Source organism: Lagenorhynchus albirostris, chromosome 14 (assembly GCF_949774975.1).
Source record: "Lagenorhynchus albirostris chromosome 14, mLagAlb1.1, whole genome shotgun sequence".
Lineage (NCBI taxonomy): Eukaryota > Metazoa > Chordata > Mammalia > Artiodactyla > Delphinidae > Lagenorhynchus > Lagenorhynchus albirostris.
Window position 1 is genome coordinate 53,373,760 of NC_083108.1, and position 121,896 is coordinate 53,495,655.

General features: G+C 37.4%; 2 protein-coding genes across 5 annotated transcripts; one reads left to right on the forward strand and one right to left on the reverse strand.

Annotated features, from left to right (window-relative positions):
- Positions 1-22,279: 22,279 nt before the first annotated feature.
- METTL4 (methyltransferase 4, N6-adenosine) lies at positions 22,280-55,289 on the reverse strand. 4 transcript variants are annotated; one of them, XM_060121390.1, is made up of 9 exons: positions 55,211-55,289; positions 54,085-54,479; positions 52,543-52,605; positions 43,210-43,579; positions 41,009-41,078; positions 36,784-36,958; positions 34,275-34,381; positions 33,802-33,893; positions 22,280-27,770 (listed from the first exon to the last, which is right to left on the reverse strand). In XM_060121390.1, the coding sequence occupies exons 2-9, from the start codon at positions 54,472-54,474 to the stop codon at positions 27,625-27,627; spliced, it is 1,413 nt and encodes a 470-aa protein (XP_059977373.1). In that variant the 5' UTR covers positions 54,475-54,479; positions 55,211-55,289; the 3' UTR covers positions 22,280-27,624. The 4 variants fall into 4 exon arrangements, 3 of the variants coding, with proteins under 3 accessions (XP_059977373.1, XP_059977374.1, XP_059977372.1); XM_060121391.1 differs by having other exon boundaries at positions 27,643-27,867; XR_009534798.1 differs by having other exon boundaries at positions 27,727-27,770; positions 34,275-34,347.
- Positions 55,290-55,374: 85 nt separating this feature from the next.
- NDC80 (NDC80 kinetochore complex component) lies at positions 55,375-110,010 on the forward strand. Its single transcript, XM_060120724.1, has 17 exons — positions 55,375-55,477; positions 57,024-57,133; positions 58,531-58,608; positions 61,477-61,600; positions 61,702-61,874; positions 62,563-62,665; positions 77,181-77,270; positions 79,438-79,531; positions 81,002-81,108; positions 81,862-82,006; positions 84,381-84,586; positions 87,481-87,633; positions 90,519-90,608; positions 97,846-97,938; positions 98,462-98,592; positions 99,427-99,529; positions 109,577-110,010. The coding sequence occupies exons 2-17, from the start codon at positions 57,033-57,035 to the stop codon at positions 109,712-109,714; spliced, it is 1,929 nt and encodes a 642-aa protein (XP_059976707.1). The 5' UTR covers positions 55,375-55,477; positions 57,024-57,032; the 3' UTR covers positions 109,715-110,010.
- The last annotated feature ends 11,886 nt before the right edge of the window (positions 110,011-121,896 follow it).

Consider the following 121,896-nt stretch of genomic DNA (forward strand, 5'->3'; position numbering starts at 1 on the left):
AGTATGCTTCTTTTTCATTATATTCACTAATTTGTTGTATTTTTCAGGTTCCACATATAAGTGATATCATCACAATATTTGTCTTTCTCTGTCTGACTTATTTCACTTAGCATAATGCCCTCCAAGTCCATTCATTTTGATGCAAATGGAAAAATGCCTGAGTAGTATTTTTTATATATATATATATATATATATATATATATATATATATATATATATATATATATATATATATATACCCCAAATCTTTCTTTATCCATTCATCTGTTGATAGATACTTAGGTTGTTTCCATATCTTGGAAATTGTAAATAATGTTGCTATAAACATTGGGGTACATGTGTCTTTCTGAATTAGTGTTTTTGTTTTTTTTCAGATATACACCCAAGAGTGGAATTGCTGAGTCATAGGGTAGTTCTATTTTTTGTTTTTTAAGAAACCTCCATACTGTTTTCCACAGTGGCTATACCAATTTACATTCTGCTCCATTGATCTATGTGTCTATTTTTGTGCCAGTACGATACTGTTTTGATGACTGTGGCTTTGTATATAGTCTGAAATCAGGGAGACACAGATAGCAGTTTAAATAACAAGTAGGATGTGAGGCATACTGTAAACATTAAGTATTCTAACATATGATATCTCCTAAGCATCAGTAGGGTAGAAAAGGATTTCCAATACTCACTTCATGCCTAAAGGCACCATTTTCTATCATGTGAATGTATTCTGTTGTCTGCTCTAATTTGACAATTTGGGTGAGGGAGGTGGCAGGGAATGGAGAGGTATGACAATTTGAAAAACAACAGCTGGTATAACTGTAAACATAAAATGTCTTGGTATTTTTTAACTCTAAAATATTAATTTCCACATATATTTTATTATTAGCTTCAGAGTATGGATGGCTGAGAGTCCAGTGGTAACAGTGATGGAGGTTGTGACCCAGTGGCAGCCCCCTAAAGAAACTGACCCAGTGCCTGTGATTCCAGCTGTAGCTGCCCAGTTTCCCTTGGCTCCTGCCTGTTACCTGAAAACTGGGTTTGCCTCTTGGTGGGTGTACAGCCAAAAGACACAACCAAGACAAAGAGTGGGAGAAGGAAGGATTTATCACTTGCAGCAAGTAAGGAGAACATCAGGGATATTTCCCAAAGTAGTGTCTCCCCAAACAGCAAAACTGGGGAAATTTTAAGCTAAGGGTACATGCATATCCATGAATGGGCTTGAGCAGAGTAGAATCCAGCATAGTATTGGGGCAAATGTTGACAGAGTCCAGGCTCTAGTTGACTGAAGCCATGAGGGTCAGCAAAGGTCAACATCATCATTCCTTAGGTTCCAATTAGTCTGGTGGTTGAGTGCAAGAGGAGGTTTAGATCTTACAAAAAAAAGCTCAAGAATATGCTTCAGGCTAATCTTTACCTTTTAAACAGGACTGGAAGTCTTTACAACTGATTTATTGTCTCCAATATGGTTAAGTTATTTCCCTGGCCTGTTTGTTCTTACATTGATTTGTTCCCTTAAAATCATTAACTACTGAGACTTATTCTTCTGCAAGGGCAAGCACTATGGCCAGGCTTAGATCACAAAATGGCTTAGGCCTAAAATGACTTTTCTTGTCAAGAAAGTTATGTCTGGTTCATTTCCTCCAGGGACCCACCACCCTATCTGCATACATGCCCATTTTCTGAGACTGGTTCTCAATCCTTCCCATTACTGGATATCTTTGCAATGAATTCCTTTTCTTCTTAAGTTAACCGAAGTTGGTTTCTGTTGTTTGCAACCAAGCAACTCTAATGGTAAGGGTAACAAGTACTTTCAGAGGCAGAATGAAGGCTGTACTATGCTAAAGTCCCTGGCTCTCTTAAGACCCCTAGATTGTAATATTAGAAGTGTCACAGAGTTTCTAGACATAAAAGCAAAAGTTCAAAGGAGAAAAGTGATGTAACAAAATGAAAATTAAAATATTTCTATGTCAGAATATACCATAGCTAAAATTAAAAGGCAAACTAAAAGAGTACATAAGAAAAAGTCAAGGTGTCCTGGGCTTTTCAAAATTAGGAATATCTCCCTTCTCTGGTCAAGATCGTGTGTTGGTTGTTTTGCTCCCCATAAGAAAGAAATTATATGAGACAAAACTTGGCAAAAGGTTTTAGTCTCTATTTCTTATTAAATGCAGGGTCTTGTAGTACTTCAGCCTGCACAGTTCCTACCCTCTACCTGAAGGTAAGATTCCACAACCAGGTAGACATTCCTGGGCTTTAGAGATGGTGAAACTCCCTTGGCAATGAGCTTCTTGGTCGAGTGACAGAGGGATGGTCCTTGACCTTGACAGTTAAGCTTCCATGGGTGTGTCTACAGTCTTATCAAGGCAGGGCAGAAGATGGAGGGAGAAGTAGGGAGAGGATAATGCTCCCATCCCATTAATTGTTTCACTCAGGCAAGAAGTTACAATTCCAACTGCATATCTACTTATAATTTTCCTTCACCTTACATGGGCTACCGAAAGAAACATACATAAGGCAAACAACCATGATTGCTAACTGAAGGGTTTTTAGCAGATGAGTAGAACTTCCATGTTTTCTTGTGATGATTATATAGCCCATCTCTGGGAAGGGCACAGAGACAAGGGTCACCTCACCTACACAAAGAAGGCATGGTCACACTCTAGTCTCCCATCTGCTTCCCATGAGAAGGAAAAATTATTTCACAGGCATCAGATCTCATGGAGGAAACTGTCCTGAGGTTCTTCCAACCCATATAAAATCACTTTGTCTCTACACCTTGGACTCTCACATCTTGGATTCAGCTTCACTCCCACAGCAGTAAAATTACATCTGACTTATTATGATAATTAATACGTTGAACTTCAACAAACTCAGTTCTGAAACTATGGAATCCTTTTCCATGATAGGCAGCCCTGTTAACCTGGATGATCCAGCATGTAGAAGGTCCAAATGGCAAGTGGAAAAGCTGGCAAAGAGAGCAGTGAAGGGATAGCTTGAGAGGAAAGAGTTGCAGCACAGAGCCAGGCTGGAATAACCACACTGGAAAGGGCACAGGCCTAAAGGGGTTGACATTTCAGGGACATCAAAGATGACAGAGCTGAGAGGCAAAGTGAGATTAACTAGTCATTGTTCTGACTGGGATGCATCACAAGTTACTGTGCTGAGACAGAAGAGTATATTGTGTGTTGCCTTTACTAAAGGCAGAAATCTCTAACCTACAGAGGATTGATCTGATCTGGACTCTGAATTGAACACTGGTTTAAAAAAAATTTTTTTTTATGTTTTAGCAAATTATAGCTGCTAGTAGACTGAGTTGCCTGGTGAGGGTGAGGCCCATATCACAGTGGAAGTAACCAGAATTCTGGTGACCTTTTAGGGAAGCAGAGTAAAATGACATCAAGGCAATGCTCTGTCCTCATACTCAAACTCACAGGACTCCTGTTCTACTTTTATCTTTACACATAATTTTTCAATCAATTTGCTTCTATTCTGTACTCTATAAATCTGGCACTTATAAACTGTAAGCCCAGGAGGCCAAGGACTGGGTCTGCTTGTTCCATACCATAACCCCAGCACGGTCCCTGATAGGTAGGTATATAATAAATATTTGAACTAATAAATTAATTACACTGTTGACCCAAGTGCCAAGCACTCTATCATCATATCTCCCACTTTTTCAAGATGTACTGAAAAAAGTCAAGAGAAAACATCTAAAACAGTCTCATGTCATTTTTTAGGTCCTTTTTCTTCGGTATGAGCAAAACTATTTTGTCACAGATTAAGGACTTAAAGCAAATTCTAACAATCGAAATTACAAGTAGGATACTTAGAATATTATAAAAATAAAGTATATCAATACATGAAATCTTCTAGGTTTCACTGAGGTGGGCACAAGTTCTGGATATTCATTTCCCTATGGACACTTCACCTCCATCAGGTGAATGCATACTCTGCTATATTTAGATAGGGGGTAGTAGTGGGAAGTGGGTGGTACATGACTATCAGAACAGCAGCAGTTGTATAATTTTACACAGAAATGTCTTGACATTTATAGAAGAAAGTTTTCTAAAATATTAAGTTCCACAGATATTTCAGCAATAAACTATGAAACATTAAAAAAATGACATGAAAAATTTGAATGGTGACATAAGAAATTCAGTAAAATCGGAAAGTATATTTTGCATAATAACAATTCTTAACAATATATGTCTTTTAGCAAATGTTTATGAATACCTTAGAGAAATGGGGTACAGATTTGTAGCCCTTAAATATTTCAGAAAATAATTACTTCTAAGTACAAAACAAATTGACTAATACTCCCCTACTATTGTAAGTTACTTACTTTAGCAACTTTAAATTGTTTGTAAACTATACATTTACAATTGAGCTAATATTATAGAACAGCTTGTGGAGTTATTCAAATCATTAACTTTCCCCAGTTAGTAAATATGTAAGAAAGCTATTTTACTTGGAAAGGATTTTCTCCCATGAAGAAAGTAAGAGCATCCACTCTTACAGTAATCTGCCCATCCTTAGGTCTTCCAATCTTTCTGTCCCACTGAAATGTCTTTTCTCAGGAAAGCCATGAAGGTTATTGAAAAATTATATCTTCCTTAATATTTCTGCAGTTCTGAATCCTCTGCTAATCCCCTCCTTCCGGAAAACTTTCTCTCTTTCATTTGGGGAGAAAGGAGAACTGGGTTTGAGACCTAACTCTGCCTGTAGGTATAACAAGTCACTTAACCTTTCCATGCCGCATAAATAAAAGAGGAATACCAATAGCCTATAGGGTTGTTGTGAGGAAAAATAAGACCCTGTAGGTAGCAGTCCTTGGTAAACTGTGAAGTTATAGAGACACATTAATGTATTATATTTACCAAGCAAAATTTCTGCTCACTCTGTCAAAGCTCTCTCTTCCCTCCATTCACCTTCAACTTTAATGCCAACATCTCCAATCCAGCATTAAACATATTACTTATTGAGTTCCTACCATATAATAAAGCACTGTGAGAAGAACTAAAGAGCCATAAAGGAATAGTCAAGAGGAAGGAGAAAATCGTATGGGCTCAGCTGTCCCATTGTATTTAATAGAATAGAACAACCTTGAGACATGTTGTATACAAGCATAATCAAAATGCTTGACATTTTTTTAACCTAAGCTTTTTTTCTCGTTTTCCTTTCTTTACATTCGTTCACTTGCTAAATTTCAAGAACGCAAGAAAGGAAAAATATATTTTTTTAATTAAAAGCTTTCAGAGCTGAACTTACTATAGAACACTGTACCCTTGGAAAAAATGAACCATCCTTCCCATCAATACATTTAAAATCATAGCCTGATGTAATAACAAAAATACTATATTTCTTAGTCTTAACAAATGGAAAGGTTGACAAAATCTCTCAAGTTCCTGACTCCTCCACTGACTGCCTAACCTCATCAGAGATCCTTGGGAGCATGTTTCTGGTCCTAAGCCCCTGAGACCTCTCCTACCCAGGTGAGCCTAGACGGACCATGAGTAATGCAAAGACTCCTTCCAAGGCTAGAATTGTACTCTCCACTCATCCTCTGTACTTTACCCTAGTGCCTGCTAAGCTTTCAAAGGATGAAAGTGAAAGGGGAGGTAGACCTGGGCCCTTCTTACCATCATATTGGAGAGAAAAGAAGGGCAATGAAAAGGAAGGGAAGGAAAAGGGAGAGGAAGAGATACAAAATAGATGCCCACTCCCCCAAAAAATCATGCAGAAAAAAGCACTTTTAACCTCCTTATACTTCCCTCTGAAACTTTCCCCTTTATGCCAATTTCCACCCCACAGTCTAGCTGTATGCACCTGAGGACTCCATTAAATATCTCAGTTACTTTTCCCTAGAAGGCAGGGACGAGCAAGTGTGGTTCCTTGAGCCCACACAGAGTAAAGAGTAAGTCTCTACATTATCAATTTAACCATTTCAATCATGTTTTCTTTTATGAAACTCAGTCCTGAATTTGTCAAAATGATAAAAAAACCATTCCCAATGGAGGAAATTTAAGTGGTTTTTTTTTTTAATTTGTTTGCATATTTTATTTGGACCTGCCCATATCTGCTATGTCTATTAAGCTCTTATTTTTAGCTTCATTTTTGGTGAGCTAAGAGAACACAAACCTCTCCTCATCGAATGGCCTGAGTACCTCTCAAACTCAACTTTAATGAGCTGAATTGGGTCAAAATACATGTAAAGATTGGCCTTTGGAGAATAATTGTTACCAAGATGATATCAATAGAGAGAAAACTCCACATGTAATCCTACTGAAACCATACTTTATCAGAGCTAAAAGGAACCCTGGATTTCATCGACTTGAAGTGCTTTGTGAAATGGGTTCTGTACTGTAGTGGAGGAGCTTGGGAATTACTGAGAGATAAAGGGATAGCTTAATGCACAGGACTCTGCTGCCCCTTCTCATCCCACTCCTTTCACCTCTATCTTTCTTTTGAGAAAGATATGTTTCCATTGTTAAATATAAATTTGAAAAACAAAAGATCCCTCATTTTATGAGTAAGTAACAGTCCAGGGAGATAATTTGTCCAAGCTGCTTAATGGCATAGCCAGTTCAGAACACAGGTCTTCCCATTCCATGATACTATACTGCCTCCTCTCCAAAAACAACTTAACAGAATCCACTACACAGAGACAGAGAGAAGTTGTGCGCACTTAACATATTTTTTTGGTAACTCAAATTCCTTTTTTTGTTGTTGTTTACAAAATACTACTTATGAAAAAAATCAATTTGAGAGTCTGAGTTGATAAAGTAACCATTAGTCACATGTGGCTATTTAAATTTAAATTTAAATTAATTAAAACGAAATAAAATGAAAATTCCAGTTCCTCAGTCCACTAGCCATATTTCAAGCACTCGAGGGCTCCACATGACTACTCTGTTGACAGCACAGATATAGAACAGTTCCAGTGCCACTGCTACAGAAAGTTCTATTGGAAACGAATGGTGTCGACAATATCTCAGCATGCCTAAACAAAACAGCACTTGATTCGTGTGTCACAAATGCCACCAAGAGACGTTAATCACCTCAATTCAGTATTATAATCCCTTTCAAAGAAGAATAGGGCAAGATGCACATTTCACTCCCCACTTTCTTCCATTTAGCTAAGAGTTCAATTGTACGTCATACATAAACATTGGAATTTATCCTGTCACAATGGAACACAGAGTCAGTCATGTTCAAGGAGAAAGTTTATATATGGGAAAAATGATTGTTCATTGCTAATATCTTTCCTAAATATAATTTTCATATGAAGCAAATAAAAAATGGAAATAACATTGTCAAGGTATTTTTTAATAGGGTTAGGTGAGGAATCTAGGAACTCTATGTTGATACTTTATTATTAAGCATTCTCCACAAAATCAATCCACAAATTAGAGTTGGTCTTTTATAATTTAAGAGGAAATTCCTAGAGTATGATTTATTTGAAGGTTACATACCTTTTTGACAATACTCCAAAGGACCATAAAACATTTGAGAAAATAATATTACCATTGTAAAGCAATTATACTCCAATAAAGATGTAAAAACTAATAATAATAATATTACCATTAAAAAGATTTCAGTTTGGGCTTCTCTGGTGGCGCAGTGGTTGAGAGTCCTCCTGCCGATGCAGGGGACACAGGTTCGTGCCCCAGTCCGGGAAGATCCCACATGCCGCGGAGCGGCTAGGCCTGTGAGCCATGGCCGCTGAGCCTGCGCGTCCAGAGCCTGTGCTCTGCAACGGGAGAGGCCACAGCAGTGAGAGGCCCATGTACCGCAAAAGAAAAAAAAAAAAAAGATTTCACTTTAATGTTGGGCCTGGTCCCAAGATAAGTCAAATTGCTTCAGAAATTCTTTGGGAGCATAGTAAAAGATAAATTAGTTCTTTTAGAATCAAAAGCATCTTAAAATGAAAAAGGACTCTAAGATAAAAATGATATTAAAGACAGAAAGAAGGGTACCTGGGAATTTTACAGCAAGTCCTCATTTCCTGACATTACTAAGTATTACTTAAAGGTAAACATAAAGTTTAGCACCTTTGCTTTTCTTGCTGGAACTCTTAACAAATATCACAGTTACCTTTCTTACTAAACAAGGAAATAGCCATTATTTAATACTTTTTTTTAAAACACAGTCAGGGGCTTCCCTGGTGGCACAGTGGTTAAGAATCTGCCTGCCAATGCAGGGGACACAGGTTGGATCCCTTGTCCGGGAAGATCTCACATGCCATGCCGCGGAGCAACTAAGCCCATGTGCCACAACTACTGAGCCTGCGCCCTAGAGCTCATGCTTTGCAACAAGTGAAGCCACGACAATGAGAAGCCCGTGCACTGCAACGAAGAGTAGCCCCCGCTTGCCTCAACTAGAGAAAGCCCACACGCAGCAACAAAGACCCAACACAGCCAAAATTAAAAACAAACAAATAAATAAATTTATTTTAAAAAAAACCAGTCAGAATTATGATCTGGTATTACAATATGGAAATGCCCATTCTAGGTAATGTTCTTATTAAAGTATGTAGGGCAGACTTCCTATGCACCTTAGTGGTTATAAGATTATATATATAACCATAAAGACTCCATCAAAAAAAACTGCTAGAACTAATAAACAAATTCAGTAGAGTTGCAGGATACACAATCAACACATAAAGATCATTTGCATTTTTATACAATAATAACAAACTATTGGAAAGAAAAATTAAGAAAACAATCCCATTTATAATAGCATCAAGAAGAATAAAATACTTAGGAATAAATTTCACTAAGAAGGTAAAAATTTTGTATGCTGAAAACTATAAGATATTGATGAAAGAAATTGCAGAATACACAAATGTAAAGATATCCCATGCTAATGGATTAGAAGAATTAATACTGTTAAATAGCCCATATTACCTAAAGCAATCTACAGATTCACTGAAATCCCTACCAAAATTCCAATGGCTTTTTTCACAGAAATAGAAGTACAATCTTAAAATGTATATGGAACCACAAAAGACTCTGAATAGCCAAAGTAATCTTGAGAAGGAAGAACAAGGCTGATTTCCTGATTTCAAAGTATATTATTTCAAAGCTAGAGTAATCAAAAGAGTATGGTATTGGCACAAAAACAGACACATAAATAAACAGAACAGAACAGAGAGCCCAGAAATAAACTCACACATATACGGTTAATTAATTTATGACAAAAAAACAAAGAATATACAATGGGAAAATACAGTCTCTTTAATAAATGTTGTTGGGAAAACTAGAAAGCCACATGCAAAAGAATGAAACTGGACCCCTATCTTACACCATACACAAAAATCAACTCAAAATGGATCAAAGACTTGAATGTAAGACCTAAAACAATAAAACTCCTAGAAGAAAACAGAGGGGGTAACCTCTTTGACAATGGTCTTGGCAATGATTTTTTTAACTTGACACCAAAAGCAAAGGCAACAAAAGCAAAAATAAACAGAGGGACAACAGTAAACTGAAGAACTTCTGCACAGCAAAGGAAACCATCAACAAAATGAAAAGGCTAGTGAAGTCAGTCAGAAAAAGAAAAACAAATATCGTATATTAATGCATATATATGGACTCTAGAAAAACAGTACTGATGAACCTACCTGCAAGGCAGGAAAACAGACGCAGACGTAGAGAATGGACTTGTGGACATAGGGAGAAGGGGAGGGTGGGAAGAATTGAGAGAGTAGCATTGACATATATACACTACCATGTGTAAAACAGATAGCTAGTGGGAAGCTGCTGTATAGCACAGGGAGCTCAGCTTGTGCTCTGTGATGACCTAGAGGGGTGTATTGGTGGGGGCCGGGGGGGCAGTGGGAAGGAGGCTCAAGAGGGAGGGGATATATGTATACATATAGCTGATTCACCTTACATTGTTCTAACACAATATTGCAAAGCAATTATACTCCAATTTAAAAAATAAACTTAAAATAAAATAAAATATCCATCTAATATCAAAAAAAAGAAAAGTTCTATGGAATAGGAGAAAATACTTGCAAACCACATGTCTAATAAGGGTTTAATAACCAAAATATACAAGGAACTCATACAATTCAAGAGCCGAAAAGCAACCAAATTTAAAAACAGGCAAAGAACCTGAATTGACCTTCTTCCAAAGAAAACCTACAAATGGGCATAGGTATATGAAAAGATGCTCAACATCACTAATCATCAGGGAAATGCAAATCAAAACCACAATGAGAGAACCCCCTGGCGGTCCAGTGATTAGGATTCTGGGTTTTCACTGTCAGGAGCCCAGGTTCGATCCCTGATTGGGGAACTAAGATCCTGTAAGCCACGTGGCGCAGCCAAAAAAAAAAAAGCCCACAGCGAGGTATCACCTCACATCTGTTAGGATGCTTATTACCAAAAAGCTAAAAGATAACAAATGCTGGCAAGGATGTGGATAAGAAGGAACCCTTGTGCACTGTTGGTGGGAATGTAAACTGGTACAACCACTATGGACAACAGCATGGAGTTTCCTCTAGAAATTAAAACTAGAACTACCATATGATCCAGCAACCCCACTCTAGGTATATATACAAAGGAAGTGAAATCACTATCTTGAAAAGACATCTGTATTCCCATGTTCATTGTAGCATTATTCACAATGGCCAAGGTACAGAAGCAACCTAAATGTCCACTGACGAATGAATGGATAAATAAAATGTTATATATATAACATATGTAATATATATATCAGAGAAAGACAAACACTGCATGGTATCACGTATATGTAGAACCTTTAAAAAAAAAAGTCAACTTATAGAAACAAAACAGAACAGTGATGGCCAGGGTCTGGGGATTAAGGGGGGTGAGGAAAATAGGGAAAGTCTGGTAAAAGATACAAATTTTCAGCTATAAAATAAATAAGGTCTTACTAGAGCATGGACTTGAGGATATGGGGAGGGGGAAGGGTAAGCTGTGACAAAGCAAGAGAGAGGCATGGACATATATACACTACCAAAAGTAAGGTAGATAGCTAGTGGGAAGCAGCCGCATAGCACAGGGAGATCAGCTCGGTGCTTTGTGACCGCCTGGAGCGGTAGGATAGGGAGGGTGGGAGGGAGGGAGACGCAAGAGGGAAGAGATATGGGAACCTATGTATATATATAACTGATTCGTGCTGTTGTAAAGCAGAAACTAACACACCATTGTAAAGCAATTATACTCCAATAAAGATGTTAAATAAATAAATAAATAAGGTCTAAGGATCTAATGTATAAATGGTGACTGTAGTTGATAATACTGTATTGTATAATTGAAATTTGCCTTTAATGTTTCCATCAACCTAAGGCACTCAAAAAAAAAAAGCCATTCAGATTATATAGCAAATGAGGAAGAATAATAAGCAACTATCAATACAAAATGCAACAGCTCAAGTACAGAGAATGAGAAAATGAATAAAGGTTGAAAATTACTTACAGATGTCATAGAGATAAGATAAAACTTTATAATGAAAGCTACATTTTGGGAATTTCATGTAATGCAGTTAGAGGTATATTCTGGATATTCAGAGTTGTCATTTTATTGATCCTTAAATAATGTTTTTTACTGTAGCTTAAAAGAAAACTAACTGAATTATTTTATCCACCTGTCTCTTTCATCAGGACAGATGATACTTCCAGCTCTCATTGGTCTCAAGAAATATACCATATTTCTCAACATTCTAAGTTTATGGTATCTGTAGGTTGGCATTTCAATGACAGCATATACCATCTCACTCTAGAGACCAGAAAAAATGGGTACATGCTGATTAATTTCCATATTTGAACCAGAAAGAAGAAACCTTTGTGCTAAAAGCAGCATATTCTGGCATTACTTAGAGCAACTGGCATAACACCTGGTGGGAATGCCTGTGCACAGTGGACATTAAAGGGTTTATAATCTTGCCTAATTGGCCTTGAGTCCTAGTTCTGCCATTTACTAGCTGTGAGACCTTGGATCTCCCTTTCATCATCTGTAAAACAGCAATAACAATAGCTTCCTTTCAGGATTGTTGTGAGACCTAGAAATAATTATGTAGGTAGTGTATCTCTTATTTTTAAACTAGATTTCTTTTTTTTTTTTTTTTTGCGGTACGCGGGCCTCTCACTGCTGTGGCCTCTCCCGTTGCGGAGCACAGGCTCCGGACGCGCAGGCTCAGCGGCCATGCATGGCTCACGGACCCAGCCGCTCCGCGGCATGTGGGATCTTCTCGGACCCGGGCACGAACCCGCGTCCCCTGCATCGGCAGGAGGACTCTCAACCACTGCGCCACCAGGGAAGCCCTAAACTAGCTTTCTTTATCAACATAAAATATTCTCACAGCAGGAAGACAGTTGAACAGTACTTAGCAGGACAAAATGGCATTCATACTTGTTCATGTTGAAATAGGTTACTTCTGTTTTAGGCTAAGATAATCTCAGTTGTGTCGTTTCAAAGCAAATTCATCCCTAAAATGTTTAGTGCATCTCCTTTCACTTCTACCATTAGATGCCCCCTTCCTTTCAAGAGAAGTTTGATGATGTAGCTGAAAGTGAAGTAATCAAAGGATTGAAAGTCTGTAATTCAGGCTTCATTACTTGTTAGCTCCATAAGCTATGGTCAATGACTTAACTTCTCCAAATTCTAATCTTCTCAACTACATAGTCCATATAATAACCCCTAAGCTGGTCCATCTCAAGGAAATATAAGGGAAAAAGGCACAACTTATGGAATGGTTCTTTTTAATCAATAAAAGCATCAACTTTTCCATATCTGGAAAATATTTAGTGAATACATTGAGAAAATATTCAGACTATTTAGTGAAACACTTACATTGACCAATTCACACTTATGAAGATAATAATAGCAATGGTACATTGCCTTTCTCGCAAAGTAAATTTAGCAATGCAATTTTTAGTAATGGCAAGAGTATCTCACTTGAAATTAAGAAATTTGTGTTAATTTCCATTAATCATTTAATATGCAATAGTGCTTTATTCACTTTAATGTACAAATACTGTACAATAAAATATATTCATTTATTTGTTCAACAAATATTTATTGAAGACCTACTAGGTGACACCACTGTTCTAGGCACTAAGGATACAACAAAAAACAAATTATTGTTTAAGTAGACGTATATCTTCACATACATAGCCTCATTTTGATACTCAAAACCACTACATGAGGTGAGCTGGTGAGGCCAGAGATGTCAGTAGATTTTACCAGGATCAATAACAAGTTGTGTCAGCTTCAGTCCAGTTCTTCTGATTCTTAATACAGTTCTTCCTATATTCTCTGTGAAAATGTAAGTGCTGATTCTTTCAAGTATAGCACTCTAGGGACTTCCCTGGCAGTCCAGTGGTTGAGACGCCACACTCCCAATGCAGGGAGCACGGATTTGATCCCTGGTCAGGGAACTGGGATCCCACATGCCACGCCACCAAAAATAATAATAATAATAAATAAATAGAAAAAAAAATTTTTTAAGTTAGTTAAAAAAAAAGTATAGCACTCTACTGGACAAGATTATACTACCCCCAGATGACCTAAACCCAGCTAGAAGAAATACTCATTCCTGTAAGTCCTGGGAACGACAATGTTTTTTTTGTAATGAAATAGTAAGACATTTAAATTAAAAGCTGCTTCCAGTTACTTCCCATTTTTCTGCTCATTCTATATAACAAAATTCCTTAACAGAATGATTTATATTAATTCTCACCATCTTCCTCCCCTCTGTTATCTCTTTAATTCACTCCAGTTAGACTTTTATACTGCTACTCCATTAAAATCACCTGTGTTAAAATGACCAATCTGGTGCGCATTCATTTTATTCCAAACATATGCATCATTGATGCAGTTGATTAACCAACTGCTTGTTTAAGCATTTTCTTTACTTGGTTTCAGAAATTTCAGTCTTATTACCTTCCTTTCCCAGATCCCCTTCCTTTGCCATCTTCCCATCTTTTCCCATTTTCCCTTTCCATTTTCCTTTCCTGGGGTAGAAGAATTAATGGCAGGCAGAAGTATGGAGGTGAGAAGAGGACATGTGAGGCACCTTGGCAGCACGCCTAATGGTGTACAGGATGTGGGATGTGAAGGAGTGAGTGAGGGAGCCACATGGAAGCATAATTTCAGCTTTCTCAACCATGCCCAAGAATGCAGGGGCGCTGCAGAAGGTGGGGGAAGGGCCCCACCTGCACAAAGAAATATTGGCAAGTGTCTCCAGATTGATTAATAGCTTCAACTTATCTCCAACCAAAACCCAGTAGGTATTTTTCTAGAAACTGTTATCCTGATTCTAAAATTTATACAGTAATTCAAAGTACCTAGAGTAGCCAAAACAACATTATGCTAGGTGAAATAAGCCAGACAGAAAGATAAATACTGTATGATCTTACTTATATGTGAAATCTAAAATAATCAAACTCATAGAAGCAGAGAGTAGACTGGCAATTACCAGAAAAGGGAGGGGGAAATGGGAAGGTGATGGTCAAAGGGCACAAAATTTCAGTTGTGCAAGATAAGTAAGTTCTTGAGATTTGCTATACAGCATAGTGCCTAGAGCTAACAATACTGTATTGTATACTTAAAATCTGCAAAGTAGGTAGATCTTAGGTGTTCTTAATACACACACAAAGGCACACACAAAATAATAACAATAATAGAAGTGGGAGAAAATTTTGGGAAGGTGATGGACATGTTTATGGCCTTGATAGTAGTGATGGTTTTATGGGTATATGCTTATCCCCAAACTCATCCAGTTGTATTCATTAAATATGTACAGCTTTGTACATGTCATTCATACCTCAATGAAGTGGTTTAAAAATAGAAAGAAGAAAGAAAGAAAGAAAGAGAGAGAGAGAGGGAGGGAGGGAGGGAGAGAGGAAAGAGTGAGTGATTTTGGAGTGAAACAGACTGGGGTTCAGGTCCCAGTTTTGCCACTTACTAGCCATGTGACCTTGGCCAAATCATTTAAACTCTCTGAATCTCACTTTGTTCATGTGTAAAATGAGGACACCACAGAAGGAATATTATGATGTCTGAGATGTTCTTTTTAACAATCCAGGTAGGAGTGGGCAGGGGTATGAATTAATCAAAACTGGCCATAGGTTGATAATTACTGAAGTTGGATGATGGATACACAAAGATTCATTATATCATTGTCTCTATTTTGCATGTATTTGAAATTTCTATAATACAAACCTTAGAAAAATTAATTTTAAAATATGAATGCCTCATCAGAAAAATGGATAATCAGAAGGAACTACTGATGATCCATGAAAGAAATATAAATGGCCAAACATTCGTAACTGTTTGATTTCACTAATTTTTAAATGGAAATTTACATACAAAGATAATATCTCTTAAGTGATGACCAAAAGTAAGAAAGAAGAATAAAGGTTGTGAACTGATCTTACTTGATTTCAAGGCTACAGTAATCATGATAGTGTGGAACTGACATAAATGAAGACATAATTCAATGGAACAAAACTGAGAATCCAGAAATAGACACATATATCTTTGTCAATTGTTTTCAACAAAGATGCCAAAGCAACTCAATAGTGGAAAAGAAAGATTTATCAGCAATTAGTGCTGTAAATAACTGGTTATACATTTGGGAAAAAACGAACATTGATCTTTACCTCTATACAAAAACTCACACAGGAATGTTCATATAAACTTTATTTATAATAGCCCCAGACTAAAAACAACACAAATGTCCATCGACAGAAGAATTATAGTAGGAAAATTCTAAGAATGACCCCCAATAACCCACATCCTAATATACTCTCTTCTCTGATTATGAGCTGAACCTATGAATATGATTATGTTACCTTATGTGGCAAAATGGAGATTATCCAGGTGAACCAATTAATCACAAAACCCTTCAAAAGCTGAGTGTTTTCTCTGGCTGATGGCAGAAGGTGAAGTCAGTGAGACTGGAAACACAGGAAGGATTTGACACACTGTTGCTGGCTCTGAAGATGGAGGGGGTACAGCCCCTAGGAGCTGAGAGCCACCTCTGCTATCAGCCAGCAAGGAAACAGAGACCTCAGTCCTACAACCACATGGAACTGAATTTTGTCAACAATCTGAATGAGCTTGGAAGCAGTCTATTCCCTAGAGCCCCCAGATAAGAGCCCAGATTGACCAACAATTCCTTGCTTTGGCCTCCTGAGACTCTATGCAAAGAATCCAGTTTAGCCTGCCTGGAATTCTTACCTACAGATTTGTGAAATTAATAATAATAATAATAAATAATAGTGTTGTTTTAAACTACTATATGGTAATTTGTTACACAACAATAGAAAACTGATACATATTTTGGTACCTGGAAGTGGGGTGTCATGATGATAAACACCTAAAATGTGACTTTGAAATTGGGCAATGGGCAGAGAGAGACTGGAAGATTTTGAGGAGCACGGTGGAAATCTTGAACAGACTGTTAGTAGAAATATGGACTTTAAAGATACTGCTGGTGAGGACCCAGAAAGAACTGAATGGAACTCAGAGGAACATGCATTTGGAAACTAGAAGAAAGGAAATCCTTGTCTTGTAGAGACAGAACACTTAGCAAAATTATATCCTGCAGTTATATAGGAGAAAGGAAAATTCAAAAGTGATGAACTTGAATACTTAGGAGATTCCAAGCCAAGGGTTGAAGGTGTTCCCTGTTTTCTTCTTGCTGCTTATAGTAAAATATAAGGGGAGATAAATTGAGGAAAGAACTGCTAAGGAATCAGGACTTGCTGATTTGGGAAATTCTCGGCCTATCCAGATGGAAAGAGATGCTAAAAGTAAGAGATTGCTTCTGAAATCATGGCATTAAGAACAGGCTCAGGCTGGGCATGTAACCATACAACTCTGCTGAAACCCTGGAAAGATCAAAGGGTCAGAGTATTCAGCCACACAAAAGATCCTTCCAAGTGATTAAGCGTGTTCCTAACAGATTTTCTCAGTCAATCAAGAGGGCCTTGAGATAGTTTAAGAGCACTGCCCCTCAGCCAAAACACAGAGATCTTTAAAAGATTTGTGGATTTGGCTCTTGTCTGATGGGAGTGAATTCCAAACAAGACCCATAGGTTTTTGAGAATTTTATATCAGCAGCCATAATACCAGTGTGGACTGAACGTGAGAGAGTATAAAGTGAAAAATAAAAGGCTGTCAAGTCCCCCAAATTCTACTGACAGGAGGAGGCTGATAAAATAATTCAGCTGTAAACACATGCTACCTTTCATAGAAAAGGATGATTCAAACTATTAGGTATAAAATAAGCTACAAGGATCTATTGTACAACATGGGGAATACAGCCAATATTTTATAATAACTATAAATGTGGTATAACCTTTAAAAATTGTGAATCACTGTGTTGTACACCTGTAACTTATATAATATTACTGTACATCAACTATACTTCAACTTTTTTAAAAAAGAAAGAAAAGAATGAATCAAAAGATGAAAACAAAAGCCTAGAGAGCAGAATCAGAGGATGGAGCCAAGAACCCAAAGTGCAGAGCTCCGAACCACCCATTACTGCCAGGCCTTGAAGCTTTAATCAAAGAACTCTGCCTGGAGTTTACCTGGCTGGATTTTTTAACTGCTTTGGACAAGGAAAATTGTTATTTTTTTCCATCCTCCCCTATTTTTCAACTGGAATAGCTATAACTCTTATGCTATGCCCATCCAACTACTGTGGGAGTGTTGGAGGCAGCTGAAGGGAATTTTGCCCAGGAGCTGTACTTAATGGATTACACCAGAGCCTGTTCTAACCTGATTTAGATTTAGATGATGAGATTTGGGACTTTTAAGCCAGTAGAATTTATATGATGGAATGATACTATTTCGAACCTTAGGATAGGCTGAATGTATTTCACTTGTGGGACAGGCATGGATCGTTGTGGGCCAGAGGTTGGGTCATATTAGGCAAAATTCTAAGAATGACTCCCAGTGACTTGTATAACCTCCACTTTGAGTTTGGTGGGAATCTGTGACATGATGAACTATCACTCCCATGATTATGTTACACTATATGATAAAAGGGAGATTATCCAGGTGGGTCCAATCTAATTACAAAAGCCCTTTAAAAACAGAGAATTGTCTCTAGATGGCAGCACAAGGCAAAATCAGAGAGAGTCAAAGGGTAAGAAGCACTCAATGTGCTACTGTGACCTTGAAGATGGAGGGAATCATGGGCAAGGACCAGAGAGCAGCCTCTAGCAGTTGGTTTGACTCCTAGCCAACAGCCAGCAAAGAAACAGAACTGAATTCTGCTATCAAACTGACCGACCTTGAAAATGGATCCTTCCCGGGAGTTCCCTGGTGGTCTAGTGGTTAGGATTCAGTGCTTTCACTGCCATGGCCTGCGTTCAATCCCTGGTGGGGGAACTGAGATCTTGCAAACCACACGGAGTGGCCAAAAGTTAAAAAAAAAAAAAAAGAAAGAAAGAAAGAAAATGGATTTTCCCCTACAGCTTCCAGATAAGAGCTGAGCCCGGCCAACACCTTGTTTTTTGCCTTCTGAGATCCTGAGCAGTGAACCCAGCTGAGACTGCTCAGACTTCTGAACTACAAAACTATAAGCTAATAATAGGTGTTGTTTCAAGCCATTATGATTGTGGTAATTTGTTATGGCAGCAATAGAAAACTAGTACATGAATAGGTAACACGTGGTATGTCCATACAACTGAATACAACTCAGTAATAAAAAGGAATGAATTATCGATACACACAAAAAAATGGAAGAATCTCAAAATAATGACGCTGAGTGAAGGAAGCTAGGTAAAAATAAATAAGAGTACCTGCTGTATGATTTCATCTATGTACAATTCTAGAAAATGCACAAAACTCTATGATGCAGAAAACAGATCAGTGATTGCCTGGGGATAGGATGGGGAAGGGTGGTTAAGGAAGGTGGATTATAAGGGGCCATGAGAAAATCTTAGGAGATGATGACTGTGTTTATTATCTTGTTTCTGATGGTGGATTCACAAGTGTACACATAAGTCAAAGCTCATAAAACTGTATGTTATAAAATGTGCAATTTATATCGTTATACCTCAATACAGCTGTAAAAACGTTAAAAGTAAGCCTCCTAGACAACTGTAGAAAAGATTCCCAAATAACATTTTCATTCAAAAGGTAGAAAATGCAGAGAAGCAGATTTTTTTAATCCTGTTAATTTAGCCTCCAGTTAAAAAATAAATTGTGTGCACTATCTTCTATATTTCTATAAAAAGAATTTTTAAAGCTTACAATCTACAAAGAACAAAATGCTTCCTTTGTAACTCTTCTGAACTTGCACATTTTAGCTGCCTACTGTCTAGTAACACCATTACAGCCACTACCTAGAGTTAGAAAATAAACCAAAATTTAACCAACATGTGGTTCCTGTTCTCTATTTCTCACATTGCTCAGTGATCTCGAAGTGATGTGCTTCTCTAAACTTCTGCATCACTTTCCATCTGTTCCCCAGCTTAGTGTTTACTGTATACTGTGGTTTATTAAGCTCTCATGGTTTCTTGCAGGAGTCTTGTCTATTCCATTGAATTCAAAGATACCTGAAGGCCAAGAGTCCATTCATTCATTCATTCAATATTGGCAGTTCTAGATATGCTGATAAGAGAAACATAAATTAAAAATTGTCCTGGGCTTCCCTGGTGGCGCAGTGGTTGAGAGTCCGCCTGCCGATACAGGGGACACGGGTTCGTGGCCCGTTCCGGGAAGATACCACATGCCGTGGAGCAGCTGGGCCCGTGAGCCATGGCCGCTAAGCCTGCGCGTCCGGAGCCTTTGCTCCACAACGGGAGAGGCCACAACAGTAAGAGGCCTGCATACCGAAAAAAAAAAAAAAATTGTCCTACCTCCCATAATCTCCTGAGATGAAAAAATCTATTGTTTAAAAAAAAAAAAAGGGAGCCACCTACAGAATAAACCACTTTCTGATTTCCTGATAAATGTGAGGAAAAACCTAGCTAGATAATCCATGTATGTGAAAAGTGGCTCTAAAAGAAAGAATAAAGGCTTTCCTTTAGGAGACAGAAAAAGGTGGATCACAAAATAAGAGGTGCTAAAAAAAATAAATAAATAAAATAAGAGGTGCTGCCAGGAAGACTGTGAATAAAGAGAAATAAGCATATATATTGAATACCTTCTAGGTACCAGGCCCTACGCTAGGCACTTCACATACGTTATTTCACCTCATCCTCATAATAATCCTACAAGGTCCAAAGATTAGGACTCTTAACATCAAAAAAGGAAACGAAACAGGAAAACATAGTTTAAATAATTATTCAAATTCACTCAGAAGCCAAATATTACGACTCAATATATAGATCCAGCTGATCCCAAAGCCTAGTTTTTTTCCTGACAGAGGAAGGTCCATGAGCAAAATCAGAGTCCTAAATTCAGGTAATAGCAAATATCCAGTTAGACTAACATTTAAGGCATATATGGGAATGTTGGGAGAAGCAGCTAAAAATCAAGCTAAGTACCATATGTCTTTCCTTAAAGATATTGACCAAAAATGATTTTAACACTGCAAATGACCATTCATTTGCCTTAGTCATCCAAAGTTATCCCATTGTTATGTCACAGTTATCTGATAATTAGTACAAAGTCTAATCAGAAAGAGTTGACGAAAAAAAATTTTTCTCATGGTCTCCACTCCTAGAGATCAATTTGTTTTTTATAGTCCCAAGAATTTGGACTGATACTGAAAAAGTCCAACAAGTTCACTCAAGTTCACAGAAGCCCTAGAAAACCTAGGTTAACTCCTAGGAATATTTAGAGGAAAATATTTAATGTAATTATCATGGTATTCTGGTATTGACTTGCTTTCAAGCTGGAGCAGACTGGTCAATAGAGCCATGAATTTGGACTTCCCTGGTGGCACAGTGGCTAGGAATCTGCCTGCCAATGCAGGGGACATGGGTTCGAGCCCTGGTCCAGGAAGATCCCACATGCCACAGAGCAACTAAGCCCGTGAGGCACAACTACTGAGCCTGCGCTCTAGAGCCCGCAAGCCACAACTACCTAGCCCGTGTGCCACAACGACCGAAGCCCACATGCCTAGAGCCTGTGCTCCACAACAAAGAGAAGCCACCGCAATGAGAAGCCCGCGCACCGCAACGAAGAGCAGTCCCCGCTCGTGGCAACTAGAGAGAAAACCCGCGTGCAGAAACAAGACCCAACGCAGCCAAAAATCAATGAAGTTTTAAAAAATAGAGCCATGAATTTAATTAAGACCCTCAGTGGAGTTTTGGGTTGTCTATACCCTGATAGCAGATAACCATGGTGCATTAAATAATTTGCACCTGTACTTATGTTACTTAATCTAACAATTTGAACAACCACCTTCAAGTCCAAGTCTGTATCTTGCAGAAGGGCTTCCTTAAAAATGTAAATTTAAAATGGCTAATCTGATTGAGGTAAATACAATTGCATGGTAAATGTGCTCACAGCTTATGTCCAAGGGTTTAGCAGGCTATCTGATTCTGAGTGATTCTGAGTTGCACTCAGGATATCAGTTCAACTAATGTCACTAAAATCTCTAACAAAAAATACTGTGTTAATAATCCAAGACTGATGATATCACATACTGAGAAAGGTATGTTTGGATGACTACATATGAACCATTCTAAATTTGCTTCAGGCCAAACAGTGGATCCTCTGATTAGCAGCTGATGAGCCTATTAAGATCTCAGGTTCATTAGCAAACATGGTACAACATAAAGTGTCTTAATTTAGGAAACAGAATAGAATTCAAGTCTTGGTTCACTTATTAGCCATGTCAGTTCACCTCTATGAACGTGTTCTCTCATTATAACTACAACTTCATAAGACTGCTTTGAGAATAAAGTGATATAATTGAAGTAAAAGAACTCTGGTAACCAGAAAACCATGCCAACAATGCTGTGGTGCTTCCCAGCATGTGGTAAGCCAACGGTACATGATATGTCAAATGAGGTAAATTGAGCAGCATCTTCAAGGAAGGGAAAGCCATTGAAGGTGATTATAATCCTCCTCTGAATCACAATCAGTACAAAATCCAAGTCTCACTGAAGCTGAAAACACAAATTCGCTAAATATACGTCTCTAGAGTACCAAGCCTGAAAAGGTAAGATTTGGGGGCCTACAGTTTTCTGGTAAGAGTGAGTTTGAGCCATAGAATTTGGATAACTAGAACAGGACAAGGTAGATAGAGCCTACAGTGAGGATAGAGCAAAGGCAGCAACTAAAGCAAGGCTCAAAGTTAAGCCTCTGATATTCACATACTCAAAGAATGAACAAACTTCAAAAATAACAATTTTATTTGGCAAAATCAGTAAATAAATTGGCAAACTTGACAGATAATCATTTCAATGTAACATTTTACTTAGTAGATAAATATTTGTAGAAAATCTATAAACTCTTTTCTCAAAACTGTAAGTGAAAGGCCAAACACAATAGATTACATATTCTATGATTCCATTTATATGAAATTCTAAGAAAGCAAAACTAATGATACAAAACAAATCATTTGCCAAGGGCCAAGGGTGGGAGGATGGGACTGACTGCAAAAGGACATATCAATTTTGGGGGATGAAGGAAATGTTCTATATCATGATTATGGTGGTAGATATATATGTATGCTTTCAAAACTCATTAAATTCGACACTGATAATTGGAGAATTTTATTATGTGAAAAGTATACCTCAAGAAAAATTTTAAAGCTTATATATAATAAATCAGCATGCTTTTCAAAGAACCATTTCAGTAAAAATATTTTACTTAGTAAACAAATATTTGTAGAAAATCTGGAAATAATATTAAAAAATTTTTTACAATCATGAGCAGTAGTTACTTTCTTTTAATTTTTATTTTCTAATTTAATTTTAATTTTATATTGGGGTATAGTTGATTTACAATGTTGTATTAGTTTCAGGTGTATAGCAAAGTGGTTCAGTTATATATGTACATATATCCATTCTTTTTCAGATTCTTTTTGCATATAGATTATTACAGAACACTGAGTATAGTCCCCTGTGCTAGAGAGTAGGTCTTTGTTGATTATCTATTTTATATAAAGTAGTGTGTATCTCTTAATCCCAAATTCCTAATTTATCCCTCCCCCCACCTTTCTCCTTTGGTAACCATAAATTTGTTTTTGAAAACAATGAGTCTTTCTGTTTTGTATATAAGTTCATTTGTATCATCTTTTTAGAGTCCACATATAAGTGATATCATTGTCTTTCTCTGTCCAATTTACTTTACTTAGTATAATCTATAGGTCCATCCATGTTGCTGCAAATGGCATTATCTCATTCTTTTTTATGGCTGAGGAACATTGCACTGTATATATTTACCACATCTTCTTTATCCATTCCTCTGTCAATGGACATTTAGGCTGCTTCCATGTCTTGGCTATTGTAAACAGTGCTGCAATGAACACTGGGGTGCATGTATCTTTTTGAATTATGGTTTTCTCCAGATATATGCCCAGGAGTGGGATTGCTAGATCATATGGTAGTTCTATTATTTAGTTTTTTAAGGCAACTTCCACACTGTCCTCCATAGTGGTTGTACCAATTTACATTCCCACCAACAGCATAGGAGGGTTCCCCTTTCTCCACACCCTCTCCAGCATTTATTGTTTGTAGACTTTTTGATGATGGCCATTCTGACCAGTGTGAGGTGATACCTCATTGTAGCTTTTATTTGCGTTTCTCTAATAATTAGCAAAGTTGGGCATCTTTTCATGTTTTTTTGGCCATCTGTATGTCTTCTTTGGAGAAATGTCTGTTTAGATCTTCTGCCAATTTTTTGATTGGGTTGTTTTTGTTTTTTTGATATTGAGCTGCATGAGCTATTTGTATATTTTGGAGATTAATCCCTTGTCGGTCACTTCGTTTGCAAAGATATTCTCCCTTTCTGTGGGTTGTCTTTTCATTTTGTTTATGATTTCCTTTGCTGTGAAAAGGCTTTTAAGTTTAATTAGGCCCCATTTGTGTATTTTTGTTTTTATTTTCATTACTCTAGGAGGTGGATACAAAAAGATATTTCTATAATTTATGTCAGAGTGTTCCACCTATGTTTTCCTCTAAGAGTTTTATAGTATCTGGTCTTACATTTAGGCCTTTAATCCATTTTATTTTTGTGTATAGTGTTAGAGAATGTTCTAATTTCATTCTTTTACATGTAGCTGTTTTCCCAGTGCCAGTTATTGAAGAGACTGTCTTTTCTCCATTGTATATTCTTTCCATCTTCGTCATAGATCAATTGACCATAGGTGCATCGGTTTATTTCTAGGCATTCTATCTTGTTCCATTAATCTATACTTCTGTTTTTGTGCCAGCACCATACTGTTTTGATTACTGCAGCTTTGTAGTATAGTTTGAAGTCAGTGAGCCTGGTTCCTCCAGCCCCATTTTTCTTTCTCAGAATTACTTTGGCTATTAGGGGTCTTTTGTGTTTCCATACAAATTCTAAAATTTTTGTTCTAGTTCCATGAAAAATTCCATTGGTAATTTGACAAGGATTGCAATGAATCTGTAGCTGCCTTGGGTAGTATAGCCATTTTGACAATACTGATTTTTCCAATCCAAGAACACAGTATATCTTTCCATCTGTTTGTATCATATTCCATTTCTTTCATCAGCATCTTATAGTTTTCAGAGTACAGGCCTTTTGTCTCCTAGGTATTTTATTATTTTGATGCAATGGCAAATGGGATTGTTTCCTTAATTTCTCTTTCCAATCTTTCATTGTTAGTGTATAGAGATGCAACAGATTTCTGTGTATTAATTTTGTATCCTGCAACCTTACCAAATTCATTGAGGAACTCTAGTAGTTTTCTGGTAGCATCTTTAGGATTTTCTGTAAACAGTGACAGTTTCACTTCTTTTCCAATTTGGATTTCTTTGGTTTTGGGGTTTTTTTTTCTTCTCTGATTGCCATGGCTAGGACTTCCAAAACTATGTTGAATACAAGTGGTGACAGTGAACATCCTTGTCTTGTTCCTGATCTTAGAGGAAATTCTGTCAGCCTGATCTCACTGATCTTAGAGGAAATGTGGCCAGCTTATCACCACTAAGGATGATGTTAGCTGTGGGTTTGTCATATATGGCCTGTATTATGTTGAGGTAGGTTCCCTCTATGCCCATTTTCTGGAGAGTTTTTATCATAAATGGGTGTTGAATTTTGTTGAAAGCTTTTTCTGCATCTATTGTGAGATGATCACATGGTTTTTATTCTGCAGTTTGTTGATGTGGTGTACCACACTAATTGATTTGAGGATATTGAAAAATCCTTGCATCCCTAGGATAAATCCCACTTGACCATGGTGTATGAACCCTTTAACGTATTGTTGGATTAGGTTTGCCAGTATTTTGTTGAGGATTTTTGTATTTATGTTCATCAATGATATTGACCTGTAATTTTCTCTTTTTTTGTAGTATCTTTGTCTTGTTTTGGTATCAGGGCGATGGTGGCCTCACAGAATTAGTTTGGGAGTTTTCCTGCCTCTGTAATTTTTTGGAATAGTTTCAGAAGGATAAGTGTTAACTCTTTTCTAAGTGTTTGACAGAATTCACCTGTGATAGATAGAATTCATCTGGTCCTGCACTTTTGTTTGTCGGAAGTTTTTTAATCACAGTTTCGATTTCAGTACTTGTGATTGGTCTGTTCATATTGGTCTGTGATTGGTCTGTTCTTCAGGGTTTAGTCTTGAAAGATTGTACCTTTCTAAGAATTTGGGCATTTCTTCCAGGTTGTCCATTTCATTGGCATATAGTTGCTTGTAGTAGTCTCTTATGATTCCTTTGTATTTCTGTGGTGTCAGTTGTAACTTCTCCTTTTTCACTTCTAATTTTATTGATTTGAGCCCTTTCCCTTTTTTCTTGATGAATCTAAAGGTTTATCAATTTTGTTTATCCTTTCAAAGAACAAGATTTTAGTTTCACTTATCTTTTCTACTGTTTTGTTCATCTCTATTTATTTCTGCTCTGATCTTTATGATTTCTTTCCTTCTACTAACTTTGGGTTTTGTTTGTTCTTTTCTCTCTAGTTGCTTTAGGTGTAAGGTTATGTTGTTTAGTTGAGATTTTTCGTTTCCTGAGGTAAGATTGTATTGGCATAAACTTCCCTCTTAGAATTGCTTTTGCTGTATCCCAAAGGTTTTGTATTGTCATGTTTTTGTTTTCATTTGTCTCTAAGTATTTTTTTATTTCCTCTTTCTTAGGTGATCCATTGGTTGTTTAGTAATATTGTTCAACCTCCACATGTTTGTGGGGTTTTTTTTTCAAATATTTATTTATTTATTTTTGGCTGTGTTGGGTCTTCATTGCTTCATGCAGGCTTTCTCTAGTCGCAGTGAGCAGGGGCTACTCTTCGTTGCAGTGCACAGGCTTCTCATTGTGGTGGCTTCTCTTGTTGCAGAGCACTGGCTCTAGGTGATCGGGCTTCAGTAGTTGTGGCACACAGACTCAGTAGTTGTGGCTCATGGGCTCTAGAATGCAGGCTTAGTAGTTGTGGCACATGGGCTTAGTTGCTCCACAGCATGTGGGATCTTCCCGGACCAGGGCTTGAACCCATGTCCTCTGCATTGGCAGGCAGATTCTTAACCACTGCACCACCAGGGAAATCCCATGTTTGTGTTTTCTACAGTTTTTTCCTTGTAGTTGATTTCTAATCTCATAGCAGTGTGGTTGGAAAGGATGCTTGATATGATTTCAATTTTCTTAAATTTACCAAGGTTTGCTTTGTGGCCCAGCATGTGATCTATCCTGGAGAATGTTCCATGTGCACTTGAGAAGAATGTGTATCCTGCTGCTTTTGGATGGAATGTTCTATAAATATCAATTAAGTCCAAGCAGTGTTTACTTTCTGACATTATTAAGAATTTATTTTTCTTCTAGAAAAACAAGCAAAACTAAAAAGTAATTGAAAAGTGACCCTGAATGAAATTTAAAACCCTCCAAAAAATGTTTCATGAACTCAATACAATGATGCAGTACTTAGCAGGTCTTTGAATACATTTTCCAGAATGTAGCAGTATACTAAATGTTCTAAATTCAGGTTGTACAGGGGTCAGGAAGACAATATAAGTGAGTGCCATGGGACAAGGGTTACTGTGGTAAACTGGAGAGTACATGGCCCTTCCCAAATAAGCTGCCACCACTGGGTCCCACAGACTGATGCCAGGAAAGAACACAGGCTGCAGTGTAGCCAGAGTTTCTGACGTTTAAAGAAAGGCAGAAATATGGACTTATTATGTGAAATTTCCTGATTTTTTAGAATGATGGCTCCAATTTTTTTACAACACCATATGGGCCAAACAAAACACACCCATATATAGAATTGTGACTTCAGGTCCATAGTGCATGCTTTCTGAACTTTTTCAGTAACAAAGTCTTGCCATCATTCTAACTGCTTACCTCTTTATTTGTAGAGCCCAGAATAATGTGAAATACTAGTGCAACTGAAGTAAAATTCATCTCAAAATTATATGACAGCTAGTCACTTCTAATCATTTTGCTGAAAAACCAAGTCCTGTTTACATCTCTAAGCATACTGGTTGGTAATAAAAGGAAAAATCTATTAGAATGAACAGAGAAGGAGTGAGGAAAAACTGAAGAAAAACACAATTTTAAGAACATAGTCAACTTTTAGACTCCAGGGCAACAAAATAATCCACATGTTGAAATTTGAGAACTTCATTGCCCCAACTAGTCCAACCTGGCTGTAAATTTCGAGCAAACAATTCCAAACATTCCCCCTCTGGCTTGATATAGTCTTTTAGAATCTCTGTCCAGAAAAAAAAAGAGAAAATAACACGAAAATTATTATTAAGGAAGGAATCAATTTCCTTTAGCAGTAAAGAGTAGAAAAGCAGGGATGTTTCCTTAAAAAAAAAAAAGGCAAGTTAATTTCAAGGATTTCATCACAGGCTTTACTATTTATAGTTAGAAAGTCATTTGAAATAAACACCCTTGAGATTGGGAACAATACCATCAGCACTTTCAACAGTCCTGATTTATCAGTTTTCATTTGTAGATAAGAAATGAGGATTTTAACACCCACATCGGTAGAAATGAGGATTTTAACACCCACATCAGTAACTTTTCAGTCTTCCAATAATGCTGACATAGCTCCTGAGTACTAACTTAATTTATTTTTTATTAAATGTAATCCATGCATGAAAAAAAGTCTATAGGAACAATACAAAGACAACCCACTTTAAAAACTAAGATAAAACATAAGTCTCTGCAAAAACATACTTTAGTGTAAGAGTTGGAAACACAGAGAAATATTCAGAACATATCTCTAACAAATAACTCTACCTCCTCAGCTATAACTTGGTAGTACTGAGAACACTCCTTCACTTCCAAATTACAGATCTTTCTTTACCTAAAATTTCACCATATTATTTCCACAGTTAAGTATTCCTTATTCAATGTATTCATAACTACTGAAAATTATATTTTGTTAGGAAAATGGCATCTCATCTATACCTTGGCTAAATAGCTGTGATCTACACTAACAGAAAAAAAGAGAATACCGTAGAAGCTTTTTTTTAAAGCACATGCTCATTTGAATAACAAATATTTAAATCAATTTAACCTTGATCACGTTGCTGGTTAGCTATATTTTTTTGATATATGTATATTCTACGACAGGAACCGAGTATGAAAATAACAATTCAGGGATGAAAAGTCACTGGAACTGGCAAAATATAGTTCTTAATTGCTATATAAGATTGAGCTTGGGAGAAACCCATCAAATTCCCTTTAGCAATGATAAGGATTCCTTAGAAATACTTGATATAGGTTAGATGTGAAAGATAATATATTAAAAAATGTATATTTCATGTTCTTCAGATGATCTCACAGTAAAATAATTGTTCATTTGTCTGAAAGCACTGGTCCTGATTATCAAAAATCAAAGAATTTAAAGTATTCATTGTCTATAACTCACCAAACTCAAATCTGGGCTTTGATAGCTTCTAGGTGATGCTTACATGAGACTTCTAGTCCTTTCATAAGTATATAATTAAATGCTATTAAACTTGAGTGAGAAAAATTTCCCCAGAGTCTTAGAACAATAAACTTTTATATCACTTTTCCATTTTTGCCCCATGAATTCAATGCCTTACTGGCCTCAATTCACTTTTAATGTGGTCTAAGGTATACTGAAGGCAAGGTTTTGTTTTCTTGTTTCTGCTTGTTCAGTTCTTTGGTACAAAGATGTTAGCAACTCTATTTTGGAATTTTAAACTGGAGTCTAAACTGGAATCAGCCAGTCAATAATGTTTACTATTTCTGAGGGACTTCCCTGGTGGTCCAGTGGGTAAGACTCTGTGCTCCCAATGCAGGGAGACCAGGTTTGATCCCTGGTCGGGGAACAAGATCCTGCGTGCATGCCGCAACTAAGAAGCCTGCATGCCACAACTAAGACCTGGCACAGCCTAGATAAATAAATAAAATTTTTTTTAATGTTTACTATTTCTGAGCACCCATTATAAGTGCTATGGGACTTAACAAAAGAAATAGATATCCATGTCTTCTAAGAGTTCACTAGCTAATAGAAAAAGATGGCCAGGTACTTGGAGTGGAAAAATACATGAAACCTAAACGCATTTATCACCTTCTACTTTATCAATGGAACACATTTCTGCATGGCTTTTTTCCTTTCTAGCTGAGAAACACAGAAAATCAAGGAGTAATGTTTTTGTACTGTTAACCACATATGTTTAATTTCAAAACAAAGCAAAAGAAATAGAGGCAAATTAATGGGAATATTTTATTCTTACTAATTTTAAATATCAATTTAAAAGAAAATGCAAGATCTTAAAAGTTCTCATCACAGGAAAAAAATTTTGTAACCATGTATAGGCTTATTGTGATCAGTGAATATGTATATATATCTTGAATCACTATGTTGTACACCTGAAACTAATACAATGTTATATGTCAATTATCTCAATTTTAAAAAAGCAAATTCAAATGTATAAATTTAAATGTGAGTATGCCAATATATATAAATAATTACATAACATCTGGCATTAGTAAAACATACTTGTAACCAATGGAGAGGAAGTAATTCATACATAGCCCGTCATTCCCCTTCTGCTTGGGAGCAAAGGGCATAGCTGGGGGAAAAGCGGCTCAAATGTCAGTGCATAAAATCTCATCAAACTATATTTAACTGTTCAGATACAAATTGTTGCGAGTAAAGTAGTAAAAAGGAGTAGAAATTCCTCTAAGGTACAATATGAAAAACAAAATTTTCATTCAAATACTTTTATTTCATGATTTTCCTACCTTAAATCTTTAAACTTAAAATATTATACATTTATGTTAGGTTATAAGCCATAGCTATTGTTGGCTTATGTTTCACTCTATAGGAAGAAATTTCAAAACTTAAAAAGAGTAAATGTCTCATTTTGAAACAGAATATGCTTCCAATTTGGTGTTTTTTACATTTTGCAGTAGAAATAACAAATTAAAACTTGTTAAAAGAAAAAAAATTGGTGTTTCTAGAAGCAAAAGAGAGAACATTTCATTTTGTGAATTGGCATAAAGCAGTTTAAGAACATTTACATGTAAAAGTTCTAAGCATTATATAGAGAACATGTATTATCCCAAATCCTAGGGTTATGATTCAGAGTAAAATACTATTTTATTTATTTTTATTTATTTTTAACATCTTTATTGGAGTATAATTGCTTTACAATGTTGTGTTAGTTTCTGCTGTATCACAAAGTGAATTAGCTACATATATACATATATCCCAATATCCCCTCCCTCTTGCACCTCCCTCCCACCCTCCCTATCCCACCCCTCTAGGTGGACACAAAGCACTGAGCTGATCTCTCTGTGCTATGCAGCTGCTTCCCACTAGCTATCTATCTTACATTTGGTAGTGTATATATGTCCATGCCACTCTCTCACTTCAGAGTAAAATATACTGCAGAAATCTGCAAGTTGCTTTCTGATGGCTTTGTGTGGCTCTGTATCCAAAATACAGGCACTTGCTATCCAGTAACATGAACTCAAAAATAAAGGATTATAAATACTTCTTGTCTACCAGTACTTAACCAAAACATAAGAATAACATATATTGAGTCACACAAGATTTTCCCCCCCAAAATCTAACTTTTCTTTTTAAATATTCTCAATGCTAAAAATGTGTTTGTGCTGCGCTCTACTGGGAACACAGCAGAACTGCACTTCATAACTACAGGCCGTAATATGTACTAATTTTTATTAGTATTAATAAAAGACTAATTTTACTCACTATTTTATAAAACCTTATATTTTGTTTCTTTTTTGTTTGTTTGTTTTGCGGTACGCGGGCCTCTCTGTTGTGGCCTCTCCCGTTGCAGAGCACAGGCTCCGGACGCGCAGGCTCAGGGGCCATGGCTCACGGGCCCAGCCGCTCCGCGGCATGTGGGATCCTCCCGGACCGGGGCACGAACCCGCATCCCCTGCACCGGCAGGCGGACTCTCAACCACTGCGCCACCAGGGAAGCCCTAAAACCTTATATCTTAAGACTACTCTTTAAACATAATCTATGTAAAATGAATTAAGAAATAGTTTAACTATCATTTGGGAATGAAAGGTTTTTTGGGTCTGGCACTTGGATTTTTAAAAGTAAAAAAATAAGCCCTAAGACAAACCCTAAATTAAGCTTTGGTACTCACCAAATGATAAAGAAAATTCAAATGAGAAGAATACAAATTAGATTTCCTCCAATGAGTATAACTGGTGGCAAACATAATTTTTTTCTCAAAGAACAGTACAGCTACACTTGTCATTTAAGTCAAATGTTTACTGCATTAAAGAATCTGTAACAGTCCAAAGTTTACAGGCGATTATTCACTAAGAATCTCTCTAAGTCAAAGAATGGATCAACAGGTAGACATCTGAACATTTCTCAAATGAATTAACACTAAAGACTCTCAGTATAAGCAATTTAAGATAATAGAAATCTTAAATGCTACCAATAAGCATTCTCTTGGGAATTTGAATTCACCTTTCTATGTATCCTAGCTCATGAATTATCCCATATTCTGCAAAATCAGGTGATAAGCTGATAGCCTATAGTCTTCCTGAGTGGCAGCTTGAAAGTTTTGGTTTATTTAAGCCAGGACCACCAAATTAATAAAATATATATTTCTAAAGAAAAAATTTTAACAGTAAACTTTGTCAAATTCAGTATCTCTCACATTCCTATTCCTATTACATTCCTATTTTTTTATTCTTTCACTTGAAAAATTTAGCATTTACTGATCTTCTACTATATGCTACAGAATTTCAAATATAAACAATCCTCACAACTCTGAAAGATTAAATATCATTATTCCCCCTTCAAATGTCGACTTTCAGGTGGAAAATTATTAGAGTAACTTGCTCAAGTAGCAGAACCAGGATTCAAACTCATGTTAGTCAATCTGAAAAGCTAAAGCTTTCCACTATTCCTTGCTGCTTAGTTTCATTAAATGATGGACATTATACTAAAGCATTAAGACTAGTAAGAATTGCAGGCTGCAGCAATTACCTTTCCAATGGTTCAGAAAAGCAACACCAACTCAACATAAAACTGAGAGTGTCTACCAACTATCAAGGGAATTCTTGATAGTTGACCATCTCTCTGACTGCTTTCTGCGCTCTTGGCTTTAGAGCCAGCAAGGGATAGAACCCTGAGACTACAATAAAGCACCTAGCAGAACTAGTCCTCACATGCACCATCAGTCTTCATTCTGCTGAGGGCAGTGATGGGATAACAACCCAGTTAGTAAGGGGAACCTAAAAAATGGCGAAGAGGAAAGGCTGAGGTAATGTAGGACTAATCTGCATGGGTGCACTGGGTGGTCACGCGGCTCCGTCTCCACTTCAACAGTGTTTTAACATAACAGACCCTTTTTCCAACCACCAGCCACCCTCCAGACTCTTTTCCAGTTGCGACCTCTGGGACCAAGCAATAACACTTTTGCAGTCAGCTCCTTAGTGCCACCCACGATGACCTCCCAGATTCGTGAGAATTATTCCACCCAAGTGGAGGGTGCGGTCACCCGCCTGGTGGACCTGCATCCGCGGGCCTGCTACACCTACCTCTCTCTGGGCTTCTGCTCCGAGCGCCACAACGCGGCTCTGGAGGACCAGGGCCCTGCCTCCTTCAGCGGGTTGGCCCAGCACCTCTCCAAGATGCAAAACCAGTGTGGCAGCAGCGCCCTCTTCCGGGACATGCCGAAGCCGCCCCAAGATGAGCAGGGCAAAGCCCTGGACACCACAGAAGCTGCTATGGGCTCGGAGAAGAACCTGAACCAGGCCCTTTTGCGTTTGCATGCCCTGGGTTCTTCCCACACAGACCATCTCTGTGCCTTCCTGGGGAGCCACCTCCTGGATAAGGAGGTGAGACTCAAGAAGATGGATGACCACCTGACCAACCTCTGCAGGCTGGCCGGCCCCCAGCCAGGGCTAGGCGAGTACTTAGGACCAGTAGTAGCCTTTGAGCCCAGCGGCCCTTGAGGGCCCGATTCCACCTCCTGGTCTCAGGGCCTCTGCCTGAGCCTCTCCCTGCTGCCACTAGGCAGCTATGTAACCACCTGGAGCCCTCTCCCAAGCTACGGACCAACTGGAAACAATAAAGCTTTCTGTAGCAAAAAAAAACCTATTCTCTATTCCATAAATTCTGCTATATGATTTTAGAATATTAATTAAAATAACATATATCTGATTTAATTTCCAAATTTCTAGACTATTCAAATACTATCAATACATTCAACCCTTTTGTCAATTTCACATAAGTCATAACTATTTTATAAAAACATACCAGTAAGAGGTGGCTTATGTGAGTGAAGCGTACAGGGCACACTGACAATTAACTTGTGATCTGGAATGGGGAGCTCTTTTACATCTGCATTCCTATTAAAACAGAACAAAAACGTAAATTATATTTTAGAGGACAATTTTTTACATATAAGCCACAGTTGCCTTGATTTTTTTTCAACTTTCCAATAGTATCTGAATTTATAATAAATTTAAGAATAGAAATAATGGAAATCAACAACCTAAGTATTAAGAAATTTCAGATAGTTTCCTTTTCTACAATAATGACTCTTACACATTAGATAAAGCAAAAGATAATATAAAATTTCATGTGCCGTACCATTCACACTTATCTCGGCCATTTTCAGATTTTCAAAAATGTAAAAATTAACAAAAACTAATGATCACTGTATTAATAACTTTTAAAAGCCTTAAAATCAATACATTTATACAATTTTGAAAAATCACCTTTCCTACCTTAATGGTAAAGCAGCTTTTTCTCGAACTCTTCCCAGTATAAGACCTTCGTAAGGCTTTTTGTGTGGAGAATCTAATGGGAACACAAACTCTCCTGAACTGGTGATCTGATAAAAAGGAGTCAAAAACAAAAACAACCCATACATCTGTAAATATCCAGGAAAAGGATTGGGTTTTTTTTCTACCACTATACAATTTTCACCAAAGAAAAGGAAGTATTAAACCTCAAGGCTACCGCAGTCCAATAAAAATATAATGTGGGCCACAAGTTTAAGCCACACATGTAATTTAGATTTTCTAGTACCAACATTTAAAAAAGCAAAAAGAATGAGGCAAAATTAATTTTAATTGTATTTTAAGTTTTAAATAATTTTTAATTATTTTTAATTTAACCTAACATATCTAAAATATTACTATTTCAATATGTAATCAATTCAAAAAATTATTGAGGTATGTTATATTCTTTCTTTCATACTAAGTCTTTTAAATCCAAAACACTTATATTTTACATTTAGCACCACGTCTCAATTTGGACGCCACATTTCAAGTGCTGAAGAGCTACATACTGCTAGTGACTACCATAATGGACAAGGCAGCTATGAAGGACTAAAAAATTTTAAGTATCATTTTATCATCTTGTACACAAGAACCTCTATTTTTCATTAAAATTTATTATTGGAAACCATGCCATCATTAATTCATTTATTTGTTCAAATAACATTTACCTATTACTGGCAATGTGACTAAGTCAATTACAATACAGTATTTTCCTTTACTTATAGGAAACAATGGCATTAAATACTGTCAGAGCTAAAATTAATAATGAAGGAAGCTCAGGGATTGATGAGATAAACAATACGTGGTCCAATTTCTTGGCATTATAAATCCAGAAATTCAATCTTATCATTTCATCCTGGAGTGATCAGACTCCCAAAGACTCACTTTAGCTAATCAAACTCAAGACACAATTTATAATAACAATATCAAATCATTAATTAAGCATGGAAGAAAATATTTTCACTATCAGAATATTCATATCTATTCTCTGTGGAACCCTTTACCCTATATCGAGGTATCTAAAAAACCAAGTCCTTTTATCACCTCTAGGGCCCACGAGAAACAGCATCTATTCCACACAGCACTGTATAAACACTGGCAAATTCTTATTCTTTGGATATCCTTTATACTCAATGCAGATTACTCCTTCTGATATAACAATATGTTCAATTACCTAATAAGTATTTCATAAAACATATTTTTGTTTTAAGCTATAGTCATATCATACCATCTCATAGAACTGATTACTACCAGAAATGAACAGTCTTAGTTTTCATGTATTAGCATTTTACTGGTTTTGATTTCAGAAGGTAACCTTTTCGTGACTTTGGCCTCAGTCTCTGATTATAAAAGAACTGCCATAATAGACAGAGTGGAATGGAGTTTTATATTCCTGTTATGGTCCTACAGCAAATCAACCAAAGCTAAGCCCAAAGCACAACTGTAAAAGCAAAGACACAACTTAAGTGTTTGTTTGCCAAGTCTCACAAAATAGGTGCAAATAAATAATGTACACAGCTTTTAGAAGATATTCCAGTACACTACAAAGTACACAGAGCACATAAAAATAGAACCTGTGTCTAAAATGAATATACAGTTATATAAATATTATATAAATGTTAAAACATTCAACCCATAATAACCTGGTTTACCTTTTTGAAATTTAGGAGGGGTTTTCTGGAATTCACCTGGTAGACAATGTATCTTTAAAAGGATGTCCAATGAACTCTGAACTGATGCCTTATATTTTTGTATTTTTTGGTATTTTTATACCAAACAAAGATATTAAAGATCATTCAACCAATCCAAGAGTTGGAATCATTTCTTTCAAAAACAGGCATGAGGAACTAAGTTAAGGTTTAAAGTATAAAAGGTCCTTGCTTCTAGCATTTTCCCAACTCTTCCACAGTAGATTTCTTTGCTATCTCCCTCTCATCCCCAGAAACATAAGAAAAAAAGAAAGAAGGAAGGAAGGAAGGAAGAGAGGGAGGGAGGAAGGAAGGGAGGAAGGGAGGAAGGAGAAGAAAAAAGAAAGAAAGACAGAAGTCACAAAGGGCAGCTGAAATTTTGGATGGGTAAAGAGGAAGAAGATGAACAGTAAGACAATTTCTATGTTTAGTGATGGACAAATTCCCCAAAGTTTTTGTTTGTTGTTTCTTAAACTACAGACATCAGAGCTTTTTAAAATGTCATCCTGATATCTCCGAGTGATTTCTGAAGGCCAGCAGTTTGGGATTCTACTACAAAAATATACAGAACAAATAGGTAAAAAGTCTTGAGAATAAGAAGACAAAGGTATTTGGTAGCAAAGTAAACATTTTAATTAGACCATGTTGAAGGAGTAGAGCGGTGACATGTTAAGCATTAAAAAGTAGATGCTACCTTTATATGACTTGTATGTCACACCTTATTAACAAATAAAGTTAACAAATACATTAACTTCTAAACTTACTTTTACCCAGTGCCATTCAGCAACTATCTCCACAGACCAAGAAGGGTAAAGTTCTTCCTTAACAAAACGTAGGTGCTTCTGTCTATTCGTCACCCAAGTAACAACAAGACAGTTTGGAGCAGCCAGCTTAGGGATAGGTATCTGCTTTATTTGCAGTGGTGATAAATAACTATATCTAAAAATAAACAGAAAAAAATATTAGCAAAATTTGCTGCAAAAAAGAAAAATAAGCAAGGAGAAAACCTGTATAACATTGACTCCACAAACACAAAGCTCCTATATTTATTTGTGCAACTAAACATGAAGCCACACTGACACCCAGTGGACACATTATTACACGCAAGTCAGAAATAATATTTTTAGTTTTTACTAATTTAAAATGATGAAGCCATATTTCTTTATCATTTCTAAATGTATTACATTTCAGTAATTTTACTAATATTTTCTATATGCTTTTCTAACATTCAAAATTAAGCAAATATTATGGTTTGATAATCTGTACATTACAAAGGGACCCCATTAACAGTCTTGAAACTACTATCTCAATACCCCACGAACATCTTCAGTCTATCATTTTGTTTCTTTCATCCTTCCCAATCAGTTCTACTGGGCTCTCTGAAACTCTCATGCTTTCATTACAAGAAAAAATTCTACAGTCTTGCACCTCCTGGTCATTAGTAGTATGAAGTCTAGTTTCTCTTGCTAAAACACTACTTGCTCTACAATACCCCATCAAACCAATGTGGCCCTTTCTCCAGCACCCAACACACACAACAGAAAGAGGAGAGGTCAGTATTCTCCTAGCTCCCCTATTGCCAGTTCCAGGCTATCAGCCATCTACCTTTGTGTAAATCCCCTTCTCTTTGAGAAGTACGCTATCTAGCCTCCAATGCTCCTTATCGAACCTATTACAGCCTCACTCTCCATATTCAATGAGGATTTAAGTTCTGAGATCCTTCTACCTCACCAACATAAATCTTGCCAGTATCCTGGGCAATTTCAAAGCACAGGCTAAATAATGTACACACTCACCTATTCTTCCCCTAAATAAATACAATTGCATTCACCCCACTTCAATAATCCCTTCGAGTGGCCAAAACCTGGACGTTGGCATCACTCAAACTTGCTCCATTTCTGAAACCATATACACTGATCTCTGGCCATTACTTTTTTTTTTTTTACATCTTTATTGGAGTATAATTGCTTTACAATGTTGTGTTAGTTTCTGCTGTACAACAAAGTGAATCAGCTATAAGTATACATATATCACCATATCCCCTCCCTCTTGAGCCTCCCTCCCATCCTCCGTATCCCACCCCTCTAGGTCGTCACAAAGCATCAAGCTGATCTCCCTGTGCTATGTGGCTGCTTCCCACTAGCTATCTATTTTACATTTGGTAGTGTATGTGTATGTCGATGCTACTCTCTCACTTCGTCCCAGCTTCCCCTTCCCCCCACCGTGTCCTCAAGTCCATTCTCTATGCTGTGTCTTTATTCCTGCCCTGCCACTAGGTTCATCAGTACCGTTTTTCTAGATTCCATATACATGCATTAGCATACAGTATTTGTTTTTCTCTTTCTGACTTACTTCACTCTGTATGACAGACTCTAGGTCCATCCACCTCATTACAAATAACTCAATTTTGTTCCTTTTTATGGCTGAGTAATATTCCATTGTATATATGTACCACATCTTCTTTATCCATTCATCTGTCAATGGAAACTTAGGTTGCTTCCATGTCCTGGAAACTGTAAATAGTGCTGCAATGAAAACTGTGGTACATGTATCTTTTTGAATTAAGGTTTTCTCAGGGTATATGCCCAGCAGTGAGATTGCTGGGTCATATGGCAGTTCTATTTTTAGTTTTTTAAGGAACCTCCATACTGTTCTCCATAGTGGCTGTATCAATTTACATTCCCACCAACAGTGCAGGAGGGTTCCCTTTTCTCCACTCCCTCTCCAGCATTTATTGTTTCTAGATTTTCTGATAATTGGCCATTACCTCTTCTCAGTCACCAATTCTTTGACTTTATCAAAGCATTCAGTCAGTGCCCCATTCCTCCACTTTACTGAGTCTATCAGTTTCTTCCTGCCCACACTTTCTCCTCTTCCTCACATACTACCAACCACCAATCACTCCTCTGCCTTTTCACTACACCCCTAACTCCAATCTCCCCTTTACTCTTTCACCCCATAACTCCTGCAAACCTCCAATCTTAAATTCAATTCAATTTCAACACAATTCAATTCAACTTCTTCATATGGAAAAAATCAGGTGGAGAAAAATGCTAAACTGAAGAATTGGCTCAATTAAGTCCATTCTTAGGTTCTCAAAACTACTCATCAATTCTTTTACTTATCCTTGGTCAACTACTACAAATCTTCATCTCTTTTCTCTTTCAACTACTACAAACCTTCATCTCTTTTCACAAATATACTGGAATGCAAGAAAAGGATTTGTGGCATTTATTCAAATAATTTCTCTAAAATAATTAAGAGATTCCCCTTATAATTTAGTACCTCTGGGATTTTAACATAATTTCACCTATTGTAGTGCCCAAACTCACTCTTTGTAGATGAAGTTAATGCATATATCAATTAAAAAAAAAAAAAGCCATCAGACTGCTTCAACTACCTAACCCTCTCCCGCCTGGTTATACGCTTTCACTTACCCATTGCTATACATTTCCTCTTAAAGGATAGCATGGCTTCATATATTTAAAGCTTATCCCTCCAGCTGTGTTCTCTTATTCTCATCTTCTAGTCTATTAGTGATGCTAATTACTCCCCTCCTGTATTTTCAACCTCTCTAGTAGTTCCTTACCATCAGCCTATAAATATGCTTATACTATACACTTTTCCTTTCTTTTCTTTTTTTTTTTTTTGGTTAGTTTTTCTATCTACTATATACTTTTAAAGGAAAGAAGAGGAGAGAAGACTTGGGCAGGGGGAGGGTGGAGAAGGGAGAAAGAAAAGAAGAGAAGAAAAAATAACAGAAAAGAAAAAAGGGAGAAATACCCTCAGTTAGGTCTCCTGTCTACAGCTAAACTAAGGACTGGCCTATCCAGATAATGCATAGTAATCTCCTTTTCTTAGCAGCCTTAATTCCATTTGGAATTTTAATTCCCCTTTTCCATGTAACCTAACATATTCACAAATTCCAGGGATTAGGACAAGGGCATGGAGGCGGGTGTGGGGGGAGGGGGGACAACAGTAGTCTACCTACCACAGATGCTAAAACTGGTAACAAGATATTTACATATATCACAGTATCTCCCTATATGATTTCCTTTTTAATTTTCTAATAAAGGAAAATTAGAAAATTAAAAAGGAAAATTAATTACCTATTTTGATAATTACATTATGATTATATAAGAAAATATTAATATATTTGTTTTCAAGAAATACAGAATAAAATATTCCAGAGTAACTTACTTCTTCCTAAATAATTTATTCTCATACAGTTCAGAAAAAAATTATATATACATAGATATCTACACACATGCACAAATACACACATATAGAGAATAGCTACAGGAATTCTTTGTATGATCCTTGAAACTTTAAGAGAAAAAAGTCCAATTATTGGTACAGCTCATAAACAAAAAGCATAACAAGATAATTGTGGAGAAGAAATTTCATACGAACTTTAAGTCAAGGTAATAGGAACTGTTCAGTCTAGAAAATCGAAGAGTGAGAGGAAATACAACTGAAGACATTCACTAGAACTAGAGGGAAAAACTTTTTTAAAAAGCTATTAAAAGGGAATGTCATCTTACTAATTGAACTTATCACTCTAAAAGGTTACATAAACGAAATGGTGGCATAAATAAACACAAATTTCAGAATGAAGTAGACCAATTCATTCATAGCAGTATTAAGGAATACTGTATTTTGGCACATATTTCTAAACTTTAGAATTTGATATCAAAGAAGGCAAAAATGTTGCCTTTTGGTGTCATAGAAACATCCCTGAACTAGACAGTCAGTAACCTTAATCATTAATAAATATATTACTTTTAACATTCTTAACCTACATCTACATATAGTTCTAGTTCAAGAGAATTATCTACTTAAGGGAATTAAAATCTTAAAACGAAAGTGTTTTAGTAGTTTCAGACAATCTATTATCATAAAGTAATGCTTTTAGCATATGTAACTAGAATGTACGAAGGACAATAGCTTTGAGGAAACATATCTAATAGATAAATTATTTATACTTACCTGTTACTTCTTTTAACTGATTTGTTCTGCCATGGTGGATCTATCACAATTACATCATATGTTTTCTTACCTGAAAACAAAGAGACAATTTCAGAAAATATCTTCTATACGTATCACTTTAAAAACTAAACATGTTCTGAGACTTCCTGGCGGTACAGTGGTTGGGACTCTGCACTTCCACTGCAGGGGGCATGGGTTCCATCCCTAGTTGGGGAATTAAGATCCCACATGCCACATGGCAAAAAAAAAAAAACTAAACATGTTCTTCAACAATGAAGTGCATTCACTACAGACACAAATATACTGGAACGCAAGAAAAGGATTTGTGGCATTTATTCAAATAATTTATCTAAAATAATTAAGAGATTCCCCTTATAACTTAGTACCTCTGGGATTTTAACATAATTTCACCTATTGCAGAAACTTCCTAAAAATAACTACAGCTCCCTTAGCTAGACATCAATGATTTATAAATGTCCTATAAGTCTTGGTAGCCATATTAACTTGGTCCTTTCAAGCCTAGATAGGGTAGGTGTGGGTTTTTTGCTTTTGTTTTTCAACTTTTTACATGAAATAAAACTTGTCTTTTGACTGATATATTGACCACAACAAAATGTCCCCAATAGTCTACTAGTGTCCTTTTCTCTGGACCAGGATCACACATTGCATTCAGTTGCCATGTCTCCTAAATTTCCTCCAATCTGGAAAAGTTCCTCAGTCTTTCTTTGTCTTTTATGACCTTGATACTTTTGAAGACTACTGGCTAGTCATTTTATAGAATGTCCCTCAAGTTTGGGTTTGGTATTTCCTCGTGATTAAATTTAGGTTCTTTATTTTTGGCAAGAGTATCACCATGCCATTATCAGGAAACAGTGTCAAAATGTCTCATTATTAGTGATACTACCTTTGATCATTTGGTTAAAATGCTGTCAGCCAGGTTTCTCCAGTTTTACTTTTGTAATTAATAAGTATTTTGCAGGGAGATATTTTAAGACTGTGCAAATATCCTGCATCTCATCTTTTCATCCACTATTTTGACACCCAAATACTATGATGTGTGCCAAATGGAAATTTTCTAGTTACATCATTCTACCTACATTTATTAATTGGAATTTTACTGTGAGGAAGAGCTGTTCCTTTTCCTTTTATAAACAGAGGTATATTTTTGTAAATGTACAATCTCATAAGTGATCAAAAGAATGCAAATTAAAATAAGGAAGTGATGGCTTTTAAACTATTAAGAGTAACAAAGATCAAAAAGAATGGGGAAAAAAATGTTCAAATATAGCATGATTTTCTCATTAATTTGTTATCTTGTCATTTACCCTGAAGAATTTATGACACTGTGATATGAATAACCAATCATTTATAAGACGGTTTGAAAGTAATTAAAAGAAGCTTTTCATTAATAAGCTATGTTATGTTAATAATGTAAAATTTTGCTTAAAAATGTCCAAATAACATTAAACAGCAGATTAAATTCAATTTGGTCAATATACCTCTTATCTACATCATCCCTTAGAATATTATAATAGTTATAATTTGTTAGAAACATAAATCACTGAGCTAAGCTCATGATGCAGATTATCTCATCTAATCCCCAAAATTACCCTTGGAAGTAGGTATTATCATATCCATTTTATAGACTAGGAAACTGAGGCTCAGTTTTGTGAAGTGCCTAAAGACTCATAGTTAAGCTTCAGAATCTAAATTCAAATTCAGGTGTATATGACTCTGGACTTAAATATCTAAATTCTTAACTTTATACAGGAAAATATTTTGAGAAACTTTAGATAATAAACTTGAACAGTAGCTTAAAATGTAACCTAAAAGGCTAGGAATGGTTTGGGAATTAACATTCGTATATGAAGTGTTTCTACTTTGCTATGAATAAAAGCTAAATAAAGTTATTTGGTCAACCCCAACTGTACCCTGAATTCCTAAGTACAGAACAGTAACTATGTTTACTCTCTTGGGGACTAGTTAAGTTTTTGACCCTTTGTTTGTAATAAGAATTTTTTTAATTTTTAAGACAGAAGTCAGCACTTTAAAATTGAATTTAAAAGAAAAATACACTGAGAAAATTAAGTGTTCACCCTATCACAAAATGCTGGTGCTCATTCAACATTCAGACTTGTTCTTGACTTCTGAGGCCACAAAAAAATTATCTTTTTCTAATAATAAACATAATAATTACTTACAGCTCAGAAGCGGGTACATGCAAGAAATGTCAGACAAAAGAAAACTGCTTTTTGGTGGCAGCAGGTATTTCTGTCCCATTAAAGTAATCATTTTTGTAAAGCTAGAGTTGTTTTCAACAATCCGTGAAAATAAATCCTGCTCTGTAACAGATATATCATCTTCCATCAATTGTAACGTCTGAAGTTCCATTTCATTCAGAGAAGGCAAATGCTTTGCCATTTCACATAATTCTGACAAATTGCAGGTATCAAGTGGTAAAGTTATGGGCTCACTATACTTGTCCCGTTTTTCATAAAGTGGATGAAGAAAGCCACTTTTGAGACCTTCTTGGATTAACTGTGAAGATCCATCCAAAATCAGCCCCCTGATCTGTAAGAGAATTTTTTTTAAGTACATTAAAAAGTCACTAAAAAATAAATAAATAAATAAAAATTAAAAGTCACTGACATTAAAACAATTTTCTAAATAATAAAGTTCCTACTATGCTTTGAGTATTTCAACTCTTGGATTAAAATCAACATTCTTAATGCTTATAGGAAAATAACCTTATACTACAAAAAGAGTTAAAAAAAGTGTGAATATACCTTTGAAATGCTATTTCTTAACTGTGGAATGAAACAAATCTCATAAACTCACTGAAAATTAACTAACCAAACAATATATTGAATACATAGAAAATGTATCCTTAAAACTTTATACGATAAATTTGATAATGTTTCTAAAAGAAAGTGGAATTTCTAATTTATAAAAAGAATTAAGGGAATTCCCTGGCAGTCCAGTGGTTAGGTCTCCATGCTTTCACTGCCAAGGGCATGAGTTCAATCCCTGGTCAGGGAACTAAGATCCCGCAAGCTGTGCAGTGTGGCCAAAAAAAAAAAGAATTAAGTTTAAATCACATTTAATCTTAAATTTTTCTAGTAACTTAATTTTTTACATATTTACTTATTTGGCTGCGCCAGGTCTTAGTTGCAGCATGCAGGATCTTCATTGCAGCATGTGAGATCTTTAGTTGCAGCATGTGGGATCTAGTTCCCTGACCAGGGATTGAACCCAGGCCCCTTGCATTGGGAGCATGGAGTCTTAGCCACTGGACCACCAGGGAAGTCCCCCTAGTAATTTAATTTTAAAATAAATATACCTTTGATTTTATAAAATATAGCTTGAATTGTAAAAAAAGAAAAAAATTAACTCTATAAAATGAATATATAAACAAAGGTTTTCAATAATACAACCAAAATAATTATAAAATTAAAAGCCAAGTTCTGCTTCTGGACAAGATGGAGTACCTTTAATCTGAAATTACTTTTAAAAAATTATTTTTAAAAAACGGTTTTCAGACCTTGGATGGATATCAAGCAGTGTAGAACAGTAGTCCCTAAAAAAGGAGAAACGAGTTGCTCCAGCTTACCACCTTGAGAAAGTTTCTAGGTAGCAGTACAGGAAAGAGACCCATTCAGAGCCCAACAGTCTCTCTGAGTTAAGGAAATACAGCTGGGAGTCTGGAAAGGCCAAGGCAGCTAGAGTTTGCAGGGAAGGATACCAGAGAGGAGAGAGCTGCAGAGGGTCAAGTCTCCGGCTGAGTAGTGATCAGCACATGTATGTGATGAAATACCCAAGGACAGGGAAAGAACCAGATAAAATGATCAGAGGGAGAAATCCCCAGAGTTCACACAGGGCTTGTGCAGCCCTTTTTTTTTTTTTTTTTTTTTGCAATCACGGGCCTCTCACTGCTGTGGCCTCTCCCATTGCGGAGCACAGGCTCCGGACGCGCAGGCTCAGCGGCCACGGCTCACGGGCCCAGCCGCTCTGCGGCATGTGGGATCTTCCCGGACTGGGGCACAAACCCGTGTCCCCTGCATCGGCAGGCGGACTCTCAACCACTGCACCACCAGGGAAGCCCGTGCAGCCCATTTTTAAAGATTAGGAAAAAAAAGTAGAAAGGGATATTAAGGCACTCATTATAACCATATTCATATGTTCAAAAATGTAAAGAAAAAAATGAACCTGTTAAGAAGAGATAGGGAAACTATAAGAAAAGACCAAATTGAGTGTCTAGAAATTAAAAAATACAATGCACAAGTGAAAAATACACTACATTGGAATTACAGCAGATTAGACACTGAAGAAGAAAAGGTTAATGCACTTGAAAACAGCGCAATAAAAGCACCCAAAATGAAGGGGACAGAAAATATATTTGAGGAGACAACAGCCAAAAATTTCTAAATTTGCTGAAGACTATGTATTCACAGATCCAAGAAGATCAACAAATGGAGGAGGAGGAGGAAGAGGAGGAAGAGGAGGAAGAGAAAACTACATTAAGGAACATCACAATTAAATTGCTGAAAACGCTCAAAGCAGCCAGAGACTTCCACTTCCAACCAAGATGGAGTAATAGGGACAAAAGCTTTCAAGACACTGGACATCAGGCAACAAAGGAGAGTGAAAGAAATCATAGGTAAGCCCTATGACTGCCCCAGCTAACTGCCTGGAGATTTTCCAAGGCACAAGAAGAATCTGGGCAGAGTCTAGAAGAAATCCAGAGTTATGGAGACAGCTGAGAATATGGGGGTGCCAAGACAGAGTACCCAGGAGAGTATCAGAGAGGAAAGAGCTGTACAGAGAGAACTCTGTATATCTGCAGGTAGTCACACTGGAGAAATTCCCCTAAATACTGATCACTCCAAGTGTGTGGGGGAACTATCCAAGGCCAAGAAAAGAACCACCCAAGAGGACTAAAAGAAACAGTGTCTTGAGCTCTCACAGGGCCAAGAATAGTACTTGTTTCCAACACTCAGACCAGAAAACATCATGATTCACAGGACAATTGGGGGACATTTCACCATGGGTCTCGCTGTGTGAGCAGAGGCACTGATAGCTTTTGTTCCAGAATAAATTTTCAAGGTGTTGGTTTGTAACCTCAAGAGCTTCCCAGGTGAAATCTGAAACTGGCCCCTGTACACAGAGGGCAAGGAGAGACCAAAGAAAAGAGGCAGACCACTCTAGATGGGAAGATGGCAGGTTTAACAACAAGAGAACTTACAAATGAGGCTTGTCTTGGGAGGCAGCAAGACAAGTAGATCTCTGTACCTGTCGCCCAGAATCCTAAAAGTTTATACAGAGTTCTTAACTGGGTTCAGTCACATACACAGTCCAGATCGTCTCAACAACAGCTTACTCTCTCAAGGCTATGTCCTTGAAAACAGCTCCCACTGTGGGAACGGTGGGCATAGTGTACAGTCCAAAGACAAAGGAGGGGTGAGGAGCCTCCAAGTGTCCAGGTCAACCAGTGGTCATATCCTCAAGATCAGTTCCTCCAACACAAGGATATTCATATAGCATGGAAGACGGAGATCATGTCTCCCTCCAAGCCAGAAGGCAGATCTGTTTGCTGTCCAGGTTAATAAAGGCTCACTCTGGGACAAAAGGCTGGACAGGTTTGTTTGCAACCCATTTTAAAAAACTGGGGTTCCCTAACCTTGGGGTTCTTTAGCTATGAACCAAACCTACTGCATGCAGAGCATACACCGAGGCTCCTTGGCATCATCCCCATGGAGTACAAGGGAAGTCTGTGAACAAAAAGTATATGCTTCCTGCTATGCAGGGAGCAATAAACTCCTTATTTAATAAAATCTTAGGTCTAAATCTATTTTAATAAAATCTGAGACCTAAACTTGCTAGCTTGTTAGCTTCCAAATAGAGTAAAATCTCAGACACTTCATCCCAGTTCTTGACAGGGGTATTGGGTAGATAACAGATTTTATGTCAGTAAAAAGGAATAATCAGCCTTAGTCTAAAAACATCATTCTAAACTCACCTAAGAAAAATCTACCCAGTAATTGATGGACCAATTAAACCAAAAATCTCTAAAGACACAGAAGTTCTGAACAACACTACCAACTTAACCTGACATTCATAGAACACTGCATCCAACAACTATAGGATACGTATTCAAAAATACATTAAAAATAGCACACAATACAGTCACAAAGATAATTCATATGCTGGACTATAAAGAAAGGCTCAATAAATTTAAAAGGATTGAAATCATCAGAGTATATTCTTATACCCCAACGGATTTAAGTTAGAAATCAATAATAAGAAGATATCAAGATAAACCCCAAATATCTGGGGATGAAACAGAAGACTTCTAAATAATTCATATAGGTCAAAGATAAAATCACAGAGGAAATCAGAAAATATTTTGAAGTGAATGAAAGTGAAAATACAAAATATCAAAATATGTGGAATGCAACTAAAGCAATGATTCAAGGCAAATTATAGCTTTAAGTGCTTATATTAAAAAAAATCTAAATTCACTGACAAAAGCTTCTACTTTAAGAAGTCAGAAAAAGAGCAAAGTAAACCAAAAGGAAGAAAATAATAGAGAACAGATATCAACAAAATAGAAAATAGACAGTAAAGAAAATTAATTAAGTTAAAAGCTGGTTCTATGAATATACTTGACATCAATTCATGTGTCTAATAAGGGATTGATATCCAGAATATAAAAGAACTCCTAGGGAATTCACTGGCGGTCCGGTGGTCAGGACTCCAGGCTTTCGCTGCCAAGGGCGCAGTTCCGATCCCTGGTCAGGGAACTAAGATCCCAAAAGCCATGCAGCACGGCCAAAAAAAAGAACAAAACTCCTAAAACTCAATAACAACAACAAAAACCCAATTTAAAAATGAGTGAAGGACATGAATAGGGACATGAACAGACACTTCTCCAAAAAAGACATACAAACGGCCAACAGCACATAAAAATATGCTCAACATCATAAATCATCAGAAAAATGCAAATCAAAACCACAGTGAAACACCACTCACACCCATTAGAATGGCTGTTAAAAAAACAAAAACAGAAAGTAAGTGCTGACATGAATATGGAGAAACTGGAAACCCTTATGCATTACTGGTGGGAATGTAAAATGGTACAACCACTGTGGAAGACAATAAGGCAGTTCCTCAAAAAATTAGAATTATCATATGATCCAATAATTCCACTTCTGGGTATATTCCCCAAAAAATTGAAAGCAGGGACTGGAACTGATATTTGTACGCTCATGTTCATAGCAAGCATTATTCACAATAGCTAAAAGGTGGAAACATCCCAAATGTCCATTAACAAAAAAATATATAAATAGGCACTTCTCTGTTGGGGGAAAATAAAAATCATTCAGGAGATAAATAATGGTGATGGTTACAAAACAATGTGAATGTACTCAGTACAACTGAATTGTACACCTAAAAATGGTTAAAGTGGTAAATTTTATTTTATGTATATTTTGCCACAGTAAAAAAAAAAAAAAAAAGCTACAAAAAAAAGCTGGTTCTTTGAAAAAACAACAACAACAAAATAACAAGCCCCTAGCAAGAAAAGGAAAGAATACAAATCACCAACATCAGGAATGAAAAGGGGCATCACTTATCGTCACAAATCCTACAGACATTAAAAGCATGATAAGAGAATACTATGAACAACTTCATGCCAATAAATTTGACAAGTTGGATGAAACAGACAAATTTCTTAGAAAATACAGCTTGCCAAAATTGACATAAGCAAAAGCAGAAAACCTGAAAATCCCTGTTATCTATTAAAGAACCTTATATTATTCCTAAAAACCTTCCCCAAAAGGAAACTCCAGGCCTAGATAATTTCACTGGTGAATTAATTCAAATATTCAAGGATGAAAAAACACTGATCCTATGAAAACTTCAACGAAGAATGTATAGCAGATGGATGTATGTGGATGTATAGCAAATGAAAAGATTCTCAACATTATTAGTCATTAAGGAAATGCAAGTTAAAACCTCAATAAAATACCACTACACACTTAAAAGAATTCCTAAAATCAAAAATCTGATGATATCAATGCTAGTGAGGATATGAAGCAAAGAGAGTTCTTATACTTTGCTGGTGGGAAATGCAAAACAGTACAACTACTTTGGAAAGCAATTTGGCATTTTTTTATGGAGATAAATATAACATTAACCATCAAACCAAAAATACCATTCCAACATGGAAATTTAAAACTCTATTACAAACAACTCTTAAGCAAATCCCTAGAAAACCATGATATATCAATGAAATTTCACATCATGACAATTACAACACAACATATCAGAACCTATGGTATGCTGCAGTGCCCCAAGAAAAAAAATCATAACATTGAATACTTCCATCAAAAAAAAAAAAAGAAGAAAAAAAAATGAACTAAGACAACTCAAAAAGTCAAAAAAAGAAAAAAACAGAAGGAATAAATTAAAATGGATCAAAGCAGAAATAAGTTAGACATTTTTAAGGTAAATTAATTTCAAAAACAACTAATAAATTAGGCAAAGCATTAGCTAATCTATCAAGGAAAAGGAAGTAAACATACAACATAAATAGTGAAGGCAAAATAACCACAGAAACAGACTATTCATAAACAAATTTGAAAAATTAGATGAAATGGATAATATTCTAAGATAACATAATTTACCAAGATTAACTACAAAAGAATTTTTTTAATCTAAAATTGATTTCCAAAGAGGAAAAAGGAAAAGCTGTCAAAGAAGTATCCCCACAAAAAAAGCAACATACTGAGATGGATGCAAAGGGGAGCTCTACCAAACTTTTAAAGAACAGATTACTCCAGAGAATTGGGGAGAAAAAAAGAAAAACTTCCAACTTCCAACACTGAAATATGTAAATATCTGTATATAATTATATATATAAAACAAAAAAATTAAATATATCAGACCAATCTCACTTACGACTGTTCCAAATAAAATAGTAGCAAACAAAATCCAGCAGAACATTTAAAAAATAATACATCATGGTCATTTGGAATATATACTACAAATGTAAGGTGGTTACATATGATTAAAAATCAAAAGAAAATATTAGGAGAAAAATCATCCATTCAATCTCCATAGATGCTTTAAAAACATTTGATAAAATTCAGTAACCACAGTTGATAATAACACTCAATAAATAAGAATACACAGAAACTTCTTTAACATGCTGTTTCCAACTCAGCCCAAAACCCAGTGGAGAGGAAATCATCTCCTACAAAGTCAGGGACAAGGACAGATACTCTCACAAACGTTACTTAATATTGTATCATATTTTCCAGCCTATACAATTAGAGAAGATAAATAAATTAGGGATATAATAATTATAGAGGTGTAAGTAAAACTATTAATATTTGCAAGAGTTATAATTATTACCTGAAAAATCAAGACATTCAATTTTTTTAAATTAATGCTAGATGTATATAAAGAAAATTTTACAGAATAACAACAGAAACTTAAACAAATGGAAAGACACATTTATGTTTTGGAGTAGGATCACAACATCTTAAAGATGCTAACAGTAAATGTTTATAAATTTGATTGCCATAAAAATTTCAACAGGTTAGTTTTTCTAACCAGACACTAAAATTGATCCTAAAATTCATGTGGGAAAATAAACAAAAAGCCCAGGAAAATTCTGTAAAAAGTAGCAATGATAAGATGGCCCAGGGTGGGGGGTGGGGGTGGGGTGGAGGGTGGGGAATAAGTAACTACCACCTAAGATATTAAAACATATTCACATTATAAAATCTCAAAAGAGATTGGCAAATAAATAGTGAGACAAACAAGTAAGACTTAAAGTCCAGAAATAAACTCAAATACTTATGTGAATTTAGTATATCAAGCATCTCATATAAGGAGGGAAAAACTGCATGAATAATGGTAGGACATATAGGTAGTTAACTGGATCCATATCTCACACTGTATACCAGGATAAAGTCTAAATGGATCAAGATATAAATTTGAAATAAAATCATAAATGTTCTAGAATAAAACATGGGAAATTATTTTAAAACCTTGAAGAAGGAATACTTCTCTAATTATGATTCCAAAATTCAGAAGTCATAAAAGAAAAAAATGATAAATTCAACTAAATGAAAATATAATATTGTCTGCATGGTGAAACCAAAACCAAAAAAAATCATAATTAAAATTAAAATGACAAACTGGGAAAAATATGCTTGTAATTTACATAATAGACAAAGACCTAATTTCCCCAGCATATAAAGAGCTCCTATAAATCAGTAAGAAAAAGAACAATCCAATTTTTTTAAGTATGCAAAGGAAACAAACAGTTCACATAAGAGAAATACAAATGAATTTTAAACATACATTACAATGCTTAACTACATTCATAATAAGAATTGCAAATTAAAGCCATACTAAAATACTATTTTTCAACAATTAGATTGGCAAACATCAAAAACTATAATATACTGTAACGGTGAGGATGTGGGAAAACAGGCAAAATTATACAGTTCTAGTGTGCTAATAAGATGATACAATCTCCATAGCAGCAATTTGGCAGTATCTATCAAAATGTTCAAACCCTCTGACCCAGAAATTTGACTTGTCGAAATTTATCCTGCAGATACCACACATAAACATAGAAAATGACATGTGCATACTATACCTAAATGTCAGCAATTAAAGATTAAGTAAATAAAAGTAGGAAAGACAATGAGATCTAAAACAATTTGAACCCTCTGTTTCCTCTCATTTCTTTAACTCCCAGATCTCAGTAACCTCTAAGTTCTAGAAATACATCCTTCATATTATTCACTTTCTTCTGCCACTATCTTAAGTTGTTTTACCTACTGACAGTAGGCTTTTATAACTCAGAAAATTTCTGGACTTAACCAATATAGCATAAGTTTACTTATGTTAAATATGTAAATGAGAAGTATATGAGATTTTAATAAAAATTGGTTTAAATTGTTCATTACAATAAAAGTAATGATAAATCACTCCAGTGTTAAATTCTAACCGTGATCAAAATGACTGCTTGAGGGACTTCCCTGGTGGCGCAGTGGTTAAGAATTTGCCTGCCAATGCAGGGGACACGAGTTCAAGCCCTGGACCAGGAAGATCCCACATGCCGCAGAGCAAGTAAGCCTGTGCACCACAACTACTGAGCCTGCGCTCTAGAGCCCGTGAGCCACAACTACTGAGCCCGCAAGCCACAACTACTGAGCCCGCGAGCCACAACTACTGAAGCCCGCACACCTAGAGCCCATGCTCCACAACAAGAGAAGCCACTGCAATGAGAAGCCTGTGCACCATAGTGAAGAGTAGCCCCGGCTCGCCACAACTAGAGAAAGTCCGGCAGCAGCAATTAAAACCCAACACAGCCAAAAGTAAATATAAATAAATAAATAATAATTTTTTTTAAATGACTGATTGATTTTTAAGAACATCCTTATTTACGTTGTCCTTTTATTTATACTAGTTCACATTAACCTTCCAAAGTCATCAATGAATATTTTACACCGTACCTTTGTATGGTATTCCATAGCATCCAATTCACCTTGATTGAAAACAACACATCTCTTACGCTTCTAAAGAGTAAATTACAGGGAAAAAAATTATGTGGCCATCATCAAAATAATGATATTGTGAAATATATTAGTACTTCCTTTTTCTTTATCACATTTTCCATATTGTATATCTCATTCTTTAAGAGGTAATAACTACTGAGGTCGAAATAAGTGCAAAGAGTATGGACTGGGGAGGTAAGATTTCCCAAATAATAATAATTATTATTATTACTATTATTACAAACTTAATGGGTGATAAAAGGCCATGTAGGCGTTATCTACTATTAGTAAGAACTAGTATGACATAATAAAATGGCACTGACATCCATAGAACACAAGGAAACTGTGACACTGTATAAGAGTCACCAGTGTCATCTATCAGTTGATATATGGTATAATTATCCTGAACTTTCTTAATTTCTACAACAAAAACAATTCGCAATGTACTTTTAATAGATCTTTATGTGTAATCTGAGGATTAGGTATAAATAAGATATATTAACACTGTTCTACATCTAACAACTCCATAGCAAAGAACATGTAAGTCTGCAATATAGAGCAGGGACTTTGTACTTTTCATTGCTGAAATCTCAGTGCCTATATGGTGGCATAACTCCTAGCAGGCTAACAACAAAAGTTCTTTGGCTGAATAAATACATGGACTCTCTATTACTTTCCTTATTCTAATTCTCAACATGCTTTCTTATTTAGTATCTTTCTTCCCCACTCAATTGTAAGATCTAAAAAGGCAGAGATTATATTTATCTTGTTTCATCACTCCTTGTACAACAGCACATAGAAAGATCTCAAACATTTATTGGGTGAATAATGAATGTAATTCCTATCTCAAAGAAAATGTTAATATGATCTATCTGAAATGGACTTTGTATAATCACCTCTGAGCTCTTCAAATACATAAAAAGTATTCATGCATAATTAATTTGACTCTATATGGCACTCTCAAAACTTTTGATTGCACCAATGTGTATACAAACATATATATTTTAAGAATATATATTTTCCATAGTAGCTGTCTAGTTTCATCACTAGAAACTTTTCAAAAATATCACCCTTCTTCCAAACATTTATTATACAAGCTTATCCCCAAAGGATAAATCTCTAAAATTCCCCCTTTATACTGCTATATACTGCTTTAGAATTTTACAGAGAAACATATTTTTGAGCAAAAATAGGTGTAAAAACATGCAATTAATACGAAAACCTAGGCACACAGGGTTTCTTTTTTTGTTACTTAGTTTTGTTTAATTTACAAAGCATTCACTTTTGAATCAACTTTGCTTACTTCTGAAATATGCAAATTTGGTCTTCTAAGAATGGTAGAATGTTAGCAAAAAGTTAAAAATCACTCTGGATATGCTAAAGTCTTATTATGCTTTATTGACTATTCTTTATACTTAGTAAATCACAAGATATTTGAGATGCTGGAATAATAAATTTGTGTTCTCTGTAGAAAAATTTAAATTTCTTAAAACTTATTACCTTCCCATTAACAGAAATGGAGATTTCTTTCTTAACATCATTTACTAGATCTTCCTTTTCATTACTTTGTTGGCATTCTTTGTGAATAGCAGAAGTTATATAAGGTTTGGTGACATCAAACAGTTCAGATCGAAAAACATATTTTTGTATGAACATTTCACAATTTCCTCCATCATCATTTTCTGGCTTAGTGGTAGAAGCAATACAGGTAGCAGAGGCTCCAAAAGAGGACATAGAGTCCATGTGAAGAGTATCAAGGTGAACAGAAGAAGTAGGCTCATTTTTACTGCAACAAGGCTCATGATGCTGGTGAAGTTCATAACTTATCTTGTTAATGAAAGAAAGATGATCCAGTAACCATCCTGGCGATAGCTCACGCACCACAGACATTCTTCCTTTAAAACAAACAAACACCTCTGATAATTAGACACTAGAAGTAAAACCCAACTTTCCTAATTAAGTTCTAAACTCAGACAGGAAAGGTGACGTGCCCAAAATTACAACTGGTTGATGGCACAATTGCTACAAGACCCAGGTATCCAGACTTCGGCTCTGAGTTCCCCTCCCACCACCCACCACTCTCCAAGTTTGGGGCTGTGTTTGCCTCTGAGTTCAAACGCAGGTTAGGGGGGATGTCATATTTTAACAAAGTAACCTACTGTGCTCAGGTCACTTTTCTCTCCTAATTCTCGGCCCCACACTGGATCCTCCAGCTTTCCGCAGGCCACCGCTAGAGCACCTGGAACCCCAGAGAGCACTCATGCCCTGAGCCCGAACCTTGGCGGCGGCCTCAGCAGCGCGACCCTGGGGCCGACTGCGCCCACACTGGGCCGTCACTATCTCCTACCTCGCCGCCTCCCTTGTCAGAAAAGTGCACCCCGCCTTCCCAGACTTGCTTCATGAAACAGCACCCATCTAAACAGTGGTCCTGAAAGACACTCCTTTCAGGGCAAAGAAAAAAACAAATCTCCTTTTCTAACGGTCAACGGGAGCCGCCATGTTGCTGTACGGAAAAAACGTTTCAAGGGCTGCCTGGAGCGCTCTGCTCCCTACTCAGGGACGTAAAGCGCTCGGGTGTTCACAGCTAAATTTAAGGGTCAGACCAGACTTCTCAGAGGACGCTTACAGCTTGCCGGAAAACGCCCGAGCGCGCCCGTGAGGCGGCGGCATTTCACCAACACGCAGAGTTCCGGCGACGAGTGGCGCGAGAGTTGCGCACGCGCGCGCATGTCGTGCGCGATGACGTCAGCGACGCCGGAGATTTTAAAATTCGAACGGCGCCGGCGGGTGGAGGAAGGAGATTGTGTTTTGGCGGCTGACGTTTTGTCTAGCGGGCAATAGCACGGTTTACAGCAGTTCGGTCCCTGCGTCGTATCGGGAAGCTGGAAGAAAGGTGACTAATGACTTTGCGTTAATTTTGTTCCGGCAGCACTGGGCTAGAGGGAGAACGCCAGGGCGCCAAAAAAGTTAGATTCACGGGCCCTGAGGAGAGACGTTTTGGTGTTTGCTGTTGTAACTGGCCCCCGGGCCCCATCCGTTCTAGGCGCTAGTTTCCCAGAGTCCAATAAATTTCTTATGGCAGTGATTTTCCAAGGGAGAAGGGGAAGGCCAAGGTGACACCGGTGGGGTGAAGAGGACATGGAGAGAGGAAAAGGGGAAGAATGGATGGGAGCAGGGAGAGGAAGGACGAGATGAAGAACTGTTTGCTATGGTGCGTTTGAGATACTAGTGTAACATCCTGGTGGCCGTGTAAGGAGTACATCTGAAAGTCTTAACCTCAGATTTTAAGAGTACATTTTAAGTGGAGATTGGGAGTGGACAGATAGGTGAGAGTGGAAAAGTTTAATAGATCAGAAGCGTATACTGAAGAAGAAATAGCCAAACAAAGAAGTAAAGAGTGTAATCAGTTTAAAAGACAAAGGAGAGCCCCAGGAAGTAAAAGGATAACCACAGATGTCCACTTTCTTGGAAACCAGGGCAGGACCTGGAAGGGCTAGGTGTATAGTGTCTAATGCCTCAGAGTTAAGATAGGATCAAAAGATTTGTCAGTCATGAGTATCTCAGGAGGCAACCGTTTCAGTAGATGGGAAGGGAATGAGATGTGAATGTGGTCTGAGAAAATGGAAGCAGTCTGTAGACCAGATAATTTATCCTTGATGAGAGGGAGATTGAAGCTCGAGGGGCAGTAATTGAATAATGTAAATGGGAAACAGTAGGTTAAGGACAGAGCAGGGGAGATGGACATTAGGAAAAGAAAACTGAATAGCTCTGCTCCAAGACCAAAGAAAATGAAACATCAGAGGTAGTTCTTGTCAGTAGCCTCTGACTTCCCATTGAAATAGGCACAGCCAACAGTGGTGATGTGGTCTGAGTTAGGATTTAGGAGTTTAATTACCATAAATACCCTGTGAAGGTAGGAATCATACCTTATTCACCTTTGTATTGTTTGCATTACTTTCACACTCCCTTCTACATGGTAGGCAGTTAGTAAGTGTTTATGTGTGTTGAATTTTTTTTTTTCTTTTTTTTTGCGGTACACGGGCCTCTCACTGCCGTGGCCTCTCCCGACGCGGAGCACAGGCTCCGGACGCGCAGGCCCAGCGGCCATGACTCACAGGCCCAACCGCTCCACGGCATGCGGGATCCTCCCGGACCGGGGCACGAACCCGTGTCCCCTGCATCGGCAGGTGGACTCCCAACCACTGCGCCACCAGGGAAGCCCTGTGTTGAATATTTTTAAATGGAGTTAAATAGATAGGTGTTCCCTGCAAATTAGGACTTCACCTTACATGAACAAGCAAAGATAGCCCGGGAAAGATTATCTTGAAAAAACAGTGAAACTTGGCTGCCTTTCTGTTTGAGGGTAAAGATAATAGTTGTTGCTTAATGTACCATCTGTGTCTGGAAAGACTTGTTCATTACCAAATTCGTGAATGCAGGTCATAAACATGAAACGCAGTTCATTTTCTACCGGTGGTGCTGGCCGCCTCTCTATGCAGGAATTAAGATCCCAGGACTTAAATAAACCAGGCCTCCATACCCCTCAAACGTGAGTACCTATGCCTTATTGTCTTTGGCAAAGAAATCTGTAAAGGAGGTTAATACAAAGAGGTAGTATGAGTCATATTGTGATGAATATTATCTGTTCTCAGTGGTACCTAATTTGGAGTCAGTGAAGGCTAAAAAATGGGCATGTTACTAGGTGTTGTGTTTTATCTCATTTGATAGTTAAATCTCCAAAGCCACGTCTTTTGCTAGGCAATCCCTGAGGGACTGCTAATTCCTTTTCAGCACTCTTCCACTCATTTATTTTCCTCCTTTACTGTAGAGCTGCTTGTTTGAGCAGGTTCTCTGCTGTAACTTCTATTTACTGAGGTGTATCCAGCTAGCACAGTTCTCAATGAAAGGTATTATTTGCCCTGACAATTAGCTGCAGTTTAGTAGTAGCCTACAGAACACCACTTCTCCAAACTATTTCCTCAGGATTCACTGGAAAAAAAAGGTGCCCCAAAGAACTTGCTGTCACTATAGTCAATATCCTGTAATGATCTGTAATTGGAAAGAATCTGAAAAAGTATGTGTGTGTGTGTGTGTGTGTGTGTGTGTGTGTGTGTGTGTATCTCAATCACTTTGCTATAGACCTGAAACATTGTAAATCAACTGGACTTCAATTTTTTTAATTTTTTTAATAAAAAATAAAATGAGGGGGAAAAAAGAACTTAAAATCATAAACTAATTTTTCCCTATGAATGAATTTCTTACAATTAAGAGAAGGCTATTTGTAACCATGTTGAGTGATATCATTCCTTCTCTATTACCAAGGTACAAGTTACTTGCTAACTGTTCTTAAGTTACTTGGGTTTACATAATATGAGCCTCTGCTACTTTTAGAAATTTGAAATATTTATACATTTTTTTCTTCTGAAATCAGAGAAATGTTTTGTACTGTTGCACATTACTACTCCAAAAGATTTGTGCCTTGAATTGCATTCAAAGCTAAAAGGTTGCCTTTGTCAATGTTTCTGGTCTGTAATTGACGTAATGTATGTTCTTAAGTGTAGCTGCAGTCTAATAAAGAGTGAGCCTCAAAAGAAAAAATTTTAAATGTGGCTATCATTCTATGATTGAAAATATCTATTTTTAAGTTATTTCTTTTCCTTTGACGTTGTTATCCATAAATGTACATATTTTAGGATAATTAAAATTACAATGTAGATATGGGGTTTTTTCCTCCTTTTTTCTTAACATTTTAGTGTTAAAACTCATACTATGTTGTAAGCCTATCCTATTTTTGATAGCTATGATTGCTGCTAAAAATTTTCATGATTTTGAATTATTCTTATAAGTAATGAGGAAGAGGGGTTGGTTCCAATGTATTTACAAAAGTTTCTTGAACTAATATTTTTCCACTTATTTAAAGAGTTTGTTTTTCTCCTTTTCTTAAAGCAAAGAGAAATCAACCTTTGGAAAATTGAGTATTAACAAACCCACATCTGACAGAAAAGCCTCTGTATTTGGTAAAAGGTAATGATTTTTTTTTATTAATTCTAATGGAAGGGATTCTTATAGCCATGCATTGAGCTAGATGCTGTCAAAGTACGAAAAATTAGATGGCATGATCCCTTTCAAGAGAAAGTTATAATCTAGTTTTCCTCTGTTTTAAATGGTTAAAATGGTTATATTTGCTTTAGGTTATGCTGAGATATATCAGCACATTTAGACCACTATTTCATTGTTACAAGTGAATACTTGATTGAAAATTCTACACATAGCTTTCACATACTATGGAATCATAGCATTTTAAAATTAGGAACCATCATCTAGTCCAACATCTTAGCCAAAGACTTTTTTTTTACTAAAATATTAAGGACTCCAAAGAGCTTTTATCTTGTGGGCTGTATCTGTTGATATTAACTATATTAGAAAATAAAACTGAGAAAAAAAAATTAGTATGTATTAATTCAGTTTAAAATAACAATAACCCAGGACTGCGCTTGTGATCCAGTGATAAAGAATCCGCCTTCCAATGCAGGGAACACGGGTTCTATCCCTGGTCGGGGAACTAATATCCCACATGCGGCGGGGCATCTAAGCCCACGCACCACAACCACTGAGCTCGCACACCTCCACTAGAGAAGAGAAAACCCGCATGCCACAACTAGAGAGAAACCTGCATGCTGCAATGAAGAGCCCGCACGTCGCAACAGAAGATCCCACATGCTTCAACAAAGATCCTGCGTGCTGCAACTAAGACCCGAAGCAGCCAAATAAATTAATTAATTAAATAAGTAAATATTAAAAAAATAAAGTAAAATAAAATAACAGTAATCCATTACATGTTAATATAAATAACATGCTTTAATTTTTTAAAAATAAAACTATTTCAGTAAGAAGAGTGACATTTATATTTTTGCAAATCTCTTTAATGTCTGGCTTAATAGAAGATAGCTGAATTCTCATATCTGCTTCGGAATTCAGTCTGTTATAATATCTGACATCATGTAGCCAACCTCTGGAAAACTCCACTGTACACTCAACGAAAGAATAAGAATGACAGGCGTGAAAAAAATCTTAATTTTATTGGGAAAATAGTTTTGACTTCTCGATCCCCTAGGGCACACTTTGAGAACCACTGTCTAGAGTAGATCAGTAGTTGCCTAGGCTGGGGGTAGGGTAAGGATTGACTGGTAAGGGGGATAAGATTTGAGATGATGGAAATGTTTAATATCTTGATCGTGGTAGAGATTACACAGGTGTAAATATTGACAAACCTCATCAACTTGTATGCTTTAAACAGGTGCATGTTATTCTAAGCAATTATACCTCAATAAAGTTAATTTTTTAAAGAAATTTCCAACTCCAAAATAGAGAAACTGTTCGTCTCACCAAAAACAAAATATAACTTTGTTTTAAAACAAATGTTTATTTAATTATATTTTGAAAATATTTAGAGATGACATATTTGTTACCTTATGAAAAGTCTTTGTCATGAACCCAAGTTAAACTGTTTCTGGTGTTTATTCTAGTTGATAAAAAATCTTAAGGCATTTTTGTAATGTAACTTTCATCTCAGAGCTGAATGTCAGAGATACTGATGCTAATGATTATAAAATCTAACTTTTGCTGAGCATTTTTGTAAGCCAGAAAAGTGCTATTTTATATCTCCTTTAATCAATCCTCAGAACTGCCCTATGTGTAGATACTGTTATTGTCTTCATTTTAGACATTAGGAAATTAAAGCACAGAGGTTAAATAGTTTACCCAAGGTCACACAACTAGTAAAAGAGACAGAATTTTTAACCAGACTATGCTTCTAGACCCTATTCTCTTAAACTATAAGTTGAATGATACAGTATTTTGATTGGTTGGGAAATTCTTTTATAATTTGAAAAGCTATCTATTAGTACAGTTTTGTGTAGAATAAGAGCTGAGTCTATGCATGTATTCTTTCCTAGTAAAAAAAAAATTAAAGATTAAGTAATAGCAGTATGTAGAAAAGTGGATCTCAAATAGCAAATTCTCAGGGGAAGAATTAGCTAATTAGCTAGTTAATCAGAGCAGTGGCATCAGAGAGCCCAAGGTAAAGAACTTTTAGATCCTGGTCAGGAGAGAACTTGAAAGCAGCAAGCAAACATGCAGGGAGAAATTGTTTTGATGAACAGAATTCAGACATTACAGCAGTGTTCATTGTAACTCAGTTTTGTGGCATCTGTCCAAAAAGGAAAAGTATTGTCCCAAGGATATTTAATAAACTACAATGGTTAGGTAAATTGGGCCACAAAGAGAAGCAAAAGAAACCATTATAAAGATTTAAACAAATGATGTTTTATTTTGAGAGGAGGGGCTTAAGATGGAGCATATATGCTATAGCTATTAATGACTAAAATGTGGCAACATATATTTATGGTAAATAACAATCAGATACATAATATTGCACGACACAATAACGTTTATGAAAAAAAGCACAATCTTTCAACATCTCAAATTTTCCTGCAATAAATAATGGTAAATAAAGGGGTTGGAAATGAAGGAGCAATCATGGAGGGGCAAGTAGGTTGTTGAAAGAATCTGGGTTATTGAATAGACCTGGAGAACAGTTGGTGCAGAAGACCTAGTGGACTCAAAATGCACAGTTTTAGAGGATGATGTATGTGTTGGTAATGCAGAGCACCAGAAGTGTACTTTTCTTCCCACCTCATTTTATACTTTAATCTTCATTATTTGCTCTTTTTTTCTCTGCTTTGAGTAAGAGAAATCTTAGTTAAATAAAAACCAAAGAATTGAACTTTAATGTTTGGTGCTGATGTTAAAATATAAAATTGCCTTGAAATAATTTAGGCTTGACCACAGAAGGAAATAATTTTGACTGACTTTTTCAAAATATGTTTACAGAACTAGTGGACATGGATCCCGGAATAGTCAATTTGGTATATTTTCCACTTCTGAAAAAATCAAGGACCCAAGACCACTTAATGACAAAGCATTCATTCAGCAATGTATTCGACAGCTCTGTGAGGTATTTTATAATCTTAACCATTCGAAATTGTGAGTGTTTTCTTAAGTATTCAATAATTTTCCTATTGTAAAATGTTTGATGTTTCATAAAAATTATTATAGTTTCTTTCAGAAAACGGTTATGCATATAGCGTATCCATGAAATCTCTACAAGCTCCTTCTGTTAAAGACTTCCTAAAGATCTTCACTTTCCTTTATGGCTTCCTGTGCCCTTCGTATGAACTTCCTGACACAAAGTTTGAAGAAGAGGTTCCAAGAATCTTTAAAGATCTTGGGTTTGTATGTTATGTTTCTCATTAGCCTAGAGAGATTGTTGGAACACAGAAAAGAATGAAACTCAATAAGTGTGTAAAGATTTTGAGTTAGAGAAATAATATATTTAAGATGGTCACTATGGGCCACATATGCAAGATAAATTGAAAAGGCAAAAAAAACAACTTTTTGGAGATTATTACTGAACTACAGATGATAGATCATAAAGCCCTCAACTACTGATGTGACGAGGAATAGATAGAATAGGCTAGCTACTGCAGATTTTATAGAAACAGAAAAGATAGGATTTAAGGCCTGGTGAAAATGGAGTAAGAAAGTCCAGAAAAGCCTATGTAGAATAAACACAAGGGGAGAAGTGGATTTGAGGAGGAGAAATACATACATGTGGTTTATTTGGGGTACATTGGATTTGAGGGAACAATCTTTCAGGAGAGAAGTCCAGCATGTTGGTTGTAAATCAAGTTCTGCTTAGGGGATATATGTACAAAGTAATCTGCAGAGAAATAAAACAAAATACACAAAACCATTTGAGGGTAAGAAGACGAAGGAGAGAATCTCAACAAGTATCTTCTAAACAAGTCGAGACTGATGGTATATATGGGGAATTTTTTTTAATGTAACTTCTTGCTTAATTTAGCCATTATTTTTACAAAATTAACATACTGGCTTATGTTTTCTGATTTTTCATAGGTATCCTTTTGCATTATCGAAAAGCTCCATGTATACAGTGGGGGCCCCTCATACATGGCCTCACATTGTGGCAGCCTTGGTTTGGCTAATAGACTGCATCAAGGTATTTGATTTCTCATTTTAATGATATATATAGGAAAGATTTTTTTTTACCTCAGGGTATTTCTATTTCTCTCCCAATCTTGCTTTTACCAATTATCTCAAAATCTGCATCAGTTTTCAGTTTTCAAAGCACTTTTTATTTTAAGTTCTTTAAAATGTTAATATATGATTCCAGAAGTGAGGAAAGGAAATATCACAACAGCAAGGAGATCATTTGTTTTCATGAGGTTTTACAGCTCAAAAACAAACAAACAAACAAACAGAAAAAAAAAAAAACACAGCAAAATAAGTCAGTAGGAATTTCCCCCATAACATGAATTTGGTTTTCTTCCCCTTTTTGTTTAAAGTCCATATTCATTGCAAAAGTTCTGGAAAATACAGAAACGCGTACACAGAAATTGGTATACTCATAATCCCACAACTCAGAGGCAACAACTTAAAACATTTCTTAGGATATAGTTTTAAAGGTGCATTTTTGCTATGCAAATTATGTGTATATTTTCAACTTTTGATACATATTGACAAATTTCCCTCCAGAAAAATTGCACCAGTTAAAAGGTCCTCAACAATGTCTGAGAATACCCATTTTCCCACATGATAGGCATTATTGTTTTAAAATTTTTACCCATTTGGGAGGTGGAAATGTAGTTTGTTTTAATATATTATTAAAGTGATTATGTTTTTGAATGATTTATCATTATCATTGCTATTTCTTATAACTTGCTTATATGTGCTTTTTTGGCCTATTTTATATTTATTTCTTTCTAGTATTACTATAAGCCTTTATACATTGAACTCCTTACATATTAAGCTTATCGATGTTTTTAATAATTGACAACATGACAAGCAAAAGATAATATTTTTGTATTTGCAATTTTTGTTTTTAAACTTGAATATTCACACATTATAACTGCATATTCATGTCTTTTGACTTTTTTATCTTATTTGCAAGATTGCCATTTTGTATGTCAAAAAGAGTTGAACTGGGTAAATAAGCTCTTATGTATATGGTGCAAATGTTTTTCCCTCATTATCCTTTTGATTTATGTGCTGTATTTTAATTGGTTGCAAATGTAAATATGTACATTGTTACCTAGTCTAATGCAGTCTCTTCCTTCTACAGCTTCTGAGTTTCCTGTCCTACTTAGTGCTGGAATCCTTAGAACTAATACTGTCCCCTGACATTCTCTTGGCCGTCAGCAAGCCCATAACTAAATGTAGGCAGGCACTGGGGATGGCTTTTGACCCAGGAGATATACTGGTACATTCAGCACCACCAATTTTCAAGAGAGAAGTAGAAATCCACTACCATAGTCCATTAACAGAACTTAAGTTTTATTGAACTTTATGTATAACTTTATGCGTTCAGTTTGCCTCTCCTCAGTGATACACGTGGACATTGGGTAACCACCTCTCTGCTCTTCCCTCCAAATACCACTATTGTCATTAGAACACCTTACCCTTGTTTGCCTAAGCAGCTTAGGTCATTGTTATGTTTTAGGGAGATAGCATTTCCACAGTGATACAGGAGCTTCTGTATGGAGTACCTGCTTTGGCTTCTATCGGGGAGGGACCTCTTGAGATGCCTCCAAGTCCATTACATAGACTTGGAGGCATAGATTGAAATCCTCTCCTTCCTATCTTAATTTGCTTGAGGTAGTGCAACTGAACACTATAACAATGTAAGAATCAATGAGAGAGCATTCATAGGTTTCTTATGCTTTCTTTCCCACTCAACAGAATCCTAGGTAATTAGCCACACCTAGGTTGGTCTCCTTTACTCCCATGTTTTTTAAAAAGTGCTTTCGCTTTTTTCCATAGTATTTTTATGGCTTCTTTGTATTGTGTTTAAATCTTAAACCATCTGCAATTTATTTTAACATTAAAGAAAAGGCAATTTTATTTTTGAAATGGCTCATTCATATATCTCAATACCTTTTATTGGATAACCCATCTTTTCCCCTTGGTTTTTTTTTTTCTTTAATTTTGTTGAGATATAATTGACATACAGAACTGTAAATTTAAGGTGTACAGTGTAATGACTTGACTTACATTGCCAAATGATTACCACAGTAACTTTAGTTAAAATCCGTATCTCATATAGATGCCAAAAAGAAAAAGGAAGAAAAATGGTTTTTTTCCACATGATGAGATCTTTTATGATCTACTCTCTTAGCAACTTTCAAATATACCAAAGAGTAGTGTTTGGTGTATACACATGTTGTATATTACATTCCCAGGACTTATTTATCTTATAGCTATAAGTTTGTACCTTTTGACCTCTATCCAGTTCTCCTACTCCCTAACCCCCTGCCTCTGGTAACCACAAATATGATCCCTTTTTGTTGGCTTGTTTTTTCAAAATTCCACCTGTTAGTGAGATGATGTAATATTTATCTTTCTCTGTCTGACTTATTTCATTTAGAGTACTGCCCTCAAGGTCCATCCATGTTGTCACAAATGGCAGGATTTCCTTCTTTTTATGGCTGAATAGTATTCCATTGTGTGTACATATGTGTATGTGTGTATATATATACACATATACCACATTTTCTTTATCCATTTATCTGTCAGTAGATGCTTAGGCTGTTTCCATGTTGTAAATAATGCTGCAGTGAACATATATGTACAGGAATCTCTTCAGCATAGTGATTTTGTTTCCTTCGGATACATACTTAGAGTGGAATTGTTGCACCGTGTGGTAGTTCTAGTTTTAATTTCTTTAGGAACCTCCATGGAAACCAGTGTTTTCTGTGGTGGTCATACAAATGTACAACAGTGCACAAGGGGTCCCTTTTCTCCACATTCTTACCAGCATTTATTTCTTGTCTTTTCCATGTAAGCCATACTCAAAGGCATGAGGTTTTCACTGTGGTTTTGATTTGCATTTCCCTAATAATTCGTGATGTTGAGTACCTGTTGTCCATTTGAATATCTTAGTAAAAATGTATACTCAGGTCCTTTGCCCATTTTTTTAATTTCATTATTTTTCAGCTATTGTTGTATTACTTCTTTATGGATATTGGATACTGACACCTTATCAGATAAATGCTTTGCAAATATTTTTTCCCATTCCGTAGGTTACCCTTTCATGTTGTTGATCATTTTTTTGCTCTGCAGAAGCCTTTTAGTTTGATATAGTCCCATGTGTTTATTTTTGCTTTTGTTGCCTTTGCTTTTGGTCTCAAATCCCAAAAAATCATTGCCAAGACCACTGTCAGGGAGCTTACTGCCTATGTTTTCTTCTAGGACTTTGTTTTGTTTTGTTTTTAATGTCTTGATTGGAATATAATTGCTTTACAATGGTGTGTTAGTTTCTGCTGTATAACAAAGTGAATTAGCTATATGTATACATATATCCCCATATCCTCTCCCTCTTGCATCTCCCTCCACCTTCCCTATCCCACCCCTCTAGGTGGTATCAGAGCACCAACCTGATCTTCCTGTGCTATGCAGCTGCTTCCCACTAGCTATCTACTTTACATTTGGTAATGTATATATGTCATGCTACTCTCTCACTTCGTCTCAGCGTACCCTTCCCCCCTCCCCGTGTCCTCAAGTCCATTCCCTACATCTGCATCTTCATTACTGTCCTGCCCCTAGGTTCATCAGAACCTTTTTTTTTTTTTAGATTCCATATATATGTGTTAGCATACGGTATTTTTCTCTTTCTGACTTACGTCACTCTGTATGACAGACTCTAAGTCCATCCACCTCACTACAAATAGTTCAATTTCATTTCTTTTTATGGCTGAGTAACATTTCATTGTATATATGTGCCACATCTTCTTTATTCATTCGTCTGTTGATGGACACTTAGGTTGCTTTCATTTCCTGGCTATTGCAAATACTGCTGCAATGAACATTTTGGTACAAGTCTGTTTTTAAATTATCGTTTTCGGTAGTGCATATATACACTACCAAAAGTAAGGTAGTTAGCTAGTGGGAAGCAGCCGCATAGCACAGGGAGATCAGCTCGGTGCTTTGTGACCGCCTGGAGGGGTGGGATAGGCAGGGTGGGAGGGAGGGAGACGCAAGCGGGAAGAGATATGGGAATATATGTATATATATAACTGATTCATTTTGTTGTGAAGCTGAAACTAACATACCATTGTAAAGCAATTATACTCCAATAAAGATGTTAAAAAAAAAAAAAAAAAAATTATCGTTTTCTCAGGGTATATGCCCAGTAGTGGGATTGCTGGGTCATACGGTAGTTCTATTTTTAGTTTTTTAAGGAACCTCCATACTGTTCTCCATAGTGGCTGTATCAATTTATGTTCCCACCAACAGTGCAAGAGGGTTTTCTCCACACCCTCTCGAGCATTTATTGTTTGTAGATTTTTCATGATGGCCATTCTGGCTGGTGTGAGGTGATACCTCATTGTAGTTTTGATTTACATTTCTCTCATGATTAGTGATATTCAGCATCCTTTCATGTGTTTGTTGGCAATCTGTATATCTTCTTTGGAGAAATGTCTGTTTACCTCTTCTGCCCATTTTTCGATTGGGTTGTTTGTTTTTCGATATTGAACTGCATGAGCTGCTTGTATATTTTGGAGAATGATACTTTGTCAGTTGCTTCGTTTGCAAATATTTTCTCCCATTATGAGGGTTGTCTTTTCATCTTGTATATGGTTTCCTTTGCTGTGCAAAAGCTTTTAAGTTTCATTAGGTCCCATTTGTTTATTTTTATTTCCATTTCTCTAGGAGGTGGGTCAAAAAGGATCTTGCTATGATTTATGTCATAGAGTGTCCTGCCTATGTTTTCCTCTACGAGTTTTATAGTGTCTGGCTTTACATTTAGGTCTTTAATCCATTTTGAGTTTATTTTATTTATTTATTTTTTTGCGGTACGCGGGCCTCTTACCGCCATGGCCTCTCCCGTTGCGGAGCACAGGCTCCGGACGCGCAGGCTCAGTGGCCATGGCTCACGGGCCCAGCCGCTCCGCAGCATGTGGGATCCTCCCGGACTGGGGCACGAACCCGTGTCCCCTGCATCGGCAAGCGGACTCTCAACCACTGCGCCACCAGGGAAGCCCTTGAGTTTATTTTTGTGTATAGTGTTAGGAAGTGTTCTAAATTCATTCTTTTACATGTAGCTGTCCAGTTTTCCCAGCACCACTTATTGAAGAGGCTGTCTTTTCTCCATTGTATATTCTTGCCTCCTTTATCAAAGACAAGGTGACCCTCTGTGCGTGGGTTTATGTCTAGGCTTTCTATCCTATTCCATTGACCTATATTTCTGTTTTTGTACCAGTACCATACTGTCTTCATTACTGTAGCTTTGTAGTATAGTCTGAAGTCAGGGAGCCTGATGCCTCCAGCTCCGTTTTTCTTTCTCTAGATTGCTTTGGCTATTCGAGGTCTTTCATGTTTCCATACAAATTGTGAAATTTTTTGTTCTAGTTCTGTAAAAAATGCCATTGGTAGTTTGATAGGGATTGCGTTGAATCTGTAGATTGCTTTGGGTAGTATAGACTTACACAATGTTGATTTTTCCAATCCAGGTACATGCTATATCTCTCCATCTGTTTGTATCATCTTTAATTTCTTTCATCAGTGTCCTATAGTTTTCTACATACAGATCTTTTGTCTCCTTAGGTAGGTTTATTCCTAGGTTTCAATGGTAAATCGGAGTGTTTCCTTAATTTCTCTTTCAGATTTTTCATCATTAGTGTATAGGAATGCAAGAGATTTCTGTGCATTAATTTTGTATCCTACTACTTTACCAAATTCATTGATTAGTTCTAGTAGTTTTCTGTCAGCATCTTTAAGATTCTCTATGTATAGTATCAAGTCATCTGTAAACAGTGACATTTTTACTTCTTCTTTTCCAATTTGGATTCCTTTTGTTTCTTTTTCTTCTCTGATTGCCATGACGAAAACTTCCCAAACTGTGTTGAATAATAGTGTTGAGAGTGGGCAACCTTGTATTGTTCCTGATCTTAGAGGAAGTGGTTTCAGTTTTTCACCACTGAGAACCATGTTGGCTGTGGGTTTCTCATATATGGCCTTCATTATGTTGAGGTAGGTTTCCTCTCTGCATACTTTCTGGAGGGTTTTTATCTTAAATCGGTGTTGAATTTTGTCAAAAGCATTTTCTGCATCTATTCAGGTGATCATATGGGTTTTATCCTTCAATTTGTTGATATGGTTTAACACATTGACTCATTTGCATATATTGAAGATTATTCGCATGCCTGGGATAAACCACACTTGATCATGTTGTATGATCCTTTTAATGTGCTGTTGGATTCTGTTTGCTAGTATTTTGTTGAGGATTTTTGCATCTATGTTCATCAGTGATATTGGTCTGTAGTTTTCTTTTTTTCTGACATCTTTGTCTGGTTTTGGCATCAGTGTGATGGTGGCCTCATAGGAGTTTGGGAGTGTTCCTCTCTCTGCTATATTTTGGAAGAGTTTGAGAAGGATAGGTGTTAGCTCTCCTCTAAATGTTTGACAGAATTCACCTGTGAAGCCATCTGGTCCTGGGCTTTTTGCTTCTTGGAAGATTTCTAATGACAGTTTCAATTTCAGTGCTTGTGATTGGTCTGTTGATATTTTCTATTTTTTCCTGATTCAGTCTCGGAAGGTTGTGCTTTTCTGAGAATTTGTCCATTTCTTGCAGGTTGTCCATTTTATTGGTATACAGTTGCTTGTAGTAATCTCTCACGATCCTTTGTATTTCTGCAGTGTCAGTTGTTACTTCTCCTTTTTCATTTCTGATTCTGTTGATTTGAGTCTTCTCCCTTTTTTTCTTGATGACTCTGGCTAATGATTTATCAATTTTCTTTATCTTCTAAAAGAACCAGCTTTTAGTTTTATTGATCTTTGCTATTGTTTCATTCATTTCTTTTTCATTTATTTCTGATCTGATCTTTATTATTTCTTTACTTCTGCTAACTTTGGGGTTTTTTTGTACTTCTTTCTCTAATTGCTTTAGGTGTAAGTTTAGGTTGTTTATTTCAGATGTTTCTTGTTCCTTGAGGTAGGATTGTATTGCTATAAACTTCCCTCTTAGATCTGCTTTTGTTGCATCCCATAAGTTTGGGGTCGTCATGTTTTCATTGTCATTTGTTTCTAGGTATTTTTTGATTTCCTCTTTGACTTCTTCAGTGATCTCTTGGTTATTTAGTAGGGTATTGTTTAGCCTCCATGTGTTTTTATTTTTTACAGTTTTTTTCCTATAATTGATATCTAGTCTCATAGTATTGTGTTCAGAAAAGATACTTGATACGATTTCATTTTTCTTTTAATTTACCAAAGCTTGATTTGTGACCCAAGATATGATCTATTCTGGAGAATGTTCCATGAGTACTTGAGAAGAAAGTGTATTCTGTTGTTTTTGGATAGAATGTCCTATAAATATCTATTAAGTCCATCTTGTCTAATCTGTCATTTAAAGCTTGTGTTTCTTTATTTATTTTCATTTTGGATGATCTGTCCATTGGTGAAAGTGGGGTGTTAAAATCCCCTACTATGATTGTGTTACTGTCGATTTCCCCTTTTATGGCTGTTAGCATTTGCCTTATGTATTGAGGTGCTCCTATGTTGGGTACATAAGTATTTACAATTTTTATATCTTCTTGGATTGATCCCTTTATCATTATGCAGTGTCCTTCCTTGTCTCTTGTAACAGTCTTTATTTTAAGGTCTATTTTATCTGATATGAGAATTGCTACTCCAGCTTTCTTTTGATTTCCATTTGCATAGAATATCTTTTTGCATCCCCTCACTTTCAGTCTGTAAGTGTCCCCAGGTCTGACGTGGGTCTCTTGTAGACAGCATATATACAGCCAGTCTGTGTATTCTGATTGGAGCATTTAATCCATTTACATTTAAGGTAATTATTGATATGTATGTTTCTATTAACATTTTCTTTATTGTTTTGGGTTTGTTTTTGTAGGTATTTTTTTTCTCTTGTGTTTCCTGCCTATAAAAGTTCCTTTAGCATTTGTTTTAAAGCTGGTTTGGTGGTGCTGAATTCTATTAACTTTTGCTTGTCTGTAAACGTTTTAATTTCTCCATTCAAATCTGAATGAGGGGCTTCCCTGGTAGCGCAGTGGTTAAGAATCTGCCTGCCAATGCAAGGGGCATGGGTTCAAGCCCTGGTCTGGGAAGATCCCACATGCCATGGAGCAACTAAGCCCGTGCGCCACAACTGAGCCTGAGCTCTAGAGCCTTCATGCCACAGCTACTGAAGCCCATGTGCCTAGAGCCCGTGCTCCGCAACAAGAGAAACCACCACAATGAGAAGCCCGCACACAGCAAAGAAGACCCAACGCAGACATTAATTAATTTAAATAAATAAAAAGGGGGCTTCCCTGGTGGCGCAGTGGCTGAGAGTCTGCCTGCTGATGCAGGGGACACAGGTTCGTGCCCCAGTCCGGGAGGATCCCACATGCCGCGGAGTGGCTGGGCCCGTGAGCCATGGCCACTGGGCCTGTGCGTCCAGAGCCTGTGCTCCACAACGGGAGAGGCCACAACAGTGAGAGGCCCACGTACCACAAAAAAAATAATAATAATAAAAAATAAAAATAAAAAGGGAAATCTCTTTTATAAAAAAAATTAAAAATCTGAATGAGATTCTTGTTGGGTTTAGTAATCTTGGTTGTAGGTTTTTCCTTTTCATTGCTTTAAATGTGTCCTGCCACTCCCTTCTGGCTTGCAGAGTTTCTGCTGAAAGATCAGCTGTTAACTTTATGGGGATTCCCTCGTATGTTATTTGTTGCTTTTCCCTTGCTGCTTTTAATATTTTTTTCTTTGTATTTAATTTTTGATACTTTGGTTAGTATGTGTCTTGGCTTGTTTCTCCTTAGATTTATACTGTATGGAACTCTCTGTGCTTCCTGGACTTGATTGACTATTTCCTTTCCCGTATTAGGGAAGTTTTCAACTATAATGTCTTCAGATATTTTCACAGTCCCTGTCTTTTTTCTCTTTTTCTTCTGGGACCCCTATAATTCGAATGTTGGTGCATTTAATGTTGTCCCGGAGGTCTGTGAGACTGTCCTCAATTCTTTTCATTCTTTTTTCTTTATTCTGCTCTGCGGTAGTTATTTCCACTATTTTATCTTCCAGGTCGCTTATCCATTCTTCTGCCTTAGTTATTCTGCTTTTGATTCCTTCTAGAGAATTTTTAATTTTATTTATTGTGTTGTTCATCATTGTTTGTTTGCTCTTTAGTTCTTCTAGGCCTTTGTTAAACGTTTCTTGTATTTTCTCCATTCTATCTCCAGGAGTTTGGATATCTTTACTATCATTACTCTGAATTCTTTTTCAGGTAGGCTGCCTATTTCCTCTTCATTTGTTTAGTCTGATGGATTTTTACCTTGCTCCTTCACATGCTGTGTATTTCTCTGTTTTCTTATTGTGCTTAACTTACCGTATTTGGGGTCTCCTTTTCGCAGGCTGCAGGTTTGTAATTCCCGTTGTTTTTGGTGTCTGCCTCCAGTGGGTAACGTTGGTTCAGTGAGTTGTGTAGGCTTCCTGGTGGAGGGGCCTGGTGCCTCTGTTCTGGTGAATGAGGCTGGACATTGTCTTTCTGGAGGGCAGGACCGCGTCCGGTGGTGTGCTTTGGGGTGTCTGTGACCTTATTATGATTTTAGGCAGCCTCTCTTCTAATGGGTGGGGTTGTATTCCTGTCTTGGTAGTTATTTCTCATGGGGTGCCCAGCTTGCTGCTGGGTGGAGCTGGGTTTTAGCATTGAGACGGATATCTCTGGGAGAGCTATCGCCGATTGATATTACTTGGGGCCGGGAGGTCTCTGGTGGTCCAGTGTCCTGAACTCGGCTCTTCCACCTCAGGGGTTCAGGCCTGACACCAGGCTGGAGCACCAAGACCCTCTCAGCCACACGACCATGTACGTAGGGATTTTCTTGCCTTTTGGGAAGTATGAGGTCTTCTGCCAGCATTCAGTAGGTGTTCTGTAGGACTTGTTCCACATGTAGATGTATTTTTTTCTTCTTATATATTTATTTATTTTATTTATTTTTATTTTTGTCTGTGTAGGGTCTTCGTTGCTGTGCGGGCTTTCTCTAGTTTCAGCAAGCAAGGACTACTCTTTGTTGTGGTGTGCAGGCTTCTCATCACAGTGCCTTCTCTTGTTGCAGAGCATGGGCTCTAGGTGCATGGGCTTCAGTAGTTGTGGCTCATGGGCTCAGTAGTTGTGGCCTGTGGGCTCTAGAGCGCAGGCTCAGTGGTTGTTGTGCACGGGCTTCATTGCTCTGCGGCATGTGGGATCTTCCCAGACCAGGGCTTGAACCCGTGTCCCTACATTGGCAGGCAGATTCGTAACCACTGCGCCACCAGGGAAGCCCTGTAGATGTATTTCTGATGTATTTGTGGGGAGGAAGATAATCTCTACATCAACCATCTTGAAGGTCCTCCTGCAATAGGAGACTTCACTGAAGATGCCAACCTCCGCAAGAACTAGAGGTGCAGAGGCATTTTTTTTAATTTATTTTTTTATACAGCAGGTTCTTATTAGTCATCCATTTTATACACATCAGTGTGTACGTGTCAATCCCAATCTCCCAGTTCATCACACCACCACCCCCACCTGCTGCCGCTTTCCCCCCTTGGTGTCCATACGTTTGTCCTCTACATCTTTGTCTCAGTTTTGCCCCTGCAAACCGGTTCATCTGTACCATTTTGCTAGGTTCCACATATATGCGTTAATATACAGTATTTGTTTTTCTTTTTCTGACTTCACTCTGTGTTACAGTCTCTAGATTCTTCCACGTCTCTACAAATGACCCAATTTTGTTCCTTTTTATGGCTGATTAATATTCTGTTGTATATATGTACCACATCTTCTTTATCCATTCGTCTGTCGATGGGCATTTAGGTTGCTTCCATGACCTGGCTATTGTAAATAGGGCTGCAGTGAACATTGGGGTGTGTGTGTCTTTTTAAATTATGTTTTTTTCTGGGTATATGCCCAGGAGTAGGATTGCTGGGTCATATGGTAATGCTATTTTTAGTTGTTTTTTGTGGGGTTTTTTTGCGTTATGCGGGCCTCTCACTGTTGTGGCCTCTCCCGTTGCAGAGCACAGGCTCCGGACGCGCAGGGTTAGCAGCCATGGCTCATGGGCCCAGCCGCTCTGCGACATCTGGGATCTTCCCGGACTGGGGCACGAACCCATGTCCCCTGCATCGGCAGGCGGACTCTCAACCACTGTGCCACCAGGGAAGCCCTGTCTTGTACTTTTCAGTGTAGAGATCTTTCACCTCTTTGGTTAAACTTATTCCTTTATTGCTTTGATGCTATTGTAAATGGTATCATTTTCCTTTTTTCTTTTTTCAGATAATTTGTCATTAGTATATAGCAACACTACTGATTTTTGTATTTTAATTTTGTATCCTGCAAATTTACTGAATTTGTTGATTAGATCTAACAGGTTTTATTTGTTTGTTTGCTTTTGAGGGGGCTTTAGGATTTTCTGTATATAAAACCATGTCATCTGCAAATAGAGATAATTCTACTTATTCTTTTTCAATTCTGATGCCTTTTATTTTTCTTGCCTGATTGCTCTGGCTAGGATTTCCAGTACTATGTTGGATAAAAGTGGCAATAGTGGGGCTTTCCTGGTGGCACAGTGGTTGGGAGTCCGCCTGCCAATGCAGGGGACACGGGTTCGTACCCCAGTCTGGGAAGATCCCACATGCCACGGAGCAGCTGGGCCTGTGAGCCAAGGCCGCTGAGCCTGCGTGTCTGGGGCCTGAGCTCCGCGGCAGGAGAGGCCACAACAGTGAGAGGCCCGCGTACAGCAAAAAAAAAAGTGGCAACAGTGGGCATCCTTAACTTTTTCCTGATCTTAGAGTAACAGCTTTCAGTTCTTTACCATTGAGTATAATGTTAGCTGTGGGCTTGTCATATATGGGCTTTATTATGTAGAGGTACATTTCCTGTATACACACTTTGAGAGTTTTTATTATGAAGTGACGTTGAATTTTGTCAAATACTTTTTTTCTATTGAGTTGTTGTATGATTTTGGTTTTTTTATTCTATTAATGTGATGTATCACACTTATGGATTTGCATGCATTGAGCCATCCTTGCATCCCATGATAAATCCCACTTAATCATGTTGAATGACCTTTTCAAAGTGCTACTGAATTTGGTTTGCTAATATTTTATTGAAAATGTTTGCCTCTATATTCTCATCAGGGATATTGACCTGTAGTTGTCTGCTCTTATTGAATTGCCTAATTATTACTGTTCTTGATTGATTTCTGTTGGTACCACTGTTTTCAAACAAAAATTTTTCTGTTTTATCATTTAGTTGTGATGTTTCCAGGTAGAAGATAATGTTTTTCATGTTGAAGCTTATCTGCCTCTTTCTAATTTTTATCAAGAATAATCATTGAACCTTATCATATGCTTTTACAGGATCTATTGAGATGATTGTTTTTCTCAACCTGTTGGTATGACATGATAGGATATTGGTTCCCTAATAGTCTCTGTTTGTTCATTGTTGGTTATTCCTTTGCTATACTCCTGAATTCAGTTTGTTAATGTTTTGTAAGTAAAGTTTTATTTCTTCTCTCTCATTATGCCTCTTAGCACAGAGCTTATAAGCACATCCTTATTACAGTGTTTGAGTGATAGGAGTTTTGCCAAAGTTGCCCCGTCTCCCCTCTACCAAGGAACATGAATAGGAGGGTGCATATGCTCCACTAGCTCTGTGATTAACCTTTTGGTTAATAACCAAAGTGGGCTAGGGCGTTACTCATCTCAAATCCCTCTGAGTCCTTTTCTTTTCTTATAATATAATACCCTTTTATAATATGAAGGAGTAGTATTTTATTGGTAAATGCCACCTCTGGGTAAAAAATGATTACTCAAGTCCATATTTCTGGTTATCTCTATACAATTTCAGGTTGAAACATTTTCAACCAAATCTTCTCAGTACAGAAGAACTTCTAGTTATTGTAGTAAGAGTCTTTCCTATAGTTCCTGGGGATCTGTTTGTCCCTTGTAAGGCTCTCCTTGAACCTTGCAGAGTAGCAAGAGTTTTCACAAGGACCTTTGACAAGGCAACAGAAACTCTGTCTTTATCTACCCTGATGATAAGATATGAGATTCTATTCTTCATCTTGGGCTCTGCCTTACTTGTCTTTAAGACTTAATTAAATCTGATTGTCACTTGACGCCTTGTCAAGGGAAGAAGAGGTAAAGGATGAGTTGATAGAGCTTACCTTCATCCACCCTAGATATACAAAAGGTCTAATGAGCGCCTTTGGAATAGGAAAGGAGCAGATAGGACAAGCTACTCTAGACTAAGGACAGTATCCCCACTCAGCAATCCTATCTATATATGAATACTAGGGTAAGAAAATGTAAAGAAATATTTTCAACAGAAACCACATTCTTCTTTTACACTCGTAATGCATAGTCCATTTTTGTAGAGTTTAGTCTTCATTATATTAGATATACATTGATATCTTTACATTTTATAGCAATTTCATTTAAATTTTCTAATTTTCTTTTATTTTTAAAAGGTTATATTTCTAAAACAAGTTATAAAAACATGTGTTCCAAAATGGAATTTATGTGCCTTAAAAACCTTTAGGCATTTTCCTTTTAGCTTGTTAATTATAACATCTGAATGTTTGCTATAATTTATTATCTGTTATCACTTTCAAGGTTAAATATTTGTATTTCTGAAGATTTTATATTGTAAAATTCAATCTAAAGTGCATGCTTATACAGTCTGAAGGAGGCAGTAGATAACATTTGAGCACCAAAATTGAGTTTATATAAAAGAGAAATAATTACTTTTGGCTTACTTTTTGTGGCAGTTCTGTTTTGGATTCTCAGAATTGCATTAAAACGTGTGTAGGGGGCTTCCCTGGTGGCGCAGTGGTTGAGAGTCTGCCTGCCAACACAGGGGACACGGGTTTGAGCCCTGATCCAGGAAGATCCCACATGCCACAGAGCAACTGAGCCTGTGCGCCACAGCTACTGAGCCTGTGCTCTAGAGCCCACGAGCCACAGCTAGAGCCCACGAGCCACAGCTACTGAGCCCACGTGCCACAACTACTGAAGCCCACGTGCCTAGAGCCTGTGCTCTGCAACAAGAGAAGCCACTGCCATGAGAAACCTGTGCACCTCAACGAAGAGTAGCCCCTGCTCACCACAACTAGAGAAAGCCCGTGCGCAGCAGCAAAGACCCAACACAGCCAAAAATAAATAAATAAAATAAAAATTTTTTTTAAATGTGTGTATATGTTCTCAATAAGTGTATTAAAAAGATCAGCATATTTTTCACTATAGAATAGAACTAAACATGGAGCCCATCCTTTTTTAATCCTAAGGGATTTAGTTACTAAAATATCAAAAGGATTATATTCTAAGGTTTAAAAGAATAACTTCTCACGAGACTTTGTCAGGCAGTAATGTGAATGCTCCTAAAAATGACACTGAAAAACAAATTTGACAAAACATGAAAGCTATGTGTTTTCCTCAGAAACTTAATCAACTTAATATTTTGCTTGTGTACTAAATAGTTACATAATGCCATGAAAGAAAGCTCACCTTTATTTGATGATGGACAGCCTTGGGGAGAAGAAACTGAAGATGGAATTATGCATAATAAGGTACCTTACATTACTGTAAACATTATAGTTATCTTAATATTAACTAAATGTGTTATTATTGAAAGTGATATGTTCTTTTGTAGAACTTGGCTTTTTGCTTCCTGAAAAATCTGCTAAAACTGATTTGGGGAAATATTAGTCAATGGAATTACTCTTGAAATCACATTGTAGTTTCCTAAAAGTAACTAGGAATGGAAATTTGTAAATTTTAAGTAACTTAAAAAAGCAATGCAATTAGAATTATGTCATAATGTTGTTATATGTACAGATGTAATATTTCTCTTTCTCCCCTATCTTTTATAATGAAGGTATCAATACTGGCATCATTATTGTAATATAGTATTTTGTCAACACAAAGCCTGAAAGACTGGGTCTTTAAATAGATGGCATGTGGGTTTTTTGTTTGTTTTGGCTTTTTAGTTAGGCATCTTGCACTTAAGAGTTGCCGCTTCCAAAAGTGATTGAGATAAAAGTAAATAGATGGTCTAAATTGGTTCCCAAACCATCCTGTATTGGAGCCTTAACTATGTAACTAACCCTACCCTATTTCCTAAAATACATAAATTTATATATCCAAAGGGAGCAAACACCAACTCCAAGGAATAAATTTATAGTATTGAGATTAAACATTAATGTCCCCAGCATATATAGTTCCTATAGCATATATAGGTCCTACTATGTAGGACCCTAAAGATAAAAAAAAAAAAAATTCTCTGTTCTTCACTCTTTGGAGCATTTGTCATAAAAAGAAAGTGGAAATAACCTCAGCTTCATCTTTTATTACTACCTGGGAAATAGTTCAAATAGAAAGATGTATCAACTGACTGGCATGGTAGTGTTGCTTTTTTTTTTCAAACAAAGAATATCATACCCCATTACTACTTCATCAGTGATCCTTGCTGGAGAAGCAGCTAGCAAGCCTTTGATCCTCTTGAGAGAATTCACTTCCCATGTTGCAATATGTGTACTAGACTAGATTTATTGGTGCCTCAGTTCTCACCCAAATAAAATTATAATACCTACTAAATGACTAAATATTAAATTTATTGATATTCATTCTAAATGTTAAAACCGTAAAAGTTATTCTTGCTATTCTAGCTGTTATTTCAGATGACAATATATAGAGAAGCACTTGGGAAATTATAAAGTGCTATTTTTAATTTTAAAGTAAAAATTAATTTTAAATTTAATTAAAAAGAGTTACCAAAGTATCCAACTTCATCAGATTCTGAGCCTCAGCTTTGTAGATCTAGAAATTCAATTTTTTTTTAACCTGCAAAATCACAATTGACCAAACTTCTAAGGAAACGTTCACTCTTACCAAATTCACATCTGAAAAAGAATAAAAATGTATTAATTTACCACCACTGACACATCTTTCCAGTTACAAAAATACTCATACCCCCTATTCAGGGCACCCCTTCAGTATCAACCAAGTAGTAAGAAGATTGTTTAGTAAGCAGAGAATCAGCACAAAGGGAATTGGTTTATCTTGAGGGATGTGTACTTCATCTGGCTGTGGAAAATTCTGATCAGCCATCCTTGCCTCCTAACAAAGTACACATCTTCAGTAAGCAAAACACCTCAGAATTGCAAAATAGAGTATTATTTTCTCTTGGATAAATATTAAGAGTACTAATAGTCTACTGTTTAGATCTCTACTAACCATGCCATGTTTTAGCATGAAGTTACAATGTAAATTATAGCCTTTATTATGTTCTGGTTTTCACAACTAGATCTTGTCAGTTTAATTAGACTTAAATGATCAGCAATTCATTTAAATTTTTAATTAGTTAGATTATCCCTAAAGATGCTCAAGTTTACATTTTATGTTGAATTATATTTATTAATAAGCTTCCTTGTCTAACCTTCTCAAAATTCTGAAGATATGGGGTTTTTTTAACCATTTACTAAGTATCACTTTTATCCAAATTGAAGTATTCTTTTCATCCCTATTATTCACTATAGAAGTAGCAGACTAAGTAAATCTGTGCAGCATAATTAATGATATTCCCTAGGTTTGTATCTCATTTACAGGAGTTCATGTAACCACTTAGTGTTCCTGACTTTTATTTTTTTAATTCAAATTTAAACTTCTACTTAGAAAAATGAAATAAACTAAATAGAGAATCATGGCTTTGTTTTTAAATCTGCTTATCCCAATCAGTTGTTTTTGGACTACACCATAAAATGCTATGAGAGTTTCATGACTGGTGCCGACAGCTTTGAAGAGATGAATGCAGAGTTGCAGTCCAAGCTGAGTAAGTGTTCTCATTCCTAGAGTGCTTGCTTTGGGTCATTTAACTCCACTCAAGGAGTTGTAGCCCATCTTACTATGCCTAATGTAAATGCGTTTAGATGCCTCCTGATTTTTATCATAACTGTTTCTTTGGTGGAGAGGAGTAAAGGTTAAGCAGAAAGAATACTGGTGTTGGAGTCAGACCTGAGGCATGACCCCTTACTGGCTGTGTGACGTTAACAAACTACTTAACCTTTCTAACAAAGTTTTGCAGGATTAGATGGCCATGTTTATAAAATGTCAAATGTGCTACCCGGAGCACACAATATAATCAGCAAATGTTATTCCTCTTGGGGGATGATATCCCTGTGATATCCTTGCCTTATTATTTTAGAAATTAAAGTACTGGTTAGTCAAAAGATCTATGGTCTCTTTCAAAATTTATGTCACATAGTTAATGGGCTATGATATTTCCAAAGAAAGAAATTATTTTTCCACTTAGCTAATCTAGTGACATTCGGTATTTACTGGCTAACTTTAAAATATTTCGGAGTATTATTTTACATTGTTGTTCCTTTTTTGTAATAGTCTTGTATATAAAATGCCAGAGTGGTAGGTAAAATAGATAAGTTTAAGACGTGTAAAGCGATCCTCCAAAGACTATGGAATCAATCAAAATAGGAGATCACCCTGCCACTATTAGCATAAAAAGTGAAAGCATTCTCTTTTGTTTCCATGGGATATACTTTCCTGAAGAATAAGCGGAACAGGGACTTCCCTGGTGGCGCAGTGGTTAAGTCTCTGCACTCCAGTGCAGGGGGCCCGGGTTTGATCCCTGGTCAGGGAACTAGATCCCACATGCATGCTGCAACTAAGAGTTCACATGCCACAACTAAGGAGCCCACGAGCCACAACTAAGACCCAACGCAACCATATAAGTAAATAAATATTTAAAAAAAAAAAAAGAAGCGGGACAATTTCAGCTTGTCCATATGAGAAGGGGAGCAAAGAAAATGATGTTGTCTTTTTTTTTAAGAGGAAAATTCATAGTGATCTAACACTGAAAGCATCTTTGCTTTGATATTGTGTTATAATTAATTAAGCATATGAATTATATTCATTTATTCAAACAATATTTATTATATACATACTGTATACCAGTCACCATGTAGGCACCGAGGATACAGTAATGAATAAGAGGTAAAAATCTCTGCCCTTGTGAGCTTACCTTCTATTAGAGACAATAATCAAATGAACAACTGTAAGTCAAATGGTGATAAGTGCTCCGGAGGAAAATGAAGTAGGATAGGGAGGTAGAGAGTGTGGTGGACCAAAGGGAAGGGTTGCAGTTTTACAGACGGTAGGATGTCCTTCAGTGGGATGTTTTGAGTAGAGACTAGAGGAAGTGAGGGAGAGAGCAATGGTAAAAACCTGGGGGAGAACTTTTTAGGCAGATTTGAGACCTTATGAAGTTTCTGGGTTTTTTCTCCAGAGGATTTATTTAATGTAGATGCTTCCAAGCTGGAATCATTAGCAGCAAAAAACAGAGCATTGAATGAACAGATTGCAAGATTGGAACAAGAAAGAGAAAAAGAACCGGTTAGTAAACATGCTTATCTTCAACAGGCTTATACACTTACTTATACTCTTGGGTCTCCTTGGACAACACCAGCTGTTTCTTTATCTATTTTTTTAAAAAATACATTAAAAAAACAAGCTTCTTAAAAGTTAATTTTTTTTACATAGGACAGAACTCCTAAGAAAACATGTTTGGTATCCCTAGAGCTTTGTTTTCCCTTGTGATCTGTCAGTCTTGGACTAATAGTGTTCAGAATATGATGAAAGAGTCTTACCTATTTACATAAGACCAAAAAGATCTTTAGAACAAGGTCCGCATGTTATATACCTCTAGGGAGCACTACTTACAAGAGGCCCTGAGTTTTGTAGTTAGTGGAAAGAGAATGGTAATAAATGTGTTTATATAATATATTGTATCCAGAGGTCTTTCTAAAAGCTAAATGATAATATACAGATATCTAATTTTATTTTGTGTTTTATATTGCGGAAGCCCCTAGACTGTTCTGTAAAATAACAGATTTTAAATGTTTGTTCTTTTTCATTCTGGCCCTGGACTTTTTCTGTCCCAAACTGACTTCTGAAAAGTACGTACATCTTCTTAATTGGGTAATAACAGTAAGCTACCGTTTTAGTTTTTTTGACTCCCTCTAAAAGTGAAAAGGAAACTAATTTACCTTTCTCTAAGATGAATTTAAATAATATTGCTTTAACTTTCAAGTAAAGTATGGCATCATTATTGACAAGAATAACTAATTGCACTTTCTCTTCTTTTAGAATCGCCTAGAGTCATTGAGAAAACTGAAAGCTTCCTTACAAGCAGATGTTCAAAAATATCAGGCATACATGAGCAATTTGGAGTCTCATTCAGCCATTCTTGACCAGAAATTGAATGGCCTCGATGAAGAAATTTCTAGAGTAGGTAAGCACAACTAAATGCTGAAAAAGGTCATTCAGACTGGGATGGGGACCTGTGTGGGACTTATCACATGTAGAGACAGCTTTGTCATCTGTATCTTTTTTGCCTCTAATGGTAATGTATCAGGCAACCAAGTTTTTAGTGACTTATGTATTAGTTTTCTGACACTGCTGTAATGAATTACCACAAACTTGGTGGCTTAAAACAATGGAAATTTATTCACTCACAGAAGGCTAGAGGTCGGAAATCCGGCAGGGCCACACTTCCTCCCAGGACTATGTGGGAGAATCCATTCCTTGCTTCTTCCAGCTTCTGGTATCTGATGACATTCCTGAGATTGTGGCCCTGTCACTCCAGTCTCTGCCTCCATCCTCACATTACCTTCTGTGTGTGGGAGTGTCTCTCTTCTGCCTATGTTAATTTCTCTCTGCCTTTATCTTTTAAGGACATTTGTGATGGCATTTAGGGCCCACCTCGATAATCCAGGGTAATCTCCTCATCTCAAAATACTTAATCATATCTGTGAAGACCCCTTTACTAAATATGGTAATGTTTACAAATTCCAGGGATTAGGACTTCCTATCTTTGGGTGGTCATTATTCAACCTACTACACCTTCTAACATGTTTTCAGACACCTGGCTTTTTAAAGCCAAGAGGAACCTTATCTAAGAACACAAGCTGCCTGAATATAAATATATCTTCTATTCCACCTTGTAATTAATAAGCCAGATTTTTAAATCTCTGCTGGTCTCAGTCTGCTATATTTGCCTTATCCTCTATCACCACCTCCTAAGCTACTCAGCAGCTTAAGTTGATTGAAAATAAGATGGAAAGATGCTAGTACTATAAAAGCCCAACTAAAAAAAGCTTGTTTATATCTGGTGTGCTCCTAACCTTGTTTTCATAAACACATATGGATCTTAATCATAAAACCCTGAAAATACTGTGACACATGAATTGATTGTTGCTTCTATGGTGCCAAAAGGAGATCGAGCCATTGGCTGGCAGTTTACAAAATAAATAAATAACTATATGGACCTACTATACTATTTTCCCAGACCTCAACCTGCTTCAGTTTTATTCTTTTAGGGTTTTACGGGCTGTATCTGTGTCATGTAGGAATTATGTAGATAGTCCTTAGGATATTTGATTTAGTTCTTAGTCTATGGAATATTGATCATCTGTCAAAAATCAAGGACAATAATTATCTGGAGTATTTGATAAATTGTTTTATTTTTTTCCAAATAAGTCTGATTACATATATTAGCTTTGCTGTAAACCAACTCTTTAAATAGTTTAAACTTGACCACTAATGTTTGTTCTCCATGACGACAAGGAGCCATAAACTAATTTTTTATTATAGCAATGTTTGTAATGCAATTAAATCAATACTTTATAATATTAATAATTTATCTTCCTTATTGGTATTTAATCTAGAGAATTTTTATCCTTCCCACTTCTCTTGTGAGACTTTTTTTCCAGTAATGGCAAACTGGGTAGGATAGAGAGAAATACTTCAGCAATCATTTGCCATTGCACAGTGATTTAGTTTGAGACAATAATTTGATAACTGTTAACCTAAAATATTTTATTCTGAATTTTTTTAACTTTCTTGATTATTTGAAGTCATTCATGGCCAAGAGTGTGAATGAGACATATGTAACTCTATAGATATTGTATATTGTGGATTTTTTGTGCCGATTCCTGTAATAAATGAAGTTTTACTTAAACCAACCATTAATTCATTTTGAGCTCAGGTGTGGAGCTTCCCAACTACAGTACTACAATACGACTGAGTTATAACAAAGCCGAGATTTTGATCCTCTCAGCCCTCAGGATGATTTCTGTGACCCCTTTGGTCATGAGCATCCTCATCCATTTATCCCAGTCTGCTTAAAAATACTGTCATATTTTTGATAAGCTATGAGTCATAAAATGTTGGCGTCACTGTTCGATAGAACACCAAATATTATAAATTTGATAACTTTTCTTCCCCTTTCATGATCATTTGCTGTTTGTATCTTCTCTTGGTACAATATCATCGTTCATGATTACAAATTTTAGTAAAGCAAGAACCTAACCATTATGGTTGCTTAATATCTTATGAAACCACTGAAAATATCAGTGAAATAAGAATAAACTGATGTATGTTTATATAAATATTTTTTGTTTGTGAAAAACTTGTAGCTTTTCTGACTTTTTGCAGAGAATCATGTAGGAGTATTAAAAGCATTTTAACTGAACAATAGCAGACTATCTGTTAAGTCTAACAATTCTTAATCATAATCATGTGTGGGGGTCAACTCTATTAAATAACGGCACACTTTATTTGTAGGAATTGAAGGAACTTAACAAATTTTTTCTTTGTCAATGCAGAACTAGAATGTGAAACAATGAAACAGGAGAATTCTCGACTACAGAATATTGTTGATAACCAGAAGTACTCAGTTGCAGACATTGAGAGAATAAATCATGAAAGAAATGAATTGCAGCAGACCATTAATAAATTAACCAAGGACCTGGAGGCTGAACAGCAGCAGTTGTGGAATGAGGAACTGAAATATGCCCGAGGCAAAGAGGCGGTATGTCATACCATTCCCAGAGTGGCACTTCATTCAGACTTACGTTTGTAAAAGTCTATCCCAGTTAAGAACAACTGAGTGGGTAGAATAAATTGGCTAAAGAGGTAAAATTTTTCAGCATTGACATTATACTAAAAACACACTTATCCCTTTATGTCAATTCAATAACAGCCCAATTTCTCTGTCATTTTTAAGGTAGCCTGTATTTTCCAAAAGTGAAACAAGAAGTGAGCAAAAAAGTCTCTAAGGCCATAAAAATAATTTTCATAAATCCCAAGCCTTTTATTCCAGAAGTGGATATGAGTCACTTTTTCATTTACCTCCTCACTACTTAAACATTTATGTAACATCTGCTGTGTGCCACTTACCATGCTGGGCATAGAGGGGAGATAAAAAGACATAGAAGCTTAAGAAACTTCCATTCTAGTTGATGTTTTCTACCATGAGATCAGACCTCCAATAGAGGTTTGCACAGTGTACTGAGGGAGCATATAGTACACCTAACCAAGATTTTGGTGCGCATGGTGTGGGGAGATGGATGGAGGTTGATTGTAGAAAGGCTTCCTTGAAGATGTACACCTGAACTGAATTGGGAAGTATAAGGGAGAGTTAGCATGGCAAGGCTAGGGGAGCCAGCAAACAAAGACGTCTGTGGGAAAGCTCTGGGAGAAAATAGCATGGTGCACTCTGGTACCCTAAGGTTTTCGTATGGCTGGAGCTTAGTAGCAAGGGACGGGAGCATGTGCAGAAGATGAGATTCAAGGATAAGCAGAGACCAAGTGGTGAAGATCCTTTGCACGTTTAGAAGTTTGAACTTTATCCTGAAAGCTCCAGGAAGCCTTTAAAATTTTTAAACAGATAAGATCATATTTCAGGAAGATCTCATTTTTGGTAATGTGAAAAATGGGTAGAAGGGAGCAAACCAGTCAGATAAGGATCTGTAGCAGTAAGGTAGCAGAAATAACAAGCTGAATTGTAGGTAATGCTATTGGAGATTCATATGTGCTCCCTCATACTCCTGACCTGGTAATCTCTGTCCCTGTGTATTAAGGAGAAAAATATACATTTATAAGAAATAGGCTGTGGTGGTGATCCCAAAAGTCTTTGAACCTAGAATTTGGTAAACCTGTGTTAGCCCTGGATTTGCCACCACATGTTTCTGTGACCTCAGTGTGTCCTCTGACTTCTCATAGCCTCAGTTTCCTTATTTATAAAATAAAGTGTGGTTAGACTAGGTCGGGAACCTGAAATGTCACTTCAACAATTATTAATATATTTTCTCTCTCAAGCACTGTGTGGGAAAGGGGAAGTTACGAGTCTCTGGACTTAGGCAAACTCTGTTTAACTAGCGAAATCTAGCTATATGAATGCTATGTTTGATTTGGAGGATCAGGCTGAAAGGAGAAAGTTATCTGGGAAGTGGGTAAGCAGTGGCCTATGAAGGGCAAGAGTAGGGCCATGGACAGTGAGAAGAAAGCCTTAGGGTACTGAGTAGGAGAGATATTAAAGAATGGTAGCAGAATGCAAAAGGCAAACAAACATTCCACCCATTACCTTTATTTCTAGACTGATTTTTATTCCACATGCCACCTCTGACTGGTAGTGTCCTTCTGGAGCTCTTTGTTGAGATAGACATTGAGGCTGCATCTAGACTCATCAGGAAAGAGTGTGATGAGTTTTCACTGTCTGAATTAGCTGTGGGAAGGAGAAATGTGCCACATGTTTGCTCTCCCTGCAGTTAGGTGTGATAAAGTGCATGGGCTTGAGAAAGCTGTTTTATTACAGAAATAAAATCCTAGTGAAAAACAGAAGAAACTACCCCTGTGATCATTTACTGCAAGGACAAATAGACCTACATACTTTAGTTGTCCCTGGAGAGCTACTATAGTAGTTGAAATGATTTCCTGATTTATTAATAAGGAATCTTAAATTTAACATATAAGTAGTATTGCTTTTGAGAGCTGATAAATTTTTGGAAATTGCAAATTATTTAATCAGATTCCAATAAGTACTTTTGCCATTTTATTCTTTCAAAGTATTCAATTTTATGGGTGGATAACAGCAATGAGAAACTAAGTATGTACTAAATGGAAGAAGCAGTATGAAAATAAATTGCCTAGACTCTGCAAATTCATTTATTTAATCAAAAACTAGGTACTGTATGCCAGGTACTGTTTTAGGTGTTGGGGATGCAACTGCTTTCATGGAGCATACTTTCAACTAACGGAGATGAACAAATAAATAATGTATGTCAGGTAGTAATAAGTGCTATGAAGAAGAGTAAAGCAAGAGGGTAGAGAAATTGGGGGTGTTATATTAGAGGGAAAGCCTTTCTGATGATATAATTTGAACAGAGCCTTGAACAAAGGGAAGGAGACCAGGAAATGTGGAACATATTAGTAAAATATTTTTATCAAAACAGTTGAAATAATATTTTGAGACTTAAGTGACTACATTTCTCTAATTTTGGATAAATGAAATATTTTGTACATTGACAAAACTAAGTTTGTTTTCGTTTCATAATTTCTCTGGTACTTTAAAAAGTAAATTTTAGTTAATACCTAAACATGGACTTTTATTCCAAACTCTTTGTCAGATAAATGGAGGAACAGTAGTATATTACTTACTAATTAATTATGGTGTTAAAACTATCCTACAATTTAATGTGAAAAAAATCTTTCATTCTTTATATTTTAAAACTGCCATTCTTACTACTAAAAATACTAAATTATAAACTACTAAAAAAAATTATAAACTACTATAAAAATACTAAATTATAAACTACTAAAAAACACATAATTTTGTGTAAAACTGCCAAAAAATGCCAATTGTAAACCATATGGAATGGGGCTCTGGGTTTTTTTAATGTTTGTTTTTGTGTTCTTTTCTTACAGATTGAAACACAATTAGCAGAGTATCATAAGTTGGCTAGAAAATTAAAACTTATCCCTAAGGGTGCTGAAAATTCCAAAGGTTATGACTTTGAAATTAAGTTTAATCCTGAAGCTGGTGCCAACTGCCTTGTCAAATACAGAGCTCAAGTTTATGTACGTAATCGTGAGTACTTCACAAGGTTTTTAAATGATATGGTTGATGTCTGGCTCATAATATTTGTAAGTAAGCGTTTAAACTTTAGCATGTCCATAACTCAGGACTGAACATAGAAATACAGCACTGAAACTTTTTATCTTCTTTCCTCTTGGTAGTGCACATCTGCTCTCTATTGTACCTTACTCTCCAAATTATAAAGCCTTGTCTTCCTCTCTACATACTTCACCTATTCAACTATCCAATAAAAGATATGATTACATATAAAATAGACGCCAGGATTATAAAGACAAAAATGACCTGATACTTGCTCTCAAGTTGCTACTAGTCCCCTCAGCGAGAAAGACATAAAAATAAATACTATATACGTGCTTTATTAGAAGCCTTTACAAGGTATGGTAACAAGATCAGTTCTCAGAATTGAGAGAAAAGTCCCCACAGAGATGGTGAACCTGGATGAAATCTTCAAAGATGAGATGTTTATGAGGGTGGTCTGTGGAAAAGTTTCAGGCACAAGGACACACATGAAGGCATGAGATATAATAGAGCACTAAGTAACACCAGGAGTCAATAATGAGAAAACTGCACATAATTTTGAAATATAGTCAAAGGTGTAATTTGGAGAAGAAAAATGTTAATTTCAACTTCTCAATTATTCACAGATTTTAGTATTTTAGTGGCCCCCCAAAAAAATGTCAGTTTTCAAAATAGTTTTTAATAGAAGCATGTCAATCAAAGTCTAAAGGCATGCATTTTTTTTCCCCTTAGAATCACTCATTTATCCCATAAATTATTTATTGAGTACATACTACGTTCCATACCTGCTAGATGCTGGAGATAAAATACCCGGAAAGAGGAATTTCCTGGTGGTCTAGTGGTTAGGACTTGGCACTTTTACTGCTGGGCCCAGGTTCAGTCCCTGTTCAGGGAACTAAGATCCCACAAACTGTGCAGTGTGGCCAAAAAAAAAAAAACAAAAAACCTAGAAAGATACAGTTCCTACTTTCCCAGATTACAGTTTGTTGGTGGACAGACTTTGATTAAATAAAGCTAAACTCATTTTTAATAGAAAAAAATGCATCCAGTAAACATTTAATCTTTTACTGTATTGTTTCTCAAGCAATAGCTAGGTAGGTAGATAGATAGGCAGGCAGGCAGATAGAGTTTACTCACCTCTATTTTGAGTAGTTTTTCATGCTAGTTCAAGAAAACAATTTCCTGAATTAAATTGCTGTAAAAAAGATTACCTGGTTCAGAAAGAATGCATATGCTCAGAAAAGAGGAAAATTTTTTTTTTGGCTCCCTGGAAATAGTTTTACATAATAATAGGACAATAAAAATAGAAATAGCATCAAGAAGATGCAGCCCCAACTGTTATAAGTAGTATTTGGAGAAAAGTTCTTAAAGAGATTAAAGAGGCAATTGCATCTCTCAAAAAAGAACAGCCAAAATTAAAACTCAGCAGTGACTTCAAAAGACCTACTGAAAACATAGTAATGCACAGGGTTTTCTTTTGGAGTGATGAAATTGTTCTAGAATGAGAGTGCATTGTGAATGTACTAAATGCCACTGAGTTGTGCACTTTAAAAGAGTTAATTTTATGTTAAATTAATATTTTAACTTAATTATTTCAGTTTAACCATTTTAAAGTGTGAGTTTCATCTCAATAAAAGAAAAAGGGGAAGGAATGAAGTACTGTGTTCAAACAAAATCAGTAGAATAGAAGATAAATATAAGAAATGCAAGCAGATAAGAGCTTGTTGGTGTACATGTGGAGATGCAGGGAGAGTGGCATGCCCAGAGAGCATAGAAGCGCTGCACCTCTTCCCACATACCTTGCCCTATGCATCTCTTCCATCTGGCTGTCCCTGAGTTATATCTGGACACCCACCTTCCATTATTCACGGATCAACCCACCCCAGATCTCTCACAGTAGTATGTTGTTGGGGAGGGGGAAGTTTCCCTCTCCCAGGCAGTTTTGACAAGCCAGCCTGGAGAAATCACCAGCTGGAAAACTACTGCCACTGAGAGATCCTGGGATATCTGCCAAAGCAGGCAGAAAGTAAGATTTCTTGCCATGTCAACCTCTAGAGTCTCTGACTGCAGGATCTGGTGGAAGGGAAAGTGGTGAGAGTCCCTTTTCTCTCAGTTTTGTTATAAGTCCTGCCACTAGAACTCAAGAAGGGTAGAGGGGGAATTTCCCTCTCCCTGACAGTGTTGAGATCTTCCTCGTTCCTTTTGTAGCCTCAGTCCTACATTGTGTGGCTTATTCAACCAGTCCTTGCTGATGGACATTTGCCATGTTTCAAGTCTTCTACAACAGAGTTAGAATGAGGAGCAAAAAAATAAAGAAGAGGGACTTACTTGGCGGTCCAGTGGTTAAGACTCTATGATTCCACTGCAGGGGGCATGGGTTCAATCCAGGGAACTAATATCCCGCATGCCACATGGCGCGGCCAAAAGAATAAATAAGTAAAAATAAAGAAGAAATATAAGCAGATAATTGTAAGACTAAATAATTGAAAAGGATTAAGAGAAAAATGATGCATCTAGAGAGCATAGCATAAAAATAAAAACTACATATAAGTTGTTTTCAAGTGTACTTCAATTAAACTAAGTGTACTTATAGAATGTTTAAATAATAACAGTGAATTTCTAGAGTAGAGAAGCAAATCTAGAATTTTGCAATTATTCAAAACCAAAAGCAAGTTACATTCTATAGTTATAGAAATTGCATTAAAAATTTTTTGTTTTATTTTCTTACTGATGGTGTATTAGATTAAAGATACCATGGCTTCACGTTTTTTCTCCAAAAGATGCCTCATGAGAGAAATTTTGTAATTACATATGTCATATGTAACCCACATTCCTATGTATTTTATAGGTACCACTCAAAGAACTCTTGAACCAAACTGAAGAAGAAACTAATAAAGCTCTAAATAAAAAGATGGGGTTAGAGGATACTTTAGAACAAGTAAGTAATGAAACAGAGTCATTATAAACAAACATAACATTTTGTGTTTTCTGATTGATAAGGAATGAATTTTTAATAAAATATTATGAAAAATGAGAGTCAGGTACACCCTTGACCTAGAAATACTTGAAGTAACTTTTTAAGTTACTTAAACATTCTAAGCTTCCCATATCATTGATGATGAAGTGATATGAAACTGAGTAAAGCTCGCTTTTTTTCTAACGGACAATTGCCTCCTTTAACTTAAGATAATTTAGTAATATTCCTTTTTATAGTAAAAGGGAATTGAGGAGACTACCATAAAAGTAAGTATGTTATCATTTGCAGTTAGAATCTAACTAACTATGATACATTAAGAGACTTCCATTTACCAGATTTCTCAGGACCATAGAATTCAGGGAGGTTCAACTTTAAATGTCTATAAAAGTCTATTTCCAAAAGTAGTTTCAGAAAATTCCTGCTTCTGAGATACTTGCAACATAATATCACCAATATACCTGAGAAAGAATACTATTATATTCAATAACCTTTAGAGTAAACATTGTTGATTAAGAAAAGTTAAAAAAAACTTCTCAAATGCAAGCAAAAGGTATTATTTATATAACACCAAACAGTTAAAGGAAACGCCTAGCTAATTCAACTTTTCGAGAACGATTGTGTTCTGGCTAACAGATTTCAAGATATAAAAGAAATCCTGTCTTTTTTGAGAATACAAACATTTATTTTCTCTCATCTGGAAATAAAATCTATGCATTTCACAGATAACTTTTAAAGTAATTTTGTATTAGAGAGAATTTTTTCACACCTCCCACAAACAGAAAATGTTGTTAGATAAGTGAAGAGTTTCATGATACTATTGTTACTATAATTTGGGGTTTCTACAAATCTGTGGGTTTTGTAACATCACAGTATGGAAAGAAGATAGGAATTCGGACTGCTTTAACAGGTGTTCCCCAGGGGTGATGGTTATTTGAGGTAAAGTCTTCCTTTAGCCTGCTTCAGTTCAATTTCTCTCTGGTTGGAATGGGCAGTAAACCTGAAGACTCTCAAAAAGGTGTGAATTTCAAGCAATAGGAACCTCTTGACTGAAACATATTTTCAACTGACTTGAAACTTTTTTATGTTTTATTTTTTTTTTTTGGCTGCATTGGGTCTTCATTGATGCGCACGGGCTTTCTCTAGTTGTGGCGAGCAGGGGCTACTCTTCGTTGCAGTGCGCGGGCTTCTCATTGAGGTGGCTTCTCGTTGAGCACAGGCTCTAGGCGCATGGGCTCAGTAGTTGTGGCACGTGGGCTCTAGGTGCATGGGCTTCAGTAGTTGTGGCACGTGGGCTCAGTAGTTGTGGCTCGTGGGCTCTAGAGCGCAGGCTCAGTAGTTGTGGCACACAGGCTTAGTTGCTCCACGGTATATGGGATCTTCCCAGACCAAGGATCCAGGGATCGAACCCGTGTCCCCTGCATTGGCAGGTGGATTCTTTTTTTTTTTTTTTAAAGGAATTTAGCCTTGTATGGCTTCCTCTTTTCTTTTTTTTTAAATTTATTTTTGGCTGCGTTGGGTCTTCATTACCGTGTGCGGGCTTTCTCTAGTTGCTGCGAGTGGGGGCTACTCTTAGTTGCAGTGTGCGGGGCTTCTCATTGCGGTGGCTTCTCATTGTGGAGCGCGGGCTCTAGGTGCATGGGCTTCAGTAGTTGTGGTGCGTGGGCTCAGTAGTTGTGGCACATGGGCTTAGTTGCTCCGAGGCATGTGGGATCTTCCTGGACCAGGGCTCGAGCCCGTGGCCCTTGCGTTGGCAGGCGGATTCTTAACCACTGCGCCACCAGGGAAGCCCCAACAGGTGGATTCTTAAACACTGCGCCACCAAGGAAGTCCCTGACTTGAAACTTTTTAAAAGCTATAGGCAGGAAAGTTTGGGCCGGGTGGGAAGGCAATTATGAAATGCCTACAATAGGCTAGGCCCCATATTAATGTTCCAAAGATAAATATAACTAAAGTTTATATGAAATATAAAGCCCATTTGGAGAAGACCAATATATGCAATTATGCTAATCAGAGTTGCATTTTTTTTGCAAAACTCCTTTGGGCATAGAAAAAAATGACTTAGTAGAGGGGAACTGAAATTAAGAGGTTAAACCATAGTATTAGAATAGAAAATGAAGAAGGGGACAGGTTTAAGAAATGTTAAGGAGGTAGGACCCAAGCATTTCGTGGCCAAATGAAAGCTAGGAGAGGGGACTTCCCTGGCGGTCCAGCAGTTAAGACTCTGCGCTTCCACTGCAAGGGGTGTGGGTTCAATCCCTGGTCAGGGAACTAACATCCCATATGCCGTGCAGCCAGGCCAAAAAGTTAAAAAAAAAAAGAAAGCTAGGAGAGAAAGAAGGATCAACAGTGACTTCCATTTTTCTGGGGTGGACAACCTAGAGGAGGAAAACCTAGTGCTGGGAGTAACCAGGACAGCTTGGGAGATGAGCTTGCTGTCCATTGACCACAGAAAACCAAAAGGGAGTTGAAGCAATAGATTCAGAACATAAAAGAGATATTGGGTCTGAAAGTACAGATTTTAGGGTCTCTAGTATATATGTGATTGTTGAAGCCAATGTGGGTGATATTTCTTAGGGAGAATTGTAGAAGAAAGAGGCAAAGGATTGGCCAAAGAAGGAAATTGTAGGAAAAGCACTTAGAAGAAGTAGACAGAATAGTTGAAGAATAATCAGAAGAGGATATGCTATAAAAGGCAAAGTAGGGAAGACTTTTCAAGAAAGGAGTGATCCTAACTAATCTTTTTGTGGTAAATATTTTACAGTATATACATGTATCAAATCATCTTGCTGTACATCTTAAACCTATGCAATGTTATACATCAATTATATCTCAGTAAAGCTGGAAAAAAAGGGAGTGATCACTGACGTCATATGCTTGAGACTAAAAACTAAAACTATTTTTTCTAATTTGACAAGTAGTTTAACCAAGTTAAGATGGCATAAGGTAAAATAGCATTTGAAATAGTAAAGGTTAAACAGAAATTAATAGATTAAAATAACAAAACTAATCAATCTGATAAGTACTTTAAAATAATTGCCAAAACAGTTCAAGAAAAAGCAGGAAGAAACAAAATGAGAAATGAAAACACTATAAATACGGAGGGAATTTATAAGGCTAGTGTAACCCTCATACTGCAACCTAACGAAGATTATCACAAAAGAAGAACATTAAACCAATCATACTTATGAATAAAGTGTAAAGTTTAAATTAAATATTAGCAATTGAAATTTGTTTAGCAAACTTTTTTAAGAGTCTGCTATACATGCCTGTACTGTAATCAGTGTTGGTGATGTAATATCTGCCTTTGTGAATTCTTATTTTGTGTGGAAAGGTGGACATGAAAACAATCACTTTCATCATAATACTTTTGGAGTGTAAATACAGCATGCTGTGGATTCTTATAATACACCAAAGATAAGCACAAGGTTCTTTCTGAAGGAAGTGGTAGGTGAGCTGAGTGATGAATAACAAGAAGGAGTTGCCCAGTGGATACATGAAAGGATACACACACATCCCTACTGCAGAAGGCCCAGAGACCAAAGAGCATGGCATGTTAAAGAATTACCATGAAAAAAAAAAAAAGAAGAATTACCATGAGTTTAAGTTATCAATAGGGTAGAGGAGAAGCCTGGAGAAACAAAAACCTAATTCTGAGGAGACTTACTTGTTCTTGCTTACTGGTTGAATTTTTATTCTATAGGTAGCAGGGACCATTGAAGGTTTTTAAGCAAGGGAATAAAAGCTGTGTATCTCAGTAAGCTCACAGTGTTGACATTTTGAAGAACAGGTTAGAGGTCATGAGACTAGAGACACACAAGAGATCTAACAGTATTCTGAGCCATAAGGATTCAAACCAACGCTACTGCAGTGAGGATGGAGAAAAGAGATTTAAAGATTGAAACAACAGGGAATCCCCTGGGGGTCCAGTGGTTAGGACTCCTCGCTCTCACTGCTGAGGGCCCAGAGTTCGATCCCTGGTCGGGGAACTAAAAATCCCACAAGCTGCACAGCGCGGCCAAAAAAAAAAATTGAAACAGCATAATTTAGTGGTCCACTTGGATGTGAAGGTTAAGGAAGAGTGAGAAATTAAGAATGTCCAGGTGTCCAGCTTTGGTATATGGTATTAAAGAAAAATTATTTATGACACTTGTTAGTGGTGATAAGGCAGACTTTATTCAAGGGGGGGGCTATTACAGTGAGGTTTTGTAGTAGGCTAGGCTCATTCCAAATACAGCAAAGAAAAGTGGGAATTTATAGCCAGGGAGCAGAGTGGGGATCAGTGGATGGAAAATTACTGAGAGGAAATATCAGGGTAAGGGGGGATTCTGGCTAAACCAACCTAACAGGTTTCTTGCTGAAGGCAGGCCAAGGTGATCAGCCATCACCTGGGGCGTGGTAGAGGATGAGGAACCAGATCAGTTATTCGGGATGGGAGATTCTGGTTAAAGTGACTTAGCAGGATTCTTGCTTAAAATTGGATAATACAGAGACAAACATGAACGCCCGAAAGTCAGCCTAATTGGGAAGAGAGTTCAGAAGATCCTGAGTAGTTTGGTCAAAGAGAGATTCTTTGTTAATGGTGATGTCCTAAAACCTTGATAAAGAATACAAAGAAGGTTGTAGAACAGAGAATTTCAGGCTGGGATATGCTGTTTCAGGTCTCTGGGATATCAAAGTAGAGAATGTCCAGTAAGCAGTTGGGGTTTGGAAATAATATAGATACAGATAGATATTTTTAGCATACATGTAATTACAGTCAGGAGATTCCCCCAGGTGTGAGAATGAGAGAGAGCTCTCCTAAGTGAGCGAATGAGAATACAGCCAAGGTGAGAATACTAGGAGAACATCCACATCCAAAGTACAAGCAGAGAAAGAGAAATCTATAAGAAAGAATTAGAAGGACCTCCCAAGACTTAAAGAAGAAACCAGGAGTTTCCATGGTCTTAGAAACCAAGGAAGAAGGTTTCAGTAGGGAGTGATCAGTAACTACAAATGTTACTCAGATTAAGTCTGAAAGGTGCGTGTTGGCTTTAGCCGTAAAGGTGTTCCTCATGACATTTGCAAGAGCAACTTCATGAACCAGAAGAGCCAGAAAGCATATTACTGGTGGAGTTTGAACGGTGAAAGAGGAAGATACTATAATCCGAAAAGGTAGTTCTTCAGGGACTACTACAAATCTATTGCAAATGTTTGAATCTAAGGAAGGGAGAAGGAACAGTAGCTGGAAAGTGGTGTGCGGGAAAGATTTTTGGTTTTTTGTGTGTAATTTGTTTGTTTGTTTGTTTATGGGAGAGGTTTGTTTGGTTTTAATGACGAGGGAGAGAGTTCATGGAAAGAGGGTAAAGTTTAAAAAATTAGGAACGAAAGGAATTGATGGATTTGAGTCTGGTTGTGAAGAAATAAAAAGGCATGAGATCCAGAGAAGAGCTGGAGGGGTTACTTCTCCTCATGAAGAAAATGTGTGCCCTGCATCCTGAAACTGACTGGAAGGAAGAAGGAAAGGTCTCATGCTGGTTGGTTGGTTGACTGGAGGCAGTCTAGTGGCTTCTGTCATCTCAATTATAGAAGAAAAATAATCATCTAATTAATTAATGGTATCTTCTTTGCTTATAAGCAACTTGAGAGCTAAGAAAGAAGCGGGGGGGAAAGAGGGAAGGAAATTTGGAAAGAGAAGAAGGGAAGAAGGAAGGGAGGGAGGGAGGAAGCCAAATCTTAGTAGGTCTTAGGGATTGCAGAATTATTGGTGATTGTTATTTTCTTTAATGCTTCCCCTGTTTACCACAGTGGAAATGTGTGCTTTTGTAGTCGGGGAAAAAAAATGTTTAATTAATTGATGTAACATTAGTAAAGCTGACATGGAAAGTAGAGCTGCTCAGATAAAAGTAAACAACACATTTGATCAACCAGGAGGGCCTAGTGGAAGTTCTGATTATTTGGGTGTTGATTGGTCTTATTGCAGATGAGTTTAATGAAGCAGTTTGTTCACTTCAGAAGTAGCATATCTTTAGACTGGAAGCAAAGTTTATAGCTTCAGTAGCTCTGGTCTTTAAAATGTGAAAGACAAGTGGTATTAGAAAAAGACCTTGGAGTTAGTTTTGAGTTCTGGGCGTATGCTAGTTGTGTGATCCTGAGTAAACAGCATTCTTTCCAGCCCACTCTTCTCTTCTTGTAAATAAGAAAGGAATGTCCCTTACAAGGGACTTTGGATGACTGAATGAGAAGTACTATATGCAAGAAAAGAAAAGGGGAAAAAAAAAGTACTATGTGCAGGTTTCTTTAATAAGTTTGGTCATTTTACCATCCTATCTTTTGCCAAATAACAATAGTTTCACTAAATTTTTCCCAAAAGGTATATATTTTTTTAATTTATGTATGTGTAGAATCATCCTTTTAAAGAAAGATGTCAACTATTTTCTGTTTCCTGTTGGAAATATTATCATCTTGATCTAGCTGAAAAACATTCTCTATTAATTACCAATATCAACTGGTATCAGCACTTGTCAACAGGAAATGAACTTCAGAAACACTTTTTTCTTTTTTTTTTAGAAACACTTTTTTTTTTCCCAGTTTTGGTTTCATCAGATCTTAAAGCTCAAGCTTGAACAAGATTAAATGTAGTTACTTTATTACTCTTTGGAAGAATGCATTGACTATAACCAATTAGCAAATATTATCAAACAAAATCAATATAAATAGTTCTCTTTAACATCCCAGAAAGTGAACACACAAATGAAATCTAGATAACTAACTCAAGTAGATAAAATCTAAATAAATTGAGACTTCAAAACTAGAGAGCAAAACAATTTGTATTTATTAAGTTAATATAAGAATATTAATTATATGTAATACTTGTATAATATATATGAGATCTTGAAAAGTACTCCCACAGCCACTAGTGGAAAAACAGATATTGGTATCTTTATTTTAGTGAGAATTAGGCCAGATTTTTAATTCCTAACTAATGCCCTACTATACCACTCTGCATTTAAATATTATGTATTAAAAAACATGTCTTCTTGAAATTAACTTCTCTTTGGGAAATAATAAATTTATAGGACAAATAAAAGGTAAGAGCCCACGAGAACTAGAAGATATAACATGGATCAGTTAGTTGATTGATAACATAAAAGTTTTATAACTTGTTAAAATTTTTTTGATGTGTAGTTATGATTTCTTAACCAAAGTTTTATTCTTCAAGTTAAATACAATGATCACAGAAAGCAGGAGAAGTGTGCGAACTCTGAAAGAAGAAGTTCAAAAGCTGGATGATCTTCACCAACAAAAAGTTAAGGTAAGAACTTTGCCCGTTTGTTTAGGTTATCCAAAGCCATGTCATGGTTAATGGACTAGACATCTATTCTGACATCAAACTGAAATTTTTAAGCTATATCCTATAACTTGTCTTTAGTTTAATCTTCTCACCCAAAGTTTATTTTAAGGAGTTATTTTATTTTGTTTTTCTAGAGGACTTTTTTCTGGAATTCAGCTATTTTACCATAGAACATGTTTAGTATTCTATTAATATTTTATACTTGCATTTGTGATTCAGTATATTTCCTGTAGTACAGACTTGAAATTACTGCTAAATGAATTCTGTATAGGCCTATTGAAAAGGTCACATTTATGTTTATAGTATAAAATTTCCAAAAGACCATTTTAAAAGTCTCTTACATGTAAAGCAGTAAGCATCCTGCAAATACAAATGATGGTGCAACCTGATTTTTTTAAATGCTTTACATACATTTTTTTAAATCCTCCTGGAGTGTGTAGAATGTGAATACTGAAAAAACTTAACCATGACTTTATCCTGATAGGAAGCTGAGGAAGAGGACAAAAAATGTGCCAATGAGCTGGAGTCCTTGGAGAAACACAAGCACCTGCTGGAGAGTGCAGTTAACGAGGGCCTCAGTGAAGCTATGAATGAGTTAGATGCTATTCAGCGGGAGTAAGTTCATCTTGCCAAGATTTGTAATGTTTATTTTCAGTTTAGTTAACATTTATATAAAACTAGGTCTAAGTTTATTTGCTTTAATTTATATTATAGAGCTATTTGGGGCAGAGGGAGTGATGAGTAGAACTTAAGCAGAACAGCTTGAGACACTTGAGATACTTTCCCTAGATAAATACATTCTGCTACCATTATAGCTATTGCCCCCCTATTATCTTTTCAGTCAGAAGGGGACTGAATAGTTAACCCATAGGCTCTATGTTAATTTATATTAAAATACACTTTTTTTCTTTTAAGTGTTAAGGGGCCCTCAAAAAAACTACAAAATAAACTTTCTTTGAGGTTGGAAGTATCCAACCTTAAGAAATCACACCTTAATCCTTAAGAAAATCACACCTCTTTGTTTCCTTATTTGTAGCCTAGGGACAGAAAACTTAGTCGAAGGTATCTTTGGCATATAGTCTTTGTTTTTAATTTAAATTTGAATGCCTAAGGCTCCTATTTCCTCATTCATATGTATTTAATGTCTTGTCCCTGATTAAGTTTACAATCCTTTTAGAGACTCAGGTAAACAATTTGCTCCCAAGCTTTGTATATTAAAGCATGAGGTTTTGGTGCTGTTTTGTGCTGTTGCTTGCATGGGATCTTTGAAAATGTTTTTATTTCTGTTTTAATGATTGTGAACTGTACCTTTGTGAATGATACACTGGGCAAGCAGCACCTATACCAATCACAGCCTGGTTTTATTGAATATAAAAAGAAGTGAGGTAGCTAGAACTGATATATTAGGTTTTGTCCTAGACAATTCAAACAAGAGTTTTTATCCTACAGATGCCAACTAGTTGTGCAGACCACAACTGAAGAAAGACGAAAAGTGGGAAATAACTTGCAGCGTCTTTTAGAGATGGTTGCTACACACGTAGGGTCTGTAGAGGTAAGTGTGTGAAGGTCTTTCCTACATTCTAAGAAAACTTTTTAAAACTTTTATGTATTTCTGTTTTGTTTCTACAGAAATTAAATGATAAATTTTATTTCTGTGGAAAATATGATCTAGTAAAAATTTATCAGAAGAATTTTGTGTAGCAGTGTGCATTTCGTAAAGTGATCTGTTTTACATAGGTTTACTATATAACCCAGCAGTTCCACTCCTAGGTATCAACCCACCAAAAGGAATGAAAATATATGTCCATACAAAGACTTGCAGACAGATGTTCATAGCAACATTATTCATAATAGCCAAAAAGTGTAAACAACCCAAATATTTATTAACTGGTGAATGATATACCCATATATTGGAATACGATTCAGCAAAAAAAGGAAAGAAGCACTTACGCATGCTACAACGTGCACGAATGTCAAAAACATTATGCTCAGTAAAAGATGTGAAAGCCTACATATTTATGACTAACTAATATAAAATGTTCCGAAAAGGCAAATCCACAGAGTTGGAGAGTAGATTTGTGGTTGCCAGGAGCTGGGGTGGGAATAAGGGCAGATGGGCACAAAGATTGTGGTGAGGGTTGTGCAACTCTGTCACTTAATTATTAAGTTACTCTTCTTGTTGCTTAAGGTACAAGCCCTTAATAAAAAATAATCTGTTTTATTTGCATAAACAACATACAATGATATTTATTACATCAACAGTATATAATGATGTTGTGCCAGGCCATATTCTACATACTGAAAACATATTAGTACGTTTAAGATTTAATTATGATTAAGATGAAAGAGCATGTGTTAATAACAAATATTTTTCCTGTTACAAAGCAAGATTCAACTGAATAAATTTGAAGGTCAAATCGGCTTTATCCAGTGATTCATGTGTTGGGCAGCATCCCTTCTAGCAAATAGAAAGGAGCTCCAAGGAGTACAGAAAGGAAAAGGTTTTCAAAGGCAGAGGGGGAGTGGGACAAAGAAGACTTAAATTTAAAAAGGATTATTTCAGGCAAGGTGGCAAGGTCACCTCCCTTTGTGGGACAAAGATTCTATTAGACAGATTACCTCACTGGTCCTGACCAGGAAATTCCAGAAGGACCAGTTAGATTACAGTCCTGGGGTAGGTTGAAACGGCAGTTAGGTTAGGTATCGAGTCCTAGTTTGGTGACATGGACTTAGCACGAGTGACTCCATTTTGGGCCTGTTGTTCCTTTTTAACAGTTCCCCCCTTTTGATCACACTCTCAGCTTGACTGAGAGAGACGTGATCAAAATTTAAGGCGTTAGCACCACTCTCAACTATTGCTTGCAGTTTTTGTTGATGCTTTGTGTGGTATTCATAGGTCATGATGTTCTTGCTTAATCCATGTAATATTCACAGATCCCAGCTCCAAGTTCACAATTGTTGATTTGGTCATTCCCTTTGCTTCTTTACTGATTTTTCAGTCTTAGGGAAATCATTTGCTTGTTGGTTAGCAGCTGCAAACATGCATTTAAAGCTTTTAAGAGAATGCAACGCACTGGGGAGACCATTATGATTATAATAAGCAAGATAATCCCCAGTGTTTGAAGTGCACTTTGAAGCCATGGTCCCCAAAACCCAAACCAATCGAAACCAAATAAGTCAAAGACCCCACTGAAGGAGTCGCCTTTTTAAGCCAAGTGGCCTGCTCAGTGATCTTACGTTAACTGAGTTTCAACTTCCGCAGAAGTGGTAATCCAGGTGTAGCAGGTGGCGTTGGCCACAGCACAAACAGTTCCTGGCTCAGCTAAAATATAATCAAGGACTATCCTGTTATCAAGAACAATTTCAGCCAAAGAGTCTAAGGATTTTTGTTGGGCAGTTGTTGCTTTAGCGGCAAATTCCATAATGCTTTCAAGAGTTAGCGAGAGGTTCCTGATCATAGCCTCAATTGCAGTAACTCCTACCCGGGGAAGGTAGGGTTCTCTCAAAGGAATCAAATCCAGAGTAATGAATCCCTCCTGGTAATTCCCATTTGAATCTGTGGCTCAGTACTGGAAATGTGACATCCATTGAGACCAGGAAAATTTTAAGGATCTGTAGAACACACAGGCAGCTTTATTCTGGTTACCCTCGCCTGTGTCACTTTGTATAGAGCCTGGATGCCAAATTCCCCAAGTTTGGGGTTATTAACCAGAAATGAAGAAACAGACCAGGGATCTCTTGCATCATGAACCTATCAGAGTGTTTTGTTTTCTTAATGACCGATCCAGCAATTTGAAATGTTACCCGCCTGAGCATTGACCTGGGAGATACGGATAATGGCACTATCTTTTCAGGCCAATGCCAGAATAAAGGAAAGAAAGAGAAGAAAGGGTTTCATGTTTAGTTAAAGCATAAATCTTGATCCAGCATCTTGGGAGGAAGCATTCTACCTCAGTGTCAGCTACTTCTCTTCCTATCAATTTGGTTTGGAGGTCTCCAGCGTTTATATAGGACCAGATGTCAGGTGGAGCCTTCTTCAGCTGGAGATGTATATCTGAGATTCACGTCCCTGAAATTTGGCTGCCATCTGGGTAGTGAGGAGGATCTGTTGTAATTCTCGTCCAAGGAAATTCAAGGCAGTCTTTGTTATTACTGACTCTAAATTAGAAGTGTAGGAGAAATTTGGAAATGTTAGTTTGGAGGGTTGTAGCCAGATATTTGAGGAGCTAGAAGAATTCAGGATCCAGTCCAATTTACAGATATGTGACAAAACCTCAAAGACAATTAACAGGACTGGAATCTAATATCCACAAAGGTGCAGGCATAACTTTTCTCTCTACAATTATCCCTGTTTATTTTTTCCATGGGTAATCACAGTAAAACTAATTTGTCTGCATTAAATTTGGCTTGGTTATTTACAGAAGTGCAGCAAGAATAGTGATTGACCATGTAAGTTCTTTTTAAGACTGCTTTGCTGGAACCTTGTAAGCAAGGTACCAGGTCAAGTTTTCAAGGGGCTTTATTGGCTCCATAAAGTCAAACTTAATACCTTAAAACTGTCTCGTCCCATCTGAGTTTATGTACATCTCTGTCAAATGTGACAGTCCAGTTAAAGCCTTGGTAATATAGCCAATGTTTCCAGTCGTATCCTGTTACAAGAACAGATTCATATTGAACTTATGCAAATAACTTAATTATATTGCCATGAAAAGAATATTTAAGAGTTTCTGAATTCTGGAGTGTTCAGGTAGGGAGAAAAAGTAAATGTTTCATCTTAGTTTACAAAGGTATACTTTACCAATTGCTGTTAAGTCATAAATGGCTTAAGAGAAAAGGTTTCTTTAAATCTGGAAAAACAAAAAAATTAAGAAACCAGCCATGTTTTACAACAAAGTCATAAAAATTTTAATCATCCTCCTCAGTTCATTCAGTCCCGTGTCATTAATTCTTGTTCTGCTTAAATCCTGTATTTCCATTAATTCTGGAAATTCTTACACAGTTCATTTTTATGATCTTCAAAGTTATCAGAAACCTGTACTTTTCAAAAGTCCTTTCCATGAATCTTCTTGAAGATGAAGCACTTTTGTAGGAACACTTTTACAAAAGCATCTGAGGAAAACAATAACTGTCTGAAATGACAGAAGACTTTTTTTAAATGCCCATTGTTAAAGATTTAATAAGAGTTTATTATAATGGAATTGATAAGGAAATTTCCTTATCAAAAGGTTTTAAAATACTTGGTCAGACAGGTCACTGTGAAACAATACTTAAGTTATTTATCTAACCATAGTGACAGAAGTCAAATGCAGAAAGTTAAATAGTTGCCAAAACAAACAAACAAAACAATAGCTGTTTTAATAAGGAGGACTGTTTTAATAGGAAGACTATTTTTAATAAGGAAGCTGTTTTAATAAGGAATAAGCTGTTTTAATAGTAATCAAAGAACTGATTTAAAAAACATGAAACACAGGAAATTATTTTGACAAGACACAAAATCTTTCTTTTCTTGGCAGATTGCTTAAAAGATCAAGAAAAACCTTTGAATCACTTACTAGAAGCAGACCAATAGTCCAAGAAATTTTTGTTCTTTTAACAGATGAAAGAAATTTAAGGGTTTTTGTTTTTGTTTTTGTTTTAATTTTATTTTTGGCTGCGTTGGGTCTTCGCTGACTGTGCACGGGCTTTCTCTGGTTGCGGTGAGCGGGGGCTACTCTTCATTGTGGTGCGTGGGCTTCTCATCACAGTGGCTTCTCTTGTTGCAGAGCACAGGCTCTAGGCGCATGGGCTTAAGTAGTTGTGTCACGCAGGCTCAGTAGTTGTGGCACATGGACTTAGTTGCTTCACGGCATGTGGGATCTTCCTGGACCAGGGCTTGAACCCATGTCCCCTGCATTGTCAGGCGGACTCTTAACCACTGAACCACCAAGGAAGCCCCAGAAATTTAAGTTTTAATTTTACATAAGTACATTACTGATTTTAAAGCTTATTTTTTAAATCCTTATAATAAATTCATTCTGTCTTTCCCAGTTTGACGATGCATAAATTCCTTTCATGAGATTCCTTTTCTATAAACCTTCTACAGCTATCTTTTTATTTCTAGTAACTTTAATTACATATGTATTAGAATTTTTAACCCTTAAAAACCTTAATTGCTGGTGGAAACTAAGAAGTAAACAGTTGTGACTCACACTGGTATTCTGTGGCTTGCCAAATTTATAAATGCTTTTTATAAAAATGCATATTTTCTCATAGTAAATTTCTCTATGTGTGGCACTGGACGTGTTTACCAATAGACCCAAATATCTTTAGTTTTTCTGTAAAAGTGTTACCTCAAAATTGGGCTTGCCTCTTGGTGGGTGTCGAGCCAAAAGACACAACCAAGACTGGGGGAAGGAAGGATTTATGATTACTTGCAACACATAAGGAGAACACCAGGGATCTTTCCCAAAGCAGTGTCTCCCCAAACAGCAAAGTTGGGGAAGTTTTAAGCTAAGGGTACATACATATTCATGAAGGGGCTTGGGCAGTCCACAGAGTCCAGACTTTACTTGCTTCAAGCCACAGGTGTCAGAAAAGGTCAACATCATCATCCCTTAGGTTCCAGTTGATCTGAAGGTTGAGCACTTCAGGCTAATGTTCCACATTGAAACAGAACTGGAAGTCTTTACAACAGATAAAATAGCTTTGCTATTGTTATTTCTCTTGTCTGATAACAATTTGTTTCTGCATTCTTCTGTTCCCTTAAGATCATTAATTACTGAGACCTGTTCAAGGGCAAGCACTGAGGCCAGGCTTAGATCACAAAATGACTTTGGCCAAAAATCGTTTCTCTTATGTCCAGAAAGCCATGCCTGATTTTCTTTTCTGTATTCTGTTGTGTGTGTGTGTGTGTGTGTGTGTGTGTGTGTGTGTGTAAATGTCTTTTTTATATTCTATGTGTGTAAATGTCTATTTTATATTCTAAATATTACTAAGACCAGTGTCAAAGAGTGTACTGGTTATGTTTTCTTCTAGGAGTTTTATGGTTTCCAGTCATCCATTTAGGTCTTTAATCCCATTTTGAGTTTGTTTTTGTATTGAATATATGGTGTTAAAATGTTCTAATATCATTCTTTTACATGTAGCTGCCCAGTTTTCCCAGCACCACTTAATGAAGAGACCATCTTTTCTCCAATCTATATTCTTACTTCCTTTGTCATAGATTAATTGCCCATAAGTACATGGGTTTATTTCTGGGCTGTCTATCTGTTCCATTGATCTATGTGTCTGTTCTTGTGCTAGTACCATACTGTTTTGATTACTGTATCTTTGTCGTGTAATCTGATGTCAGGGAACATGATACTTACAGCTCTGTTCTTTCTCAAGGTTTTTTTGGCTATTTGAGGTCTTGTGTGTTTCTGTACAAATTTTTAAATTATTTGTTCTAGGTCTATGAAAAATGCAATTGATAGTCTGATAGGGATTGCATTGAATCTGTAGATTGCCTTGGGTAATATGGTCATTTTAACAATATTCTTGTAATCCAAGAAAATGGTATATCTTTCCAACTATTTGTGTCATCTTCAGTTTCTTTCATCAGTGTCTAATAGTTTTCTGAGTATAGGTCTTTTACCTCCTTAAGTAGGTTTATTCCTAGCTATTTTATTCTTTTTAATGCAATGGTAAATGGGATTGTTTCCCAAATTTCTCTTTGTGTTAGTTCATTATTAGTGTATAGAAATGCAATAGATTTCTGTATATTAATTTTGTAATTAAGAGGCATCCCCAAAAATGGTGCAAAAGATATTTTATATTCCTCTCTCTACTGGGTACTACAGACAGAGGTCCAGGAGATCTGACTATAGTAAGAATTCTTAAGGACCCTTAGGAAGCTTCTGCCGATTTTCCCAGGATCTCATCTGCAGACTCCGAGTGGGGTTTTAAAGTATTTTCATTTCCCTTGGCTGTTCAAGGAAATAATATAGCAGTTTACCAGAAAATCCCTGACTTCTGTCAGCTCTGGGAGGGGCCCATATGGAGGCCCTCTCTTGAAGGCAGACATGGTTGCATCTGTAGGGCCATTCACTTGGCTACTTTTGTTTATGGTTTTGTAAGTCTCTTCAGAGTAGAAAGAGAGAGGATTACTAAATGAATACTCAAGTAAAGGAGGATAAAGGACAGCAGCAGGAGTTATGTCAGTCTTCTAGTCTTTTGTTTTAGGTGCCTCTTATGTCTTTTTCGTTAGCCTTTTGTAACAAACCTTTCAATGAACTATTTTGCAATTTTGAAGCTTTTTAGAGGCTTTTTTATACTTTTTAAGTGCACTTCTTAAGTTATCTATCTAATTGGAACTTTCCTCATGATGGCCACTGTACTTTCCCCGAGGGCTGGTGGCAGTTTGGTAGGACCCTGGCCACAAATGCAGTTCAGCACACACTTCTGTCAGGCAGGCCATATTTTGGGGCTCGCAATCTGATGGTTACCAAGCCAAGTCCTCAAGACACAAAATTCCAGGTTGTCTTTAGTAAAATTTTGGCCATCTTTGTAGATATTTATAGCTTCTGAGACCATAAGCAGGTATGTCTGAAGGTAGTGTACTTAACTCTTTTGATTTTAAGGATCTTATTTTTATTTCTATTTATTTGGTTTTTTATTTGTTAGTTTAAGGATTTTTTTGTTTTTGTTTTTGTTTTGCGGTACGCGGACCTCTCACTGTTGTGGCCTCTCCCGTTGCGGAGCACAGGCTCCGGACGCGCAGGCTCAGTGGCCATGGCTCACGGGCCTAGTCGCTCTGCGGCATGTGGGATCCTCCTGGACCGGGGCAGAACCCATATCCCCTGCATCGGCAGGCAGACTCTCAACCACTGTGCCACCAGGGAAGCCCTGTTAGTTTAAGTTTTGAGGGGTATTTTGTTTGGGTAATTTGTTTTTGTAGGGGTGTTTTTTTTTGGGGGGGGGAGTTCTTCCAAGATCACCATTATAAGTAATAGCCTTTGCTTAAAACAAAATTTTATTCATCTGAGGCCTCACACTGGACCCAGTCCACCTAAATCAGACCCAGTCCGATTCCAGACCCAGTTGGTTCTTAAGTTGGACCGTGTCCTACTCCAGCTGGTAACACCAGTTTCCAGTGTGTCACCTGGGGGATGGGAAAAGGATTGAGCCAGCAAACCTCAGCAAATGGGATTGCAGACAGGGGCTCCACATAAATGGGAACTTGGAACTGCCACTAACAGTTCCCATGTGAATAGATTCTTGGGGCAGAATCAAGGCCTGGAGTTTCCAGTCAAATAGGAAACGTGTGGAAAGCCAATTATATCTGGAGCCTTGACACAAATAGAGCAGAGTTCAGAACTGAGAGGAACTTACCCACGGCCCTCAGAAACAGTGAGAAAGACAGTGAACCAAAGGCTTCATGGGTACCACACCTGCATTTCTCATTGTTCCTGAGACCCTATCAGAAGTTCACTTCGGATCCCGTTGCTGCAACCAAAACTGTTAGAAAAATTCAACTGAGTAAATCTGAAGATCAAATTGGCTTTGCTCAGTGATTCATGTTTCGGGCAGCATCCTATCTAGCAAATAGAAAGGAGCTCCAAGGAGCTACAGAAAAGAAAAGGTTTTTAAAGGCAGGGTAGGGGGTGGGGGGGACAAAGAAGTCATAAATTTAAAAAGGATTAATTATTTCAGGCAAGATGGCAAGGTCACCTCCCTTTATGGGATACAAGGTTGTTATTAGGCAGATTACCTCACTGATGCTGACCAGGAAATTCCAAAAGGACCAGTAAAGATTACGTTCCTGGGGAAGGTTGAAACTGCAATTAGGTTAGGTATTAAGTCCCTTTTAGTGACATAGGCTTAGCTCAAGTGACTCCATTTATAGCCTGTTGTTCGTTTGTTTTTTTATGTTTTTTTTTAATATATTTATGGACTTTTTATTTATTGATTTTATTTTTGGCTGTGTTGGGTCTTCGTTGCTGTGCGGGCTTTCTCTAGTTGCAGCGAGCGGGGGCTACTCTTCATTGCGGTGCGTGGGCTTCTCATTGCAGTGGCTTCTCTTGTTGCGGAGCACAGGCTCAGTATTCATGGCACACAGACTTAGTTGCTCCGCAGCACGTGGGATCTTCCCGGACCAGGGAATGAACCTGTGTCCCCTGCATTGGCAGGCGGATTCTTAACCAATGCGCCACCAGGGAAGTCCCAGTTGTTTCTTTTTAACATTCTTTTCTGTTAATTTCGTATAAACACAGAAAATAGTATTTCAGAAACATGAAGTCTCCCTTAGCTCCACCTTTCACATAGCTTGAAAGTTTAACAATAAAACTATTCCTCCAACCTGCTGTACAGAGCCCAAAAACTAAAATAAATTGCTAAATCTAAAATTCCTTGGTAATTTATTAGGAGATAATGTATTCCCAGTTGTGAATTGTTTAAGGGGGAAAAAAGCTCATCATATCACATTAATAGGCTTTCATTTATTTGAAAACAGAACATTTGATCTTATATCCCCTCATCTCTCCTGAATGACATGAACTGCTGCTTGCTTGCCAGTACTTTCTCTGCTTAGTGGTAAGAACTAAGAAAAGCATCCTGGAATAAATACTAGGTCAGAAAACCTAGGTTCTACCCACTTCTTCCTAGTTCAACCACTTAGTGGCTCTATAACCTTTCATGGATCCTTTTTTAACAAGTATTGTTCATCTGAACCACAGACCAGAAAATGATTTGAGTGATTACATTTCTGGAGGTCAGAAGTCTAAAATGGTCCCTCCGGGTTGTACTCCTTCTAGAGGGTCTAGGGAGGAATCCAGTTCCTTGCCTTTTCCACCTTCCAGAGGTCACCTGCAGTCCTTGGGTTGCAGCCTCTTCCTCCATCTTCAAAGCCAGCAACACAGCATCGTCTGTCCTTTCTGAGCTCTCTTTTGTCCTTATGTCTTCTCTCTCCGACTCCCACACTGCCAATTCCCTCTTATAAAGACCGTTGTACATTGGACGCACCAGGATAATGCAGAATAATCTCCTTTTCTCAAAATCCGTTACTCAGTCACATCTTCAAAGTTCCATTTACCATGTAAGATAGCACATTCACAGGTTCTTGTGATCAGGACATGGACACCTTTGAGGAGTCAGCCTACCACACCTGGGAACAAACAAAAATTCATTAACAGTAAAATGGATAAGTAAATGTTGGTATATTCATTCAACAGAATGTTATATAGCAGTATATGAATAAACTGTAGCTATATGCAATAACATGAATGAATCTCAAAATTCTGTGTGGAAAAAAACCCAAGTCATAACACATTACATTTAATATTGTTCAGTAAACATGAAGGTTAAAACCAGGTACCACTAAACTAGTATATCATTTATATATTTAATCTGTGTGTGTGTAGTAAAAGTATAAAGAAAAGTACCTTTCAGGAGAATGGTTGTGTCTGGGAGAAAAGAGGGTATAAGATTAGGAAAGGGCACAAAAGGAGCCTGCTAGGTGGATGCAAGAGTATTCTTTTTATTCCTCTTCTTACAAATGTTATACTCTTATTTGTAGATTTCACAATTAAACACTTTAAAAGAAATTAATGTTTTTACATTAACAGTTGTTAATTGTTTCCACTAGAAACATCTTGAGGAGCAGATTGCTAAAGCTGATAGAGAGTATGAAGAATACACGTCTGAAGATCTCTTGGACAATATTAGAGAGATTGGAGACAAGTATAAGAAGAAAGCTGCTCTACTTAAGGCTTCTGATGAATGAAGATAAAATGGTGATTAAGCGAGAACTTTATTAACAGTGGAAATTTTGAAATGTCCTTTGTAGGTTTGAAAAATCTCTTAGCATATCCTATATCCCTCCTTACAATGAAGTCTCATGACCACATCTTCCCAAGCCCGTGAAATATTTTTATATCTTTTATAAATCTAGTTCATTAACTTAAGGTATGTATAACCTGAAATTATAACTGGTTGGACTGTTATCTTTAGTTATGAAAGACCAATTATATTATGTACCTGTAGTTAATAAACTTATATCAATAAAGTGTGTTTTTCCCATGATCTCTCTGCCTAACTTGAGATAGTTAGAAAAATAGGTATTTTGAATTAAACCAGGAGTCAGCAAACTAACTGTGGGCCAAATCTAATCACACCCATTCACTTACATACCATCTATGACTACTTTCCCATTACAAGAGCAGAGTTAAGTGTGTGCGACAGAGATCATGTGGCCTGAAAAGCCAAAAATGTGTACTATCTGGCCCTTTACAGAAAGTTTGCCAATCCCTGGGATAAACCATACAAAGGTTGGCACTGACTGACTAAAAAACTTTCCTAATCACTTTGGACACAGAGACCCACTCCTTATCCAGAGCTAAGAAGCTAAAGTTCTTTCTGGCTTCATGCCATCTTTACTCTGAAGTAAGTAGAAGAATGTGGAATGCGAGAATCAGAAGAAATAATCTTGTTTAACCCCCTCATTTTAGAGATGAAAATACATTCCTAGAGAAGTTCTGATTTACTCATGTCATGCGTCTTAGTGGTAGAAGCCACCCTGAGCTTCTTGAACCTGTGCTCAATCCTGAGTACAGCCACAGGAGCCCTGAAACATGAATGTTCTGGATGGTGAGGGAGTCATATTAGAAAGTGGGATTTTTAGACAGGTCTAAGTTGTTAGGAAGCTCCTCCTTAAATTGAACTAAAATCTGCCTCCAGTTGAATTTTCTATTCTTTTAACTTTATTCCAACTCTAATATAAGTCAGAATGAAGAACATGGTAAAATGAAACGTAAGCAATATACAGAACGGGATTCCAGCAACATTTTATGAAGAGAGGGCATTCAGCCTGACAGCGTGGAAACAAAGACAGGTCGTTGCTGGGAGATAATTAATAGGTATGGCAAGATTAATGGTTACCAATTTATTCAACAATCTTGACTCCAACATCCAATAGAACTTGCTTCAATGTTGGAAATATTCTGCCTGCACTATCCTGTATGATACCTGCTATATGAATCTATTGTGTACTCAAGTGATATATATGTATGACAAAATAAAGACTCAGAGCTTTGCCACTCAGAACATGGTATGGAAATAGCATCAGCATCACCTTGGAGCTTGTTAAAAATGCAGACCCTTGGCCCCACCCCAAACCTACTGAATCAGAATCTGCACCTTTTACAGTGTATTGACATAGACTGTACATATTTAAACTTTTCATTAAGTTCCAACATACATATACACTCCCATAAAATCAAAATCACAGTCAAGGTAATGAATATATCTTTTGTTTGTTTGTTTGTTTTTGTTTTTGTTTTCGCGGTACGCGGGCCTCTCACTGCCGCGGCCTCTCCCATTGCGGAGCACAGGCTCCGGACGCACAGGCCCAGTGGCCACGGCCCACGGGCCCAGCCGCTCCGCGGCACGCGGGGCCCTCCCGGACCAGGGCACGAACCCACGTCCCCTGCATCGGCAGGCGGACTCTCAACCACTGCGCCACCAGGGAAGCCCTGAATATATCTTAAACCTCTAAAAGTTTCCTCGTTGCCCTTTGCAATACTTTCTCTTGCCCCTACCTGACACCTGCCTGACACCCATCCCCAGGCAAGCACTGATCTCCCTTCTATTACTATAGATTAGTTTGCATTTTCTAGAATTTTCTATAAATAGAATCATATAGTATGTACATTTGTATGGCTTCTTTCAGAAAATTGTGAGGTCCACGTTGCACTGTATATCAGTAGTTCATACTTTTTCATTGCTGAGTAGTGTTCCATTGTATGTATATATCGAGTTTGTTTATCCATGTACCTGATGGACATTTGGGTTGTTTACAGTTTGGGGCTATTATAAATAAGGTCATTATGAACGTTCATGTACAGATGTTTGCATGGACATATCCTTTCATTTCTCTTGGGTAAACACCTAGGAGTGGAATGGCTAGTTCACATATGGTAGATGCATATTTAACTTTCATGAAACTTAGAAAATGTTTCCTAAAGTGGTTGTATCATATGTTCCTATCTGCAGCGTGTGAGTTGCTCACGTCCTTAACCACACTTGTATGGTTTTAGTTTAGCCATCCTAAGGGTATATGGTTCTATCTACTGTGATATTAATTTGCATTTCCCTAATGACCAAAGGTGTTAAGCATCATTTCATGTGCTTTTTTTTCAACCATATATGTTTTATATATAATGAGTCTGTGACTCATTTTCTTAATAGTGTCTTTTGAAGAACAAAAGTTTTAAATTTTGATGAGACCCAATTTATCACTTTTTTTAAAAATACTTTCTTCATTTTGTGTAGTATTTAAGGAATCTTTGCCAGCATCACTGATTTACACCTATGTTTTATTCTAGAAGTCTTATAGTTTTGACTACTAAATCAAAATCAGAAGTCAAATGTGCATTTTAGAAAGGTCTCCAAGGGGGCTTCCCTGGTGGCACAGTGGTTAAGAATCCGCCTGCCAATGCAGGGGACACGGGTTCGAGCCCTGGTCTGGGAAGATCCCACATGCCGCGGAGCAGCTAAGCCCGTGCATCACAACTGCTGAGCCTGATCTCTAGAGCCCGTGAGCCACAACTACTGAGCCCACATGCTGCAACCACTGAAGCCCGCCTGCCTAGAGCCCGTGGTTCGCAACAAGAGAAGTCACCATAATGAGAAGCCAGCACGCCGCAACTAGAGAAAGCCCGCACGCAGCAACGAAGACCCAACGCAGCCAAAAATAAAATAAACTTTTTTTAAAATTACTATTAAGGGCTTCCTTGGTGGCAACAGTGGTTGAGAATCTGCCTGCCAATGCAGGGGACACGGGTTCGAGCCCTGGTCTGGGAAGATCCCACATGCCGCGGAGCAACTAGGCCCGTGAGCCACAACTACTGAGCCTGCGCGTCTGGAGCTTGTGCTCCACAACAAGAGAGGCTGCGACAGTGAGAGGCCCGCGCACCGTGATGAAGAGTGGACCCTGCTTGCCACAACTAGAGAAAGCCCACGCACAGAAACGAAGACCCAACACAGCCATAAATAAATAAATAAATCTTTTTTTTTTAATTACTATTAAAAAAAGTTCCCTGAGTTGTCATATGTACGTTAAAATTGGAGGTGCACTGCTTTAAAAGAAAAAGTCACCACTAGTTAAATATCATCCATAATGTGATACTATTTAATAGCGACTCTAGGAATGATAGAAAAATTATACTAAGTTTAACCAAAGTGATAACCTCAGCACAACTTAGGACGTGCTCAAGAGACAGAAGTGATAAATGTACTTGCACTTTTCACTTCACGTTTACCTCACTCTACACGCTTTCTTCTGAATTCCTAAGCACATGCTTATCTCCAGAAGTAACACTATTAAAGTACAATAGATGTTCCAGTTACAAGTTCCAAGAATCCTAGAGTCACAAAAGCCTTTAGATATACAAATCAACCTTCCAATCAATGAGGAACACTTCCCACAGCATTTTTTTCTTTTTTTTTTTGCGGTACGCGGGCCTCTCACCGTTGTGGCCTCTCCCGTTGCGGAGCACAGGCTCCAGACGCGCAGACTCAGCGGCCATGGCTCACGGGCCTAGCCGCTCCACGGCATGTGGGATCTTCCCGGACCGGGGCACGAACCTGTGTCCCCCACATCGGCAGGCGGACTCTCAACCACTGTGCCACCAGGGAAGCCCCCCACAGCATTTTGTAGATGGTTACCTGGCCCTCTTCTGAATACTTCGGTGATAGGACTGCTTCCAAATGGCTCTTCGAAGCATTTGATGGCTAAGCATCACTGCTTGCCTGAAAGTTCTGTCTCATATTGGACCAAAATCTGCCTTCATGTAACCTCCTCCAGTTACAACTTTTTGTCATAGAACAGTAGGGTTGTCATAGTTTCCAGTTCCACTTAGGGACATCAATTGCCTATTATTGTTTATCTTATGTTTGATCCTGTGTTTAATTAAGTCAGTCTTTCCCGAATTGCTTTGATCTCTGTTATTTTACCTTGCTTTCAATGTTACTCTTTTAAGCCTTTCCTCTATAGAAATATTTTTTCTTTTTTTAATTTTGAAATAATTTGACTTTTAAAAAGTTGTAAGACTAATACAAATAACCCCCTTCACACAAATCCCCTAGCTAATATTTTATTACACTTATTTATCATTCTCTCCCCCGCCCTCCCTATTTATTTATTTAGCTAGCTAGCTAGCTCTGCATCTTGACTCACTTGTAAGTTGCAGACATGATACCCCTTTACCTCTAAATACTTCAGTGTATATTTCCTAAAAACAATGACAATTTTGTATAATCATAAGACAATTTCAAAATCAGGAAATTAATATTGGTATGTTATTACCTAATCTACAGAACTTACTCAAATTTTGCCAGTTGTCCCAATAATGTCCTTTATTAGGATTTTTTTTCTCCTGGTCCAGGATCCAATTCAGAATCACACATTGCATTTAGTTGTCAAATCTATTTAATCTCTTTTACACTGAAAGAGTTCCTTATTCTGTCTTTGACTTTCATGACCTAGACATTTTTGAAGTGTCCAGTGATTTATAGACTGTCCTTCAATTTTTGCTTAACGTGTTCTCATGATTAGATAAGATACGTATTCCTTGAAGGACACAACAGAACTGATGTTACATTCTTTTCAGTACATTGCATCAAAAGGTATGTGATACTTATGGTTCCATTAATGTTAACTTATTCACTTGGTTTGGGTGGTCCGCAAGATTACTTTTTTCCCCTTTGTAATTAAGGATATGGGACTTCCCTGGCGGTCCAGTGGTTGAGACTCTGTGCTTCCGTTGCAGGGGGCATGGGTTTGATCCTTGGTCAGGGAACTAAGATCCCACATGCTGCACAGCCAAAAAAAAGGAATTGGGGAGGACTATGTAAATATGTTTTTCATCAAGTTTTCACCTACTAGTTTCAACATCTATGTGTCTTGAATGAATTATTACTATGTTGCCAAAGAGTGATTTTTTAGAGATATAATTGACATATGATGTTTCAGGTGTACAACATAATGATTCGATATTTGTATATATTGCAAAATGACCGTCACGAGTCTAGTTAACATCCATCACAAGTAGTTACAATTTTTTTTCTTGTGATGAGAACTTTTAATACCTACCCTTAGAAACTTTCAAATATACAATATAGTATTATAAACTATAACCACCATGTGGGGGGGACGGGGAACCGGCTTGGGAGCTCAGCAGGCTTCCCGGCCCCAGCAGATCACCCTCTGCTCCTCTCCCGCTCTTCCCGGAGACTCCCTCCCACCTGCCTCTTCTGATCTCCCTGGCCTCAGGGGCGCCAATCTTGTCTGTCCTCCACTTCTCCTCCCCCCTCAGCCCGCCTACGTCCTACCGGTTCACTCTGGGGTTCCTCCCGTCTCCTTGGGGGTTACAGTCCCCCACCATCGGCTGGCAGGTGCCCTAGTTGTAGGGAGATGCTAACTCTGGGTCTTCCCGCACTGCCATCTTGACTCCCCCCCCCAGATTCTTTTATATATATTATATATATGATTGAATCGCTTTGCTGTCCACCTGACATACTGTAAATCAATTAAGCTTCAATAAAAATAAATAAATAATAAGCCACACACACACACACAAAGAATAGGCACAGACAAAATCAATCGGCCAGTTGTTAAACAGAAGTGGTGTGATGGGGCTTCCATGGTGGCTCAGTGGTTGAGAGTTCGCCTGCCGACGCAGGGGACACAGGTTCGTGCCCCGGTCCGGGAAGATCCCACATGCCGCGGAGCGGCTGGGCCCGTGAGCCATGGCCGCTGAGCCTGTGCGTCCAGAGCCTGTGCTCCGCAACAGGAGAGGCCACAGCAGTGAGAGGCCCGCGTACCGCAGAAAAAAAAAAAAAAAAAAAAAGTGGTGTGATGGGTACCTGAGGGAAATGGTCATGCTGTCAGAGATGGAAGTTCTGTGTAGGTCCAGTCGCAAAGATTCCCACTTACCAAGACTGATCTAGTTACTGCTCCCTCTGAACGTGCACCTTTCAGCCACAGAGACCAACACTGAGCCCCTGATACAGCACTATCCTTGGAGGAGACCAACTGGCCACTAGGTGGCAAATTGACCACATGAAGCCCTGTCCATCCTGGAAGGGCAGCACTTCATCCTCACCAGGATCAATAGCTACTCTGAGTAAGAGTTCCCCTTTCCTGGGACTTCCCTGGTGGCGCAGTGGTTAAGAATCCGCCTGCCAATGCAAGGGACACGGGTTCGAGCCCTGGTTCGGGAAGATCCCACATGACACAGAACAACTAAGCCCATGCACCACGGCTACTGAGCCTGCGGTCTGGAGCCCATTAGCTACTACTGAAGCCCATGTGCCTAGAGACTGTGTTCCGCAACAAGAGAAGGCACTGCAATGAGAACCCCAGGCACCTCAACAAAGAGTAGCCCCTGCTCACCACAACAAAGACCCGACACAGCCAAAAATAAATAAATAAATTTATTTTTAAAAAAATAGAGTTTGCCTTTCCTGCCTGTGGAGCATCAACCACACCACTATCTGGGGCTTTTGGAATTCTTGACTCATAGGCATGGAGTTCCAAACACTTAACATCTGATCAATGAAGGAAATAAAGGATTGAGCTCATGACCACGGGACACAATGGTCTATCTTGTACTGGACAATCCAGGGGACTAGTCTTCTAAATGTACAACTGAGATGCAAACTTAGAGGAAACACTCTGAAGGGATAGGTCCCCATCCTTTAAGATACAACATATTTATGGGAATTCCCTGGTGGTCCAGTGGTTAGGACTCAGCGCTTCCACTGCGGTGGTTGGAGTTTGATCCCTGGTGGGGGAACTAAGATCCCGCAAGCCATGGAGCCCAGCCAAAAAAAAAAAAAAAAAAGATACAACATACCTATCAAATCAGAGAGCTCTGTGTACAGCCGTGTCCCCAGTAGGAAGGCTCCATGGGACCGGGAATCAAGAGGTGGAAGCCAACGTTGTTCCACCTGCCATCCCTCCCAGTCACCCATTGAGGACTGTGTGTGTCCCATGCCCCGAGCTGCAAGGTTGAAGCTCCTGCTCCTGTAAAAGACACATTCTCCTTGTAGAAGTTGTGGTGGTGCCAGATCTTCCCCATGTCATCCTGGTTGGTGATGATGCCCTGCTCTACGAGGTACTTCAGGATCTGGACACTGTGCCTGCTTTGGGTCCTGTCCTCCAGGTAGCTGTCCTTCTGGCCCACACCCACCATGAAACCCTGGTGTTGAGGTGCCCGAGGATGGATGGGAACACAGCTAGGGGGCATTATCTCCAGCAAAGCCAGCATTGCACATGCCAAAGACATGGTGGCTGACAAGCACAGCGATTTCCTCCTGCCTTGGATCCTCCGAGGTTGGGAGCGAAGGAGGGAGAGCCTGAGCGCAGGAGCCCTCGGAGCTGAGCTGGCTGAAGAAAGGCCACCCCGGGTTCCTTTTTTTTTTTAATTTGGTCATTTATTTGACTGTGCGGGGTCTTAGTTGCAGCATGCGGGATCTTTTGTTGCAGCATGTGGGATGTAGTTCCCTGACCAGGAATGGAACCCAGGCCCCCTGCATTGAGAGCATGGAGTCTTAACCACTGGACCAGCAGGGAAGTCCCCTAGGTTCTTAGATGCTGTGTTTTCATCATCTACAGTTTCAGTTAGTGGTTTCTTTTCTTTCAAAGAATTGTTTAAAATGGGTTGAAATTTCCACATAAAAGGAGCTTTGTTGCCCTAACTTGTATTAATTTCTATTTATATTGCATGGTGACCAGAGAATGCTATCTTTACTATTTATTGTTTGCACTTTGCTGAGGTTTTTCTTTGTGGCCTGGCAGTTTTTGTGAACATTCACGGGCAATTGAAAGGAAAGCATATTCTCTTTTTTAGGATGTATTATTTGATATATCATTAATCATATCTACCTTATCAATTATATATAATTATCAATTATATTACTAAGTTTCCCATAATTTACTTATTTTTATTTACTTTATCTCTCACAGATTGAGAAAAAGAAAGGTTAAGTGATTTTGCCAAGTTCTCAATAGTAAATGGAAAAGTTCTTTAGTCAATGGCAAAACAGAATTCAGGCAGTACGATTTCAGAACCTCAGCTCTGAACTATTATGCCGCCTGACTTCTGTGGGCATTCATTAGATTTTTCTCTGTGTGTTATCACTTGGGGGTTAAACAATTTAATAGGAGGAAGAGAGATCTCCCAGGGGAACAACATGAAACCAATAAAAAAGGCACAGAAGTTTGTGAAGCAATTTAGAAAAGTATTGGAGAAGTCAGGTTATTCTCGGGGAAGCTGAGTAATTGTACAAAATGTAGCATTACATTTAGGGGATGTAAATGTAAATGTTACACGTAAATGTTAGGGGCAGGGTGCATGCGGTCAAACTGGGGATGGTAAGTGGCTAATATCAAGCAACTGAGCAAGTGGGGGACACGCTTCACCAACAGTCTGTAAGAGGGTTATGAGAGTGGGATATTTTATCCCTTGCAGACCTTCCAACCTCCGACTGGGAGGATGATTATCAGTTCTGGGGCAGAAGAGTCCACCCACCAGACAAGTGCTGGGTTAAGATAAAAGGAGGGAAGGTCCTGAGTTGTTTGCCCATGAAAGGGAGGTGACAGCGCCACTGTGGTGGAGGACGGGGTGATGAATAGCTCTCCACTGGCAGGTCTTTCAACTAAGAAAGGAGAAAGATATCTGTGCTCAAGAAGCTAGTCAGAGTAATATTCCATTGTATATATGTGCCACATCTTCTTTATCCATATATACACTACCAAACGTAAGGTAGATAGCTAGTGGGAAGCAGCCACATAGCACAGGGAGATCAGCTCGGTGCTTTGTGACCGCCTGGAGGGGTGGGATAGGGAGGGTGGGAGGGAGGAAGACGCAAGAGGGAAGAGATATGGGAACATATGTATATGTATAACTGATTCCCTTTGTTATAAAGCAGAAACTAACACACACACACAAAATTTAAAAAATTAAAAAATAAAAGCTAGTCTGTTCATCGGTAGAAATGGGTCTGTCTTAGGGAAGCCTTTGGGAATTATGTCTAAAAGAGGATGCAAACAGAGCAATGTCATTATAGGGAAAAATTACTCCCTGCTTATCTTTCAGCCTCAGAAATAGAGTGTCTATTCTCTACAAATTAGAGAATAAGGTAGTTAATCCAGTGGTCTTAAGAGAAGGCCCTTAGGTCCTTTGCTCATGAGAGTAGAGAATGCAAAACTCCACCAGCATGCTGGGAGAGAAGTGGAATGGTTGTCAAACTGATTCCCTAGGTACCTGCCAGCTTTGCAGTAGGGGAGATGAGGTTAGGTCTGTTTGAGAGACTTGGATTTCAAGGCACCAGGAGGGTCAAGGTTCAAGTTATTTGGACCCTGGAAAAGGAATCCCAGATGTGTTCTTATACCTACACCCTCGTGCCTCACCTCTTGGAAGAGGAATTTAGAGAGGTGAAACAGCTGATTATTTGAAATTGTCCATTCTCAGCCAAGCAAGGAAAGCTGTGGAAATGAATCAGGCCAGAAATGAAGTTGGCCATGGAGAAGGGGGCGAGGCTGATGTGGCTCTGACACTTTGAGCAGGAAGGTAGTAAGGGGGCTTCTAGGGGGAGGGAGAGTTGGGGAACTCCAATTCTATGAGACAGCACTCAGAGCTGAAGAAGCCACCAGAGCCAGCAAAAGCCAGCTAAAGCCACCAACCAAAGAAAAGACCACCAGGCCACACCTAGAGAAAAAAGTTGGGTTTATTGAAGTCGCTGCAGTGAGGAAGAACTAATCATGGGATGTCTCAGTAAGACAGAGTGGGGTTCGGGCTCATGCCGGTTGATTCTAAGAAAGGATGGTTAGTCATTTTTGCAACTGCAGCATAGCCTTAGTTATGTTTGGTTAGAGACACTGTCTTGTTGGCCTGACTGAGTCCTGTTGAAAACATTGTCTATCACCGTCTGACGGCTAGCAGAGTGGCTTTGCTCTTTCCCAGGTCCTAATTAGAGTTAGAGGTCCTGGTTGGGGAAAGTAATTTGGCTGACTAGAAAGCCATGGAAAAGCCTCAGTAGGGTTGTGGTTCTAGAAGAGCACTCAAGGAAAAACTCAGCTGAGCAGAGGAAAAGGGGGGATTTAGCTTACGTGGAAATAAGAGGTCACTCATCAGTTGTTGGAATATCTAAGGTGAACCTCACCTCGGATACCCAGAAGCTGTTTCCTGCACTTGCACGGGTGTTCTACTCTGTGAGAAGACTTAGGCAGATGGGGAAAAAACAGCAAAATTATACTGAGCATGTACTGTACTTCCCCTTCCTGTTGTGGTTGGCTTTGAGTTAGAACACCTTGAGGAATTTGACTTTGAGTAGCAAGCAGTTTCTGTCTCAGGCTAGCAAAGCTGGAGACAATACAGTATTTGGTATAAATTTCCCTTTGTTCTGAAAAAGCAACAGGGTTGAACAGATTTAGTTTTGCAACGTAAGGCAAAAACGTTCTCGAAAATGGAAAAGGTTGAGATGCTATGAATCTGAAAGTCTAAAACGTTCATGGGACCGTGTGTGTATATGTGCACATGCATGTGTGTGTGTGTGTGTATACGTGTGATTCTGCTTGAGTTCTTTCTTCTTTTCTGAGAAGGCTTTTTTTTTTTTTTTTTTTTTACATTTAGAGCACAGGAACAGGAGGAAGGACACACCCAACAGCTGTAGAAGCAGGAAACATCTACTCTAAAACTGAAGAACAAAAACATGAAAACTGAGAGTATTTTTTGCGTATTTTGCTCCAACTAAACTTCTTTGAAAAAGTCCAGGCTTCATCTGTGTACGATTGGGAATGGAGATGCGATGTGCAATGAATCCAGTGTGATTTATGCAGTTTTATTTCTACAAACTTACTGTTTGCTTTGGAGAATATTTCTTCTCTAGATTACATTCCAGAAGTATTAGGAGCTAAGTCCCATGGGACAGCAGTGGGGCAATTATAGGAGTGATGTTCACTTCAAGCTGGGGGAGGGTCTATGAAGAGGAACTGGCCTGGGCTTGGCAAAGGTCAACTTGAACTATTGATGAGAGTGTTTAGAACTAAAGAAAAAAAAAAAAGACTTGAGGAATGTGAAAAGTACAAGCCATCCTTCTTTTTCATAATTTATATGGTTATGTAAAAGTAAATGAGCTACTTGCTATAATACTTATGTATCTCTTGTGGGGATACTACATTCTAACTCTGTAACAGGCCAACTGCCCTGTAGGGGGAGGATGAGAAATATCCAGTTTTTAGGAAAGAGCTTAGATCTCTTTCGGGAAAGTGAAACCTAGATAGAAAATAGAAACTGTCCACGGGGAAAACCTGTGTTTTCTCTCTGGGCTTTGTTTGGGGACTACATTTTTTTAAATTAATTAATTTATTTATTTATTTATTTTTGGCTGTGTTGGGTCTTCACTGCTGTGCACGGGTTTTCTCTAGTTGCGGCACGCAGTCTTCTCATTGTGGTGGCTTCTCTTGTTGCGGAACATGGACTAGGCACACAGGCTTCAGTAGTTGTGGCACATGGGCTTAGTTGCTCCGCGGCATGTGGGATCTTCCTGGACCAGGGCTCGAACCTGTATCTCCTGCATTAGCAGGAAGATTCTTAACCACTGCACCACCAGGGAAGCCCCTATATATATATTTTTAAGTTGGAGTAAAATTGCTTTACAACGTTGTGTTAGTTTCTGCTGTACAATGAAGTGAATCAGCTATATGTATGTAGACATGTTCCGGGAACTACCAATTGTTAGAGGAAGATTTCTCTGCCCATTTGAAGGCAAGTGCTATATGCTGCAAATGATTCAGCTGCATTTTGTAAATCAGACTATACAGTCTTTTATATATTCATCACCCTTTTTGTCTTCTTTGGTCCAGTATTTCTCAAAATGTCATATTTGGACTACCTCTGTTAG

Coding starts and splice junctions, on each gene's coding strand:
- METTL4 (XM_060121389.1), bottom strand. CDS start 54,474: ATGTCTGTGGTGCGTGAGCTATCGCCAGGATGGTTACTGGATCATCTT. Junction 43,580..52,542: donor CTATGGAATACCATACAAAG/GTACGGTGTAAA, acceptor ATTCTCTTACAG/ATCAGGGGGCTGATTTTGGA. Junction 31,453..33,801: donor ACATAAGCCACCTCTTACTG/GTATGTTTTTAT, acceptor CTGCCGGTGCAG/GGGATGCGGGTTCGTGCCCC.
- NDC80 (XM_060120724.1), top strand. CDS start 57,033: ATGAAACGCAGTTCATTTTCTACCGGTGGTGCTGGCCGCCTCTCTATG. Junction 57,134..58,530: donor GGCCTCCATACCCCTCAAAC/GTGAGTACCTAT, acceptor CTTTTCTTAAAG/CAAAGAGAAATCAACCTTTG. Junction 58,609..61,476: donor GCCTCTGTATTTGGTAAAAG/GTAATGATTTTT, acceptor ATATGTTTACAG/AACTAGTGGACATGGATCCC.